The sequence below is a fragment of the Protopterus annectens genome, chromosome 2.part0 (assembly GCF_019279795.1).
Source record: "Protopterus annectens isolate FY-2018-M chromosome 2.part0, PAN1.0, whole genome shotgun sequence".
In the NCBI taxonomy this organism is placed as follows: Eukaryota; Metazoa; Chordata; order Ceratodontiformes; family Protopteridae; genus Protopterus; species Protopterus annectens.
In genome coordinates, this window is record NC_056728.1 from 1486665036 (window position 1) to 1486809214 (window position 144179).

Genomic DNA, 144179 nt, shown 5'->3' on the forward strand with positions numbered 1-144179 from the left:
GCAATGCGTCTGATAGGGAATGAAGACAGAGTGCGCAGTCACGCAGCCTGTTACCATCCCAAGGTGGCCGTACAGTAACACGTTAGTGCTGCAGTCGGGATTCCCAAATAACTACTGATCAGTACATCACGACAGGAATACGGGATGCACCACATGACAGTATACCCTATAAGAGGGCATCCGGCGTGCAGGATGTAGGCAGCCAATGTGGCATGACAGCCACATATGTGTCACCTGGATGGTCACCATGGCTATGCAGGATGCCATTGGCCATGGCTACACGCCTAGTAGCAGACATCGGTGACGACTGTCGTGTGTACCCCCGGCGGGTGTACTGGCCATGCCTCCCACACCTAGCGGTTGCAAAGGGGTGACAGACATGCTCACGGGGTATCAACGCAGTCGGGCGCGGTGTGCACTGTACTGTGTGTCTATCTACACAGCTGCTTACTGGGCATGCTCAGACACTTAGACTCGGCACAGAGCAGACATGCATATACATGGTGCGACAGCATGGGTGGCAGAATATGGACCGTCGTGTGTGTCCAGCCACACAACAGCAACCCGGCCATGCCACAGACGTTTCCGTTGTGAAGGGGAAACAGGCATGCACCCGGGGTATTAATGCAGTCGGGCGCGGTGTGCACTGTACTATGTGTCCATCTACACAGCTGCTTACTGGGCATGCTCAGACACTTAGACTCGGCACAGAGCAGACATGCATACACATGGTGCGACGGCATGGGTGGCAGAATGTGGACCGTCGTGTGTGTCCAGCCACACAACAGCAACCCGGCCATGCCACAGACGTGGCCATTGCAAAGGGGAAACAGGCATGCACCCGGGGTATTAATGCAGTCGGGCGTGGTGTGCACTGTACTGTGTGTCCATCTACACAGCTGCTTACTGGGCATGCTCAGACACTTAGAATTGGCACAGAGCAGACATGCATACACATGGTGCGACGGCATGGGTGGCAGAATGTGGACCGTTGTGTGTGTCCAGCCACACAACAGCAACCCGGCCATGCCACAGACGTGGCCGTTGCAGCGGGGAATATCCAGGTGCAATTAACCATGGGTAGGACTGCCCTACAGTTTGTTGCATGCTACAGACCACCCGCCCAAACCCAGGATACCTGCACAGCCGTCCTGAGGACACTGGTGAGTGTGCATGCTCTAACAACACCGCCGTATTGGGTGACATCAACCACCCATACATAGACTGAGAACATTACCCATGACACAACACCCTACGCCACAGGTCCCGGGTGTTCATACACCTGACTGCTGTGAAACAGCCATGAACCATACCCACTAGGGGGGGATGTATACCAGTTCTGCTCATCACACATGGGGAGGATATGCTCCACACAGGATGTACATCCCTCAATGGTGATGTCAGACCATATAGTGGATCCACTGGTAATCCACATCCTGCACCCAACACCGGCATGGGAGACCTAAGTGACGACCTCTCCACAGCAAACCACACACATCATACGACCGATGTGGTACCCTACAAGTCCTCCATGCCAGTGGTGAACACAGGCCGCACTGCCAAAACCCTTACGAATGCCTTCTCTGAGCACCCCCAGGGATGTCTGCACCAAGCGATCATAATAACATCAGGACCTTGTCCACCGAAGGCAGGCACATGGTCTGGTGGACCCCAGCCACTGACAAACTGTACATCAACAGTTGGAGCTAATACATGACAGAGCAATATCAGTACCAGGGAAGCCATCACCCATTCATACCGGCGTTAACATACGGCCACACATACAATCATCCAAGGCTGCTTCTGGGAGTGGTACTGCAGAGGGCACATGAGACAACCATAGGGCCTTCCTTAGCTGTGGTAGGGACATGGGTGGGAGAGCACAGTCATGGCCAGAATTAATCCAGAATGGTACAACGGTCACTGCACCCACAGACATTGTCAACAAACCAGCGGACATGTTCCATGCATACATCCACCCCCCCCCCAAGAGGAACGTATCCATCCCACCAGAGTCTAGCCTCCAAAACATCTCATATGCCCTGGAGTGATCTGATATCTGTTAGGCGGTGAACACAGCACCAATGGGCCCCGATGGTGTCCCTGGCTGTGTGCTACCCAACCTCATTGGGGCCCTCGCCCCACACATAAGGCCGCTGTGTCATGTTAGCCTTACTACAGGCTAGGTCCCCGCTGGATGGCATACGGCAGCTGTGGTCCCACTACGCCAGTGTAGTGCTCTTATGGACTGTAGACATTCCCGCCCTTTCAGCTTGACAAGCCTTGTCTGCAAAGCTGCGGGGAGGTCCATACTGGTGCCCATGAATACAGACAGTGGTGTACAGCCAATACCGGAACATACCCACAACGACTTAGTCAAGGGCAGATCCTGCCTCCCAAACCTGCCCGGCCTGTCTGGAGCGGTCACTAAGGCCATTGATGGGGGTACGTCGGTTTGCACACACTACCATGACCTGGCGGGAGCGTTCAAAACACACTCCATGTGGGACTCATGGAAAGGCTCGCCAGCGTACATGTGGGGACATATGTCACACGATGGTTCTCGGAATGGATGGAGGTCACACCACACAGGGTTTGTGTTCCTGGTGCCGTGTCACACTCAAAGCTGGTCTCGAGTGGAGGCCCACAGGGCTCAGTCCTGGGCCCCCTGCCGTTCGGCATTCGACCTTCCAATGTGCATGCAAACATAGGGGGATTGTGGCAGACAAGGTATGCAGATGACTGCACACCGGCCACCATACCCAACACCCCATCTGACACGGACATCCACCTGGGGCCTCATAGACATGGATAACTGGTGCCAGAGCCATGGCCTGCTGCTACATGCCAGAGAAGGTGCAGACCTACCCAGTGGGAAGGACATGTTCGCCCCGACGTAACATGTAGGTGGTAATCCATTCAACATGGTGGACGTGTTCAGGGAAATGGGTACCACACCTGTCGGTAACCTCTGTCAACACACACAATGCCAATGTGGGTGGGAAGACATTCCACTGTGGCCACCTGGTCTGGAAGGAATCACATCCACATCAGGGGTGTTCATTGTACCCCTGTACACATCACACACCAGACCAATGATTGCGTACAATGGCACATCTGGGCTGTACCTAACCTGACACCTGCGGCACTCGGAAGGACCACAAACGTTCCACGATGCAGGGATAAAGGTGCTGGGACATGTGTCACACGCTGCCTGACCAAGGGGACTCCGGCTGTATACCTTCCCAGCACGTCTGCTCTGTGGTGATCTGTGCCTGACATACACGGCCATGTCCGACCTGGGTGACATGGACATGTTCCACCCCCTAGGCTCCAGGCAAACACGGGCACAGAAGCAACTGTCAGACACCTCACCACGAAGATGACTAGGATGTGCTGGGGGAACAGGGTCAACGCCCAGACACACCCTACCACACGGAGAGGATTGACAGCCCATGTGAAGCAGAGGCCCTGACTGACTTTGTCCAGGAGTAATCATGACGTGTGGATGTGTGATCATAGGTATGCACCAGGCATCATCTCTGTGTCAGTGCTGGATGGGGGACAGGAGACCGATGGATGTGGTATCCTCATCTTCAGGGGTGTTAGCAGCCAAACACACTCTGGCTAGGATTACTCATGCCGTAGGGCACATAGCCTGGTATGTACATGTGCGCCTATGTACCTATGTAGGGGTCCATGCCGGTTGCGGGTACCTGTGCTATGCTGATATTGCCAGATGTGCCTGTGGGTACCCCACAACTACACGTGGGGAACTGATAACAGTGCTCCCAGTAGGCACATGCAAGTACACCATAATTGGCATACGGGTTAACTGAAACAACATGGTGCTACACATGTAACCACCACGCATACCGTGTACACTAAACAATGAATGCTGCACCTGCACTACATGGTATGTCTGCTGCATGATGTCAGTGCACCACCCACGTCACATACGCACCTGTCACCTGCCATACACAACCACCGCAACATACACATTGCGTACTATGCGGACACAGGTATCACATACACCTCTCACTATCTTGTCCACCCTGTGCATCAGAATATGTTTGCATAACTGTGCACCGATGGTGTAGCTCACAGTTCTGCGGCAGAGGCTTCATCATATGCACAGGGTGATATGTGTGCCACGGGCATAGGCTGTACCAATGGATGACATCATGTGTGTGTGTAAGGGCCTGTGCATTTACTGGGCATGACTGTGCAGAATGCATGTGGATGTGGTGGAGCCCTACAGTTGTGTCTGCTGTGTGTGGGTATGTGTGTACACAGTTCAGTCATCTGTGATGCCTAAACGGGGTATACTTGGCAGCCCCAGACTGTACAGTGCAGGTGGTACAGCTCACTGTGTCCGCCTGCAGCGACGTGACCCGTGCATGCCTGGGGTCGCACGGGCACTACCGGGTGGAGGTATAGAGTGGCCACTCTCCAATGACACATGTCCGCTGGAAACGTGTCCATGCTGGGACCGTCCAGGGCCACGTCCACGTGGCCTGCTGTGTCCTGGTGTGGTTGGTGTAGCAGCAGCTGCACTGCTGCTGCTACCAACACTGTGTGGGTGGGCATGGGAGGTGGCACTCACACGTCGACCTGCACTTGGTGGTGTTGCTGGCCTACGCCCACATGCCCTACGCCTCACCCCTACCAGGTGTTCCAGCACGGACAGCTCACGCTCATGGATGGCCATGCCACGGTCGAGGATCCCAGCCATCTCACCTAATCTCCTATCCAGAACATCGGCAAGCTGCTGTTGGGCATTCGCCAATGACTGGATGTTCTCATTTAAGGAACGGATTGCGGACCTCTGCAGCCTCTGCCCTTCCTGGTTCTGCTGTTCGGCACGTGCCTGCACCGCCATTACAGTCTGAAACATGCGTCTGGTTATACCAGCTGCTGCACCCTGTATGGCAGGTGAATGTCTAGCAGTGCTCCTCCTACGAGCAGCACCTGCCACATGCCTGTGTGGCACTTCACCAGTCATTACACTGGCAACATGGTGTGTACCCGCACCTTCTGCAGCCACCACACATTCCTGCTCGGTGTCAACAGACGCTGACTGTCCGTCATCTATGGGCAACGGTGTTGTGGTATGTGTCGGCATCTGAACCGTGTGCGGGGATGAAGGGGACATAAGTGTGATGTTCTCCAATGGCACAGTGTCTGACCGTGATGACCCTGCCTGTGCCTCATGCACATGGTCATCACCGCTAGTATCTGTGGGGACACTAGCATCAGATGGACCGCAGGAGGGGAACGCACCTACAGCACCTGTGAATACAAAGACATACCATAAGTTACATTACACACACGCAGACACACACACAGACACACACACACACACACACACACACACACACACACATGCGGACACACACACGCTGACATACACACGCGGACACACACACATGCAGACACATCATACATGTGATATTGCAGGTGGCATGCAGCATTCCCACACCACAGCCCAGTGAATGCTGCCCAGACATTAATAGTGTCAGTATGCATGTTGCCCTGGAGTGCACACTACATCAGGCAGGTGTCTTTTAGTAGGCTTGCAGTACACACATTCATGGTAGTTTGCATGCATCACAGTGATACACCGTGTGGCCACGGGCGGGTTAACAGTACACATGGCTGGCGTCACTATGTCATGTACACCGCAAACATGTGCGGTATCATGTGGACATGTGTCAATGGTGTCCCACCACATGCACCACATCACAACGGATGTCACAGTGCAGTGTTATGTGTACAGTCTACAGATAGAATGCATGTGTAACAAGGATGTCTGTGCAGGTGTGGTTGGTGTGAGCTGTGTACATAGCTGTACAGTGGGGAGTACGGGCACTGTGCCACTGCACGGCAGCAGGACAAAGGTATGTTTCTGTGCGATGCGTGACCTGGACGCATTGCGTTACCATGTCTGCAAGTCAGTTCTGCTGTTCAACAGCACGTATATGGTAGACATTGGTGGCACCTCTAGTGGCTGCAGACAGGCATTCCATTTCTCTGGTGTACCACATCGGATGTCCAGGGGGTCCACTACAGTGATGAGCCCACTATGTGTGGACAGGGTGCAATGGTGACTACCCACTGCGGATGTACTGTGTGGCAACATGCCTGTAGGTATCACCCATGGCCATGTTTGTCTGGTTCATCGACAAATGTGTGTGATGGGCATCGTGCACACAGCCCTGTGGTGACCCATGTGACATACAACCGTAGTAGTCTGAGGTGTCACATTCCCTAAGGCTATGCAGACATTGTGGATGTCTGCTATGTCGTGCATAGGTCATGTCATGGTGTGACAATGTTGCAGACAGACATCCACTTGCATGGGACATGTCATGTGCCATGTCACAACGTGTGCACCCAAAGCAGGGGCATAGGTCAAAGTGGTAACACCTGTGTTCTGGCCAGATCACAGCTCACTATGTGGTACTGTGTGCATACCACAGAGGCATACCGATGCATACTACACATGCAGCCATTGTGGAACACCTCCACCATTGTATGCATAGCTGACTGCACATATCACACCGATGGGTTATGTGGTTGCATGCTGGTCTATACTAACGGTTGTATCTACTGTACATGGGTGGTGTGTGTGTCGGGTGGTGCAACCTGTATACCGTGACTGGGGCACACCCAGGTGTGCATGTCATACCTGGACACATGGGGAATATCGATACACCATATTATGCCTTTTACTAGCAACAGTCTTACCTGCGACAGACCCATGTCTGTGTGACACGCCAGACGTACCTGTATAGGGACGACACAAAAGTTTACACATTATCCATTACTATCGCCACGGTAAGCACTGTGCATGTCACATCATGCACCTGTGTGTTAGCATGTGCTATGCACATGTCTGCAAACACAACATAGCATACTGTAGTATGCATCTTGTGTGGCCATATACCTACCATGTGTTGCTATATTATGTGTTGTACTATGACACCCACTCCTACGTCGCTTATCATACATACATGCAACACTGACTTACCAGGCAGCTCCAAGCTCGTTGGTTGGGAGACACCCACCTCCACGATGGATGCGAGGGTTTCAGCATGTTGTTCCATGGGTGTCCCCAGACTGGCCAGGAGCTCCTCCGTGGGTGTGAGTGGGGGCTGGGTTTGTGGCCCACCACCTGTCCCACCTTGTTGTCTGGCGATTGCAGCGGCACGCTGTCTCGCATGCCGGATTAGGTCTGTGCAGTGCCTGCGGATCTGTTGATATGTGCGGTTGTGGCCGCCCAGGGTGTTCACCCTCCTGCGCATATCCTGCCACATGTCTTCACATTGTTGTGCCTGCAGTGGCACGTGGCTGAACAGGATGTCATAGTTATCATGGAGCAACGGTATTATCACCTCATCTTCCTGTCGGCTAAAGGCAGGCAGCCAGGACCGTGGAATTATCTGTAAGACATGATGATGGTGACAGGTCACATTTACAATGCTGTGCTGGCATACTGCTGGACATACATTGCTATGACATGTACAACATCTGCACAGCAATCTCTGCGATGCATCATGGCAGTGACACAGCCGATGTGTTGCCGTCACACCATTGAGCAGTGGGTGTCATATCATATCTGTGTGTCACCTCATCACACTGTACACGCACCATGTTGATGTTAGCCTGCTGTGGACATGTGTACCTGCCTGCACCTGTGTCCATATCAGTTGGCACGGGTCCCCATGTGACAACAGTTCTACTGTTCACCTGGATGCTGGTTATATGTCACTAGACATCACGTACGCGGCCATTATGAACGTCAGCGGTGGCACTGCACACATACACATGGACACCTGAACATGCATGTGTTGTGCCATGTACATCCACACAGCACTGTACGGGTGTTGGACAACTTGCCACAGCTCACCTGTGTTGCACATGTGATACACATGGGACAATGTGTAACCATGTCACATTAGCAGGAAAGGTCATGCATAGCATGTGCACACGCATGTTGTCCACAGCAACACACAGCACCTGTAACACCACAGGGTGCATCACCGCCACATTACTGCTGTGGACAGTTGATAGTGACAGTGCCTTTTGTCCATCGCACCATGTAGGACTGTGATAGCACGTGCAGCCTTGCTGGGTAGGGCTGCATGGTATGGCAGGGTATGCCACATACATGGCACTGGGATGTGATCCACCTGGGGGGTAATGACATTTGCAGGGTGGTTGTCCATTCCATATGTCATTGCTATGTGTATATGGACATTACTCATGTCTATCATCATGGTGTGGACACTGGCCTTATGCAAGGTAGGCTGCACACTGCTTGGTGGGGGTGTGTCTGGTGCATGCAGGTATCGCACATCCATGCATACACTTTAACCCTGACAGGTGCTATATGCTGCGATATTGATCAACACAGTGCTGTATGTGGCCACACACTGCTATCCCGTGCACATGGATGGTTGCCTGGACTGACGTGGGTACCACATATGTCTACATCCAGTGCCTGCTGCCACCCCCATGTCTGCTGGTGCAATGCACACCGCCATCCCTCCCACGGGAAACGTGGTGTTGGGCACAGCATAGGTATCCATGTATGGGGACAGGGATGTTCACATAGCAGGGGCACTGATGGTATCATCGATCTGACCATACAGGTATGACACACCTCTCACACATACAACCCATTCATTATGTTGTTCACAACACTGACACAGCTATACTGCTATGCCGGAGACATTCACAGACGTACATACACAGATGCGTGCATGTCCGTCTGTGGCATGGCCTGGACTATTGGAGTGGTTTGGCACATAACGTGTTTGAGTGCGGCTGGCGCAGACCTACTGTGCACATGTCTACACAGTAAGCCTGTTCTACAGTAGGCATCGGTGATGTGCTGTGCACATATCACATCTGCACATTGTGTTGGTGTCTGTCTGTCCACGGGCCAGTGGTGGGACACACAGGGATATTGTTGAACATATATGCATGCAACCCTGTACTGCTGTACCGCTAGCTTCTCGGGTACTAATGTGTCATAGACATGCACACCGTACCCGAACATGTGGTAGTGGGTTGCCACCCATACCCATCTCCTCTTGTGGGTTGCTATCATCCAACACCCTCTTTGTATTGTATGTTCAGGCTATGCACCTGTGTGAGGCATGTGGGCATGCAATGCAGTACTACGTGCCTTTGCACCCATCGCAGAACAAGTCACACAGGTACACTGGCAGCCGTACACTTCACAGCTTGGTGACGGCACAACACATGTTGTACACACGTAACACATGTCCTGTGGGACATGGTCAACTGTACAGGCATGTCCAACAGTCACATGCCTCTGCTACCCCTACATGACGGCTATGCAGGACATGTGGCGGTACAGCAACTGTCACATGTACACAAGCAATGCCCCCCTACCTACATCACGTGGTACTGCCTGTGGGGCATGTGCGTCTGCATCCATGCTATGGCCATAGATGACAGTTGTACATCGATATGTGCAACATACCTCATTGGGTGTTCTCATGTGTGCATGTTCAACATTTCAACGCATTGTTTGTGTCTGTCAGACAGTCATTGTTGTGCATGGTTTACATGGCAGCCATGGCGTACTGTGTGTGATTCCAGGTACTTCATTGGGCTACCAGCATTGTACATTATCACAGCATATTCCAGCCATCACGTAGCCATCCTAGCTGACACTGTTATCCGGCCAGTGGGAGGTGTTCTGCCATGTGTACATATGTCACACAGTACGAGGGTGACTGACACACATTCTCAGGACAGGGTTCTGACCACTGTGGATGTGTGTGATGCAGTCGACGACCATGACTGCGCCAGATGGTGACATCTGGATGTGTACCATTCACAACACACACCTACCTTCACGTAGCAACACATCATCCACAACAATGGACATCCCTGCATAAACACTGTGTGCAGTATGTCTGTATGACCACTGCAGGCACCACTGGTAGCCACCAGCATGGCTGCCAACAGCAGCAGTGTGTATCCTGTGTGAACATGGGTTACACTATTCACAACACACCTGTGTCAGATGGCCCTGTTGTGGGTCACAGTGCAGTTCCACACATCATGTAACAGTATACATCATGCACCGATATGTTGCAGACATGTGAACGGCTGTGCAACTCAACATATGCACACATGACACATCACCTGGTACAACGTGTCTGTCTTACCACACATTATTGTGACCACCCTGTGATGACATTGTACAGGCTGGAGTATAAATTCTTTATTCCACAATACTAATGCAGTTAAGCGCTTTCAACTGGAACCCAGTCTTCTTCAGAACAGTTAAAAAAGCCCCATAATATCCTTTATATACGTAAACCAATTCACTCATTTAAAAAAGTGCGCCAAAACACATAAAGGTACAGTACATATTTTGCAGCGTTTTGTTAATACATCAACTCTGTTTTCCCAATTGCAGAAAAATGAGTAGAAAAATAAGTAGAAAAATGAGTATATATTAACTTCCCCAATACCCTAGACATTGTTTCAAACACTTATTAATTCAATAATCAACAATTATAAAAATAATTAGATAAAAATATAATAGTATAAAAATATATGTAAAAAATATATCTGTAAAATATATAAGATACAGAATTTATAAAAATGTATAAAAATGTTTATGATATTTGAGAAATATGTTTAATGTATAGAAGTCGTAATTCCTAATTCAAATTGATGCTTAACCTAGGTATAAAAAATCCATATATTGAAAGACTTATAAGTCATTCTGAAATGTAATCACAAGAAGCTAAAATACTAATGTAGTGGCACAATAATTTATGCTAAGGCGTTCGTATTCACCATATGATGACGGCTGTAAACCGAACGGAAGCTTGTTGGCGTCCAGAGGAGAAGGGGAAGTTCCCGAAGTTAATCGGAAGGTGTCTAACTCTGACACATCTGAACCCGTGGTAGTACGCTCCAGGAGGAAGCTACCTACACCCGAACGGTGTTTTCCTGTAGTATTACTACCTTCAGAAGAAGCAGCTCACATCACTAAAGCTGCTATTGATTTACCTGACACTAGTGACGGTTTTGTTGTATCTCCCAAGGAACAGCGGCGATTTATTCTTCATGACGAAGTACACAATATTTTTGATCCATCGAGACTTACACCAGCCCAGGACTTTACCTTTGATTTCAGCATCTCAAGGGCAAGACGTGAGGCCGAACGGAACGGGGCCAGACCAAAAACTGCATACACCAACAAATCTAATGGATGTAACCAGCAGAAATTTAATTTCGACAAGAAAGGTACTGTCACATATACAATATCCAGTCCTAAGCAAAAACACAAGACTTTTGATCGGAATGATTATATTAAACTAACTAGTAATGATTTGCTAACTACAAAAGCAAATGAAAGAGAGCTTTTTGATAATGTTTTGAACGGACATTGTGATATGTATGATTTTGGAAAAAAGAGTCACATTAACAAATCTAATGGTAAAAATCATACTTATAGCTCCCTTAAAGAAATGATTTTCGATTTTGGCAAGAAACTTACTGCATATAATAATGCTAAAATAGATGTTAGTTATTTTAAAAACTGTATAAACACTAAGATGGTACCTAAAGGCCTTCGATTCTTTAAATTACCATTAGGTATATTATATAATGCAGAAGTGATGAGTGAATTTAATAGTTTATTTGATGGCTTTGGAATTGCTTTCATGGAACTGTTACTTAAATATCAACAAGAGAAATGTAACTCCTTAGGAGTTGAGTTAGAAGTTATGTATGAGACTATTATTAATGATGTAGAATATGAGACTTGGAATGATCTTTTTAAAAAACAATTTTTTCAAGCTGAGAGTAGAGCCAATAATATTTTTGAGAGGAAAAGTAAGAAGCTAACTAGAGACCAAGCAGCATACAGCAGCAATAGAGCCTATATTTGGCCAAAAGTTAAACACTTAGAATCAGGTCACATATCCACCCCCCTTAGGTCTACACATAGGGATTTTCAGAGCGCCCAGCCTCCTTTTTTCAGACATCCCAACAATCAGTGGACCCATTACAAGAAATAGACCAACCTTTCCACACATGTACTAGTGTAGTTATAGAAGACAAGACTCGTGCAACTGGTTCTGTGACATCCACTCCTATTATTGATCGGAATATTGCATTGGATGGTAATACAACTTGTAGTAGGATGCTATCTCCCAAGTATCCTATGGTTACATGTTATGAAGGGTTCAAAGTCTATAACTACACAGATGTGGAGGTAGATGACGACTTTATTAGTGTTATGCACAAGGGTATGAAGTTCATCCCCACTGTTTGCAACAATTTAGTTGACAATATTAAACAGGTGAAACTTTTTTGTCGCAAACTCAATTTGGCTGTGATCTATGATGATTCAACGGATCAGGCTGTTAGGAAGGAGAACACACAGTTGTGTAAAAAGAGTTCTTATGTACCTGTTTCTCATCCTAGCATATCCAATTTCGAGAAATTGGTTAGTCAAGATATTTACAGACTACATAGGGACCTCAAACACAGGCATTCGTTGTACAATGGTTCACAATACAACCTTACCCAGTCAGAAAGGGAATGTTTGAACAAAGTGATGAACAACAAAGAAGTACGCATCATGAAACCTGATAAGGGAGGGGGGATAGTATTATTTCATGTTGAAGCATATACGTCCTGTATATATGACATCTTACATCAGGCAGATACCTACGAAAATGTCTCTTTAAATCAGATCAACATAGGACACCATCGTATTGATCTGGCCATAGAGGAATACTTAATAGACAACAGGATAACCAACGATACTTACATGTTTTTGAAAAATGATTACCCCATGTTGGCGACCATTGTTGGCATTCCCAAACTACACAAATCTTTGGAGAAACCACCTTTCAGACCGATCATTTCCGGTTCCCATTCCAAGACATACAATATAGGGAAATGGATAGATCACCAGCTCAAACATATGTATGGGATCATCCCACATATCATGAAAGATTCGTGGAGTTTTCTGGGTAAATTACAACAAGAATATTGGAGACCAGACCTCATTTTAGTTACCATAGACGTGGTCGATCTTTTCTCCAGTATACCCAGAGAACAAGGAATCGAACAATTCTCCAACAGCCTCAGGAAACACGCAGGGCTTAGTTGGGATAGGGTTTTGTTGCTGTGTGACATGATGGGACTTGTGTTGGAACACAATTATATTGTATTTCAAGGGGAATATTTCAAGCAAACAAAAGGTGTTGCCATGGGTGCGTCTTGTGCCCCAATTTTTGCCAACATGGTGATGCTCGATTGGGAAGAGGAAGTATTATTCAAGAGTCATTTTTACACCAACATTACATTCTATGTCAGATATTTGGATGACATTTTTATCTTGTGGCAAGCTTCGACAGAAAAATTACAAGAATTTATGTCCTTCATCAATAATTCTTCCACATTTTTGAAATTTACTCACCAAACCAGTACTGTGGATATTGCCTATTTGGACGTCCTGGTTGGTCTTGATAAACATGAATTTACCTCAAGGATTTTCCGCAAACCAACATTTTCCAATGATTATTTACATTTCACAAGCAGTCATCCCCCCCACATTTTCAAAAACATTGTCAAGGGGCAGTGTATCCGTGCAGCGAGGATGTCTTCGACCGAACCAGTGATGAGAACAGAACTCGACACTATTAGAGAATTATTCAGCAATCGCGGATACCCGGACAAGATGCTCCTGGACATTACAAATTTTGTGGGTAATGAATGGGGGAAGAAATACCCCCCTTTATTGGGAAACTACGTTTTAAATGGAAAAGACGAAGGGCAAATATCCAGTTATCTTGGTCGTGCCTGTATTTTGACTTATACACCACACACGTGCTTTATTAAGGATATATTACGTCAACACTGGAATATTCTTACAAGTTCGAATTTGGAACATGTTGTTGGAAATTCCCCTGAATTTGTATATAAGACAGGCATTAATTTAAAAAGATTACTGGAGAAAGCTAATTATGACACTGCCACAATGAACATGTATAAAGGTACAACCAAATGTGGCAGATGTAAACAGTGTAAGCATATTAATGAATCTAGGTACATCCGACTTAAAAACATCAATTCTACATGTATTAAAACCAGAACCGGGAATTGCAACACAAATCGGGTGATATATATAGCTACATGTCTTTCTTGCCCTATGTACTACATAGGCAAGACTGAAAGAGTTTTTAAAAAGCGTATATATGAACATTTTTACCGTATTCAGAGGAAGGACATGAAGAATGCGTTGTACAAACATATTCATGAATATGGTGCAGAACATACTTTTCGCTTTGCTATTATAGACACCATTAGGTATTCAATATTTGGGGGGAATTGGAAGATGCAACTAGCGGCCTTGGAGAGTAGATGGCAGATTTTGCTAGATGCCACAAGACCCCCCGGACTAAATGAGTCCATTAGCATTAAGCCTTTTTTGGTCCTCTCTTAGCATAAATTATTGTGCCACTACATTAGTATTTTAGCTTCTTGTGATTACATTTCAGAATGACTTATAAGTCTTTCAATATATGGATTTTTTATACCTAGGTTAAGCATCAATTTGAATTAGGAATTACGACTTCTATACATTAAACATATTTCTCAAATATCATAAACATTTTTATACATTTTTATAAATTCTGTATCTTATATATTTTACAGATATATTTTTTACATATATTTTTATACTATTATATTTTTATATAATTATTTTTATAATTGTTGATTATTGAATTAATAAGTGTTTGAAACAATGTCTAGGGTATTGGGGAAGTTAATATATACTCATTTTTCTACTTATTTTTCTACTCATTTTTCTGCAATTGGGAAAACAGAGTTGATGTATTAACAAAACGCTGCAAAATATGTACTGTACCTTTATGTGTTTTGGCGCACTTTTTTAAATGAGTGAATTGGTTTACGTATATAAAGGATATTATGGGGCTTTTTTAACTGTTCTGAAGAAGACTGGGTTCCAGTTGAAAGCGCTTAACTGCATTAGTATTGTGGAATAAAGAATTTATACTCCTTCGTGTACGAGTTTCTTTGGAGGTTCCTGTTCTTATCACATTTGGAGTCGTTGGTTTTTCTCTTTTACTGATTGTACAGGCTGGGACATGTGATGGCTCAAAGGTATATTCACCCTCCGGGTGTGTGTCTAGCCAGGTGTACAGTAGGCAGTGGTCTGCACACGGGGATACTGTACATTGGCCTACTCTGTCACTGCGACTGTTGACTATGCTCATACTGTACTTATACAGGCATGTGGTATCTGTCCAGTATGTCAGTCGTGGTCAACCACACTACTGTGGCACACATGACCTGCGGACATCTGCCTAGGGTGTGGGGCCCACATGTACATCTTCACATGCTATGCTGCCTCTGCAGCGGTGTCACATGTCTGTCTCCAGCAGGGCTGTCACAGACAGGCACGGCATGCAGTGATGTGTGACAATGCTTGCACCCTCCACTGTGCTGCACACAAGCACTGCACACACAGTAAGGCATGCCTGACATTTATCTGCGGTGCCTCGGACCTGCCTCCATGCTCTGCACAGCACACCTGCCAGTCCAGATTGTACACAGATCATACCTCCCAGGCACATACCTGGACTGCAACACACACAGGTGAGGGGATGCCACATCGCACGATGATTTACACACATACTGTATATTTTCCGAACACAATGCATCATAGGTACTCCATGTTCGGATACCCATGTTTGTGACTGCTGGACACATTGTGACACGCAACAGAGAGTACACTGTACACCACAGGTTACATGCTGGCTGTGTTGTCATACTGTACATTGCACCTCGGACAGTTGCTACTGCCATGTGCTGACAGCAACCCACACTTCCCTAGTATGGACTCCCATGTACCCACACATGCTTGGCCATGCACTACACATAGTTGGGTGACACATTACACAACACATACCATACCTACACTACCCTCGGCATGCACCATACCTCCATGTGTCTGTGTGTTAAACCTACGGATATCCCCCCTCTGGTAGATGAACATATATGCTTCGCGGCCCTGCTAGCCACACCCTGGACACACACCCATCACAGCATACATGGTACATGTGCTCAACGGCCGGTAATACTGACGTCTGCTGACAGTGGTTAATGGCATGGCACCCTGGCAGCTGGACAGTATACGTGACTATGCTGACACATATCACAGTGCACTTCCGCTACATGTACGCAATGGTAGGGACCATGCTATTCCACACAGAGACATGGCGGTACTGGCCTTTTCACAGATGCCATGGTGGTATTCATGTTCCATGCACATGTGCTGTATGGGCGCATGTGCAGGCTGTTGCACGGTGGGTATATTCAAATGTGTGGGGTGCATCACTTGACAGTCATGGTGGGTCCTCGTGGTCCATCACATGCTCCACAGCTAGCTACCTACACATGACCGCTGTACATTGCAGTGTGGGCCCTCACGCAGTGTGGTGGTATGTCTGTGTTGTTTGGCTACATCCACATTCGATGTAGCATACAACAGTCACCCAGGCATTGCCAACTGAGATGTTGTTGGCAACATGCCAGCCAATGGGGTACCTACCAACAATACACACTCTCACTCACTACAGGGTTCCAATCCATACATGGACATCGCATTGCCCCTGTGGACACATACATGGTACTGCCATGCACACGTTATGTCCTAGGACACTGTCCCAATGTCAACTCCAATCTCCCTAGCTGTTATGTCCCGCCAACCTGGTTGGTATGTGTCTCTGCAGCAGCCCACTGAATTAACTGCTAGCCTATTCATGGACGTTGTGTACGTTGACCACCACACTACCGCATCTATCACACTACACATGGGTGGTACTGCATTGCACATGTGGGACTGCATTCGTACACCCATGACTGGACCATCCAGTATGGCACTGGGGCACATCCTCACATCCGTGCTTCACACACTCATTGATGACCTCCATGCCTTTACTGGCACCCTTGTTGGGCCTCTGTGTGCCACAGCACGCCACATCCACATGCTGGCTACCTGTCATACCATTGCATGGGTGGTTGGTGTGGTACAGAGGGTAACAGATCAGACATTATCCCCACATTGCCCTTCAGCACCATTCCACATTCTGGTATTACCAATGTACACATCCACCATCACATCATACCCTGTGTCTCAGGATGTTAGGCTATATGACTCCTGGACAGGTCACACAGTGGTGCAAGCATATCATGCTACCTACTACATGTCAGGTACATGTGGCATTACACAGTCCTCAGTCATGTGGCCCCTCATGTTCACTATTTGCTTACATACACAACATGCTGTCACAGAGTACTGTCCATGCCTACATATCCCACATCTACATACCTGGCAGCATTCTAGCTCCACCAGCTCATACTGCTAACAACCATACAGGTGTTGGTGTGGCAGATATATCGTGTAGATGTCATTGCGTCGGATACATCACACATGGTGCATACACATCACCTTTGCATAGCGACAGTCATCCACTGGGTATCACATGGATATTGTCCCCATACATGCATATCACATTGTACATGGTTGTTGTACACACACATGCCCCACATGGTGCTGTGATTGCCATATTCCACTGTGGCGTGGGTACACATCTGCAGGGCCACACATATCTGTACTGTGTGTGTTGCTGGTAGATTGGTAGCCTTTGTACCTGTGCCATACACACATCTACACACGGGCAGGGTTACAATAACACATTCGCGGTGTACCTTCCACAACAGCTACAACTTTACATGGCACGGTATAGTCATGCCGTGATGTGTACCAGGCTCAGACAGTTTACATATGCAGATGACAGACGGGGAACACATCTGTACTCATCTGCATACCACTTACACAGGGGTGTCATCTACTCTGACATGGGCCATGTCCTCCGCATTAGTGATGCATGTAGTACTCCTACATGGCATTTGCAGTGGGCGGGGTGAATGAAGCGCTCCTACATATGTGCACACATGCCACGTCGCTTAGTCTGGGCTTCTGTGTTACCACCGCAGACTAGACACACACCATGCTGTGGAACGTAGGTCCTGTGCACATCCCACAGGGACACACTGTGGCACTGGTCATGTGATAGCTCCCTTGCTGATAGGGTGACACATAGACATGGTACCACCACAGCGGCAGTACTGTGTAGACATGCAGTTGACATCCACCTCTGCTGTTCAGTGGACACTACCATGGGGAGGTGACACTACTGTGTACATTGCACATGTGTTTACACATGGACCTGCCGGATGCCATTGTTGCACACATTGCACCTGCTACAGATCGTTTGGACATGGTTACTTGGTGTTCCTTCCATTTCGGTGGCTATTCTGCTACTACTCTGTCCCATATGTGCAGGCCATACATATCCTGTTAGTGTACATAACACTAGGCCATACCTCCATTATGCATGCTATGCCTGCGATACTGTGTATGATGTCTGAACATATCCATCATGACAGCTTTACATTACACATACTTGACATAGTAACCCCTACTGCGAGGCATACGTGCACGTCGTGCGCACATTACGTATGACATCGACGGTATATGCCCATACACATGTGTGCTGTGACAGTATACATACATGTCCTATCCCCTGCTGTGGCACTTCCTTGTTGGACATCCACTGCCAGCATCAGTGTGGGTGGTGGCATTGTTCTGTGTTTTGCCCCCCTATGGCAGCCCTTGGGTTATCCCGGCTGTGTACATGATGTCCCACTGCTGTGCACACGGTGTCCACAGTCGTTGGTATGCTCAGCGGGTTAGCACTACATAACCACCTTTCACCACTCTCTGCTTTATGGACAGGTATCTTTACTTACAAACACCGTTCACATACAGTGCAGCTTCGTCATACATATCATGCGTTACACACCAGTACATCTCGTGGGTTCTACATACCTTTCCTGTGTTGGCTTCCGTATTCCGTTTGAGTCTCACTAGATACTTTATTCTCACTCGAGCCGTTTGGTTGTATTTGTTCGGTATGAACATACAGTTTGAATATCCTAGGAGTCTTCCTTATATCCGTTGTCACCTGCGACATGTGGGTTCATCACACCAATAGCTGTTCCTCGGTGTGTACTTATGCGCATATCACCTGTGCATCTCCTCCATTCGTACAGTACGCGTCAGAACTAGGGCATGGTTCATTCCTCGGCTGGGCGTTGGTTATTTGCACTACCTTCATGGGGATGGTATGTATTGTGTTATGTTATGTGTGACTGCAGCCGCTATGTGTGGCATCAGGTACATATCGCTGTGGTGTTAGCCGTGGATTGTGTGTGTTGGGTATGGTATTATGTTCGACATGTGGGTGTCCCTGTCCGGGCGGCATCTGTCGATGGCGTTTTGCATTCGGATGTGTAACATAGCTCTTGTATTCCTTTACACAAAGGATGCAGGTATGCATCCGCTGCTGATAGTGTTTCCCACGTGAGATGTTGCGGTTATGCCGCTGTCATTGACTGCCTGTATGTTTTTGCTGCTATTGCGGCTTGTATCCCTTTGATATGTGCGATGGGGTATATCGGCGGATGTGGGTGATGGGTACGGGTTGTGGGCCTTGCATTTATACATACACGGTATGCTTGTGTGTGTGCTCCATCCCTGCCTGGGGAGTTGCAAGTTACCTGTCTGTTGTTCTAGGAGTGTAGGTTTTGTTTATGTCGTCTGGTGTCGGTATCGCCTGCATGTGTGCTTCCTGCATGTATTCCTCCATCACATCGGTAGTATATCTGCGGCTGTTCATACGTGCTGACTATCCCTTGGCATTTTGTCACGGATATTTACGGTCAATGTGGTCCTGTACTTGGGACAGCCTGTGTGCTACCGGTTGCCACCTATTCGGGTGGCGATTGCTTGTTTAACACTCATTGAACACACAGCGGTGTTTACTGGATGATACGTGGCCACGATCGGTGCCGGGGTAGTACATGCGTATTTCCACGGTACATGAGTATTGCTGTGTAACGTTGCTGATGTATCGTTTTGAAATTAACATATCGGTGCCATACATACGGTCATGGTTTGTACATGCGTCCTTTGCATCTCATGTTGGCTATACTCCTGTGGTACATTCTGGGACATTTTCGCTTTGCATCGTTTTACGTCGCCACGCGCCTAGCCAGGGAGGAGCTCTCAGTACTACTTTGTGGGTACTGCTGTACATACCCCTGTGGTTCCTATACTGTATGCCTACACATGTTATTCCACTCCGCCTGTCACATGTCACCTACATACACATTTTACAGTGGCACACGCATTACACTCACACAGCGGAACACACGACACCCTCACCTCACACATACACATACTGCCGCTGTCGCAGGGACGGTTGCACACAGTACCTACATTGCCCGCATCACCGGCGGCGGTGTCTACCTCCGCCCTCATATCCTAAGAATATTACCCGCACATGTCCTGTTACTGTACCGTGGCCTGGTGATCATCCCGACTCGCGAATATGCATTTAGGTAGGTTGACCTTTCCATGGGTGGCGTTTCCTGTTCTGTCCACCCTCCCGGATACTCGGGTTGTCGTTCACTATGTTTACTATGTAGAGATTTTGCGTCTTACTTCTCTGTCACCTTGCATCCCTGTGATTCCCTGATTCACCTGTTGTACTTTCTATCTGTGTATGTGTACATATATTTCTACGTGTGTAATGATATCTATCTCCATATCTGTGTATGCACATATGTACATATGTATACACCTTGCGGCGAACGTGGCAGCATACGGCTACGCCATCTGCTGTAGGACCCACGTACGGTTGAGGTGTTGGCGTTCCATGCTCCGCTGGCTGTTGGGTGTGCAGTGTTTGGGTGCTACCTATGTTGGAGTCACACATGGGACCGCCCATACGGTACACATTACGGGCGGCCATGTTTGTGTGCCGTCCATTTCACTGTGTGTGCAGGTAGGGAGGTGTCAGTCCATGGGGCCTACGCTGTCAGAGTATGTGCTATACGTTCCCTCTTTGCCAAGGCATAGGCATATTGGGTACGCCTCCGTCTGCCTACTGGGGCTGGCACAGTGTGTTCATGGTGCTGAACACTCTGTGCCTGTGCTTGCCTTGGCAGTTGTGGCGGGCTTGGTGGCCCTACACCATTATGTCCCTGCAGCAGCTGTTTCCGCAGGATCATATTATGTAGCATTGCACATACTATGAATATGTGGGCACATGTGCCTGGAGAGTACTGCAGGGCTCCACCGGATGTATCCAAGCACCGGAACCGTGATTTCAACATCCCAAACACATGCTCTGTGATTATTCTGGTTTGTGCGTGTGCCTCATTATGGCGGTCTTGCATGTGTGTGTGTGCATTTCTGATGGGTGTCATCATCCACGGCTCCAGTGCATAGCCAGCATCCCCCACAAGGTGACCTTGTGTGATGTCCCCCCTGGCGAATACCTGATACAGCTGTGAGGCATGCCAGATATGGGAGTCGTGGTAGCTTCCAGGGCTGCCAGCACACACATCCATGATAATGCCCTGCGCATTGCACACGACCTGGCAATTGATGGAGGGGAATCCCTTGCGGTTTATGTAGCGTCTACCCTGCTCCCCGGGTGGTGACTTGATTTCTATGTGCGTACAGTCTATCGCACCCAGTACCTCCGGGTATTGTGCCACACGGTGGAAGTGGCGCATATTGCTAGCCAACTCCTCCTGAGATCTGGGGAAGTAGATATACTCATGGGCATGTCGTAACATGGCATCCAGAAACTGGTGTAGTACCCTGGATGCTGATGCCTGTGAGATGCCCATTATATCCCCGGTTGGCCTTTGAAAGGTACCTGTTGCCAGTATTCGCAAGCTTACACATACCTTTGTGTCCACTGGGATGGGCTCCCCTCTGTTGTCTTTTGTTCTCAGGTGTGGCCGGCACAGCTCCACTATTTGCTGTAACGTGTCCCTGTCCACCCTGTAACGCTCTACTATCTCCAGGTCTTGCAGCCCCTGGTAGGTTACCCTTGGTCTGAACACTCTCCTTCTCCTCTGAGGCCTACGGTAGTTGTCGGCACCCTCCTCCGCAACTCCGTCTGTCTCTGACACATGCCGATGCATCACGGCCATGGCGGCACCCAACATATACATTTTAAAAGTTCCCTGTGTGTTTACACCCTAAAGTGCAGCGTTTGGGAATACGCGCTGTGTGTTGTGTGCATTCACACTTTATACTGTTGTGCTGTACACCCGGTGATGTCATTGGGTGTGTTTGTGCGGCCGTATCTGTGGGTTATCTTCCGTGTTTTACCGTTGGTACTGCAACGCTGTTGCCTTTGGTGTTACATTACACTTGCCTGCATTGGTTTAGCTTTACACCTTACCTTAGTGTTTCTGCACGTTGCACCTACTATTGCCTGGAGTGCATCCTGCAGGCATGTGGCATATCATGCATTTTGTCTGCCGCTGCCGTTATGCTACCTCTCTACTTGGCTGTGCTGTATCGGTTCTTCGCTCTTTGCAATTCTGCTACATCCCCTACTTTCTTTGCATTCATATGCCTCCCCTTTCCCGTTTTGCGGGATTCTGCATGCAGAGTTGTCAGCTGCCGCCGATTGCCCTTCGTGGGTTGATTGGTGTTGATTGCTCATTACGACTCCAATTACACTGCTTCCGCATTTCCTCATATTCTCCGCATCACCTTCCTGTATCCGTGGTTGTTGACGGGCCGGCCGTCACATGACTGGGTTGCGGAACGTAGTCGTCCTCATGCACATGCATCTGTGCACGCATTGTGTACTCTCAGCGCATCTATTTCCTCACACGCCGGTCCTGATGCTGTGATGTGCATTGTACAGCCCATGTTTGCTGGCCTCCAATGTGCTTCCTCCTACAGTGGCACACCCCTCTGCGATTGACATGTATTCCCTCTAGGCCACTCCTCGGTGTATTACCTCTGCGCCGTTTGGTGCAGCCTTACGCCGGCGGGGGTTTTGCGATTCAGTATTATCTGCCTCATTTGCATGGCATTGACTAGTAATACATGGTTACGGCGCCGGACACTGCCGCCACTCCTTGGCAACCCTTGGGCTGTGGTTGTTGCTTTCCATGCATACTATGGTGTATTGTGGCTGTGAAGCTGATGTGTATTATACTGCTCTTTTATGACATTGTTATATTATTTCATTGTTCCGCACCTTCCGCGGTCATGTCCTGGGGTTCTGCTGTGGTTTCTGCGTACATACCATTTATGTCATTATTTACATTTTCTGCATGTTTTCTTTTAACATTCTCGGTGTCTTTCGCCATTGGCATGTTGCACCAGTATGACACCTGACATTGACAGCCTTCCGTTACTCCTTTGTCATGTTTGGATATATGTAAACCGTTTTTTTGGTTTACATTGCCGTGCCCTTATGCTACGCCTGCGCCACTTCGTGAATCGCTACATGCCTTCATTTGCATGGTGCGACACCGCACATGGGGTGTTTAACATACCTACGCCAGAGGCGGCGCAACTCAGGCGTACACCGGTGGTGCACGTGGGATTGGATAGTACCTGAATCGCTCGGCGGCCATGTCTGGCGTTGTGGCGCCTACGCCATGCGTGCGCCTGGCGCAAGGTTCATGAATCCCGGGGTGTGTCTATGTGTGTACATGCATGTGTTTGTGTGTGTTTGTGTGTGTGTGTGTGTGTGTGTGTGTGTGTGTGTGTGTGTGTGTGTGTGTGTGTGTGTGTGTGTTTGTGCGTGTGTGTGTGTGTATGTGTGTGCTGTGCAATAGCTGGCAGGCAATACTCAGTTTTTGACATCAACTTTAAATGGCAAGACTCTTTCTTACTTTAAGTATGTATGTTTACTATGGTAGAGTATTGATTGCACTGTGCATTTGCAGTCCTAGCCCGGCTAAAATGGTACATCTGATAAAGCCAAAGAATGTTTGTACAAAGGAGACATAACACTGCTAGCCATTAATGCAAAAGCATGGCAACTTGGACAATAGTAGAAAACTTTTTCATATATAGATATACCATATTTTAAAAAGTACAAAATTATGCCAATACAGCCAAAATGTAAAGCAGAAAAAACATTGTGGTATGTGTGTGTGTGTGTGTGTGTGTGTGTGTGTGTGTGTGTGTGTGTGTGTGTGTGTGTGTGTGTGTGCGTGTGTGTGCGTGTGTGTGTGTAAGCGGGGTGGGTCTATTGTTAGAAGAAGCGCAGAGATTTAAAGTGGTGGTGTTTAGGTGACATGACTACAGGTGATGCTTTTGATTAAAAAGAAAGGATTTTTATTATGGTCTTAAATTACCATAAGCATAGATTTCCTATGGGGGAACAGAGTACATCAGCTTAGAGACCAGAATGAGTAAGCTATGATCAGTGCAGTAGAGTTGTATTCTAGATGTCTGGGCTATTGGAAATGAGTAGGAATTACCTCTTAGATTGCAAGAGGGTTTGTCAGGGATGAGTCAGGTATACATGGGAGGAACAGTATCTTGCTGTAGTAGTTTACAAAGTAGTGAACTGAGTAAAAGATAAGTTCTTAGTTTTTCTGGCAGCCAACTAGTTCCCTTGATGGATGGGCATTCTTTTCCTGTCTGGTGGATGTGGCTGTTAAATTGGCAGATTTTATTAGAGCTAGATTGAGGGATTGTGATTCTTCTTTGTTTACTTATTTTGCAGCCTACTGTGATTTATGATAGGCTATAGTTAACCTCTGTGAATAGCATGTCATTGCCTGTAACTGTTTTAGTTGCTAGTAATAGGAAGTATGTTAATTCTGGACCAAAAAGAGTAGTTGTGGTTTCTGCGTTTTGATTGAAGTAGCCTTTGAGTATGAGAGAAGGATTGTTTTGGACATTTTTTTGATGGGTCCTGAAAATCAGAGCTTTATTTTTGCCAGGACTAACTAGAAGTTTCTTGGAGCTCAGTCAGTTGTTAAAAGCTTGTAGATTACTTTGCAATGGGATCTTAATATCTTTGAGACAGAAACTAGATCAATTAATTACCACATTATCAGTGTATATTAATAATGATAGATTGTGCAGGGTCAACAGAAGTTTAGTTATAAAGAGAGAGAATAGAAGTCTTTAGGGTTATCCAAGTCCAAATAGCTCTCCTGAAGAAACTGCCAATTCCTTTAACACCTACTTTATAGACTCCTTCTCTAAGTTATTCAATCCTGCTCACTCAGGTATTAACAACTCTAATCATCAAATGCCTCCCACAACCTCCAACTCTGGGAACTCTTTGTCTTTTAAACCTGTATCCACTGACTCTATAAAATCTCTACTTTCTAAACTCAAACCATGCTCTGTATCTGTAGACCATATTCCCTCATACTATCTGTAGATTGCTGCTAATTCCCTTGCCATACCTGTATCAATTCTAATAAATTTCTCCATCTCTGAATCAAAAGTTCCATCTATCTGGTAACAGTTCTAACCATTCCTATTCATAAAGGAGGTAACTCCACTGAAATCTCTAATTTTAGACCTATTGCCATCCTCTCACCTCTTTCTAAAATCCTTGAGAAATGTATACACAAACAAGCATTGCAATATCTTACTCAGGAATAACTTCTTACCACTACACAACATGATTTCGACCAAAACACAGCACAACCACTGCTCTACTATCTTTTCTCAATACCATAACATTAGCCAAAGATGAACACAAACTCATATCTTGCCTCTTCCTCGACCTATCAAAAACTTTCAATACTCTGTCACTGTCTGCTTCTTAGCAAACTTGTACACCTAAATTTCTCCACAGGACCTGTAGCATGGTTTTCTAGCTATCCTACTGATAGGCAGCAGTCAGTGAGATGGGAGTCTGCACTATCCACTCCTCTTGCAGTAAAAACAGGAGTTCCCCAAGGATTCATAATTGGACCTCTGCTTTTTAATATTTTCAATGCTCTGTACTCCTCATGCCGTCAGTCTAACATTGTTCAATATGCTGATGATTCCACAGTCATGAGCATAGAAAACTCATCATCCGAACTCCAATCAAACACCCAAGCATCCTTCAATGCAGTTGAGACAAGGCTCAGTAATAACCAGCTTATACTTAACCCTAAAAAAACTAAATTAATACTCCTTCTCCCTAAATCGGCTAACCACATCAAATCTTCTTTCTCCATTACAGCACTAAATAATACCCTCATAGAAGTTGAAAATAGCACAAAACTATATGGTATCACCATTGATGACCAGCTAAAATTCGATTTACATACTTATAATTGCATCAATAAAACCCCACCAAAGGCTAGGATTCTTATACAGGAATAACAAATACTTCACTACTGAAGCTAGAATTAGTCTTCCCATGCCTACCTGGGTCTATGTTAAATATTCGAACATCCAAAATGTCACACGTTACATGGTAGAGACCAAATGTTCAACATTTGGATCTTTGAATATCATATAAAAAAAAATTAAACAAGAAAAAGACACCTTAAATGTGTGAGCAGGGGGGCAAGCCCCCCTGTGCCCCCCCCATGTGGGGGGTTGCTCCCTCAAACCCCCCTACTTAAATATATCAACTCCGAGACCATACTTCAGTGCAGAAAAGGGAAATTCTCCCTATCTGCACCGTATTTTTCCATTGAAAGTCAATCTTTGAACACTTGAAATTTCGAACGTTTGGTCTCGACCACGTAACGTTCAAAATTTTAAGCATTCAAAGAACTGACATAGACCCTCCTACCATCTTCCCTCCTTAACCCATTGTTCACAAATACTGACAAACCTAAACACCCCCCTACTTACCAAGTTAGGCTCAGCCTACCATACATTAGCTAGATCTGCAGCTCAACACACATATCAAACACACTATTGTCACTCCTTGAGATATCTAAACTGGCTAGAGCTACCTCACCTACTCCTACAATCTCAACTTCTAATCATACACTCCATTCCATATCGGTCTGACTATTGCCTGGCTCTGTCACCTCTCATCTCTTACTACTCCCTCACCAGACAGCTTTGTAATTCAACCCAAGACCATTTAAATGTTCACAAACCCAAATCCAACACAGGATGTAACTTGTATAGCTACCGACCCTCAATTACATGGAACAAACTTCCACTAGAAATAAGGAACCTAACTCACCACAAAAAATTTAAGCTTGCCACCAAAGACAACTTTATAGAACACTGGATCTGCCCCTGCAAGCAACCTCCCTGACCACTTCCTCCTAATAAGCTACTACCTTCTTAAACTCATTATGTATAAGCCCATGCAACCTATACACCTCTTACAACAAACATCTTTTTGTTCTTTAGTAACCTCCCTCCACATCTGTACTTCTCCTTTTATCACATGGATTTTCTTCTACCCCCTCTGAACCACACTATCAATCTTTATACATAACCCCCAAAGCTTGAGCCTACCCCCTCTCTTAACCTTTCTGGACTTACAACCTTCCTCACTGGTTTATTTCTTCTTCTTCTTATGAAACCACCCCCTAGTTTTTTAAAGTTATATAGAAGATATATTAGTACTGTAATTAAACTGTAATTATCTAATATTCTTGTATATATCATTTGTAAATGTCATTTTATGATTGTATATTTTTATTGTGGAGCTTTTCTCCCCAGGCCTCCTCTGAAGAAGGGCAATATCAGTCGGACATTCCCGGTAAACAAATGTAAAATGAAATAAATAAATACAATAAGTTACCAGATTGCATGGGTACTGGTTGGGAAAGGAAGGAGCTCATACCTCTCAACCTCTTAGTCCAAGAAATCAGGACAAAGCCTTATAAAATGGGGGGACAAAGGCCCAAAAATAGGGACATATTTTAAATATTGCTCTTATAAACTTGATATGTTGCTAGGGTAACAGGGTTTGTGCTAACATACATTTTCTGAAGGATTTGAAATCTGAAACTCAAGTGTATGTCATTATTTATTGATTTTAATCCTCAGATCATCCCAGTGATTTTCCAGAAAACCACAAATTTTATGAGGAACTCACCAAGCATGTGAGTCAAAAATCTGGACATTTTGTAAAAATCTGGATGGTTGAGAGGTACGAAGGAGCCTATTCTAACTCTAAGCCATGTATTAGTGATAAAGCCTCTGAACCAGGCAGGAAACATTGAGGTAATGGATATATTAGCAAGGTGGGAAAAAAGTAATCATCAGTATGAAAGACACACGTCTAATCAATAAAAAGGTCCCTTTTGTAAGGTTGTTCCTAATCAGGTTTTGTAGGCTGCCATTAGTAAGTGTCCAGATTGCAATCCTATTACTTCTACCCGACTCGAACAATGTTGCTTATTGGAGAGGAGGTGTTAGTCAAGAATTTTTCAAATGGTTGGTAACAGATATTGGGAAAGATGAGCAGGCAAGGTGGGTTTTGGTTTGTTTGACCATATGGCCCGCATGCTGTTTAAAGTAACATAGTACACTAGTAATATATTTTGTGCCATAGGAGATGGGTTAGGAGCAGTGATTATCTGAGACAGCTGGAAATTCAAGTGGGAATTGTTGTAAAAGCTGCAAGATGTCTTTGGCTTTATTTTTTCTGAAGTGGAAAAGAAGAAGCTAGTTGAGGGACCGTATGGTAAGGGGTGGAATAGGGGTCGGAAGGCTGTGGTAACTGTGTATTGAATTGTATGAGAAAGTAAGTGGGTATATGATGTCCCTGTTGACACTGGATTGTGTCTTGTGAGGTACCTATAAGAAGGCTGATGTCTCACAAAAATTGAGTCTAAGTAGAGATAAGGCATTTGGATTTATGCTGGGTGATGGCTTGTTTAGTATGGTTGTGGTAGACTGTGATTTCATCTGTGGTGGAAATATTTGCATTTAGTTTATTTTTTTGCCATATTTCATCCCATATCTGCTTCTGGGCTTTGAGTCACTTTATTTGATTACTATAGTGACTAAGGCAAAATAGGTTTATTGTAGGTAAAAAGAAAGGAAATTAGTAAAGTGCTATGCTATACTCTTTGCAGCTTATACAGACCGGATAGGGATCAATCTGTTGAAAAGATGTATAAGTTTAAGGCTGGTGATGCTGTTTTTAGGTTTGGATATGAATGTGATTAATTTTTTGGAAACTTAATTTTCATCCAAAGTATGTTGGAGATAATGAAGTGGTCACTGAAAATGGAAATAAATAGTTGCATATGAATCTTAGTTGATTGAGTGGTAATTAAGAGGTCTGATGTTAGATAGGGTCGTGTCCATTTTGTTCTCTAATAATTTGAAGGACTTCTAAATTAGTTTGGAGTTCTGTTTTGTCATTACTAAAAAGAACTAGGAGTTTTTTAGGATGGCATCACAAAGTATGAGTATGTAGTTGTTGGGATGAATGGCAGAATAAGTGTAACAAGTAAAAGCTTTGAATTAAGGGACAGTATAGGAGCAGGTTGACTCTCACAATGTAAAGTTACATGATTTATTTATGTTTTGTGTGAGTATCTAGCTAGGATTATACTCAGTGTTATTTCTGGCTTGTGAGATGACAGAGAAGTTGAAGCGGGATTTATATAGCAGTAGGGATTCACTTTCTGGTCTATTGCTAGGCATGGCTTCAAAGAATTAGCTAAAGTTTGGGAAAATGTTTAATATTGGGTTAGTCATTTCTGACTCAGTGACCTGTAATACAGTCTTGTGAGTGAATACTAAGGAATGCTGATGTAATCACTAATTTTATCCAGTTTATTCTAGAGAATGAAGAAAATTGTGGGAGTGAGATGGTTTGTGAGTGGCTGCATTTATTTTGTGGAGGTGTGATAACTGGGAGATAGGAGTAGTGTGGATCCTCTTAGGGAGTGAGAAGAAGGAGTTACTTTAGAAGTAATAGGGATGCATTAGAGTGATTTTGTGAGTATGTATAGGTAGAGAAAAAGTCATATGTGTTATCAGTTCTGTAATTTTAGTGAGTGAGTGTTATTACGAAAATAATAGAGATGTGTGGTAGAGTCACAATAATGTTATACTGGCAGAAATTTCACTTGAGTTAAGTTGGCAGGGTTTAAGGAGGGATATTTAAGGAATTTATATATGTTTTACTGGAAGGTGCAGGAAGTTGTGAGGTGAGATAGGGAAGGCAATTATGAAAGGGGACAGGATTTTTTGTTGTTAATAAGAGGGTAATGGGGAGGGACATTGCATAATATGATGTGGCAGCAGGGAACAGGAGTTCTGGACTGAAGTAATTTGGGCTGGCAGGAGGTAGAGGAGCAAAGCAAGCCTGAAATCACTTTACTGGAGGTAGCCAATCAATATACACCTGCATTCATTGTCTGCTTGCATTTACCTAACATGTAGAATTGAAATCAGTTAAGAGAAATAATCATCATTTTTTTTCTAACTAAATATTTGTCTGCAGCTATGACTCTCTACTTAAAAGTTGTAATGTCAGAAGAAAGCGCCATTAGTTAATTTTAGAAAAAGAGTGCTAGTAGAAGTTTGCTGCAACATTCAAATTACAGTGGTTAAAAGTCATACTCTGAACACTACCCCTGTAGTTTGATTCCCTATCAGTACTGCACAGGAATCATGGGAAATAGAGGTGCCATAACCATTCCTACACCTTGTAAGAAAAGTCCAGTATTAAAGCTTGTACTATACTAATTGGAGCCACAGCTATCCATTGCTGTTACTTAATGTAATCCAGAGGGGGGAGGTTTTAAGGATGGCACTTTACTAACAGATTAGTCAGGCAAACAGTGTTTTTGCAAACATTTTTACCTAAAATAACATCAAACACAACTCTTGCTCATCTTGTTGTGCCCACTTTTCAGTCTGTGGAGGTATGGGCACAGCTGTCAATCAGTTATGTGACACTAAGTACTGATGCTAAGCCAATCACTGCAATGACAGGCTGTGTTTGTGTGTGTGAGTATCGTATAGGCTAGAAAAAAATACATGGGAAAATATTGAATAAGTGCCATCAAGAGGTGAGGTATACTATACAAATGATGAGAGAAATGAGAGAAGGGGATTGTAATGATGTCCAGGCTAAGAGAAGGGAGGTCAGAAGTGAATGCAGGGTGAGGTAGGCAGAGGGACAACACTTAGAGTTTGCTGCTTAAAAGCATATACAAATATCTCAGTTATCAGTTAAAGACAATCTGTTCACTTGCAATACTTTGTGCAGTATAATGGTCAGATATAACCATAGGCAGATGACAGAATCTATTATCTTGTTTTGAAACTAGTACAGCTAGTCCTAGTTGCAGTAAAAGTAATGCAGCATTGAAGTCGCCAGACAAACATTAACTGTGTATTGGATATCAATCATATTAAAATGTGAAAAAAGCACCATCTATACAAACAAAACTGTTTTTAAGTACCTCTGTTGTTGGTGTATCCAGTCAGTGTTTCAAAATAATGACCCTTCATTGTGGCATTGCAGACAGATTTTGATGTGATTAATAGGAAACAGTCATAAAGTTCAAAGTTTGAGGCTAATATAAAGTGTTAACAGAGGTGGGAGATTATTGGTATGTAACTTTCAGTGATGCTGTAACACTAAGTATACAAACTGGAAAGCAAGGATAACTGGAATGGAGTGAGTACATCTGTGACACAATGAAAACCACTTTAGTGGTGGTAGCCAATCAATATGTGCATGTGCACATTGGCTATTCTCATCTAGCCAACAGGTAGCATTCAAATCAGGTAAGAGAATAAACTAAGAAACTTAAAAATATATAATAATCATAGCTTTGATCAAAATGGGGGTCGTAGTGACTGACTGCTTATGGAGTTGTCCATGTGGCACTCAAAGCAATACCTAATTGATTGGATTAATTAATTTTGCCAGGCTAAGAACTAAAATGTCATTTGTTAGAAATCTTCAATCCCTATGCAAGTTACTGACCAGTATAATGAATATCTGCATATTGAATTTTAGAGCAGTAATCAGAATTGTTACAGCTTCTAATGTTGGTGCGAAATAAAGACTGATAGTTGAAAGCTGCAGTAAAAAAACTCCCATTGTCATGTTTTTATTTGTAAACTCTGTAAGTTGAGAATGCGTGGTGTGGCAGTCACTTACACCATGAGTTCACACTGCATCCTTACAAGACATGTAGAACAGCCATAGTGGTAGGTAGCACCTTATACTTCTTAAACTGGAAATACACATTGAACCTGTCAGAAGTACTCCAGACACTGGAAATTAGCAACTCATAGCCATTTACAAAAGTCATATTTATTGTCGGAACACTGACTCACACCTCTTAAAATCCATAGTAATGCCTGGGACATAGTTGCCACATGCCATTAATGCACATATGATATACTTATTAAGATGAAGTGCATTGTTGACAAACTTGCATTGCAACACTTCCAGCACATGTTGGTGAATCATTTCTGAATCTTAGACTGCTGTGTGGTGTGAATTGTACAGTTACAAACACTGTAAAACCATATGCAGTATGCAAAATGTGTACAACCTGTTATACATCGGGAGACATAGCTACCAATACACATAAATGCATCACACCACAGCCCAGAAGATCTGGTAAAGCAAGCTGGGCTATTCACAGATAGAATTATAGTCTTCCCACCATATTCATGCAAGCTTCAAAGCACTGTAATGCAGCTCTCTTTGGATAAAGGGGACAAAATTCTCACTGACCATTCATGTGGACACCGGAGACTGCCAATGTCAGTGAAGCAGATTCACATATGGTACAGTACCACCATCAATAATGCAAGGAAATGCAGAGTCACACTTGGAAGAGGTGCAGTACTATCATTTTAAACTGTGATTTTTTTTATATGGCAAACAAAGTTTTGCCCTGCTCCTCAATCTAGATGGATTTCTTTCCTGTCTTGGTGGGCTGTCATATATAGATATAATATAAACAGGTAGACTATAAGATGTAAATTATCAGCCTTACAAATTTTGATAGATGATTCAGGATTTAGTAATAGAATTACCTTTTCTGCATATTACCCCCACAGACAGGATTTTATACTATACATTGCAGCTGATATTCAGCCTGTTTTGTATAAAACATCCAATATACTAAATAATAGCAGAAAGGTTGCACTGTACTCAGCAAATGCATTCCCAGGGAATTTCATGTTGAATTCTACAGTGGCATATTTTTCCAAAACCATAGCATCCCTCAATTATGCCAGGACCACCAAAGACACATTGAAAGAGAGAGTGGCACTAGTGGACAGAATAACCAGGAAATACCATTTACCACATATCTGTTTAGTAATACATGATTTATGTGGCATGATATATATATATATATATATATATATATATATATATATATATATATATATATTTTTTTTTTTTTGCTAGTTTATATTTATCCTTGTATGAAAAGGTCACATCTGATCATTGCAGTTGCCTACAGACTGAGCAATGTAAAGACACTACTGTGAGAGACATTATTTTTGTGAGAGTACAGAAGGAGAGATTGATGTAATAGGTTCATAGATTAGTACTAAGCTAACTGCCTTTGCGAGTCATTTTAAGTCTAGCCAATTGTCCCTTGTGAGACTCAAACTCTGCACCTTGTGTTTGCAAGGCAAACACCTTAACCATAAGGCCACCCTCCCAACCCAATCTCCAGAATGAGATGAAAAAGCTTTTGAGGACATTGTACTGGTATAAGAGACGGTATGCAAAATGGAGGTAATGAAGTGGAAGTGTTAGAGTTCTATGTCACCTGCATACAGTCTGAGATGGCAGCAGAAATTCGCAGAGACCAGTCTGACCTGCCCATGTCAGTAGCTGACCATGGCAGTATCATATTTAAAACATTTGGATATAAAGACTGAGATCAAGAAATGCAGCTATAAATGATATCATTCTTACTGCCTATTTTCAGCATGTACTGTGGACTGCACAGGTCACATCTGCATCCATTATGTCACAGGCCTTTATAATTTCTGCTGGATGCATCAGTGCATAATTGGAATCAAGATACTACACCAGATCATCCATACATTCACAAGTTCTTAAGTTCACCTTTACCATTGTTCTGACCCTAAGATCATCAAGGAGCATTGAATATCTAATGCTTTCATGGTATGAGAGGCCTTTCTTAGTAGGTGTGGATCATAGTCAAATGGGCCCATAGGCAGTGTAATGGAACAGGGCCTTCCCCCAGTTATTCCAGTGCCTTATCACTTGGTCATCTTCACCCATTTACCATAAACACTGCTCAAACCTATCAGTGTGCATACTATTGTCTTCTTTCCTTTTACAATTACAGATAAAACTTTTAATATTTTGGAGCAAAAACACTGATGGACATTTGCTAAACAAAACAGTCTCACAATTAGTTTGAGCAAAAGTAATATTCTCTTTTGCTTGAAACTTCCATTGATTTAAAATGCATTTAAACTCACATTCATTGAAAATGCATTTTTACAGTGGTGGATATTAAGTGTACCTTGGACCCTGGGCTGTTTTCCAAATAACTCCCCTTCCTCTGCATTTTCAGGACCATGTATAAATGCACATGTTCTTTGATTCATCTTCATGATTGTTTTAAATTATATTTCTTGTTTAATACAGCAATATTTGTTGACTGCTTTTTTAATGTGTAGTTTTTAATATGTTTCCAGGAAGCAGTGAAACAATGTATGAACCAGTAATGATAAAAGTACCCATTTCAGAACATTTCATCCATAGAAGGCAACTCAAACTGTTGTCATTATAATCCACCAATATCTGTACTCAGCAATAATGGCCAATTTATTGACTGTGTACACATCACATATCTGATTGTGAATAAAAAATGGACACAATATTGTATTCCAATTTGCTTTATATAAATAATTCCACAGTAAAGAGAAGTATTGCTATTTTAGAAATTGCTGCTGGCAAAACAAGTTTGCATTTCAGTGCTTATTTACAAATATAGCACCTACTGCTCTTGAAGAATAAACTGTCTATGTTGCATTAAAAATTAGTGTTCTGGAGATATTGCCATAACATTTCCTGAACTAGATCATCTATATAATAGGGAATTATTGGCAAACAATGAAACAGGTTCATAGTTTTTGGGTGTGGAGTCCTGGAGACTTTAAGAGCCTAACATAAATTACCAATTGCACCAAAGTACTGACTGACTGGCTAAGTGCGCAATGTCACACAGTAGGGAAAGAAGGTGGAAAGATTCAAAGTTAGCACCCTTGTCACAGGAAGCAACTTGTTAACAAGCTGGAGCTTTAGTCCTCATTGCCAGGTGGCAAACTAACAGTTTTAACTAAATGCAGCAATTCTTTGCATCCTGTCTTGTACGGAAGACTGTATTACACTAATTTTCAACAAAGACTACATATATGATGCTGATAATCAGATGGTTATGATCATCACTCCCAAAAATGCAAACTATATGATCTGACAATTGTCAAACACTTTGCAGGTGCTGGAGGCTATAAAGAAGGTACTGCAAAATATATTACTAAAGTGCAACATGTTTAGACTACTAAAATCCAATTTGATTCATAGGATCAGAGGAGATTATTAAGTTATCAACCCAAAAGTTATTTTAAGCCTAACCATTTCAACCCAATGTAATACTGTAGAAGTTCAAGTCAATACCCAAGATTGCATTTAGTGATGAGTGCCCCTGTTCAGGAGGGTTGTGGGTGCTATCCCCGGTAAGAATTTACACTGCCCCATCCACTCACTCAGGTTCCTCTTGAATGGTGTCTTAGAGGTGTTCTGTTTTAAATGAATTGATAGCCTGTTCCAAAGATGTGGCAGTCGATGGGAGATAAATCTGTCCCACCAACATGTCCTATTTAAGTCACAGGCCATATTTCAGTTCCTGGAATGGGTAGCCTTAGACTCATTTGATTTATGGATATGCAGTAAGTTCATTAGGTTTGTGTCTTAGGCTACTCTGTAGGCCAGGCATAAGTCTCCACTAAGAAGTCTATATGATCTGGAGTATAGTGATAGTAGCATTAGTTGATCCATGTAAGGCATATGCTGGAGGCCCTTGGTCTTCTTTGCTAGAAACTCTGAGGTCTCTTTAATTTCTCCAGGTGCTTAGTACAGTACATAGAGAATGGGGCATTATATTCAATTATTGGCTGGATAAGTGCCGAGTATAGGGGGGTTATATCTTGTTTTGCTCTTGAGGCAATGCCTTTAATAATCAAGTGAGCTACATGAAAAGCTTTCCTTACAATGGTAGATATGTGGTGCTTGAAGTTAAGGTCATTGTCAGCCTGTGATCCCAGGTCCCTTACCACTTCGTGGGAACTTAGGGTATTGTTGTTGATTTGATAGTGTGAAGGAACATTCTGCTGAAGGGAATGATGATGCTGCATTTCTTTGCATTCAGTTTGAGACCATGACTAATACAACAGTTGCTGGTCTGTGTGAGACCCTTCTGGAGTATACTGACATAATTTGATGACTCAATGATTGCACCTAGTTTGCAGTCATCTGCAAAGTTGGTCAGCCACAACCCTGATCTTCTGAAGTATATACCAAACAGTAGGAGGCCCAGCAGTGACCCCTGTGGTACCCTGCTGGTAACAGGTTTGCTGGTTGATGTGGAGTCACCTACTTTGATAGTGTGTGCCCTGTTTGTGAGCAAGTCAGCAACTCATCTAACAACAAAGGGGTTGACATTCAGCTTGTTAAGCTTATTGGTAAAGCCTGGATGTGAGATTCTGTTGAAAGCCTTTGCCAAGTCGAGGTATGCGGTGTACACAGATTTACCCTCATCAATGGCTTTGTTCACACTTTTAAAGAAATCCACCAGATTTAACAAGCAGGATCTGAACTTCAAGAAGCCAAATTACATAGAATCCAGGGGTTGGAGGGCATCTATGTCTTTATTTATAGGTCGATAATAATACATTCCATGGCCTTATAGATAAGGATGATCAGGCTTATGCATCCATAATTCCCTGGGTCTGTTGCTAGGCCACCTTTATGGAGGTGGAATGACTGTAGGTATTCTCCATTCTACATGAACGAAACCTGTGGTTAGGCTATGATTGAAAAGGGTACTTAATGGTGATGCTAGTTCATGTTTTAACCTGTTTAGAAGATAGCCTGGAATGTCATCTGGTCCATAGAGGCTGTGTTCTTTGCCTTGGACAGGGCTTTGGGGACTCTTCAGATATATAAGGTGGGTGGAGGTTTGGGGGAGGGTTGTTGTAAGTTAGAAGGGGATAAAAGAGTGAAATTTTCACCAAACCTATCCACTTGCAGGTTCTCCATCTCTGTGGGGTCAGTGTGTATGATACCATTGACCGGCAGCTCTGCACATGCTTGGATCCTACCCTTTAAGTTACGTACGTAGCTGTAGAAGGCCTTATGTTATCCTTGGCAATATTTGCTAGGTTTCTCTCAAAGGAGCTTATGGAGGATTTAACAAGTTGTCGTATTTGCTTTTCCATTGTTGAGTCCTTGTCTTTGTTTTCTTGGGAATTAACATTTTGCATTTATTGTAGAGTTTGTTTATGCTGGAAGTCCACCATGGCAGCTTGATTTTACTTGGGACTCTGGCTTTGATTCTATATGGTACAGCCGAGTTTATACACCTATGGAAATGATTGCACAGGGCATTAGTGTAAGCTTCTGCATAGTTACCACTTTCTGCATGGGGTGGGGGATTAGAATGCATTTATATCTTCACATAGGAATGTATAGTTTGCCTTGGTGAAGTTTTTTAGTCTGATTTCACCCTTTGTGAGTTCTGGTGTTAGTGACAATTCAAATGTGACTGATTTGTGGTAGGTTTTAACTACTGAGGGTCCAACAGTTGCAGCAGTGCACCTGCTTGACATGATGGTGAGGATCAGATTTAGAATGTTTGTTCCTCTTGTCAGGGCATGGACAATTTGTTCTGGGGCATTTGAATTCACAAAGTTAAGGAACTTTTGTGCTAGCAAGTTTGAGCTAGAATAGGTTTCCTGGCTGATGGTAGGATAATTGAAGGCCCCCATAACCAGTGTGTTCATTAACATTTGGATTGTCTTCAGTTTGGTTAAGTAGGCTTCGTGGGTGTCATGACCCATGGATGGGGAATCTATAACTGGCTAGTATTTGAATGGAGGTCTTACACACTGTAACCTGGACCTGGAGTAACTCCATGGAGTTGTCCAGTCTAACTAGACAGGAGGTGAATTTATCTTTAATATAGATTGAAACACCATCTCCTTTGGTTTTCATATGTTCATTTTGTGATCTAAAGGTGTGGAAGGCATTGTAACAGTGCAGGGACAGGATGGTGTCTGAGGCCCTAAACCAGGTTTCTCTGACTGCACAGACATCTACATATTCTAGTGATAGGAGTGCTTCCAGGGAGTGCAGTTTTTGATTTAAACTCCAACCATTTAGCAGCATGACCCTTATTTTGTTCTGATTGTTTAATTTCACATCAGTAATGTTGTTTTAAAGATCTTGCCTAAAAAGGCACTATGGTGTGGCATAAGCCTTTGCCAGCATCCAAAAGCCTGAGGGAGTCAGGTGCAAACTGTCAATGGGAAGAGCAGTGAGGTTTGTCGACCATGCCTACCCAGACAGGCAGGAACTGTCTGCTTAAAAAGCTATTGTCAACAAACCTTGCTGCTTTGCTAGAGACGGTTTGCACCTGGCAACCCTAGGTTTTGGCTACTACATAGTCCAGGGCTATTAATAAATCAGTTCATCTTTTAGCCCAATGAGTAAAGCAAAACAATTTCAGACAATATAAATGTTGCTGCAACTTTTTGTTCAGCATCCCTCGATTCATTTAAAAATCTGAAATATTACTACATGAAACTCACTTTGGGGGGGGCTTGTATGCTTGCAGGACACACAGATCTCATTTTTACCTCCCTATGTTTACTCCTTCAACATGAATATCTAATTTCTCTGACATCACTTAGTACAGATCTGACTTAGCTGAATTGCTAATACTGGTGCAGCTTTCACCTCTAGAGTCAACAGAGCTGGATATGGACAAAAGAGATTACTTAATCAGGCTCCCACAAGCCCTATAAGTATCCCATTGGTTGTCTATCCCCATTTACAATAAAGACTGTTCAAACCTGTCAGTTTATGTACTATTTCCTTTTAAATTTATATTTATCACAGACATTTGGATTTTATTTAAAATGCATTTCAAAATTTACAGCAAAATACTGGCAGCCATCTTCTAGACATCACAAAACACTCACACTGAAAAAGATATAGCATGTAAACAGTGCACATATCTTCCCTTGAAACTTACATTTAGTAAAAATTCTGGTAGCCAATTCAACTACAAGATACATGCTGGGATTTATTCTCAAATAGCATATAGTGAAGTGCTAATTCGCACCTATGTGAAGGGTGCAATAATTCAAAAATCAATATGAGGACATGTCAGCATTTCATAAGTCTATGACAGCCCAGTGAACACAAGTATCCATTTTTAGGAGCAGCCAATGTATAGTCTGCAAAGTAACTTGGCAGAGTCACAGAGAAAAGAAATGAAGGCTGGGGGTATCAAATCATGTATTGCAGAAAACCACAGTTCATAATCTTACTCATCTGCACTGTGTTAGACAAATTGGTGTAGCCCAAATACAGTCCATTTCACAACTGTGTGCCTGCAAAAACAACCTAAATTAAAAATTGATTCATAGATAAATATTACCATTAATCTCAGACCTCATGCTATCCAATTTATTCACAGCTAAATAATGAAAAAAACTGCAACAGTCAAAAGAACAAGGAAACCAAGAATCACATCAAAAGAATGTGCCTCATATGATTATGCTCCTGTTACTACAATTGGTTTCCTTCTTGTACATCATAACCACTCTGGTTCATTGGTAGCTGGGCTTGTAGCCCAATGGACAATTGTGAAGCTATCTCAAATTTCCAGTTGTAACAAAACACTGTCTGGTTAATTGACTTGCTCAAGGATTGACATAAATGGGAGGCAAAATCAGAAATGTTCTACACAACTAGAGATAGAATGAGCAGACAACTCTAGATCCCTTAAATTTTAACAGAACCAATGATTTTGCATGAACCTGTATTCAGTTAATCAAAATAACCTTTTTGTGAGGCACAACATGACAATAAGAAGCTTGATCTTTTATTAAACTAAAGATCAAAAACAATAAAACATCCAGTAAGCGCTTTCACATTCTCTCGAATGCTTCATCAGACTGTTGATTCAAGATAATGTGAAAGCGCTTACTGGATGTTTTATTATTTTTGTTCTTTAGTTTAATAAAAGGTCAAGTTTCTTATTGTTGTGTTGTGCCTCAAGAAAAGGTTATTTGGATTTTGAAACTACATTTTGCTCGAGGCACTTTACCCTTTGTTGTTGATTCGTTTTGCTGTATTCTGTAAACCACACAACTATAAAATTGTAATGACTGTAACCTTCAGTGGTTTACCAAAGAAAGCAAAAAAGTGTTAATGGTAGTTTGGCAGTTGTTATGGAGGATTAAGGCTGCTGCCTCCAGTTGCAAAGCGACAGGGTTTGGCTCAGAGCAAGTAACTTAAACAGACATCCACTTGTAACTAGTGCATGTCACCTCTTCCCTCGCCACACAAAAAATACAAACACACACTTCTTTAATAGTTTTGACTTGTCTAATTTCAATACTCTCCTCTACAGTCCTCTTTCCCATTAGTACTGACTCATCTTTTATATCTGGAAGGTGGACTACACTGCTGCAAAAGAAAATAATAGCACCGTACCTGAAATCTGACTTGTCTTCCCAATGCTGGTATCCACACACAAGCACACACACCTTTCCCCTTTTGTTAGTGCTGATATTTCTTCTTGGTCTTCCTTTCCCATTAGTGCTGACTCATCTCATCTGTAACTGCATATGCAAGCACACTGCACCTGTGAAGTCAATGCACTCAATCCCGCTTGATTAAACAGTTGCGTCAATTCCTGGAAGTCTACATACTCCATAACCTCTTAGTGAAAGAAATCTTGACAAAGCCATACATAATTGGGGGGAATCAAAGGCCCAAAATAGGGACACTTTTAAAACATTACTCAGACAAACTTTTAAATTTGATAGAAGAGCAGGTGTTGCATTACCATGAATGTTTTGAAGAGCATGACGTCTGAAACTCAAATGTCTGTAGTAATTTTCTGACTTCAGTCCTCAATGATTTCCCAGAAAATTAATGTTTTATGAGGAACAGACCAAACCTATGTGGCAAAATACTAGATAATCAGTGAAAATCGGAACAGCTGAGAGGCATGGAAGTCTCTTATTGACTTTGTATCCAGCGAGAGATGTAATGCCAATGAGAGAGACTGCAGGCTTGGCAACAAGAAATCTTGAAGATCCCAGTAGGAAATGTGGTTTTAATTCTTGTTTTTAGTATTTATGACATTCCTTTTAATAATGTTATATGGCGTGGTCAGTCTTCCTGCCAGCACTGGGCCTTAGGCAACTGCTGTACCTAGCCCTGTGTCCCAGACATTGCTAAAAATGTACTTTGGATTTGTAACACACTAATTATTCCATGTTTCCTTTATAGCACATTAGATATACCTTTCTCATTCAATGGTAAAAAGAAATGGGCATCTGAACCATACATATATGAATAATCCATTTATCTTGGTTCTTCTGTTCAGCAGTATCATACCGATATTTCCTTTCACTGAAGGATCTGCAAGGTGAACATTTAAATTCTATGAAATCCAACAGAAATTTCTCGGTGAAATAAAAATTTGTCTGTCTTTGATGAGATTACCAGCATAATGCAGGGAAATCAAATATGTTACTGCTATGTTTTATTGTAAGAAAACAAATACAGGTGTGATATGGCAATATGGCTTGTCAGGATGTCATGCTTTATCTATAAAATACACAGAATAGGGGAAATTGAGACAGACTGTTTTGCACTGATGAGCTGTTATGCACTGAAGAGCTTTGCGGTATTGGACATATATGTGAGCACACTATGTAATGCACATAGATCATTATGGTATCCCTTATGATATCCTTGTATGTAATAGTCTGTTCTCAGAGGGCAGCTATTTCTGCCAGTGTCAACAGTGTTAAATCAATATGAGATGTGCAGCTACAGCACCCCTGGTGCAAATATATAACTGTTCTCGGCACATGGCCAGGTACTGCCTCAAAAACAATTATGTACAGTTTGAGTAGTGGCAGACACACTAATTCATGAAGTCTCCTAGTTCTCACTGTAAAGATCATGTGGTGGTGTACTCTATATTCTGTAAACAAGATAACTTGATATTGTTAGTCCTTTCTATTAAATCATGCCCTTTCTTTTGTTCCATGTTATGCCATAATCTCCACATAGAACATATTATGATACATCATATTAGTGCAAACTTGAGTATTTGTACATAACATTATTTTGTGCACAGAATTGTTGTGAACATTAAGGGGAATGCAACTACAACTTCTTGTGCATGCACATGCATAATATGTTACACTGCATGTGCATATATTATATCTTACTGTGCATACACATGTATTGTATGTTATACTGCATATGCACATATCAGATGTGTTACACTTCGCATAAGCTTAGCATATGGGATAATGTGTAAGTACATAATTATGCTGTGTCTACTGTGCAGCATTTTCTGCTGTTGGTCCTTCTTGTGAACACATGTTTTCAGAGTCTTGTTGGACACTATGTACAACTTCCACCATCATCGTTTATACTATCCTTTTAAAAGGATCTACTATAGCCATGTGTTGTTTAGCATGGCAGAGAGCTGTAACCATTCTACATCCACTTGTCAGTTCCATTTTCACGTAGAAGTATTCAGACAACTGAACTGTTCAAGATGACACCAGACATATGTGCTGACACTTTGGGTCTGAGCACTGAGGCCAGCACTGAGACTCAGCAACCACATTTGCCATTGGTGATGATAGCCATATGTGTGGAAAGCACCATCCTGTATTACAATGGGTAGGTGGTATCACTGATAAAATAAGAAATACTTTATTGCTTAATTATAGGGGTTTAGCTGTTAAAACCATATGCACTTAGCACACTTTTCTCAGTATTATACCCATTTTGTGTATCATGTATGCTAAAAAAAGGCCACAACAGTGGTACAGAACCCTGAGTGAATACCTGACTCATGCTGCTTCTTTGCTACATGCCATCACAATGTCACTTCTAGTATCCAAGCAAATCATAATACTTATAGTGTCATCTACCTTATAAATGACCTCACAATAAATTAAGCTGCTCCTGTACCTGCTCATATATGACATCCCATCTTTATCAAGCATAAATGCTGAGCTATATAGGCACATGCACTGTCACTAATCCACACTGTAGAGTGAATTGTGCTTCTTCATTCTAGGGTTCTAAGGGAATGCAGTGTATTCCTCCATATGATTTCAGAACCAGTGATAAGAATGATTAGGGTATGCCTAGTATATCATGCATATAGTACTGGAATGCCCCTATTGCTAACATGTGGAAAAATGCCACAGAACTTTAGAAAATTTGGATGGGGCGGATTCAAAATTGACTGTTGAAACTCCACATGCTATATCTTGTTGACTTCATGTTGCATAGTAAAAACAACCTGACAACTTACTTAAATTGTTATCTCCGTATTCCAGCAACAATATTTATAATTTCAAATCTTTGATAATGAATCCCAATTTATTTTTGTAGTTATGACAAATACTTGTATCATATAGAACTTGACACATTGTAATCACGGTCCTCTTTGATAATGTTTGTCTCTACCACACTGCTAATTTCATGTTTAACTTATAACCAATAACTACAAAATATGTTTTGCTATTATTGCATTGAAATCTGCTTGTTATGCAGACTGAGTTTGAAAAAGATTATCTGTAATTAGTGAAGTTCAATGGTTAACAAAAAATAAAAAATAAACGAAGGACCAAAGCCAGTCAAAGCAGCACCATAAAACTTTAGCAATTCCACCAGGTTAAGCACTTTCATTTTATTTGTCAGACATCATCAGAACCTAGTTAAAACATTTAAAAAAATGCTTAAAAGCTTGAATGAAAAGACATACTCACTTATACACCCAATGGAAAAATCGTACGTCACACACCCTAAAAATTGTCCAGTCAGAAAACTGTGTGCATCATCAGTTGTCAGGCAAAAACAGTAAATATTAAGAAATCCATCAACTTGAATAATACTAAAAAATTAATGAATTTCACTTCCATAGCTCTTCTGTTAAGTTCACTTGAGATAGAAATTATTTCATTTAGGATTAGATTTAACTTAACTCTTAATTAAGGAAAATGAGAGATGAATGCTCAAGTTTAAACATCATATAGCTAAGCTAGTGGAGTCTATTACGCTGGATTTACACTTTCCTAATCACAAGGCCAGGTTTAATCGAGTGTTTGAATCTACAAAGCAGAAGTTGACCTCCATGAGAGCTAGGAAGGACAAAAAGTTGAGACGAGATGACGGAGTATCAGAAAAAAAAACTGCCTACCTGGCTCCAGCTATGCATCCTATCATTTATCAGGATTCCAGCTTTGCATTGGATGCTAATAGTCATGGTGATGATCATCAAGAGATCCCTTTAGAGCAGGAGGTCCAGAGGAGATTGGAAAGACTAGTGGAGAAACACAAAATGAGCAATCAACAGGAGTATACATATCAACAAACGAATGTGAGAAGACAATACAACAAGAAGAATGGCTCAAGGAGGTGGAATTGAGCTTATTAAATCCAGATTTGGACTCAAATATTGTCAACCCAGGTACTGTTGAAATTACCTCTTATTTTAATTTCAATATTTATAACTTTTCTGGTATTACTATAGAGCCGCAACATAACAAGCTATTTTTAAAGGGGTTTAAATTTATACCTGCTGCTAGAGCTCATGCTAATGACTCCATTCTTGATTTAAAATTATTTACCCATAATTTAAATTTGCAGGTGCTGTTTGATGGAGATGATAACATAGGTTTGGAGGTCAACATGTTTAAGAGGAGCGTCATGGTTAACCCTTCACTGCATCTAGTTGTTAATGTATTTGAAAGACAATGTGAGAGGAACATCCATGCTGCACTAGGCAACAATACATGAAGATTTTACAACCTTACAAAAGAAGAAATGAAGGTGCTTAATGATTTTAAGCATAACAACAATATCTGTTGTATGAAACCGGACAAAGGATGGGGTCTGGTAATTATGGAGACGATTATTGTGGACGTATGCAGAACTTATTATATGATGCTGATGTATACATCATGGTTTCTTTAAATGAGGTTAATGTAGCATACAGGTCCATTAAGGTGGTTCTGGATGAACTTTTGTTTGACTCCATTATCAAGTCCGTTTATGATTATCTTCGACTTGAGATTCCAGTTCTTCCAAAAATATTTAATATCCCTAAAATACACACCAGTATAGAGAATCCACCCCTCCGTCCCATTGTAGCAGCAAGAGGGTCAGTGACTGAGCCTTTGACCAAGTTTGCTACATACCAACTTAAGCACTTGTTCAATATGTTTCCACACAGATTAAAGTATTCCTGGGACTTGTTGAGTAAGTTAAAATCTATGGTTATTCCTGAACATTCTTTTTTGGTGACTTGTGATGGTCAGAGTCTTTTCACCATGGTTACTCAGGACATTGAATTGAACTGGTTCAGTGAAATTGTTTCACAACACTGTGGTTTAAGTGAGACTGACAAGGAACTAGTGTGTAATTTCACGGACATGGTTCTAAGTAGCAATGTTTTATCTTTTGAAGGAAAATTTTGTAAACAGAACCAGAGTGTTGCAATGGGTGCAGCATGCGCCCCGTTGTTTGCCAGCACAATTATACTTTGGTGGGAACTACATTAATTGTTTCAGTCATTCTTGTTTCAGAAATGTTTGGCGTATTTTAGATTTTTGGATTATTTGCGTTTTATATGGAAGGGTACATTAGACCAATTAGAATCATTTATGGATTTTGTGCAAACCAAGTTTGAGTTTTTTAAGATTTTCATATGCAGTTAACAAGAGGATTATAAATTACCTAAATGTTTTGTTTGTTAATAATGGTGATGGCACATAGATTACTCGTGATTTTAGGAAGCCAACACACTGCAAGACATTTTTATATTTTACAAGCTGTCACCTGATGCACCAGAAAAAAAGGAGTGGTGAAAAGTCAATTGATTTGTGCATTGTGTCTTACTTCTGATGAGTCTGATTGTTTAGAAGAATTTGCTATGATCAAAAGTATGTTTGTTGATCAAGGGTACCTTGTTGATTTCTTGGAGAAAATTGAATATGAGGTTTGGCTGGGGAGACAAGGTAGATTTGTACCTATTATGAAACATGGGTTAACTACATTAGTATCTTATAATAGTGTAAATGTGGAAAATGCTTTTTGTAGATCTAATAATATGTTGATGTACTACACAACTGATGTGAAGGAGATTGAGAAAATTATTAAGAGAAACTGGCTACTCTTACAATGTGATGTCAGTATTTGTCACTTACTCAACTCCATGCCAACATTTACATATAAAAACAACCCCAACTTTAAGGCATTATTAGAGAAATCAGGGTCTTATCATAGGGGTACCTATGATGAGGAAATGTGAGCATTGCCCATATTGTATTTATATAAATGTGAAGAGGGAAGGTTTGTGTTAAATAGCATCATATTTTGGGATGAACAAACTTTTTTGAACTGTAAATCACACAAACTTATTTACTTCGCCACTTGTTGTACCTGTTCTGCATTTTATGTGGGTAAAACTAACAACAGTGTTAAACAATGGATTTACCAACATCAAAACAGCATTAGGAGAAAATCTAACAAAAGTGCATTGGCTAGACATGCTATGTGCTGCATGAACTTTCAGAAGTTTATGTTTCTAGTTCTCGAGCAAATTAAAGTGTCACTGTTAAAAGGTGATTGGGAAAATCAACTGCTTCACAAGAAAATGTGTTGACAGTTAAAATTTGATGCTATGAAACCTCCTGGACTAAATGAAATTATTTCTATGTCAAGTGAACTTAAGACAAGAGATATGGAAGTGAAATAAGTTCATTTGTTAGTATTATTCAAGTTGATGGATTTTTTAAATATTTACTGGTTTTGCCTGACAACTGATGATGCACACAATTTTCTGTTTGGACAATTTTTTTGGGGTGTGTGATATACGGTTTTCCTATTGTGTTTATAAGTGGGTGTGTCCTTTCATTCAAGCTTTTAAGCATTTTTTTGAATGTTTTTAACTAGGTTCTGATGATGTCTGGCAAGACGAAAGCGCTTAACCTGGTGGAATTATTAAAGTTTGTGGTGCTGCTTTGACCGACTGGCTTTGCTTCTTTGTTTATTTCATATTTTTTCCAAGCCTGGATACTTGTGGAGTATTGTTGTTTACAAACTTAAAACTAAGTAAATAAACAAATAAACGGCTAATCCTTGTCTACACCAGTGCCAGTTGTTTTGTGAGGTTCTGTTAACTGAAAAATAGTCAGTGTCACATTTTATAAGGTACTCAATGCCTAAGTCTTCCAGCTTCTTTCAGTCCATACCTGGCAGCATGTAAAACACTTGTCCTGATCCATCCATTCTTTGCTTTTATAGCCACCCTGTACATGCCATTACTGTTTAGAGTTACAGCACTGCAAACGATGAGAAGGTTTGACATTACTCAATAACCACAATTATATAGATGATTACCTGATTAACACTGCACTTGTCTTTTACATATATATATATATATATATATATATATATATATATATATATATTTATATATAGAGAGAGAGAGAGCCAAACCACAATATTGTACCACACCATGTTTTAAAATACAATTATAAGAAAACAAAAAGACTTGACACTTAACCACAACAACTATGCTTCTTTAATTAAGTGTAAAATATTAAGCAATTTTGTCCATACGATGAACTTCATCAGAATGTAATACATCACTAACCACATGTAACTTACAAACCAATAATTAATATGCAAATCAGTCATGTAAGAACCATTTCAGTCAGTATAAAAATCAAAACATGGTTAATCCCATATCTCATCCACCTATTTCAAAACAAATCATCAGTTTTAATTTGTAAAATGCTAATCCATTACATCTCCCTCTAAACTTCATCATTCTGTATTTAATACAGTACTGATGGTAATCATCCCCCAGATTCATCAAGCAGCTGTTCAGGAATAAGTTATTCCTGCATGGCATTGACCATTCCTGTTCAGCAGTGAGTACTGCAAGGATAGATAAGTTGTTAATTGACATCCCCCCCACCATATCTGCAACAATAATCTAAACACACAAATCAATGGGTATGTTTACACCAAACCTACCATTGGGACATATGTCCTATTGTTCAACAAATATTGAAATGTGTATCTATTAATGTTCCTTGTCGAAATACTATAATTGCTGGTCTGTTGCTATCAATATAACCTGCATGCCATTGTAATGACCACTGTGGTTCCATATATGCATGTGTTCAGTTTGCTATGAAACTGTTCCAAAGCTGGTGTTTTGGGTTAATGGGAATATCTATGCATGCTGTTATAGCTAATCCTGGATTGTGTTGACTAGTACTAACACAAATATATTCTAAAACTGCAACATCATAGCATGTTTGGGGAAGCTGGTCCCAGCAGACCCACCTCTCCCAACTCTCCCACCTCATTTGCTCATGGCACTCAGCCCCAGCACATCTGGGACCCACCCCGGGACCTTCTCGTCTGCTGGTCCTGCACCACCTTCAGGTGGAACTGAATCAGGTGATGGGGCTCATTCCCTCCCCTGGGAGCAGGCGCAGACAGAATCCTGTCACCTAAAGTCAGGTCCAGGGATTGGTGCATAGTGAGCTTCGAAGAGAGTTTGGAGATCTGCTACACCAGCTTGAGGGCTGCGTGGCACATTTGGAGGGTCAGCCTGCCCCTCCTGCTCTGCCCCCAGCACAGCCACCTTTGGGGCCATGAAGGAGCAGTGGTATCTGCCCATGGGTGGGGACCTCAGTCCCACTGCTTCCATTTGGGGGCTCATGGGCTTCCGATTTCCAAACACTGCTCCCAATCCAAGGTGTTTACCCCCAAATGTGTCATATACTGCCCCTGTATGCTGTCTTGTCTGTCTTGTCTGTCTTCCTACCCAACCTAGCTCCCCAAATATACCTAATATCCTTTCCCAACATATCACTCTCACCTTAAAAAAAAGAGCAATCTGTTCCCAAAAAAAATTTCGTCCCATACATAGCTGTCCGTTTCGCACACATGTCCACTGGACACATGTATTCTGGTCTTATTGGCTTCACAACACATTATTGTTGTCCTCACTCTTCCCTCAGGGGGTTGAGTGTCCAAATATACCTCCAAATTCAGTATATATGTGCAGCTGTTGATGTAGAAGAAATGGACAGCTATGGACCTTCCCTACACCAGTCCTGCGCATCCCTAGCTACTTTCCCTATGGTCTTTCCCTCTTTGTGCCCCCTTTTTCACCACTTTCCTATCACCCCTTTTTTCTTTTCTTTTAAAGAAAGTACGGTGGAGGTAAGTGGGAGTAAGCACTTTCAAGCAGTAGTAAGCAGGTTTAAGCCTGTTTGTGTGGCACTAAGCAATGCCTACACAGATTAAGCACTTTTCAGGCTGTCTGTAAGCCTATTTAACTGGAAGTTAGCACTACTTACCACCGAGCAAATCCATGCAAACCTTCTTACAACTGCTTAAAAGTGCCATAATCTCTCTGTATCCAACAGCCCTTGTTCTGCCTAGCAACAAAATAATCAGCCCTTGGAAGTCTCAAACCCAGTACCCTGCACATCATAGGCATAGCAAATTACCACTAAGCCATGTGAGCTGTAAACAAGTGTGATGTTTTCTCAAACATATCATGCAGCACTGTCATTCAACAGTAGGGACTATGTATGTATATATATATATATATATATATATATATATATATATATATATATATATATATATATATATATATGGTTCTTGGTTACAACATCGACAAGGAATATATAATGGGTTTGTATTTTATGCATTTTATTGTCTGATGAAGCGTGGGATGACCCACGCGAAAGCGCTTACATTTTTGGATGAAATAAAGAACCTATTCTTCATTATATTTTGTTGAATGTTTCCATTCTTGGTCTCATCGTGGTTTGGCACTCCTTCTACTTTTCATATTCATAACATCGACAGATGACAAGACTGACAACAAAATCACCGATGCCAGAGGATCGACAAGTCAGAAAATCGACGGATGAAAACACTGACGCGGAGAACACCGACATGGGGAAAGGATGTGTAAGTATGCGGTAGTGACGGACGTTAGGGTGCGAGTAAGGTAAGTGTGCGATGTTGACGGTTTGTAGGGATAGGGGTGGGTTAAGTGAGTTAGGGTTAGGGCGCGGGTTAGGTAAGGGTGCAGTAGTGATATTTTTTGGGTTAGGGGCGGGTTAGGTAATCGTGCAGTAGTGATATCTTTTGGGTTAGGGGCGGGTTAAGTGAGTTAGGGTTAGGGCACGGGTTAGGTAAGGGTGCAGTAGTGATATTGTTTGGGTTAGGGGTGGGTTAAGTGAGTTAGGGTTAGGGCGCGGGTTAGGTTAGTGTGCGATAGTGACGGACCTTAGGGTTAGGGTTTCGGTTAGGGTTGTAGATAGTTGTGTATGTAAGGTTTAGTGTTTGTTTGTTAGGATTTTGGTGTGCTTGTGTTGTGTGTGTGTTTTTTGGACAGGGGATTTGTTTTGTTTATTGGTTGTTGTGATGTTGTGTTGAGTGTATGAGGTGTCGTGTTTGTGAACTGTCGATGATGTGGTGTCGGTGATGTCGTTGTCGGTGTTATGTACTGTCGATGTTGTAACCTAGAACCATATATATATAAGTAGACATACATGTGTGTGTATATATATATATATATATATATATATATATATATATATATATATATATATATATATATATATATATATATATATATATATATATATATATATATATATATATATATATATATATATATATATATATATATATATATATATATATATATATATATATATATATATATATATATATATATATATATATATATATATATATATGTGTGTGTGTGTTTATATATATATATCTATGTGTTTATATATATATATATATATATATATATATATATCTATATATATATGTGTGTGTATTGTATTTGGACATCTGATCCACACTCTGAACCTCTCACTGCAAAACATCTGACCGAAAGTACTGTAAATGGGGGGGAAGAGGCCCAAAATAGGGATATCTTGTAATTATTGTCATTATCCCTTCCTCCACAGCTGAATCAATCTGCCTTGCAACAAAATATGCATTACTTCCAGTTCTTTAACCCAGGACCCTGCACAACACAGCCACAACAAGTTACCAGTAAACCACCTCAGCTGTAAGATGCTGGGATGATTTATCTAACATATCATGCAGAACTGTCAGTCTACCATAGGGAATGTACAATGTGGAAGCACTGAACCTTCTAATGATACATATACACAAACACACACACACACACACACACACACACACACACACATATATATATATATATATATATATATATATATATATATATATATATATATATATGTATATATATATATATATACATATATGTATATATACACACATACATACATATATAACTATATAAATACTTATAGATATATATAAAGAGAGTATATATAGAGGGTGCACAGCACATCAAACAGCCATTATTCCTACCTTTGCCACCTTTTCAAATGGTCAGTGTCTGAGTCTTTCTTTCAAATGAGAATTATTGCATGAAACATATCCCCACACACAATGCAAAGGACGTGACACCACACTCAGTTTGCATACATATAAATGTTTATTTGTGCACTACTTCAGTTGTTTATTCCATTTCTTATAGCATTTAGGTGTTTGAAATACATAATAACTGATTAATGCAACTATCAATGAAAACATATAATACAGTAATCTGTAAAACATAACATACTTTGCTGTCTAGGCTAAAGCCTTCAGGTAGTACAACAGTAAAAACACACTTGCCTTAAAGATGAGAATCAATCGACACTTAATTACAGATGTAGTTCAGCAGCCTCCAATTACACTCTGTACTCAACCCCCTAGGGGGAAAGTATAAGTTGTTACAATGTAAATGTATTTGTTACATAATGGTTAACTTAAAATGTCACTATCACACTGACAAACATTACTGTGTGCAAAACAGTAAGTTCTATTCCACCACTGTTCCCATGGTGAAACATATGAAAATGTACAGCTATATTCTTCAATGTTTCTTAACATTGATATCCCTCACATGTTGTAACAGCCTAGGTTAAAAACATTTAATACCCCCCATAAAATGTCTTACAGGGGCATATAACAGTATTCTACATACACTGACCTCCAGACTGTACAGGATCACACATGTTTTGTCCAGCTGTAGCCTTCATATATAAGGACCTTACCCCACAACTTGTGTGGGAGTCCACAACATCACTGGAATGATAGCAGGAATGTCAGCACTAAATAGTGATAGACCAAACCTATCAACCTCTTACTGCATGACATCAGGACAAAGCCTGGTATATAGGTGGAGGACAGAGGCTGAAACACAGGGCCATATCTGAGATATTGCTGTTATACACTGAGAAAGCTGCTGCTGTTACATGATTGGTTGCAACATACCCTTATTCATGAATATGAAGTCAGAAGCACAAATGGATGTTGCCATGTACTGATAGCAATTAATGGAGAGAATGCTGCTGATATGCCAGGGCAAGACCTGTGTGGGGAACAGACAAAACATAACAGCCAATCCTCTGGCAATCAAGTGGATAGGACGACAGTTGAGAGCTAAGCAGACAGACTGCATTCCATGCAAAACTAGCAGTATTCAATGCATATAACAGCAATGCTCAAACACTGCCCCTAGGTCTGGAACCTTATACAAACATGTAGTTGGCCTATGTGCACAAGCCCTGTTGTAAGAGGTATAGCTACCTGCTGTTTGTAACACCGCTGCTTACACATAGGAAGGATGTCTTCCATACAGGAAAGGTAAAGGGACAACACCCACACAGTCACTGCATACAACAAAATAAAATGTGTACTGCTACTGATTGTTGCATTGCCATGACACTGATATGGGTGCTACAGTAGGCATGCTTATCACATAGTAATCAGAGAAGTGTATAATTGCGTTGTGATCCACTGTCCATGTCTACCACTAACAGCGATATCAACACCCATATACCCTGGATATCAAAATGTACACACCCCTGTTGGAATGCCAGATCTGTGTGCTGTATGCCAGTGAGACCACAGGAAGTCATGTCAAAATGTTTCTCACCTCAAATGCGACCCATAACCTGTAAAATTCTATTTAAAAAGAAACAAAGCTGTTTCATGGGAGGTGAGCAACCATTGTCAAGTGAAGATGTGATATGATGTTAGAGTGCAAAGACAAGCGGATGCTGTAATCATCTCAGCAGGTGTTTACACAACATACCAGTGTTAGGGTGTGCACACACATTCGACTGGCTTACTGTACTAAGTATTACTTCCCATATGCTGGAGGGACAGGACAGAATACACTTTCCATGCATGTCAAGCAGAGCACCTCAATGGCCCTCTTCAAGAGAAATCTTAATGAGTGGATGGGAAATAAAAAATTCACCACAGGTTTCACTCCAGTGGCTTTACTCAACAGAGGCACTGGGATCTAAGGTTGGGTGGCACAATGCCAGGGTAATCCCATGAGCTAGACCTGTAAAGGCTCCAGAGCCATTAGCCTAGTACATACCTATGAACCTAAAAACCTATATGTTTCCACAGGGCAGTTTGTCACATTCCCTATTGAACTGAGCAGGCTATAGGACACATCACAGGTGGGGATTGTCTTGACATGTGTTTTTGTGGGGTCATGTTCCAATTGCATAAGTACATGCATTGTAACAGGGGTGTGTACACTTCATATCCACTGTAGCTATATGGAATCAGCAGTACCTTACCTGTACAACCATACTCCACCAACGATAGAGTAATCCCCCTCGGTGGACACAAATCCCATAATACGTTGCTATAGTGGCTGTACAGGGACACAGAGGTGCAAACCACAACTTGGAAGCAAGTGCATCTCTATCTGAGCAAGCATGTAAGTTCACAGGTGACCCCCTGTAAGGCTGACAAAGACTAGAAATCAGACATATGCAAACCACCAAGGCCAGTTGCAACCATGTCTACACATATGTATGCAGTCTCAAAGCCAGTAACACTAGTCAATCTAGCGCTAAATACATTTTACTTTTTCCTGTATCCTGCTGCATCATTCATGCTTTTTGTTATTTGGTGTTTCTCTGGATTTTCCGGTATGGATTCCAGCACGCAGAGTGGAGGGGATACAAAAGATACACACGAGGAATTAACCTCGGCTGTCAGCAAACTCACCAAACTTATTAGTGTTTTTAACAATCAAATAGTCGGCTTGAGCAACAAGCTTGAAGGTTTAACTGGTGATTTGAATCGCCATTCATTGACTTTAACTTCCACATCGCAAGACTCCCTTTTTAGTATGCAACCAAGGCAAGGCAGCCCAAAACAACAAAGCAATAAGATTGTCATGAACACTAGTGATGCTGCAACACTTGGGACTTCCACTTTAAACATAACTACAGTATTGCTGAGTCAAAACCAGGACAATGTTGGTTCCTGGTTAAATACAAGCAACAAATTTAATTTAACTGAGTGGATCAACAGAGACAAGACTGGGTTTTACTACACGGACACTGGAAACCTTAGTCAAGGTACTGTAAGCTCTATTTTAAACAACTTTGAAAAGGATAGTTTAAAAATGAAAAAATTACAAATTGAAAACCAGTACCTTAGGGAATGCTTGAAAAGAGAACAAGTTCCCAAAGGGTTAAGGTACTGGCATTTCCCAAATGGGATTTTAAATGGCTCTGAACTGCACAAAGATCTGGTCACCTTATTTAATTGACAAGGATGTGAGTTACTACAGGTTTTGATAAGGGATAATGACAAGAAATTTGAAGTATTACAAAATTCTGTTAGTAAACTAGACGCTTTGTTAAAAAATGATATGGATTTTTGTAACAAGGAGTACAATGCTGTGTTTTTTAACATAGATAAGATAGTTGAGAAAATTAAGATAAAAAAGAGCAAAAAATTAGATAGAGATGCCAAGGACTATGAAGCAGGTGTTGCCTATCCATTAGTCTTTAGTGGAAACAACAACAATGTACAAACTCAATGTAATGTTAACAATGAAGTTTTGATGAACTAACTGATGATTTCCAACCTAGTGAGGACAACCACCCAGGTCCCATCCCTTTAAGTAAACCCCTAAGGAGATCGGAGAGGATTCAAAAACAAGGATTCACCCACAGGAGACAATCCAGTGTAGGTTACTAGGGGGGCCAACATCATCTACCCCAGAATTACTCTGGGAGGGAGAGAGGGAGATGGGTGAACTGGCAAGAGACCAGACAAGGCAAGTTTTAGATAGTAACAGTGAGATTTCTATTATATTTAATGACCACCAGGACTTTAAAATTTATAATTTAAGTAACAGACGTTACAAAAGATTGGGTGAACCTGTTTCCGAAAGGGCTACATTTCGTACCCTATAAGAAATTTAATATGGAAAAACCCTTTTAGATGTTATGTTTTACACTAGAAAACTGAATCTGAGTGTCAATGTAAGTGAAACTGGGAACAGTCACAATTTACCAGTTGGATGCAAAAAAACAAGTATATATAATCCCCCCTTGCATCCTATTTTACAATTATTCCAAGGCATTTACACGAAGGAAATCAGGGACTTAAACAGGATAAAAGACAATATTAAACTGTCTAATTTAACTAACAAGGAGATCATCCTTTTAGATAGTATTTCCAGCAATAGACAGATTAGAGTAATGAAACCTGGCAAGGGGGTGTTGTTTGGTAGTCATGGACCAAGAAAGATATATAGATTGTATGCTAGAACATCTTCTTGGAGATGGATATGCACAAATATCATACAATGAATTAAACATTGCATATAGTCATGTTGACATGGTCCTTACTGACTTATTTTTCAACAATCAGATATCTGAGGAAGAATTGTGTTTTTGTACACAGAAACATCCCCAGATCCCAACTATACTTGGGATCCCAAAAATCCACAAGAATATCTCCCACCCACCATTAAGGCCCATAGTGGATGCAAAAGGTTCAAAGACAATTAGTATTGCCAAATTTTTGGATTGCACGTTAAAAAACTGTTTGAGTTCATTTTCTCACATTATTAAAGACTCTTGGGACTGTCTCAAAAAAATCAAGCAAGAACTTTTCAATAGCAACATCATTTTTACAACTATTAACATCAAAGATTTATTCAATGTCATCCTGCACTTGGAAGGCATTGAATTGTTTTATGATTTTTTGTGCCAACAGACTAAATTCTCCCATACCAGGATTCTTACACTTAGGACTCTAATGGAACTAGTCCTGGAAAACAGTTTCCTGATATTTGAGGGACATATCTTTAAGCAAAAATCTGGTATAGCCATAGGGGCAGCTTGTGCACCAGTTTTTGTCAATATTGTCCTGACCCAATGGGAATTGTCGCAAGTTTTTACATCTGATTGGATGTCATACTGTTCTTTTTATGGGCGGTACCTAGATGACATCCTTATTTTCTGGAGGGGGGACCAGGAGCAGTTGTCTGAATTCCTACTGTTTCTCAACTCCAGTACTACTTTTTTGGAGTTTACTATGGAAACTCACATGGAATCCATCAGTTACCTTGATATACATATTTTCAAGGATTTGGAGAACAACCAGTTCTATTCAAACATCTTCAGGAAATCCACATACTCGAACACCCTTCTCCATTTCGACAACGGACATCCCCATTATCAAAAAAGATCCTTAATAAAAGGACAAGGGGTGAGATTGGCCCACATGATCAGCAGAATTGATGATTTTTACAAGGAAAGGGCTGATTTATTGAGTATGTTACTTAGTAGGGGGTACCCTGAAGAATTTGTGAAACCATTACTTGAAGAAGTAACCAAAAAGAGAGTTGATGGTTATTTTTATCCACTGTTGGGTTTGGATATTTGCAGACTTTGTGCACCTTCAGAAAGTAGGGTTCTGACAACTGCCCCATTCAAACACGGACTTATTCTGACCTACAATCCACAATTCCCATTGATTCGGGAAATATTGGTGAGAAACTGGTTTATTCTTAGGAGCGATGAGACCATAGGAGAAAAGGTGGATGACATCCCCATCATAGTATACAAAAAGGATTCCAGTATTAAGAAACTTTTGGAGTCCAAGGGCAAGAACACAAAACCTGGTATTGGGAAAATCACTAAATGTGGGCACTGTACCCACTGTAAATACATATTAGAGAGGGACAGAGTCTTTATTGAAGGTTATGGATGGGTGAGACTTAATCAGAACTGTAATTGTGGGAGTAAACAAGTAGTGTATGCTGCCATATGACAGGCGTGTCCTGGGTTTTAGATTGGCAAGACTAAAAATGCTTTCAGGACATGTGTTTACCAGCATATTTATGATATAACCAAAGGCAACATCAAAAATGCCTTGGCAAAGCATATTAATACTTTTCCAAGTCATAATTTCAAGTTTACTATACTGGAAAGGGTGGTAATGGATGAGAGAGTGGGACCTAGCAATTGGTTCCTCGAATATAAAGAACTTACATGGCAACTTAGAGTTAACGCCACCACTAGCCCAGGTTTGAATGACATGGTGTCCATCACCAGCTATTTAAAACTCAAAGCTGATTTTTTATTTTGGTGGGGTGTACACTATGACTTGTTTTTCACTTTTATGTAAGATTTTACATTAATTTTCATGTTGGCACTAATTGTTTGTTCTAGGAGACTTGGACTTTTCATTGTATATATTTGTTGTTGTATAGACACACACATATCATGTTGTATTCATTTTGCTAGTATTTTTAGCATTGTATGCATTTATCAGCTGGCATGTTTTATAATCTGGCTTCAGGGTTTATATTCATTATACACATTCTCTGCAGTGGTATTATGAACTGATCTATCTTATCATGAAAGAAATAATCTACAAGTTAAGGGAGTCTATATATTTAATTATTAAAATGCTTAATTATTCAATTGATGAACTAATTGTTTGATGTATAAAAGGATGGTCTTTCAGACTGTCAGGTATTCTGAAGAAGTCAATCCTAATATTTGACAAAAGCGCTAAATACATTTTACTTTTTCCTGTATCCTGCTCCATCGTTCGTGCTTTTTGTTATTTGGTGTTTCTCTGGATTTGCTGGAGGGACAGGTTCATAAACCAGAGACTGCCCATGCTATGGAATAGACTTTCCATGCATGTTAAGCAGAGCACCTCAATGGCCCTCTTCAAGAGAAATCTTGATGAGTGGATGGGAAATATAAAATTCACCACAGGTTTCACTCCAGTGGCTTTACTCAACAGAGGCACTGGGATCTAAGGTTGGGTGGCAAAATGCCAGGTTAATCCCATGAGCTAGACCTGTAAAGGCTCCAGGGCCATTAGCCTAGTACATACCCATGAACCTAAGAACCTATATGTTTCCACAGGGCAGGTTGCCATATTCCCTATTGAACTGAGCAGGCTATGTGACACATCACAGGTGGGGATTGTCTTGACATGTAGCATTCTGGGGTCATGTTCCAATTGCACAAGTATGTGCATTGTAACAGGGGTGTGTATACTTCATATCCACTGTAGCTATATGGAATCAGCAGTACCTTACCTGTACAACCATACTCCACCAATAGAGTAATCCCCCTTGGTGGACACAAATCACATAATACATTGCTATAGTGGCTGTACAGGGACACATAGGTGCAAACCACAACTTGGAAGTAAGTGCACCTCTAGCTGAGCAAGCATGTACATTCACAGGTGACCCCCTGTAAGGCTGACTATGACTAGAAATGAGAAATATGCAAACCACCAAGGCCACTTACAACCATGTCTACCCATATTTATGCAGTCTCAGAGCCAGTAACACTAGTCAACCTGTACTGGGGGAAAAGCACACCTCATACACACATGCCATGGATACAGGCAACCTGCATCAGACAGAATATGTGGGAACAGTGGCACCCTGTCCACAACAGTAGTACAGGGGCATATGCACATCACCCACACTCCTTCCCACATAAATGGTGAGCATGGACATAATGCCGACTGATGGCAACAACAGCAAGTCTCCATGGGGCATGAGAACATCACAGCTTGCCTCCTACATTAACACAGGCATGTGCTCACAGTCCCATCACACACTACAGTCAAACACACTTATGCAACTATCCACACACCATCCATATGGAAGATGGCCACTGTCATCCCTCTACACAGAAATGAATGGTGTGTAGTGGATTATGCCATTAAGTGTCCAGCATTGGGGGAACTAGACAGGTCATGGCCAGGAGTGTAGTGCAAGATATACAAGACATGATAGCTTACAGTGTTATGGTATAGTCTGGATTATTTGCAAGTAATACTCACTCTTGATGTGCAAGTGGACAACTGTATGAGATCTCCTGACCTTTTTTCCTGTTTATGTCTTTCACGTACAATATTCCTAGAATGCCTACCTGCATACACACCCCTGGAAAATGATGATATAATTCAGTTCCTCATAGTCCATCAAGCCATCTTCTTTGGCTGCAAGGCCCAGGATCTGCTGGAGAGGACTAACCTGTGGAATGAGCTCATCCACAGAGTAAATTATGTCGGCCTGCACAAACGCAATTATGAGCAGGTGCGGCATTGCTGCATAGATCTGATCCACCACGCCCATCAGCATGCCACTGCAGTTACGAGGGACCAGCTAGCCACAGGTGGGAGTCATGCCATCCAGCCCCCACTGACACATGCTGAGGAGCTCCACGCTAGCCTTGGGGCACCTGCCTGCCAGCCAAGCCATCAAGCTGAAGACAGCATTGTGGAATTGGCTGCCACCCACACAATGGACAAGGAGAGTAAAGGTAAGGCCCCAGGGCACATTAGTAGACCACTGTTGCTCAACCATTTTCATCTGTAAACTATCAACATGCATATGTCAGATAAGATAGTCTGTTGCTGCAGTGTAGTAATGAACAGATGTGCATAATCTCTAGTATTGTGGGTTTGTACTGTTGATGTGCTGAAATGCTGCTGCCACCCTATACCAATGCCACAGGTGTGGCTACTGACATTATGTCTCTCACACAACTATTTAGGTCCCTCTGGTATACAACTGGGGCAGCAGCCTGTAGCTGGTGAGTGTGGAGTCGTTTTGTTCAGGTTTGCCGATACACCAGCCATGTTAAGCCCATGCTATTTGCCATGCACACCTGTAACACACCTACCCATAATGCACACTGTATATGTTAACTTATTGGTGCTGTTAACTGCACTGCATCACAGTGGTCACCATGGTGGCATATCTGAAGGGTATGTAAGAGTTCTGCAGTATACCTAACAACCTGTCAGTGCAAGAAGTGTGGACAGAGATGAACATAATGGTGGGACAAATGGCCTACAGTAGGGACATGTCTGAAACATTACCCTTATACAGTGGCTACAACAGTGTATACACCACTATTACAATGGCAACTGTTCATGATCTAAACAATGGCAAATCACAATACCACATTCCACACCTTTTACAACCTGTAATGTGGCTCTAACATGAGCAATGAATGTGTAATGTGGAAACCTATGTTAGGACAACAAATATAGGGAATACATGCCTTAACATACACTGGAAGCATATGTGTGCACACACTCCAAATAACATATTGTGAAAACAGCTTGTGAGGTACTGACAGCATTCACTCTTCTTGAATACAGACCTTCCATCAAGTACAGGGCCTCAATGTCACACCAAGTAATCATCTGCTGTCAAAGACATATGTCCATGACATTTGCCCACTCACTTGCAACAGAGGCAGCTGTGGCTTGCACGCATTTTACAAACCATGGAATGGATCCCATATCTGAAAGGTAGCACACAGGAGTGGGAAAAGTAGCCTTACCTCACCATTGCATATAGCATGGCAAATAGTACAGACAGTCATATATGTGTGTATGAAGTACAGGACAACATTATTCTAGAAAATAAATAGATGCCCATCCAAAACAGATGACAACACATGTTGCAAACTGGTCACAGAGGCTGCCCAGAAATATGCAGCAACACAGAAGGACTTGTAGGAATGTCTAGCAAGTACTGCTTGTGCAGTACCTGCGTCGACAATCACCTGGAATATGTATAAGTGTGGCCTATGGTTTAGGGTAATCAGACGGAAAAGTTGTTCTACAGGCAACATCATCCAGGGCTGTCTACAGATAGCATATGCATAACATCAAGTCTCCCAAAGGCATGTGTTGCAATGTGTAATGGTGTAATGAGACCAAGGCTGAAACCTACAGACAGTATTCGTAAAGATACAGGTGGTGCACAAGCAACGCCTCACTCCACCTCAGGGCCACCATTTCCATTTTTACCCTGTTGTTGCCATTGTACACCTTTAGGTTTGCTGTTCTTTAGCAGGAACTAGGCTGGTAGACAAGGCATTTGAAATTTGGAACACTGCAAAATACCACTCATATGTGGCCCATAGTTGTCAAGCATCTACAATAAGGCTGAGGATGGAGAGAGGTGTCATCCTGAAACACAACAGTGAACTGAAGCATACATCCAAAGCTCGCTAAGAATCATTCCAAGATGGCCGCCGACTAGTCTAGTCCTTACTCTCTGAGCTCCTCACAGCTATTTAACTTTTGTTTTTTTTTACAACTTTACATCAACCTTTTTCCTCAAATTTTTATACTAAAAGATTTTATAAATCTTTTTCTACGCATTTGGATTATTTTTTCTTCTGGAATTATTATCCTGGGATTTATTTTACCTCAGAACATTCTTGGTCTCTCTGCTGCTGGGACTCCTACTGCTCCAGTCTGTTCCTGGTTCCTGGTATCCTGTTGACTGCATTCCATTTCTGGGCATGGCTACAAAATCTGACTCCATGGAGACTCAGCCTACAAAGGCCAAATATACTTCAATGCTCTCTCCTGAAAAGATTCAGGTTCAAAAAGACTGAAATCATCTAGACAACCTACAGAAACTATTAATGTAAGTAATAAAGATTTAAATGGCTCAAATTTCCTTTTAGAAGAACTAAAAATAGCATTAAAACCAATCCAAAGTGCTATACAAAACTTTTCAGAACAGTTTGCTGACTTTAGTAAATCTTTAAAGCAAATAAACGATAGTATTGTTACTATTGAAAATAAAATCTTAGCTTTGGAAGTTAAAACAGACTTATTGGAAAGTGACTTTAAATCTAGAGCTAAAACTATTTCAGATTTACAAGCTAAAATATTGGATCTGGAAGCCAGGAGTCAAGAAATAACATCATTATTCGTGGTTTACCTGAATCTTATGACAATAAAAACTTGTTATCTGTGACTAAAAATATCTTTGAAACACTGTTAAATTGTGAAGCTTCTTCAAAATCTATAATTGTAGAGAGAGCACACAGAGCACTGCGTACAAAGCAAGATTCTTCTACACCAAGGTTAATTTATACTAAGTTACTAAACTTTCAAGACACTTTCCAGATCCTAGAAACTGCTAAAACAAAGAAACAATTCATATGGAAGTCTCACAAACTATCATTTTCCCAAGATCTTCCTGCACAGATCAAATTAAATAGACAAAAACTAGCCCCTATTGTGCTGACTTGATAAAAAGAGGGATTAGATTTCGAATGGCATATCCTAATACCTTGTCTTTCACAGCTAATGACAAAAGATTTGTATGTTCAGATCCTAAAGATGCAAAAGACATTTTTCTTAAAACATTTAAAAGCTTCCTGACACTGTATCTTAATATTCTACTGTTAAAGAACTACAATAAGGTTTGATATTTTCTTTTCTTTAATCTGACAGTATTTGTGTTACATGATTTGTAATTCTGGTGTGACATAATTATATTACCTTAAGAACTTGTCATGTAATTTACACATGATGGATTTGGTGTGACAGTGTGCAGTGACAGGATATATGCTTGTTAGATTTGTGTGGATTAATAGAAGCATTTAAATTCCTGTATTTACTTTTTACTCTTTCTCTCACATATGCTTGCTGTGTAAATAGATAATATGTTAATTTTACTACAAGCTTTGGAGTTACAGCCTTCTGTGTAAGCTAAATGATTTTTGGAGGGAAAAACATTCCATCTCAACATTCTAGCAAGAAAATCTTCCCCTCAGAGTTCCAGCTGAACATGCGCACACTACAGTCTCTCTGAGATGGATGGTGATGTCATCATTTGTGAGGAAAGAAGGACAGTTTCAAATACACAAGTCTGCTTGTTTTCAACAAGTATTCAATAGCACTAACTTTTTAATAGATCTGGCTATCATTTAAAGTGTTTTCTCTTCATAAATGAAGGTTGCTTTTTAAATTTAAACAGATTCATGTCACATAATATATTCAGTGACTTTTAATGTGTCTGCATGACTTCAAAGCAAGCTGCTACTTTCATAAAGCAGAGTGAAAATGCTTCTGGAAACAAATGAACAGGTTAGTTTTATATATTAAAATTCTAAAGGATGTGTAAAGAAATAAACATATTTTCCTATTCAGAATATTTTTTCATACAATATTTTATATTATACTGAAGTGTTTAATTTGACAAATGTTACAAAGTATACCTGTTCATATGAAAGTTTCATGTTCTTTCTATTCTCTGCTCTCTCTCTCTTCTCAGAGGCTGGATGTGATATTTATGATTAGTAGTTTATGTTTAAGAAAGCCTTTACTTATTTGAAAGGTTTGAAATAACTATCTTTAATATGATTAGCTGAATCTATATATATATATTTAAGCCCTTAGATTTACTGCATTTAGCTTGCTTGTTTCTGTTTTAATTAGATGTTCAAAATGTTTACTTTAAAAGCCTTGTCTTTTCATGCTGTTTTGCTATGTTACATCTATAGCTTAGAAGAATAGTATGGCTACATAACCTAACAGAGTCATTAGTAAAATATTCAAAAAGTAGATTTAAAATTATATGTATGCACATTGTTGTACATTCAGTCCAATATATATGATGCTGTTTAAGTTACTATTTAATAATATAATTATACTTTATTCATGTATATTAACTAGTGTTAAAACCTTACAGCTTATAATATTTCATTTTGAATAGTTCCTGTACTATTATTGTCTAGTTAATAGATGCATCTCCAGACTGAATTGTTTTTCATTTTGAGATATGGTTGCTTGGTAGTTGTTTTTTGTGTTATTTGAACTATAACTAAATACTCATTCTACAGGTATTAGTGCTTTTATCATACTAATGGTCATGTTGATTAATGAAATTATCACTAAAGTACTAAAGAAGGTTCAGTAGATAGTGCATGACTATTATCTTTAGTTCAGTAATGCTATGCTTATTTACTTATATTATAATGTTACCAGTTGGTTTTGTTATACTTATATATGTTATCTTACATATCTTTCAGTTTTAATTGTATTACTTCTTATGATAGAGTGTTCTAGTTAAGCAGAGTGTGATTTATTTATTATTTACTTGTTTCTCTTTCTCTTGAAATACTTGAGGAAATACATTTAATCACTATAAATTTCAATTTAAGGATAGGAGCTTTAGATTAGTATTAGAAGTAGGGATTAAGCATGTTGGACGCCTTGAAATTAGTTAATTTTGTATATATTTTTAGTAGTATTACTCGGACTTTATGTTATGTTAGGCTTCCTTTGAGTAATTTGTATTCTAACTTGAGGTTATTATTATCTATAATTACAATGTTTTTTCATGTTCTTCTGCTCTTCCTTTATCACACGGGGATTGGTGTGTAGCCACTATGGTTAGGATAAAGTTTATTATTATACATTTCATGGTTCTTAATTAAACTTTTTTCTTTTTTTCAACAAATGTTATTTGATGACTTGCTTGAATACTTAAAGACTGTTTTTCTTTTATTTTTTTCTTCTTCTTTTTAATGTTGTGTTGGATTTGCACCTTGAGTTCACTTTTATAGCATCAATAATGATTATACTTGTAGAATATGCCTGTTGACATAATTTTAGATTCTTGGAATGTTAGAGGCATTCAAGATAAAGCGAAAAAGTCACTATTATTTCATATGATCTTTAAATCACAGGCTAACATTTGTTTTATTCAAGAGACCCATATTTCACGTATTGATTGGAATAAAGAGTTAAAAAAAAATGGATCAAAAAGATTATAGCTTCAGGTGACATATCTAACTCCAGAGGTGTAGCTATAATCATTAAACAAAACATCATTGGGAATATTATTGATGAGAAATTTGATGATGAGGGGAGGTGGTGCTTATTTACCGCTTCTATTGCTGGTTTGGACAAACCCTTATTAATTTTAAATCTATATGGCCCATGTAATTCGCAACATTTGTTCATTTTAAAAATTTACAATATTCTTGCATCCTATAAGGATCATCATATTATAGTGGGTGGTGACTGGAATGCAGTTATAAACCCTGTAATTGATCGTTCCCGCTCCACTGTCACCTATAATCTTCAATCTACTCTGGCTCTAAATGATTTCATGACAGAATATAATTTAATAGACCCCCTCCGCACTGTTAAAAATATAAACAAGAATTATATATATACTTATTATTCTAAGTGCTATCATTCGTGGTCCAGATTAGACTTCTTTCTAATTTCAGATTATATTTCAAAATATATTGTGGACTTTACTACAGAACCCAGATTCTTTTCGGATCACTCAAGAATCTCACTAAAATTGAACATAAAACCCAATATCAAAAATAAAACTATGTTTAATAAGTGGACCTTAAATAATAACTTATTGTCAAATGAAGATATTTGCAAACAAGCTTCAGAAATCCTAAATTAAATGGTGAATAGTCTTGAATCATCAGACATTCCTTATGACATACAATGGGCAGCATGTAAAGCAAGATTAAGAGGTTTATTTATTAGTAAAGCTGCGTTTTTCAACAAACAATACTTTAAGAAAGAGGAATTCTTAAAATCAAGAATTTCTTCGTTGGAAAATCATCTTAGTCTGAACTATGATGCTACTTTAGAAAAACAAATTTTTGATTGTCAGAAAGATTTAATTCTGCTTCACCAAAATAACCTCTCCTTAGCTGAACAAAAGCTACTTGCTTCATATTCAGAGTGGGCCCAGGTTCCATCTAAATTGTTAGCGAGAATTATTAAAGTTAACTTCAGAAATCCAAATATTACATCTTTATCTTATAATAACAGATTATATAATACTGATGAAGAGATTATTCAACTTTTCACCTCTCTTTACACTGAGTTATATTCAGGTTCTTCTAATTCTGTTAAAGATAATCACTCCAAACTCTTTTTAGACTCTTTGCAGTTCCCTAAACTTAATGATAATCAGCAAAAACTACTTTCTACCCTTATATCGGTACAAGAAATCTCAGATTCAATAGATAATCTTAAATTGGGTAAATCTCCGGGACCTGATGGTTTTACTCCAGAATTTTTCAAAACTTTCAAATTGGTAGTTCTTCCCTTTCTATTTAAAGTTTACAATCATATAAGAGTTAATGATATCTCAGATATTCATTGGAACACATCCAAAACCATTCTAATTCTAAAAAATAATAAAGATAAATCTGACCCAGTAAATTATAGACCCATTTCTTTAATTAACGTGGATATTAAGATTCTGTCATCTATTCTGGCTAACAGATTGAAATGGATTTTACCCTCAATTATCTCGTCAGATCAATCAGGTTTTATGTCTCAGAGACATGCTTGGGATAATACTCTATCTTTAGAGACTATACTTCATGTCACTAAGAAAAATCCAAACCCTATATATGCTTTGATTATAGATGCATCAAATGCCTTTGACAGAGTATGTTGGAACTTTCTATTTCAAACTATGTTATGTTTTAATATTCCCTTATTCTTTATAAATTTTTTAAAAGTTTTATACAAGAATATGTTTACTAGACTATACATTAATGGTCAATTTTCTGCTCCGATAAAGATCACTAAAGGAACAAGACAGGGTTGTCCATTGTCCCCTTTTCTTTTCAACATTTACTTATAACCTTTGCTATTGTTTATTACTCAAAATACTTTTCATAACATCCCTAGAATTCTTAATACTAATATTCATTTCTCTGCTTTTCTGGATGATTTCGTAATCTACTTTCAAACTCCATTATCTGATTACAGAAAAATAATGAATTCTATTGATTATTTTTCTTTGGTTTCCAACTATCTTTTAAATTCTACAAAAACTCATATTTTTCCCTTAAATCATTTAGCACACAAATCTTTTTTGTTTCCAGACGATCATTTTCAGTTTACTTATAATATAAAATATTTAGGAATCAATTTAGAACACAATAATAAATCTTCCTTTCAAAATAATATTAATAAATTATGGAACTCTATATTGTCTGATATGGACAGATGGAAGCATCTAAACCTTTCATTTCTTTCGAGGGTGGCCATTATTAAAATGAATATTCTGCCTAAATTTCTTTATCAATTCTCATCATCTGATCAGATAATTTCAAAAAAATTTTTTGAGTCTGTAAATAAAGCTTTGGAAAAATTCATATGGTTCCCTAAATCTGTTAGAATTTCCTATTCTAGATTGGCATTTTCGAAGGACAAGGGAGGTTTAGGTTTACCTAATCTTTATCTCTATTATTTGATTGTCTCATCCAATAAACCTCTTACTATCTCTAAATTCAATAACACTTCTTATCCAAATCACTCTTTATGGATAAAATTATGGTATAATTATGTCATTTCTAATAATTTAAATCCTGAAGCTATTCCCTTTATCTCTCTGGATAGTTTATTTATTAAAAATATATCTACAGTATTTAAACAAAAGATTAGAGATTTCCAAACCTTACTCAAAATGTGTAAACTAGAAAAGATCTCACACCATGTTCAGCCAATTCATCTAAACCAAAATATATTATTGGACAATAAACTTTTGAACTTAACAAACTATCCTTTAATTAAAAATCTAAAAGTAGGAGATGTTTTGAAATATCTTGACTTGCCTTTATCTGACTGGCATAAGTTATTGAAAGTAAACTGGAATTACTCACCAATTCTTACACAACTAAGAGCAATAATTAAAAACAAATTTGTATCTCTGGTCCCCATAGACTCACAATTGAAAAACCTTAACACGATTATCAAAATACTTTCATCATCTGATAAAATGCTCTCAAACTCATATAAATTAATTAATTCCTTAATGATGGACCACAACTGTCTTTTATCTAATGTTTGGTTGAATTATAATTCCCAATTGTCAGAATCTCAGAAAGTCCTGGCTATTAGACACACTAAGGAATTTATCCCTTTTAAAAATTAGCATACACACAATTAATGATTAATAATGATGCCTATTTTACCCCAATCAAATTAAACAAATTTAACCCAAATAAGTCCCCTTCGTGTTCATGCTGTTCTCATCCCCAAGCAGACCTCCTTCATATTCTATGGTATTGTCATTTTTCTCACAGATTGTGGACATCTTTGAAAGTCAGACTGCAGAAAATGGGATATCAAAAATCCACGTTGACGTGGGAATTTGCTATTCTACATATTCCATTGATTCATCTTTCAAAAGTTGATATTCATGTTATCATTTTTATTTGCTCATTACTAAAACTTTATATAATACAAAATTGGATTGATCGTTCTAAATTAAAATGGGTTACTTTCCAGAAAATGGCTTTTAAATTTATTGATGCTCAAAGATACTTAGGTGGAAGTCCAAAAAAAAAGCTATTAGAAAGGTTGTGTTAGAAAAGGTTCTAAACATATTAAATAGTTAATGTTAAATATTTATTTATTTTTTTCTCTCAGGTTGCCTTACTTGTATATAGTGTACATATGGTGTATGTTTTATTTCTAAATAACTTATCAAAATCTCATGAAGGTTGTTATCACTAGATGAATTGTTATATGTTCATTTATGCCTTCTTGTTATGTATAATCCTTTGATTGTCTTGCTATTCATATAATTAATAAAAAAAATTTTTGAGAGCTCGCTAAGAATAGCTGTATCTGAACACAGTAAATGTCATGAATTTTGTCAGACATAACCCTGACTCCACAGAAAATTTGAAGCCACTGTGTGATCTCCAAGGGCTGTGCAGATGAGCTGGCCTTGCAATCCGTCAGAGTTGGGGGACATTTGTAAGGCAGAGTGACCAAATAATGGCAAGTGAAGAAGGGCCATGCTAGTATACCCCTTCCAATAATAGTGACTGCTGTCATTCACTTAACAGGTGCTGCAACACACCATTGTGTTAAGGGTGTGCAGACTTATGCAATCCACATATTGTGTGCATTTCATTGAGCATCTGTACAACTAACACATTTGTTTGATACTGCAATGGATTGCACAGGTCATATGTCAAATATCAGGTGTGTAATGTTAACATATGCAGTATTGTGGCTCCACTGCATACCACGGAAGAGGCTGGCATGTCAACAAGGGTGTATACACTCCTCATATCCACATTAACCTTTGAAGGTTGTCAGTGCATTCAGATTTTATTGCTCATACATGCACTGCTGATGAGATTTGTAAATCAGAGGTCAGGGATTAACTATTGATATCAGTCCTCATATCATCCCAGGTATGTGTCAGATAAACACATAGGAGCTGTGAGCAACAGAGGAAATATAACTGCCACATATATACACATTCAGCAATAGTGTGTACACTCGTGAGTTATGATGCACAATACATGCCAGTGTGCTGTACAGGTGCACAGTAATACTGTGTACATGGGATCAGTGTGTTCCAGGGTAAGGAGCATAGCCTAATAACACAACTCATGCATCACAGAGATGTATAATATTGGCAACAAGGATTGAGTATGGCTGCAGTGCATGCTGTTGAGTGCCATATGTCAAGCATGTTGACTGTTGGGTAGTGAGAGGTCTGTGTAATATCTTTGTGCCATCTCACCTGTAAGTGTGCGTGTGTGTGTATGTGTGTGTGTGTGTGTGTGTGTGTGTGTGTGTGTGTGTGTGTGTGTGTGTGTGTGTGTGTGTATAGAGGTAAATTTTCTGTTTGCACCTCACAGGTGGCGAGGTGGGTCAGGGTCCCAAACAGATGTTAGTGTCCATACAGACTCTGACAATGTTGATAGGCATGGTGAGGCACAGACAGTGTTGTCAGGGGCTGAAGCTGTGCCGTCAGTTGACATCCCACTTTTATCCACTCTGTCCCCATACACAGTCTCAATGCCCATACATACCCCATCACCAGTGGCCATAGACGAGGGACAGTTGGTGGGTGGTGGCATGGGACAGGACAGTGTGGGGACTATGGTAAGTGTGTCTGTACACAGCTGCCATAGCCAGATGACTGGTGATGTACCACACAGGCAGATATACAGGGGTGCTTGTAGGAGGGTTCCTGGCCATCATGCTCCTGGCAGTAGTGCCACAGCAGGTGTCACCAGATGCATGTTTTCAGCCATCATGGTGGCACAGGCACGTATGGAACGTTACACCAGACAGAGTCTGAGGTTCTAGAGGGCTAATTATTCTGCTGTACTTGACAATATCTGTGATCTTGCAGGTGCCCACCATTATTTTGCAGAGGTCCTGGATAGATGGTTGGGTGAAATAGTGGGAAGCCTTGACCATGTGGTGTCTATGGTAGAGCATATGGTGGGAGGAGGCGTAAGCCACATGGATGTAGGGTGGCAGGTGGAGGTCTACGTGGATGTGCAACAACTCACAGATGCTCCCATAATGGCACTGCCAGCAAGAGCACTGCAGGGGGGGGTGTTTTCCACAACACAACACAGCAGGCCATGTGCACATGGTCCTTGCCAGTACCAACAGGGATGTGGATCCAGTGGACAATTGTCATCATCAGGGTAGAGTAACATATCTGGGCTTCTGCTTGGTAGTGCTCGTGACACCTCTGGCAGACACAGTATCCATGTCCATGGCTGGAGATAGTGAACTGTACACCCTGCCATGTACAGTCTACAGCTGTCCAACAAACCCCTGTATAGGGCAGCTACATAGCAGACATGTGTGCATACATACACATACACACATTTCACAAACACAGCTAGGACACCTCCATACCTACACACACCACATCTGCACAGCCCATTTAATAAAGAACCCCCTAACCCACACACACATTATCTCAACCAAACGGCTCAGCATAGGCCTCTGTCAAACCTGCCAAAACACCCTATACATATGATGATACCTGTGTCACATTCCTGTCATCCATACCATTGATGCAGGGACATTCTGGTATGGTTCTGATGCACAGGGTGAATGTTCTAAGGTTTAGTGATGTAATGCTGCTGAACATGTTTTCAGCTGGCATGATTAATGCTTACACGCCAGGGTGAGTAGCTGTCCAGCCACAATGCATTATAGCTGTTATTAACACTGACTGATTGTGGTCTCTATAATGTATTCTGGTTGTGTTCTAGGTATCTGTGTGTTAGCAGGATGTTGGTCTGCTGTCCTGTCCTACATGGGGTGTAGCACTCTGCTGACACATTGACTGTGTCATATCACGGGTGCAGCTGAACACAGGTAACAGGTCTGTATAACAGTTACTGCATGTGCCACACGTCTGATAGGTCTGAGGGCTGTATACAGGTGAGTGCATGGTGACCGATGTCAGCAGCTTTTCTACAGTGGACAATTGTAAGTGTACTGTGTGGCATACCCCAAATGTCTGTGAATAACACACACACACACACACACACACACACACACACACACACACACACACACACACACACACACACACACACACACACACACACACACACACACACACACACAGGCTTTGTTGTTGATGTAATACACAAAGAATACTGTTCACATGGATGTACTTCATTTTGTAGTGAATTCATTTTGGCTTATGTAATTCTACCCAGACCAAATTGTCAAAACTTCACATCAGGAAATAATCAGTTCACCAGTTTAATGTAATTGACAATAGTAATGGCAGGGTATATGTCCTCTTCCCCAATGTAGTGCAATCCTGGAGTTGGTAAACATAGGTGTGCTAGTGCTGGTGGGACCGCCTCCTACTTTGGAGATTGTCGGGTGTTGTAGACCCACATAGTGTGATTAACAACTACTTAACCTGTTAACATAAACTGTACAGTATAGCAGCACACTAAGCGGAGATACTAACAAAAATAACCCCAATGTGGGTGGCTGTGGCCACAACAACCACACCCATGTATATATACTAATTTCTGTATCGATGTACAGCTATACAGTGGGGAAGAAGGCATGTATACACCCACTACTAGTTTTGCTTGAATGTATTTCCACAAGATGATTGCTTTGAAATGTTACCTTTAGCCAGTTAGTTCTCAGACAAATGATCTCCTCGGACATATATTTTTTGCAAACTGAAGTAGATCGCTTCACATACACACACACTTACTTGACAAAACTGAGAGTAGAACCTCTACCTAGGTACTTATTGCTACTAATGTGTTTGGCTTTTATTGCACACACTACAGAGCTTTTAGGGTGAGGTGTGTCCCGAGTTCCCTGTTAAGTGAAGAACATCACCAGACCTTGTACAGTATGGTAATGGGGGATGTACTGGGTGTTAATAAACAATACATAGTATGACATACTGTCATATACACATTGACAAACACATACAGTCATAGACACATCTGACAGACCTGGGTTTATCAGTGCTAACTACCTTGTCAGTAAGTCCATTCTGTTACAGAGAATTTGCACACAGCACATGCATCATTGGGCTGGATAGTGTAATCAGTTACCTGTATGGTTGATGGTGACAGCGGTCTTCATACAGTGGAGCTTGGGACATGTACTGGGGGTACCCTGGTGTAAATACAGTATACCCAGCACCCACACCCCAAATTGGATATTGTACTCACTGAAACCCATGATAATGCTCTGACATACCCACAGTAACACATTGACCAGTGCTGCAATACAAACCCTTGTCTATCTAATCAGTACTACTACAGGGATATGCATTTATTGCACATGCCACAGCGAGAGTAGGGTGAGGGTTTGTCATGACTCTCCTAATGTCATCAACATCACTATCCCTTATAATGTATGGCATGTTTTATTGTATTTGGAGAATGTGGCCTCAGAATGCTGTCTCCTACAAATATGCACACTCACACACATACACACACTTGCCAGGATTTAGAAAGTAACCCACACCTACCTAACCTTTTGTAGAACAGTGTTATGCTGGTACTGCAAGCTCCAAGTAGCCCATAGGGTAAACAGTGTAACAAGGTACATTTAATGTCAATTACAGCAGCAGACGTTTGTAAGTATGGCAATGGAAGCTGCAGTGGGTGTGAAGGCCCTCAGGGTATTGTCAACTACAAGTGTACATATACATAGGCATTGTTATTCTCAGTAATGCACACTGACACAATTGTCAGTACTGGGGTCCATAGGTATAGGTGTTCCTAGGTGTGGCCCAGGCTAATGTCTGTAGAGAGATGAGAAGAGTAGGGCATGTGGGTACACTGGTATCATGCCACCTGACATTTGTCAGCAGGCCATCTATCAACCAATGCCACTTGAGTGATCCCCAGGGTGACAGTTAAATTTAACATCCAGTCATCTGGTTTTCTCTTGCAGAGGGCCAGTGAGCTGCTCCAATTGACTTGTATGCAACATATATTACACAACATGGTCAGTGTCTGGGTTAGAGACCTGTACCCAAGCATGTTCTGTTGACTCTGGTAGTCTGGTTGTGGTATCCATAGCATGTGGTGCATACAGGGTGGAGTTTCATGCTGTGCCATTCATAACACAGCTGGGCAGACATGTCAGTGTCAGTCAATCATAGACTGCCTGTAAGCAGCCAAGATGGATACCTGACATCTGCACATCTGTAGAGAGGACAGACAGAAATCAGCTAGCCAACAGGTTATGCATTAGAAGCACAAAGCATGAATAAAACTTCTAAAAAATAAAAAAAATAAAAAATAAAAAACAAGAAGACCTACTCACAGGAACAGACTACACTTTAATATAACCCTTTCATTGGCATAAAACCATCTGACTTCTTTAGATTAACTGAACATAAAACATCACCTGATGTTTTATGTTCAGTTAATCTGAAGAAGTCAGATGGTTTTACGCCAACGAAAGCACTCATATTAAAGTGTAGTCTGTTCCTGTGAGCAGGTTATGCATTAGGATGAATGATTTGACAGATAGACGTCTGACACTGATAGGTATACTAATACTACATGAAAGCAGCCCTCAATCACATGTCCTAAACACATAGTAGTCTACAGTTAATATCCACATATCAGATCAATATCCAGTAGGAGATACTTAATAACATACAGCTCACACACCAAGGACATGATCGTCAGTATGGAGAGTCCAGCTTTGCATGCAGGAGTGTATAGTTTCAGTATTACAATCTGCAATCTACTCTTGGAAAAGCACTGTTAAAAGAAGTAATGTGATGATACAAAGCATGCAAATGTGACTGCATGTAATCTGAGATACTACCCATGTATGAAACACATACAAAGAGAAAAGATTGTTGTACTAGACATGTATAGTCAGGTGTCACATACAGTATACTCACACCCCTTGCTACTGTAATGACAGCACATAGAAGCATGTTATGTACCTGGGATTAAATACACTTATTAAAGATGTCATTACCATGCTATTTTATCAGACTGGAATATGATCACATGTTATCAGGGTTGAGCTATGCTTAGCATGTGTAAGCATTAAATGTAAATGCTAAGCAGATTTCCACACTGGCAAGCAAAGTTGACACTGTGGGAGCACTTATCCATTTAACCGTATGTTACCACCACTTACAATCACGCAAACCCGCATAAACTGACATTAAGCTGCTTAAAACTACCTTAACCACTCTGTATCCTACAGTCCATGTTCCGACTAGCAACAAAACAAACAGGTCTTGCTGGCTTTGCACCCAGGACCATGTAAACTTTAGTTACTGCAGTTAACCACTAAGCCATCAAAGGTGTGAGAATGCTGGTTGTTTTTTCAAATATATCATTCAGTACACATACTGAATAGTATTGAACAACTTTTTTGACTACTACAATTGTTTAGTACTTGTAAGTGAAAATAGTGCTGAATCAGTCATATTTTTATTTTTAAATATAAACATATCAGATAAATATGGTGTGATATATCTGGGAAGGTATATACAACACTTATGTTTACACAAATAAGTATATGATATATGTGCACATGTACATACAATATATATATATATATATATATATATAGATATATATGTGTGTGTGTGTGTGTGTGTGGTGTGTGTGTGTGTGTGTGTGTGTGTGTGTGTGTGTGTGTGTGTATATATATATATATATATATATGTATAGATATATATATCTGTATAGATATATATATATAGTGTAGTGGAGTCATACCTCAGCACCATAAGTCATAATCTCTTAGTGCAAGGAAATGTAATGTAAGTATCGCAGGTATAAATGCAGAATGTTGCTACAGTAACAGGTTTTGTGTCAACAGATGTGTAGGAAGTCACTTCTGATACTGACATGTATGCCATCAGTTACTGACAGACATCATAAAATCATCAGAGTGAAGTACCACACAAATCACAGTAATGATACTGTGGAATACAGCAAAAATATAATCAATAAACATGGACAGTCTGACACAATCTGGTCAGTCCAGAGGTATACACACAACTCCTTAGTGCAAGACATGTGGACCAAGCCTGACAAAGGGGATGTTTACAGCCATGGAAATGGGGATATCACACAAGTACTGTAATAGATAATTTCACAAAGTTGATGCATTCACACCCTCCTGTCTGTCCTAAAACATATTAACCGGAGGAGCAGAGGTCCCAAGCCCACATACTTCCCACTAGTTAGTGATATACATCTTCATAGCATCCCACTGCTTTTTCAGAAACACACAACACATATGGTGGCCAGGGAACAGTACATTTGACAAATATCTGGACATAACATCACACTAGGTAAATACACTGAGCTGCTAGGCATGTCCCAAAGCACTGTGTAAACTAAAGGCAGACTGCCACAATGCTGTCCCAAGTTCCCTATGGGGAAATACACAAGTACTTGCAAATATGGCAGGGACTACAGGCATGTAACAGCATGGATTAACAGACACCAGTGTGAAAGTGTATACCCCCAACCAATCTCAACACAGTCACAGTCACATTATGGAAAGCCTAATTAATAGTACAGTATATGGACTGTGTGAACAACGCCATCCTCATATTTGCCACTCACACACTAACCCTACATATTCTGGCCCAATTCACAGTGTAGTCTGATGACTGACTGTGGCATGGTACATTTCTCAGTCTGGCCCTACAAACATATACACAGATAAGGTACCAGAAACTGGAGCAGCATGCAACATCAGATAGAACAGGACCAAAAATACTGACATCTACCATAGTCTGTACACAGGCCAAACATATTCACAATACACTGCTACACAATACTGACACTCTGTCAACAATCACCATAAGTACACAGACATCCCTACTGCACAGTCTACAATGGAATGTCCAGGTTTTATCCTCAAATATAAGATCTACTATACATAACATGTCCAGCAGTCTGCTATATCACTGGCTTGTTATCAGGAATGATGTCAGTAAATAATGATATATTGTACATATGCACCTCTTACTGCATGACATATGGACAAAGGGTGACGGACTTGGGGGACAGAGGCACAGATACAGGGCCAATACTGACATATTGTTGTGATAAACTGAGAAAATTCCTGGTATAACAGGGTTTTTTTGTGACATATCTCTTCTGAGGTATATGAAGTCAGCAACTCACATGGATGTCACCATGTACTGACTGCAATCATCAGAGTATGCTACTGCATTTCTAAAGACAAGAAATGTGTGAATAACACACCGCGTCTAAGACTCCAAACTCTGGCTAGTCTGCAGATAGCCCTACAGGCGATAGTTTCCTCAACCACAAAACACTGTCATGCCAGACTTTAAATCATGTAGAACAGCCATGTCCACACAAACCCTGTTAAACCAACATTACTTCAAATGTAGAACAGCAATATTTACATTCTGTCCCCATGTCTGGAACAGCCCCCTACTGTTTGTTGGCCTGTCTCTACAGTGTATGTTGAAAGAGATATTTCCAACTACCCTCTGGGATGCTGTTTGTCAGTCACCCACATGAAGTCCTGCTCACAGTGAAGGAAAAGGGCCAACACTCACATGAAGTGTTTATTTATAGGAGTGTGTTTCCATGCAATTGGCTATAGGAATGATACCAGAGCTGTTCCACATGCAGTTAGCAAATGGGGGACTCCAATTCGTGCACAGACCATCAGCTGATCATGAGCATTACCTACAAAACTCAAGATGCTGCCTATGCAAAACAGATGTATTTTTTCACATCCACCAGAGAGGGACAGAGAGAGAGAGAAAGAGAGAGAGACAGAGACAGAGATAAAGTAAGAAAGGAGGAGAGTATGAGCCAAGAGTGTTTGTGTATGATCCGTGGGTGGAGAGTGCTATCTGGGTATTATAGCAGTTGCCTTTATTGTTTACTAATCCATACTGTCACATAGTAATTGCACATGGCTGTACACATTTGTGACTGAGTGTTGTCTACAACAACCTCTACAGTGTTTGAAAACTGTTGTCCTTGTAATGTGGACATTGGGACATATAGGTCCTCAATATAATGATGTAGCAAAACCCACACTGCAGTGGATCCTGTCATTACACAATTACTCCAACACCCACACAGGATACTGATGACACACACACAAACACACACTTACAGTACTGAGTTTCAGCCCACTACCTGACTATGTATTGCTATTACAGTGTTACACAGTTATTGCACATGCCACAGAGCTTACATGTTGGAGAGCTATCCAAAGGTATCTTTGAAGGTGAGTGACATCAGCAGCAGTGCTAAAGAAGGGTAAGGGAAATGTAGTAAGTGTGAATGTCCACAAAATCAGGTGTCAACAAAGACGCACACTCTCTCTTATAAATACACACATTATCACAGTTAGCAGGATCAGGATTAGAACTCCTACCTAACTAGTTTGCTACACTACAGTATTATGCAGTTTTCACAAGCACCACAGAGTTTATAAGGATGAAACATGGCCAAAGGGTTATTTCAAGGTGAATGACATCAGTGGGAGTGTTAATGTAGGGCAATGGGAGGTGTAGTGAGTGTGAATGGCTTCAAAATAATTCATCTCCACACACACACACACACACACACACACACACACACACACACACACACACACACACACACACACACACACACACACACACACACACACACACACACACACACACACACACAGTCTCACACACACACACACACACACACATTTGAGAGTACTGAGATGCATAGGTGCATTACTTTACAGGTGTGTAGTAGGTGAATGGGCCTGAAGGGTGTACAAGGCTAGGCAAAGAGAATACCTTGGCATCAGGCCACATGACAATAGTCCCCAGTGTGGCTCAGGGCTGTAGTCCCTGGAGTGGTCCCCAGGGGTGGGTATTGTGTTCAGCATCCACTCATATGGGTTACTATTGTTAGTGGCCAGTGATGTGCACTGCTTCCCATGTATGTGATCTATATTCCATAACATGGACAGTGTCTGGGTTGTGCACATGTCCCACATGCATGTCCTTTAATGTGTGGAAATGTACTTGAGGTATCTGAGGCATATTGTGTGGAAAGATTGTTATCTTCTGATGTAACATTCCTGAGTTCATTTGATGAGATCTGGCTTTGTAACTGAGGTCATGCTTGCACGCACATTGACAGCATAATACAGGTATTCAGTGGAGTTAGTGGCATCTGTCCATACAGGGCATGTGAATAAGGCATGGTATTCCCTTTGTGGGTTATGTTTGCAGACTCTACAGTTATTGCAGGCACTGTACACATTTATTTGCCTACTGCGGGGATGGAACAGGGTGCCATGTCCTTTTACTTGTTAGATAACACACACTCAGTCAGGAGATGTAACACATCAAAATACTTTCTGATGTCAGTGGCACTGTTGTGGTCAACAGGCATGTAGTCCACTGCAATCACAGTGTGGTTACTATCTGTGAGGCAATATGCAGGAACTACCAATATAGTGGTTGTTGCCTAGCCAAGTATGTTTGTGTATGAGATGTGGGTGGAGAGTGTTCTCTGAGTAATAGAAGGGTTCCCTATATTGTTCACCAATCCATAATGTCAAATGTAGGGCTATAGATTGTCTACACCAACCTCTCAGGTGTTTGATATCTGTTGTCCTTGTAAGGTGGAAATTGTGACATATACTAGATCCTCTACATAATAATTTAGCAAAACCCACCCCACAATGTATCCTGTTATTACACAATCACAGCAACCTCCACACAGGATACTGATGGCAGACACAAAACTTGCCAGTACTGAGATTCAAACCCCTACCTAGTTATGTTTTGGTATTATAGTGTACCTCATTTATCGCATATACCATGGAGATTAGAGCATGGATGTTGTCCTAAGGTGATTCTAAGGTGAGGAACATCACCAGCCCTTGTAAATACTGGCATTGGGTGATGTAGTGGGTGAGAGATCCCAAAAATAATTTTACCCTACATGTACATTTACATTTGCCAGGAGTGAGGTTCAAACATCTATATAACAATCTTTATGGACCATTATGTTACGCATTTACCACATGCACCCCTGACCTTACATGGTTTAGGGTTGGCAACAGGTACTTCTAAGATATTTGATACCTGCAGGACTGCTAAAGTCAGGCTCTGAGATGCATAATGGGTCTAACTGGTGCCAAAATATTTGCAGTACAGGCATACATGTGTAGACATATGTACACACACAAACACTTGCCACAGATGAGATTCAAACCCATACCTATGTAGTTACTACTACTACATTGTTCTGCATTCGTGGCACACCCCATGGAGCTTACATGTTGGAGTACTGTGCCAATGTATCCTTGAAGGTGACTAACATCAGCAGCAGTGCTAAAGGAGGGGTAAGGGGAGAGTAGTAAGTGTCAATGTCCATAAAATCAGTTATCATAGGTTCATAGGTTCATAGGTTCATAGGTTTATACTAGGCTATCTGCCCTAAGGCATTTATAAGCCTAGCCCAAAGTTTTGTGGCTTACGCCACCCCTTATATGAAAAAATACTGTGCCCATTAGTTTGTTGTGCTTCTGTCCAACAGTGACACAGAGATGATTCCCGGGGTAAACCTACGATCTCCCATCCACAGGTCAAGATTTCTCTTGAACAGAGCCAGCGAGGTTCTCTGCCTCACATGGACCAGGATTTTATTCCACAGCATAGGGAGTCTCTGAGTGATAAATCTATCCCTCCAGCATGTCCTATTTATATCCGTGCTAAGGTTTAAGTCTTTTGCTCTAGTGGTTCTGGTGGATTTGGATTTTTTGAGGTGGAGCATGTCCATTAATTCCGGGTTGGACATGGCCATGTATGTCAGGCACATGTCACCTCTGAGCAGACGGTATGCGACTGAATAGAGCTGGAGTTTCTTCAATCTAGCAGCATATGACAGATTTTGGAGTCCCTTTATCCTTTTGGTGAGGAACTTTTGGGGTCTCTCCAATTGCTGCAGATGTCGGGTGAGATACATCCCGAATGGGGCATTGTACTCGATCATTGGTCTGATAAGTGAAGAGTACAGGGGAACAATAACCTAACTAGATCTGGATGTGAATCCCTTCATGATCAGGTGGACAATGTAGAAGGTCTTTCTAACCACTTTAGCAACGTGAGTGTCAAAAGAAAGGCCACTGTCAACCTGGGTCCCCAGGTCCCTGATAACCTCTTCTGTACTTAGTGGATTGCCACCTATATGGTAGCTTGGGGTTACCTTGTTTTTCCCGAAGGGTATGACTATACATTTTTTGGCGTTTAACTTCAGGCCATGGCTCTGGCACCAGCTATCAGTTTCCGTGAGTCCCCTCTGAAGGATATCCGTGTCCGATGCACTTTCCACTATGGCGCCCAGTTTGCAGTCATCTGCAAACTTTGTCAGCCAAAGTCCTCTCATGTTGGCCTGTACTTCTGAGAAGTAGATGTCGAACAATAGGGGGCCAAGGACCGAGCCCTGTGGGACACCACTTGTGACCGGCTTGGAGTCTGACATAGCGCCAGCAACTCTAACCCTGTGGGTTCTGTCCTTAAGCCAGTTTGCAACCCATCTTGTGACATATGGGTTTACATTTAAGCTGGTAAGTTTTTCTACAATACCCGAGTGGGGTATTGTGTCGAAAGCCTTTGCAAGGTCAAGGTAAGCTGTATGGACTGCCTTTCCCTCATCAATGGCCTTGGTGACTGTTTCGAAAAAGTCGACCAAGTTCAAAAGGCATGATGTGCCCTTGACAAAGCCAAACTGGGTTGGGTCCAATGTCTGTAAGTCCCCTATATCTTTGTTTATGAGCTCCATTATGATCCTCTCCATAGCTTTGCAGACTAGACTTGTTAAGCTTATGGGGCGGTAATTACCAGGGTCCGTAGAGGCACCGCCTTTGTGGAGTGGGACCACAGTTGCCGTACACCACTCATTGGGCACGTATCCTGTGGTAAGGCTGAGATTAAACAGCTGCCTTATGTGCAGGTTTAGTTCCTCATTGAACTCGTGTAGCACACAGCCGGGGACACCATCCGGTCCCATTGATGCTTTGTTTTTAGCTTTAGAGAGAGCAGCTTTCACCTGCGCATTTGAAATGTCTGGGAGGCTACACTCCGCTGGGATAGTTATCTCACCTTTAGGGGGGAAGAGGAGGGTGAAGTTTGCACTGAACCTGTCTGCCAGTATGTTGGCAATGTCTGTGGGTTCAGTGATTTTTGTATCATTTTGGACTAATTCTGAGCATATCTGGGAGTTTCCACCCAGGTTCCTAACATAGCTGAAAAAGGCCTTATGATTGTCTTTTGAATCCATGGCAATTTTTCTCTCAAAACTGGCCTTAGTTGATTTTATGAGTGCTCGTATTTTTTTACTAATAATGATCAGGGGTGACTTCCCTTTTATGGATTTTGTTCTATCATGTAATTGCTTTCTCCTCTTATTGTAAAGTTTGTTAATGGCTGGGGTCCACCAGACTGGACGTTTGCCCTTGGTGGAAAGAGTCTTGGTTTTATTTGGGATTGCCTGATCCATGCAGTCCTGGAGGTGTTCATAGAAGGCATTTGTAAGGGCTTCCACAGCTTGGGTTGTGGTTTCCACTGGCTCAGGGGCCTTGAAGGATACCACACCAGTCTTGAGTAGTGTGAAGTTTGCTTTAGAGAAGTTCTTCACTGTGTTCTTTTTTGTTTGGGGCGGGGGCGGGATGTGGATTTCCAGTGAGATTAGTTTATGATCAGATCTCACCAATGAGGGATATACTTCCGGTGTGGAGCATTTTGTCCCCCTGTTTGTGATAATGAGATCTAGTATATTTTCTCCTCTCGTGGGAACAGTGACTAGTTGTTCCATGGCATTTGAATTTATGAACTCCAGGAACCATTGGGCTAGAGAGTTAGGGCTTGAGTAATGTTCCCAGTCTATATTCGGGTAGTTGAAGTCACCCAATATGATGGTGTTTGGAGATACATTTATACCCTCCAGTGTCTTCAGGAAGGCTGTGTGGGGTTCCTGAGTTTGAGAGGGTGGCCTGTAGCATGCTACAAATTGTAGAGCAGTTTTCCCTATGGTTAGTTGCACTTGGATGGTTTCCAAAGCTTCGTGCATTGCCACCAACCTGGAGGTGTGGGTATCCTTTATGAATATGGATACACCCCCTCCTTTTGTGGTGTGGTCCAGGTTTTGGGGCCGGAACGCATGATATGAGCTAAAACCTGATAGTGCTGGGGTGCTCTCAGGAGCCTTGAACCAGGTTTCAGTTACAGCACAGACATCGATGTTCTCCATACTGAGGAGGGCCTCGAGTGCGTGCATTTTGAGATTTAGACTTCTGGCATTGAGCAGCATTACCCTCAGTTTCTTCCCATTTTTTTTCTAGGGTGGTAGGTTTAGAATTTGAGCCTTGCCTAAAAAAGGCACTATGGGGGTGGCAAGAGCCTTGGCCAGTATCTGGAATCCCAGGGGTGTCAGGTGCAAGCCGCCCTTGCGAAGCAGCGTGGCTTGTCAAGCATGTCATCCCAGGCAGACAGACACTGGATCCCCTTTGAATGACACCAGAAATTAAGCCAGTTGTTAAAGCTGATCATCTTGTCTCTATATTGTGGCATCATCAAAGACATAAGCCAAATAAAGTTTGCCCGGAAACAGATGCACGGCTCAGGGAAAGCCAAATCAAAAAAGTAAAGCCAGCAAAACTTGACCCGATTCAAATAACTGAAATTTATTTTATAAATCCATAGAACAGCAAGAAAATGCACAGACCGGTTTCGGCTAGTATCACATATACAGCCTTCATCAGTGTAACTCAAGCAGAATCAAAGCTGTCTATTTATACACATAACACAGTTGTTATTGGTCAATCCTAAAGTTTGTCATTTAACCCTGGTGAAAAAAGACCGCCCAATTTGATAATCCACTTTTTCTCTTTAGAATTCAACAAAGAGTGCCAACCAGTTTTATTAGATTTTTTGCCACGAATAATATCAATGACAGTGAAAAGGAAATTAGCAGTTGGATGTGTGAGATAATGTTTGTATAGTGCATTATTTATTCTGCCTTGCTGGCTTTACTTTTTTGATTTGGCTTTTCCTGAGCCATGCATCTGTTTCCGGGCAAACTTTATTTGGCTTATGACTTTTCTATTGTGTTTGCTGGAAACCTAGACCCTTTATGAAGTTTGGTTTTTACCATACTTCACTTTTTCTATATTTATTTTGAACGTAGAACAAGTTGCATTGGTTTGTTCCACTCAATATTAGTGCTCAACCTGCCCCCTTTTTTTGCTGCCATTGCTTTGGGATATTTTTTTGCTGTCTTATCAGCTGCAATTTTGTGTTTATACATATCCCTATCCTGACAGTATCATCCATAATGCTTTGCTGGCATGGAATATTTATGTTCGTTGGTATGGACCCATTTCCTTCGTATTTGAAGCAGTTGAGCTTTACCTGCCTTTTTTTGTTACTATTGCCTTGGGAGTATTTAATTTTACTGTTGTGTCAGCTTTCTCTTCGTATTCATACACACTTTTACCCTGGCTGCATTATCCACATGTTTCGCTGGTATGGACTATATATTCTGGACTGCTTGGACACATTTCTTTCATGTTTGAACTATATACTTATTGGGGAAACAGTTATACACATTTAATGCATTATTTATGCATTATCTTTCTTGACTGTTGATGTTGACAGGAAGTTCCGCCTCCTTCCTGTCTGGATTTTCCGGCTCTTCGGTGGTGTGGTGTGACGGAAGTGCAGCCTGCAGCTCACTCTCTGGCCTGGTGATTCCTTTTTGGTTTATCGAACGAGGATTTTGGTATCCAGCCCTAGAGAAATATCGATCATCTTGCCTTGTCCTGGTGGATGCGTAGCCTTGTGATTATTAATTAAGAGTCTTCGCCACAAACTTGATTTTCGGTGGTTTATTCTTCATCCATTTTGGTTCGAGTGGTTATCGGCAGTCGCATTCGGAGGACTCTATAATAACCTTATTCATCTGGTACCAGTATAGTGTAACATATTTGTATTTTCTATGTTTCACTTTTGTGACTTTTTACATGTCGTTTTTTCAATCAGAGGGATATGGACATGAACAATTTTCATGGATTTACTATTTCGCCAAGTAAGAGTGTGGATTATACATGACATTGGCCTTTTGTTACTCTATTTTGGGATATTGTCTATGTCTCTTGTATATAGGCATACTTACGGCGATATATTATTGACGCTATCCTGATTTTTTCACTTACAAGTCAGGATTTGTTATCTATTTTTTTACGGACTTTTCATTAAGGCTTTTTGAGCTCATTGAAATGCATAAAACTTAACGGTTGGAACTATACATGTTGCATTGATGTACTTTTAGTTTACCTTATTGATATTATACTGTCTACGGTTTCAGGTTTGTTGTTTTCAGCTTTATGCTTCTGGGCAACATCAACAGTAACTCAATGACTATTTAATTTTTTACCTGATATGAGGGAGTTTATCTATGATCTATAACAGATTTCGCATTGTCTAATATCATCTTTAGATAGATTTATATGCCCAATGGGTTTTGTTCACCATGTATAGGACTTTTGTTTATGCTTAACCTATCCACATGTTGTAATGTTTGTTCCCCACTAGTGCCAGTCCATATTTAGTATTTGTATATCTTTATGATAGCCTGTTTTTGTTCAGGATCATTAATATAGTAGTTACATCTACCATTCAGGGTTATTTGGCACCCATTGTTGCCATTATATATTTTTTATTGAATTGCTATTGCTTAGTTTTATGTATATGTTGCTGAACATCATTGGTTAAGGCCTTCTCATCCTTTCCCATATTTTTTTGGGACACCCATATGTATTTTTTACAACCATATTAGTTTGATATCTATGTGGATGGGGTTATCTTTTCTTTTGATGTATACATAACTTTATTATACAGCAATTACCATTTTAGATACCAACTTTGTGTATCTTGCAATTCATATTTTTTCAACAGAGTCAGTTGGTAGATTATGTTTATTTCTTATGGGCTTCTTTATAGTCAATATTATATATTATATATCATATACACCATACGTATTGCTTAATATTTTTGACCAGTTATTGAGTATTATATTGACTTCTTTCTTTATATCTGATTGAGGTCTCTTATTCTTTTTGAATAACCTGGATTGTTGCCTTGATATTTCTGCCAACCCTTTTTTCTCTTAGATGGGCTATTGCCATTCTTTGTGTTTTAGTGGATCTCTGATTTACAAAATATTTTCAGAAGTCACTTTTGCCAAATCCTTTCACAATTTTGTACTTTTTTGCCTCTTGACAACTTTGCCATTTTTTTCCTGACTCATTTGTGTTTGTAGACGTAGGCCTCATCAGGGTCTATTATTGTCTCACTGATTGACGTAGCCTTGTTGCTATTATTGTCTTTTTTTGTATCTCACAACATGGATTTGATCACTCTAGTATCGGGTCTATCTTCTGACAGAGAAGATCTAAGTGCTTTTGGCTTGGGCTCCAATATTGAAAATACTAATTCTGGAGCAGTCTTAGGATCTGAAGCTACTTGCAATCTTGCATTTGACAAACTTCACAAACATTTACGAATTTTGAGATCAAATGTATGGCATGCCAAGTTGTTCAAGGCGTACATTACTAAAAATATTACCCCACAGGGATTGAGGGTAAGGATACAGCCCCTAGTGTCAGATATAGATGAGGAATTATCACAAGAATGGGCAGAAATTCAACATCAAGCTAGTATGTCCTTTGTCAAGGCTCTCAATAAATATTATGAGCGTACAATTGACAAGGAGGTAAATACTGTTCTAGATCTTGCTAATGATGTCAAACCATTTGAAAAAGAAACTTTTTTTGCCAAACAACTTGATAGGGTGGCTTCTGATTTGAATAATTTGGAGACCCAACTCAAAACAAAGAAAATTCAAAAATATAATAGGGATTTGGCAGATTACCAAGGCTACAACCCTTTCAACGTAGTGAAACATGTTAAATTTAACATTCAAACCAGTTGTCCTTCAAAAAGAAAGAGACCAAAATCTATTCTCAAGCATACTTATATTTTAGACATGGGTTCATCTACGGAGGAATTTTCCTCTGGCCCTGAGAGTGAGCTGCCATCTGTTTCTGGTTCACCCACCCCCAAGAGAACACCTATGGGTGTCCCTTTAGGAGCAGGTACAACAGAGGGGGGAGGAAACACAAAGGCCATCACGGACATTCAAGGTCTATTACACCATGTGATGAACAAGTAGATTCACTTGAACATAACAAGGTTTTAAACCTGTCCAATTATGTTTTATCACCCACCGAAATTGCTATTCTGAATAAAGGCCTCACATTTGTACCTGGCTTTTTTGTCAGTGAAGATTCATTTGCACAGGATGTTGTATCTTTTTGTAGATTATTGAATTTAAGAATGGTTTTTGGGTCTACTAACAATTTTGATGTTTCAGATAAATTCACATATCATAAATCACAATTCAACCCACCTATGCATCCCGTTGTCTCCCAATTTCAGAATAACATTCTCAAAGATCTCCATTATGTTCGATCTGTTTCTGATTGTCGCTCTAATAACATTACCATTCAAGAACAACAAGCCATCAGAAACATTCAACATAATCACGATATTGTAGTAATCTCAGCAGATAAGGGGGGTGTTGTTGTTGTTTTGGATTGGAGTTATTACAATCAGGAAGCTCTCAGACAACTGTCTAATGAAAAATACTATATCAAAATGGTTATTAATCCGACCCCTAGATTCCAGAAAGAAATTGAACAATTTCTTTCACATGCCAAAGAAATTGGTATTATAGACACTTCTCTCATGCATCAACTGTTAGTTCATGATTCCTCAAATCAATATATCTATTTTTTACAAAAGATACACAAACATCCTACACACCCTCCAGGAAGACCAATTGTTTCAGGTAGGGGTTATATCACTGAACCCCTTTCACTTTTCTTGACTGAAAGGCTCAAACCCCTTCTAACACTCATTCATTCACGTTTACATGATACTACCAATTTTCTGCAGATTATTAATGATACACAACTGGATCTGGATTGGTGGATGTGTACTTTTGACGTAAGTGCATTATATACAAACATTCCTCATTCTGGGGGCTTAGAAGCGTTATCCTTTTGGTTAGATGCCTCGGGTTTATATTCATGTGAATTTAATGAATTTCTTTTGGATATGGCATCTTATGTTTTGAACAACAATGTCTTCTTCTATCAAGATGTCTGCTATTGGCAGACCAAAGGTAAAGCCATGGGCTCATCTTTCACGCCCATTTATGCAGACCTTTTTATGGCCTATGTAGAGAAGGATTTGATTTATAACTCTGAGAACAACATTTACTTGGAACGTCTTGATATTTGGAGAAGATACCTTGACGATTGTTGGGCAGTTTGGAGGGGTGAATTAGATGAGCTGTATAATTTTCTGGCATATCTCAATAACAATCAATGGGGCATTGAGTTTACTTTACATTATGATCACGACAATATTACTTTTCTTGATGTTTTGATCAACAGATTACCTAATGACATGCTAGGTACCAAAGTATACAGGAAACACCCGGAATATAATACCATCCTACATGCCTCCAGCTTCCATCCCCCACATATATCCAAAAATATTCCAAAGTCACAGTTTATTAGACTCAAACGCATTTGTTCTGATGAAACATCCTACCATGAACAAAGCAAGGATTTGACCAACCGCTTCAGGACCAGGGGATACAAAATAGGTCATGTCTTTGATGCAATACATAAAGTCGGGCATATGAAGAGGGATGATCTACTGACTTATAAATCTGATATGGTATCAACTTCTCATCCCATTAGATTCACCACTACTTATGGAAGGAATTCTGATGCCCTTATCCAGAGCATTCATCGACATTGGAATCTTCTAGTATATGACAATGAGTTATCTTCCATCATTCCCCCCAAATGTTTGTTTTCTTTTAGAAAAGGTAGAAATTTAGGCAGCACTTTCAATCACTACAAACATTCACATGAGTCTGGTAGACTGGAACCTATACAAACCACTATTACTGGCACCATTGCAGTAGGATGTTACCCTTGTGGACATTGTATCAATTGCCCCAAGATATCCAAAACAAAGGATTTTACCAGTAGGAACTCCCCCATGGTATATGATATTACGTTTTCACTAATTGTAGTTCTGATTGGCTAATCTATTTAGCAACATGCACATGTGGGGCCTTTTATATAGGCCAAACTTCAAGGCCTCTCAGACTTAGAATATCTGAACATATCAGCAACATCAAAAAAGGCAGAATAAATAATGCACTATACAAACATTATCTCACACATCCAACTGCTAATTTCCTTTTCACTGTCATTGATATTGTTCGTGGCAAAAAATCTAATAAAACTGGTTGGCACTCTTTGTTGAATTCTAAAGAGAAAAAGTGGATTATCAAATTGGGCGGTCTTTTTTCACCAGGGTTAAATGACAAACTTTAGGATTGACCAATAACAACTGTGTTATGTGTATAAATAGACAGCTTTGATTCTGCTTGAGGTACACTGATGAAGGCTGTATATGTGATACCAGCCGAAACCGGTCTGTGCATTTTCTTGCTGTTCTATGGATTTATAAAATAAATTTCAGTTATTTTAATTGGGTCAAGTTTTGCTGGCTTTACTTTTTTGATCATCAAAGACACACACACTCTCTCACACAAACACACACAGTTTCCATTTCAGGGTTTAGCACTCCTACCTAACTAGCATGTTACAATAGTATTACATAGCTATCGCAAGTGCCAAGAAGCTTATATGTTGGAGAGCTCTCAACAAGTATCTTTGAAGGTGACTAATAACAGCAGCAGTGCTAAAGGAGGGGCAAGCGGAGAGTATTAAGTATCAATGTCCATAAATTCAGGTATCATCAAAGACACACACACTCTCTCACACAAACACACACAATTTCGCAGTTGCTATCTTTGAGATTAGAACTCCTACCTAACTAGTATGCTACATGATAGTATTATGCAGTTATCACAAGCACCATGGAGCTTATGAGACTGGCATTTGTCCAAAGGGTTATTTCAAGGTGCCTGACATCAAAATCATTAATCTTTACACACACACACACACACACACACACACACACACACACACACACACACACACACACACACACACACACACACACACACACACACACACACACACACACACACACACACAGTTCCACAGTTGCCATTTCTGGGATTAAAACTTCTACCTAACTAGTATGCTACACTATAACATTACGCAGTTATCACAAACACCATGGAACTTACGGGGCTAGCATTTATCCAAAGGATTATTTCAATGTGACTCACATCAGCAGGCATGCTATGCTAAAGTAGGGCAATGGGAGGTGTAGTGACTGTGAAAGGTCTCAAAATCATTAATCTTTACACACACAGACTTTCACAGTTGCCATGTCAGGGATTAAAACTCCTACCTAACTAGTATGCTACACTATAGCATTATGCAGTTATTGCAAGCAGCACGGAGCTTATGGGGCTGACACTTATCCAAAGGGTATTTCAAGGTGAGTGACATCAGCAGGCATGCTAAAGTAGTGCAATGAGAGGTGTAGGGACTGTGAATGGCCTCAAAACACACACACACACACACACACACACACACACACACACACACACACACACACACACACACACACACACACACACACACACACACACACACACACACACACACACACACACAGTTGCCATGTCTGGGATTAAAATTCCTACCTAATTAGCTTTCTACACTACAGTATTACACACATATTGCAAGTGCCATGCAGCTTATAAGGCTGAGACTTGGCCATAGGGTTATATCAAGGTGACTGACATCAGCAGGAGTGCTAACATCGGCAATGGGAAGTGCAGTGAGTGTGAATGGGCCATAAACCATTCCTCTGGAATCACACACACACACACACACACACACACACACACACACACACACACACACACACACACACACAGTTGCCATGTCTGGGATTAAAATTCCTACCTAATTAGCTTTCTACACTACAGTATTACACACATATTGCAAGTGCCATGCAGCTTATAAGGCTGAGACTTGGCCATAGGGTTATATCAAGGTGACTGACATCAGCAGGAGTGCTAACATCGGCAATGGGAAGTGCAGTGAGTGTGACTGGGCCATAAACCATTCCTCTGGAATCACACACACACACACACACACACACACACACACACACACACACACACACACACACACACACACACACAGTCACACACAACTTTACATTTGATAGGGCTGAGAGCTACAAAAAGCAATGTCTACAATGATCGACATCAGCACATCATGTGATATTGACCAATTGGATGTGTGGTGGGTGGAACAGGCCTCATGACTGAATTCTCTCTGTCACTGTCTGTCTCTCTCTCTTCCGTACATCTCTTTGTGTGTATGTTTGACATATTATAGTGTGTTGGCCTTGGATATGTCTGAGTATTCCTATCCAACATGTGTGCAAAGCATGAATGGTGTACAATGTGGTGTGTGTGCACAGACATCTGTGACTGACAGATATGTATAGTCCACTGTGTTGTCAAACATGGGCTTCATTTCTCTAAGTGTAGGAGCATGCTCAGTATGACATTCTATATTGAGTGCGTGAATCCATTCCAGGTAGGTTGTACTCCAGTCCAGGGTTTGGTGTTCTACACCTACAGCTAGCAACTTGTTTCTGCAGGATATCTGTAAATAGGTTAACAATATGGAGTCACAGTGGGCGACAGATAGTGGGATACTGTAACTATTGTGTCTGTACTGCTTGTGTTACATGGTTGGTATTAGCAAAGATATTCAGACATATGTACTGTTTTACACTGTGATGTATTATGTCATCAACTACGGACAGAGATACTTATTTGCTCACAATTGTTTCCTGGGAAATACAAGATGAATGAAGCTGTGTCCAGTATTGTGGTCTGCAGCCTACATACTCTTGCACACTCATGCCATTCTGGAGGGGTAGCTGCAGACACTTGCTGATAGATCTGTGTAAATGATCCAGCACCTTGGTACTGTGGTGGCTGAGGATCCCCTGCTTGTACATATATCATTGTAATAAAATGGCCATATCCTGCTGTGGCCATACCTCTCAGCTGTACAGATTCACCCAGGTTACCCAGAGGCAGGGCTCATATATCTGGTCAGTTCTCCTTCACATTGTGGTTGATCAGCAGGTTTGTATCCATCCATTACTGTGTTTGCAGGCAGGAGTATTATGGGCACACATCAGGGTTTCAGACTTCACACACTCCATGATGTCCATGCTTCTACACCTCCCCCACACTGTTATTCTATCCTCTTCCTAACATTATGTGAGTGATATCTGAAAAGTATCCCTAAAGTTGTCCCTTCATCCCAGTGGTATTTTGGGGTTGGTCCACAGTTCATGCAGTAGGACATTGTGGGCATGCTACTGGGATTTGTCAACATGGGCTTGCATTTGTGTTCTGTTGACTGTGTCATGTTGTTAGTTGGGACCCCACGAGATACAATGTATTGGCAGTATGGGTGAGGCACAGGCCTTTGACAGAGGACTGTAGGCAATTTGGTAGTGATGCAGGCCATCTGTAGCAGGCCAGTGCATTCTGTCACTCCTACATTCCCAGGCTGCGAGCCACTGGATTCCCCTGGTGTGACAGGGTAAGTGTGGGAGGTGTTAATGGCAATAGTTACTGTCCATATTAATCCATTGGTCTGGATGTTGGCAGTGTGCTGCTTACAGCTAGGGAAACACCTGCATGGGACACCTCTTCACAATGCTGCATTCTGTGGGTATTCCCATACAGAAGTGGGGGTCATTCTGTACTCATTCCCAACAGCAGGGATATGACCTGTGATAAACCTGTGGCTGATGGTGGGGTGAGCTAAGTGCATGTGTGATATGGAAGCTTCTTGCAGCTGACTCACAGATATACCTTGGAGATTCCCCTTATGCTGCCTTGTGTGAGGACACAGGCAGTCTCTCATTACTTCATAACCATGCCTTTTGTGGTCTGCCATTGATTGACCCAACTACATCAGTATTCCATAGTACACAGACAAGTAATGTGCTGCTAACCTGTATGTACAATTTCAAAGGTGTGTGCAGTTGACAGTTACATTTTATGTACTCTGTCTAGTGTACTTCCACCTGTGTACTGTGTGTATGTTTTGGCCCACATTCATGGCATGTCCATCTTTCAGATGGTGATAGATATTGACATCTGGACAGTGAGTATGGATGACTGCTGACATGGGTATTGCTGAGATGCATTGTGGTTGGCACTGCAGATGTTGGAACATGGCCCTGTCATCAACAGTACTGGCCATAGGCAACTGAGACACAACCCTCCATGCCTACATGCTGGCCACTTCCAGAAAATTGAACACACAACAACCTAACACATGGACCCCTGCATATTGTACACATGCAACAATCTATCCTGTACATTGGGCAATCTCAAGTAATCTGTGCTCCACTGTTATTAAACCCACACATACATGTTACTGCATTTCTACATAGGATTGTGGGGGGCACACCTGACAACTAAACATTTGCTATGACTGTACTGGTATTTCAGGTACTCTGTTGGCTTCCATTTCATTTTGTATTCTGAGCTATCACACAGACTAGAGGCATATCAGTAGAGTATAGATCTTAGGTTTTATTAACCTACATTTCAGTTTCAGACTTCTTACCCTTCAGAACTAACATACATCTGCCAGACCTGTTATAGTCTGTCTGTGTACGTCTGGAGGGGGGCTGTTCACCATTGCCATCAATTGGAGGCCTTAGCACAGCCTTTCTTTATGATCATCTACACCTGTCCTGCTGGCTGAGGCTGGTGTTGGGTATGTGATGTTCACTGACATGCATGTGCGTGTCCTATGGACACACATTTGGGCTACCACATGTACTGCAGTGGGGTTTGTCACCTTGTCTAGTACTGCCTACTTTTTTGACACCAGTATTTTTTATGGATTACATGCTGCCCATATAGGTGTCCACTATCTGCTGCCATCCTATTCAGCCACCCAATTCCCTTGCATGCTCACATCTATACCATAGATACAACTAGCAGAACATACTGCTCCATTCAGCAATTGATAGGAAGAGTGACTTACCTTGTGGCTGTGCCAGTACTGAGGATGGTGCTGGAGGGCTGACTATGTCAGATGCACATAATACACTCCCTATACATGATAAAGCAGAGGTAGTGTCATGTTTGGTATCCCTTTTACTGTATGTGTGAGTCAGAGAGAGGTGTCATTCCCTGGGTCCCTACTGTGTCAGTGTATGTGCTATGTGTTGCTTTTTTGCCAAAGCCTGGGCATACTGGGCATGCCTCCTTCTGCTTACATGGGCAGGCTCAGGTTGTTCCTCCTCAGAGTCCCTATGTGCCTGTGATGGCCTTGGCAAAGGTGGGGGGCTGTGTGGCCTTGCCCCGTGCGGTTTCTGTTGCAGCTGTTTCCACAGGATCATATTGTGTAGCATGGGACATACAATGAACATTTGTGTACATGTAGCTGGAGAGTACTGTAAGGCTCCACTGGATATGTCCAGGCAGCAGAACCCTGACTTGAGCATCCCAAACATATGCTCTATTATGATTCTGGTTTGTGTGTATGCCTCATTATGGAGTTCTTGTTCTTGTTGATTCTGTGTGTGCATTTCTGATGGGTGTCATCAGCCATGGCTCCAGTGCATAACCAGCATCCCTAGGTGGCCATATGGGATGTCCTCACTGGCAAATGTCTGGTACAGCTGTGTCATATGCCAGATGTTTGAGTCGTGATAACTTCCAGGGCTGCCAGCACACACATTCAAGATATTGCACTGGGCATTGCACATGACCTAGCGGTTGATAGAGGGGAAGCCATTGCAGATTATGCAGACCATACCCCGCTCACCGGGTGGTGCTTTGATGTGTATGTGCGTGCAGTCTTTAGCACACACTACCTCAGGGTATTCTGCTATTTGGTGAAGAGATGCATATTGCTGGTCAACGCCTCACGGGTGTTGAGGAAATATATGTGTTCACCGGCATGTGCTGACATGGCATCCAGGAACTGGTGGAGTACCCTGGATAGTGATGCCTGTGAGATCCCTATAATATCCCCAGTTGGCTTTTGGATGGTACCTGTGGCTAGTATATTTAAGCCTACAAATACCTTCATATCCACTAGGATGGGTTCCTCTCAGCTGGTTCTGTGAGTGAGGTATGGCTGGCACAGCTCAACAATTTGCTGTAGAATGTCCCTGTCCACCCTATAGCACTCCATCATCTCCAGCTCATGTAGCCTCAGTAGGTTACCCTGGGTCAGTACACTCTTCTCCTTCTCCTTACTGTCGGTTGGTCGTCAGCATTCACATCCTCACCACCCTCAGTCTCTTCCACATATTGATGTATGAGAGCAACAGCAGCCCCTAACATTTTGTTAGTTTTGTTAGGTAAAATGTCCCCATCTGTGTACACCAGTGGTGTGGAGTTTGTGGGAAAAAACAGAATGAAAGTTGTTTGCATAGTTTATAGTAGTGTGCTGGGCTGGGTTGCTGCCTGTGTAATTGGCTGATTCTGATATATTTTACCTGCCAGCTATGCTAGTTCTCCTTGACTGCCTTCGTGCTGCTGATTTCCCTTCCCATTGCCTTCTTGTTTAAGCCCCAAGGCGCATTGTGCATACCCAGTGCTCAGATGTGAACAGAGCTGCTATTTCCTTTGCGATTTTTTGTATAAAACCCAGTGCATGGTGCGCACACCCGTTTAGGCAATGTAAAAACTGCTAGTCAGCCTCAGACACACCTCCTTCCTTAGCTGTGTTTAGCTAAGGGCAAACATGGGCCACAGAGCTCCAATAAGCTTAAAGCATGCATGACACCCCCCCCTTATGAGGTCATTTACCTCTTATACTTATACCATGGTGTTGCTGCACCTACATGGTTGGGTACAAGCTAACACTGATGAGAATTTGGTGATTCAGTATAATTCCCCTCATTTGCATAAAACAGAATGTTAATTCATAGCTACCACACTCACACTGAGCCTTCCCCCTTAGCAACCATGATTCCCTGGTATTGTTGTGTTATGCATGCCAGTGACTATCATGGCAAAATTCTAATTTAGGTTTAAAAGCTTATTTCCAACTTTTTTTCTTATTTTCGGGCCGATCCCATTTGCGCACCGCTGCCCTATGCTTAAACGGCCGAAATCGGCCAAAAAAAAATAAAAGTTATTTTTTATAACTTAGCAAGTATTTACCATGCCAGTGGCCATATATTTGGCCATTGGCATGCCTACTACATTGAATACATGCTTTCTTTGGAGCTGTCATGCCTCCGTTTTGTAATTTGCAGAAATGTACTTGGTTAGTAACCGAATACATTTCTGCAGGTTACACTATTCCTGCACAGATGCCTGCCTACTTCCTGGATCACTAATTGACCTAATATGCATGGTTTTCACCAGCAAATGGAGTAATTAGCATATAGCAGTGGTGTCCGTGCAAGAATAGTGTAGGAGCGCTCATGCACGTCTCAGGGGCTTATTCCTGGACCTCTCATTGGCCATTTTGGCTGAAGCAGCTCTTGCACTATTCCTGCACACTGTGCAGAGCTTGCTGAAACTTGGGGCATGTCATTCAAATCAGGCAGATTACCTGTGTCTATTCTCAGCTGCAAAATAAGCTGCCTTAACTCTAGTTTGTTCTTCCAATTAACCTTTCTTTCACCACGGTCAGCTTTTTTCCAAAATTGCAAATAAAAAATTACCTTTATAAGGGCAAACTCCTGTATGCCTTGCCAAAGTGTTTTTCTTTTGTTGTTGCTATGTAGTTTAGAAATATATTATACATGTTGGTAAAGTTTAGTTTTAAAACTATTTTTATATAAAAGCCAGCAGAAAATTTACAACATGCAATGTATACTACTCACCAGTGTTGCAGTTAAATCTATGTATTGCAAGTGTCTCTATCAAATTTGTGTATTTGTATTGGTTACATTTCCCACTTATCTTTTCTCTGTACCCTTGCTGCACAATATTACATACCAATAAAGGTTTCTCCCAAACTTTTTTTAAGATTGCTTTTGTTTTTATATACAAAAACAGTTTTTTACAGATGTTTTTAAAATCAATTCTGAGGTATTTAAAAATTTCCAGTACTTCGGAATAATATTCTTGATGGCTTGTGAGTCAAGACAATGATGATAACATCCAAATAGTTAATAATGCTGGTCGAACAATTGTGTGCAAATTTTTAAAAAATCAGTTGAACTGTCTGTCCAATCAGTCAAATGGTGTACGATGGTATTGTCGACATCCCATACCATAAAATGTCATCCAAAAATCAAAAGTAGGCTCAATACCTTTTAAATATTTCAGTTTTAAACAAAAATATCAATTTCCCACTGCCATAAGAAAACATTGGCAGACACGGAGCACAAGTTGCCCCCATTGCCATATTGGTCTTCTGACAAAAATATTCAACATCAAAATAAATTTGTTGTTAATATAATCTTTATTAAACAACAGATTGTCATTATGTCAGTATTCAGTATTAGTTAAACTTTCAAAACATGAAATCCCTTCCATAAATCATGTCAACCCTATGTCATGTGGAATTAATGAAAATAAATAAATATATATATATATATATATATATATATATATATATATATATATATATATATATATATCAATGGTTAATAGCATGCCATCACTCATATAATCCATATTTTTCAATTGCAATTGTGTCAAAAATTCCAAGAATCTTTTAAAATATTTTTAGTGTTATCCAAACATACTTTTAAGCATCCTATTCATGAACTTTAATAAAGGCTTTGCCCTTGATCCTGCCACTAACAAGTTTGGTCTCAATGGGGGATCATTAGGATATGAATGCACTTTTGGCATACGAAAAATGATTGGTATCCTCAGCTGTTTTTTTTTTTTTTTTTTCAAAAACAAAGTTTCACTATTAAGTGACATCTCATAATGCATCTCATCGAAGAGCTGGTCAGTTTTCATATAAGAAGAACTAATCACATTTTTAGATACAATTTCAAAGCACTCAGTATTGTTTAAAGTATCCATCATTCTGCTAACATAGTCCAACATGACCATAATGACCTTACCACCTCCTTTGTCAGGCTTCATTAGTCTAATGTCTTTATTTGCCATCATTTTATTCAAAACACCTTTTTCTGTAGGGACTTAAAATATAAAAATCATTGTTTATTTATTTATTTATGTATTTATGTATGTATTTATTTATTTATTTGTTTGTTTATTTATTTATTTTAATGAAGTGTCCCTAATGTCTTTTTTAAATAGTTTCTCAACCAAATGGATGGCTATGTGCTCTGGTGGAATACAGGTACTACACCTTTTAAATGTAACTTTTTCATCAGAAGGTGCTTCCCTTTTATCAGAAAAGAATGCCAAGTTCAACTCTCTGGTAAAAAGTTTCAATTTTATCAAGGTGTTGGCGATGTCTGCCTTTAATATAGAAACAAAAGAGAAACCGTTAACGAAAAAAAAAACTATGGTGGATAGGGTTAATGTCCAACTTGTTGTAATTAAAGATCAATCAAACATTTTTCTACCTGAGACAGTACATGCATTAATTAAGCAAGTCAGTTTCTCTTACCTTGACTATGGCAACTCCCCTTGCCTCAAGGACAGATATATTAGACAAACTTAAAGAATTTTTTATATTCCTTCACTCTATAACTAATTTTTTAAAATTTACTTTTAATTGGTCCTGTGATAAAATTAATTATTTGGACACATTAATGATCAAGAACAGAACACAACTATGTTTTGAAACTACTTTGTTTAAGAAACCAACTCATTCTATGTATTTATTACATTATAGCAGTTGGCACCCCAGTCATCAGAAAAAAATCTTTGGCTAAAGGTCAATTTGTGTGTTTATCAAGAATGGTATATCAAGACAGGTAGTTTAAAACTGAAAGTTACATTTTAGAAACAATGTTTGAGGTGCAGGGTTATCCTTCATTTTAAATTAATGAGATTCCAGCAAAGCTAGAACTTCCATTGAGTGCCTTCCAAATCTCTTGTTTCAGAGGCACATGGGATATATGCAAATGAAACTCATGAACATCAGGTGTTTCAGCTCAATGGCAATTCTGAATGCCCATGACTTGTTTCGTCATTTTAATGGACAATTTCAGGCAAATAAAGCCAAACGCCACTAGCTGTGGATATGCATATTTTGGCCTTGTTATGATCTCATCAGCACAGCAGAAGCAGAAGTTCTAGCTTTGCTGGAGTTTTCATTTTTGTTTTTACTGATTGGTTTTTAAGTGACCTTCTCACTCATTGTTTTAGTTTGTTGTTTTGGATATTTTTGCAGTGACCCTAATGATAATGGACATCAGCTGGGTATAATAGGCCCGTGTTTCTAATGCTTTGTCAAACACTCTGCTTGTGCTGTGCTGATGAGGTCATAACAAGGCCGAAATATGCATATCCACAGCTAGTGGGGGGTTGGCTTTTTTGGCCTGAAACTGTCCATTAAAATGACAAACCAAGTCATGGGCATTCAGAATTGCCATTGAGCTGAAACACCTGATGTTCATAAGGTTCATTTGCATATATCCCATGTGCCTCTGATACAAGAGGTTTGGGAGGTCACTCAGTGGATGTTCTAGCTTTGCTGGAGTTTTCAGTTTTGATTTTACTGATTGGTTTTTAAGTGACCTTCTCACTCATTGTTTTAGCTTGTTGTTTGGGATATTTTTGCAGTGACCCTAATGATAATGGACATCAGCTGGGTATAACAGCCCTGTGTTTCTAATGCTTAGTCAAACACCCTGTTTGTGCTGTGCTGATAAGGTTATAGCAAGACCAAAATATGCATATCCACCTTTAGTTGGGTTTGGCTTTATTGGCCTGAAATTGTTGATTAAAATGACAAAACAAGTCATGGGCATTCAGAATTGCATTGAGCAGAAACATCTGATGTTCATAAGGTTCATTTGCATATATCTCATATGCCTCTGATACAAGAGGTTTGGGAGGTCACTCAGTGGAAGTTCTAGCTTTGCTGGAGTTTTAATTTTTGTTTTTACTGATTGGTTTTTAAGTGACCTTCTCACTCTTTGTTTTAGTTTGTTGTTTGGGATATTTTTGCAGTGACCCTAATGATAATGGACATCATCTGGGTATAACAGCCCTGTGTTTCTAATGCTTAGTCAAACACTCTGCTTGTGCTGTGCTGATGAAGTCATAACAAGGCTGAACTATGCATATCCACAGCTAGTGGGGTTTGGCTTTATTGGCCTGAAATTGCCCATTAAAATGATGAAACAAGTCATGGGCATTCAGAATTGCCATTGAGCTGAAACACCTGATGTTCATAAGGTTCATTTGCATATATCCCATGTACCTCTGATACAAGAGGTTTGGGAGGTCACTCAGTGGAAGTTCTAGCTTTACTGGTGTTTTTATTTTTGTTTTTACATGATCTTCTCACTCATTGTTTTAATTAATGAGATTCAGAATGAGGTAGCATCCAAAAGAGCTAAAGAAGACTTTGCCCCAATACTTTGAACAGGTGGCCTTTTGGAACTGAGAAAGGACTTTGGTGATGGCATCAACAAATTTACTAAGACTATGATATTGACATATAGTGCTGCTTTCAGTGACTTTAATGGTAGTATTATTATAAACTGGACCATTTTCACCCCCAATCAGGAAATGGTGAACGTAGCAGATGGGGTTCCTAAGGTAGTACATAAGAAGGACACCTGCTTTAAGCCGCTTATTGAAAACAATAGAGACTTGGGTTCTAGTGGCATTATGACCAAGGGTGGACTGTTTGGCCAATGTAAAGTGATTTTGGAGGGATCCATATTTACTATTCAGGGCTATGGGAAAATCAAACTTAAGCATAAATTGTCTTGCTACAATAAGGGAGTGGTTTACATAGCACAGTGTCAACAATGCCCCAGTTTTTACATTGGAAAGTCGTTAAATCCCTTCAGATCCAGAATTTATTGATATTTGTATGATATAAATAGAAAAATCAGCATAATGCACTTTATAGACATCTTAGTGTCAAAACTAACCATAATTTCAAGGTTTATACCATCAACCAGGTGGATCTAGGGCCTCGTGGGGGTCCTATGAATGATATTCTTGAGTTGGCATAATTGAAATGGCAATTCAGAACTATTTCCTATGTGGAACCAGATCTTAATCATTTGATTTTTAGTTCTAGTGGTTTAAGGTTCAAAGCAGGTTGCTTTACGTAACTGAATTTGTTATGGTTAAACTAGTGTTTGGAATTATTAATTTATTTATTCAGATTATATTAAATTTGTATTTGATTTTAGATAAACATTTTTAATACTTTAATCTTGCAATATTTTATGAAATGATGGATTTGTGTAGATTTTTATTGTAGTCAGGCTTTTTATACTTGTGTTTTTCATGTATTTTTCACCTTTACATTTTTCAAGTTCCCATTCTTTAGAAGCTTTATGGCACATTTTATCAATCTAAGTTCCCATTTTTAGAGGCTTTATCGTGCTTAATTATGTAACTGATCATGTGTTTAGCTATATAAGAAGGAAGTGTGTGGATTTAAATACAGTTCTGAAGAAGTCTAGTCACTTGGACGAAAGGGCTCAACTGTGTTTAATAAAGTGCGATTATACGGTAATGTTTTGCATCTTTTGCTAAGTTTGTTTTAAGTTTATAGTATTTTTGCAGTTCATACAACCTTGGTTTTTAAAGGGTTATCCCCTCTTGATAGCATAAACATTGCCATCTGTAGATAACTTTTTATCAGTCGATTTTTTTTCCCCCATAAACAGTTTTTCATCCAGTTTAGTAAACAAGTTATGGTATTCTATTTTATGTGCACCAAAAAGCAAATCATTCACAATACATGAAGTTAACTGGGAAATCTCCTGCAATAGCCCGCTCAATTTATGCTCATTGTCTCTTATTAATATTTTCATATAATAAATACTCTTTTGGTCAAAAAATTCCAATAATATTCCACGTAAAATAGAACCAGCTTCCATATTGGAAGGATACTACCAAACCTTTACACCTTTGGGACATGGTGACATGCAATGCTTTCTTTAAAAAACTAATTATCTGGTTGTAAATGCTTGAATTTCTATACTTTATTGTGATGTGTTTGACTTGCATATTAATTAGTCATTTATGAGGTGAATGTGGTAAGTGATGTATTCTGATGAAGTCCAATGTATGGATGAAACAGCTTAATGTTTTACACTTAAAGTACCATAGTTCTTATCATGATGTGACAAGCATTTTTACCCCTTTCACATGCTTGTGTAAACCTGACTAACCATACTTAACAAATCATAATATATTGCATGACATTTGCTCAGGTTCTATTACACTGATTTGCATAGGTTCACTTGATACTTTTAATTTTATGAATTCCACCTTCTTTTAGCATTAGAATATGGCATTAGGTTTTTGTGTCACAACCTTCCTTTTCACTCTGTACTCTGCCAAAGACTAGCAAATTCAGCTGCTGATGCAATGCATTCTTTAGCTGCAGATTAGAGAAATAACAACTTCCATTACAGTTCTTTCTTTAGGCTGACTAGATCAGTACAGATCCAATATCTTCATATAAAGACAATGAGAAGCAATAGTTACAGCAGTAACACTGCATTTGTATGCTCTGCTTTCTTGTGCTTCATAAAAACATATATATTCTAAAAGAAATAGAGGAAAATGCTTAAGAAGTTCCTGAGAACTACAACATTGCCTCTGAAATACATTCAAGCTAAGGTAACCATATCATACTGTTTTAAAGTCAGTCATAGTCCTTTGCAGTCAACAATATCAGAAACAAACAGAAACTGATTTCCGAAAGTGCATGCCTGCTTTCTGCTTTACACATTCTGCTGGTTGTATTGCTGTAAAGATCAAGTTATTGAAAAGTTAACATGGACATATTGCAAACTTCCACGTAATTGGAATCTGTATCAGTGTATGGAACAGACGTAGATCCAAACAAGATGAATTCTTCTTTAACTTATTCTTGTGTATTGCAGAATATTTAGAAAGTAAATAAGAAATACCTGTACATTCTAAAGAAAGCATGAATAAATCACTGCTTAAAAGCATTTTAATGTAACTAGCAAGTATACATTAAGCAGAAACTCACTAGAAACTGAAATATAAATTATTAATTTGTTAATATTGTAATCCTAACCTTAGAGGCAATAGAACAGTTCCAGCAAATATTTATATGAGTATACAATGATTTATAAGACAGACTTACTAACCTTTCCATTTATCATGCCTTACTGCTTGGGATTATAATCCTTTTAAATATGGATATAGTTTCAAACTTAAATGACTTGACATAACTAATTCCACTTCCAGCTGCTATTCATCATTACAATTATAGTGATAAAAGGAAATCTTTTACACTATCATTTTTGTTTTAAAATTATGAACTTATGCATTCCATCCAGCATCTTTTGAAAAGTCTGGCACCAGATCTGCAGTTTCTGTTACATACATTTTCAAGAGTGAAATCAGCAAAATGGAAATACACTATCATCTTGGCTTCCCTTAATGACTAATTATATATATATATATATATATATATATATATATATATATATATATATATATTGTATATACCCTAACCTATGTTTGACCATCATTAAAGGTTCTGAATATACTTCAGTGATCATCATATTATTTAAGCATGACTACTTGATGATCAGCTACTGTAGTGAACAGAAATGACTAATTAATCTTATATGACAGATAAAGCTAATAATCATTTTTCTTCCGCTGAAACAGAGCAAATTTTGAAAACTGGAGAGCACAATCAGTGAACATTTGTAGCCTTCAGATTCAACCACACAAATGTTTTGTATCCTATTTCCAGTCATTGTGAACCATTATATGGGGTCTGTAAGCCACGTAATGGTATAAAAAAAAAAACCTTTGTGATTCACTTAGCACTGCTGCAGAGTGACACGAGAACCTGTGCACACTCTTGCTACTCTGCACAATGCTAATGACCAATCACAAATTCAACCCCTTTATCATGGTCATACACTATTCACAAAACCTATATTACCGTTGAACTCTTTATTCTCAATATTAAAGAACTATAAGAATCCAGCTGTGCAACTGCTTGCAAATAGCTGAATTTACTTTGTGAGGTGCTCCCCTGCCACTTATCAGGCAGTGCTGAGCAGCAAATTAGTGCTGACAAATTGTTAAAAAAACCCTCTGATGCAATTCAGTAAAATCCATACCAGTAGCAGAGCTCTTTATGGTGCTGGCAAAACTGTCCCCTCCACACTGTGATGCTGACAGACTCCTGTCAGTAGAACCTTGTACAGCAGCACAGTCCTTCCCTGTCAAACCACTAGATGATTAATGTATTATTATGTTAGCTCATCTGGCTTTGTGAATTTTTATACATAGCAAATCATTTTGAGTAGCACGCTTTATAAATATTTTTATTTTGTAAAGTGTTCATGTATTTTTTTGCGTGTGTATACATACACTTACCCTTTTTCTGTTTACTGTAGAGACTACAAGCAAAGTTTGACTAAACTTAAGAGAAAAAGGTGGCCTTTAAATTAAGCACAAACAATAAAATTTATTTTTGCAAAAAAATGCAACTAGTATATACACATCATTTAGAACCTCTGTATGAAAATGAAACAGTGTCAGCAAAAATAATTACTTGCTTAATGTACTTTGACCACACTTAAAGATTAGGTTCAGCATATAGGGATGACACATGTTGGCCTTCTTCTACTATCTTCCCAAGTAAGTATTTGCTTTATGTCAATAATACAGAGACAGCACCATCACAAAACAATGCAATTGTCAACTTCCTGCAAGTACTATATCAAGTCAACATCAGGCTACTTTTGCTCATCACTACCATAGCAGATAGAAGGATGGATCTAAATGGTCTGATGCATCTACATATTGCTGGTCATTTGCTAAAGCATCATCATTATCCACTACCACATCCAGTTTTCCATGGGAAAGAGATGAGACTAACAGCCTTGTGATTCCCTATTCATTCCGATGTGCACAAGTTTTTTAATTGAACTATTATTTATAATCTCCACTCTTGCAGAAATTTTAAGACATTGTATTATTATTTACATGTTTCACGCAACACTTGTGCTATGCTGTCCAACAAATAGCAAGGTACATTACCCTAATTTTCAAGTGAAATACCTCAAAAAGTCCTTCTCTAAACCACCCCTAATCATTTTTCTCTCCAACATTTTGGTATGTCCCTTTCTGAATTGAGTTTACGTGGGACTACTCTATGCTATCACTACTCTGTGGATGTGGAGGTGAAGAATTAATGCCACAGTTCAATTTAGTTTGTGCGTTTTGATGCTCTTCTCATACATTTGCACTAAATCGGTATCCTGCCAATTTCTATATGCTCCACGATGTATCTAAAAAATGAAATATTTTTATCATCTTTCATCAATGAATTAATGCTTTGATACAGAAAAAGAAAATGTTTTCAAGTAAGGGACTTAATAATAATTTATACTTTTACTGCCAGTAGTAACATTTTAATTGTTTCCTTCTGGTTGGAATAAAGGGAAACTTGCTTTAAATCTAAATTGTGCATTATTTTGTGAAATATAAAGATTCATTTATTAAACACAGAATGGACCTTAAAAGCTACAAACATCTAAATATTTGGAAATGATAAGCTAAGTAAATTATCTGTATGAACCTTAAAGACTTTGGCACAAACAGGAAGTAATGAGGTGTTTAGATTGTATTGGTAATTGATGCACATGTAGGCTTGACTGCAGACTAGAAGAGCATATTAGATGTAAACACACAAGACCATAATTTTAAATGCCTATAAATATTTAGGTGCAATTCTTGTATTTGTGCAAGATACCCTTAACTCTTTATAAACCAGTTTAACATTCTTTTGAAAGAAAACTGGAAAAGAAAATGTGATATAGTGAAACAGTCGAAAAAGGATTTTTTTTCATATTCATTTTATGAATGTAGCGAATTTTGATCTAACCATCTATGCATGTATTAATGATGTAATACTCCAACTTATTAGCCTATTATGAAAATTATATTTTATATTATTTTTAAGAAATATGATATTCAGTTAGTCAAACATGAGATTTCATAGGTATGTTACATAAGCCTATGGGATTTTAAACGGACAATCTTCTAATAAATAAATAATGACAGATTTTAATATGTTTAGTTTATGTACATATGTTATGGAACAGCATTTAATAGCATCAGTGATTTTATAGTTATCTCAAGATGGACTGTAAAAATAGTAAGAGCATCTACAATAACCTGGTATAAAGGGAGCACAGAGTGCAGGCTTCAAGAACAAGGCATACCTCACTTCTATACCAGATATCAAGCAATGGTGCTATATAAATGTTAAACAAATATAGAAAGGAGGTGCAGCCCTAATGAACACCATTTTTATGTCCTTAGATGAAATGTGCATTCAGTAGTTGCTATATGTTTTGAATGTATTGAGTGATTATGGTATAGAACTTTAATAGAATTAATATCATATATGAGGCATCAAAATTCAGCAATAGAAAGACATTATCAATTTAAGAAAAGTCTTGTAGGTGTAAATAGATATACAAAAAACAAATGATTGTAAGTTTTCATGAAACGTTAGAAAGAATCCTTTGTCCTCATTTAAATTGATGTTTTTAAATTGACAGGTTTTTAAGAACGTTGAATAAGTCAGCAGTTATAAACTTTTCCCCAGGGTTGAAGAATATTCTCAGATTCAGTTATTTACTTTAGGGAGTATGGATAATAAGAAGGGGAAAGTGCGTTGTTTTTTGAAACAAGCTTCTTTTCGGCTAAAAGATGGGTGCGTTATCTTCTGTAAGTGTGGCACAATTTTGTTTATGAAAACGTAATGCGACAAAACAGAAGATAAAAACGTGCTGTGTTGTACAATCATTTTTACTTGTTTTGTTATTACATTTTTTCCAACATAAATAATTTACTTGGCTAGCTCTTTTTGACTGTTGAGAAAGCTAGGGGGCACCAAGGTCCCAGACTGCAGCGTTTGGATTTTTTTTTTTTATCTCTGCGAACGTTTAGGGGTTGTTAGCCAAGAGTGCAGTCAGAACATTCAATTTTGCACACTCTCTTTTTATTGCCACCAACCCACCTGGCATTTTAATAAATAGAATTATCTTTCAAAGTGGTGCACCCCCCCCTGCCATAGGGTTGCCACCCATCCCACTTTGCGAGAGACAGTCCTTCTTTGGGCAGTTGTGTCCTGCAAAAAACTTGTAAAAATGGCAAATGTCCTGAGATTTTTAGGACAAAGTTATTTCCTATATTTTATATAATAGTTGCATAAAACAGTTATTCTGTATCTGAAACACCTAAATGTTATAATAAACAGAATAAGCAACTAAAATGCTACAAGTATAAGCTTTTATTTAGGCAAAAAAATGAAGTTCTGACCTTTGTACTGGCCGTGGGTATGTTTTGCCCTTTAAAATCTGACATTTGTACCAAAATTGTCCCACTTTGGGCATTTGAAAAGGTGGCAACTCTACCCCCCCAGCAGTTACTAAAATTAGAAATCATCTCTAAAAGCAAGTTATGTGCTTGTTTTTAGAGGCATCACTTTAGACAATTTTAGATATAATGTATCCCGAAAAAGCTACAATGTTTCTGTGTGAGGCAAAGAAAATTTGACACTAGAGTACAGAGCATGCTTGACTACAACCTTGTTGTTAACCAGTCATTTTTTAGTCTTTCATTAATTAGTTTATAACTGTATCGACAAACATTAACAATTATTTGAACAAATCGGACAAGGCAATCTACAGATAGTGTGAGCAAATAGCCCTGTATTGCCATCCTTTGTCAGTTTTTCATTTCTTTCAGCAATATAATGATTGAATAGCCATCTTTATCTCTTCTTGATGTGCCTCAAAGCATTTCATGGTATTATTTTTTTCTGTTATGTTGATGTGGAGTCCCTTGTTTATTTATTTTACTTACTGGGTCTTCTTAATCGTATTTGCTGATTAATTGCCATTTGATAATTGTTAGGAAGTCTGACCCTTTTCAGTCACAGCATGGGCTCTAGAGGAGCAGCAAACTAGAACAAAAATAAAGCAAATATGACAGAATGTTAAAACAAGGAGATGAAGCAAAGTAGCAAGCATACATCACTGTGGTTCTGAGTAGTGAGAGATCAATGCTGCATAGCTTGAGTACATTGTTCCCCATTGGCCCTTTTTTTCAATTATAAAGGAATTCCCAATACTATTCCAGCATGTCCAAAGGTCAGTTGTCAATCTCCTCTCCAGTCCAGCTGGTGAATCTGGGAATCTTGAGGCAATGTTACAACTGCCTCATGTACACAGATACCCTCTCCTCCTCCCAGCAAATTCCAACACATGTGAGAGATGCAACCATATAGCCATACTGGAGGCAAAGCTCTCTCAACTCAGTACTGGCAAAACCAGTCAGGAGGAGAAGGAAACCAAACTCACTACAATTCTAGTCTCACATAGACCTACCACGACAGCAAACCAAACACATAAACACACAAAAACTTACTTGGAGGCTCTAAATAAAAATCTGCCTAAGCAGCAGAGCCCTCCAAAGCAGACATCCAAGCAACCGCTACCCCAAAACAAAACACGTGCAACACATAGCTCACAAAGCCAGTGTGCCGAACAGTCACAGCCCTTAAGGCTAAACAACACACCTAATACTCTTGTAATAGGTGACTCTATTGTCAGGCACACTGATGTCCCGCTCACCAGGCTGAACAAGGAGAAGGTCACGGTGAGCTGCCTGTAGGGCGCTAGGATCCTCCACATAACACAAGCACTCAGGTCACTCCAAGGCAAGTACAAATATGACTCAGTCATTGTCCATGCTGGTGTGAATGACCTAAGATGTACCTCCCTGGACTACATGAAAAGGGACATAGAGGAGCTCTCTGAGCATGTAGCCCAGGCCGGTATGACCCTGACCTTGAGTAGCATCTTACCCTCACCAAGAATGATGCCACAATATGAAGACAAGATGATTAATTTCAACAATTGGCTTAAGTATTGGTGTCATTCAAAGGGGATCCAATGCCTGTCAGCCTGGGATGACATGCTCGACAAGCCACGATGCTTAGCTGGGGACAGCTTGCACCTGTCACCCCTGTGCTTTCGGATATTGGCAAAGGCTCTTGCTACCCCCATAGTGCCTTTTTTAGGCAAGGCTCAAAAGACAAACCCACCTCCATAGGTATCACAAGGGATAAGAAACTAAGAGTAATGCTACTCAACACCAGAAGTCTAAACCTCAAGATGCATGCACTCGAAACTCTCCTTAGCATGGAGAACATCGATATCTGTGCAAGAAAAGAAACCTGGTTCAAGGCTCCCGAGAGCACCACAGCACTACCAGGTTATACCTCATACCATGCTTTTCGGCCCCAAAACTTGGACCGAACCACAAAAGGAGGGGGGGTATCAATATTCGTCAAAGATACCCACACCTCCAGGTTGGTGGCACAGCATGAAGCATCAGAGACTATCCCTGTGCAACTAACAGTGGGTAAAACTGCCTTCCAGTTTATAGCCTGCTACAGACTACCCTCCCAAACCCAGGAACCCCATTCGGCCTTCCTGAGAACACTGGAAAATATGAAGGTCTCTCCAAACACCATTATATTGGGCGACTTCAACTACCCAAACATAGACTGGGAGCATTACTCTAGCTCCAACACCCTAGCCCAAAGGTTCCTAGAATTTATAAACTCAAATGCTATGGAACAACTTGTTACCACTCCCACAAGAGGGGAAAACATACTGGACCTGATCATCACCAACATGGGGACTCTATGCTCCAGACCAGAAGTGTGTCCCTCACTGGTAAGATCAGACCATAAACTAATCTCACTGGATATTCACATCCCGACTCCAGCCCCTGCCCTGAAAACCACAGTGAAAAACTTCTTTAAAGCAAATTTCGCACTCCTTAAAACTGAGGTGGAATCCTTCAAAGCCCCCGGGCCCGTGGAAAATACAGCCCAGACCACAGAATCCTTTATAAACACATTCTATGAACACCTTCAGGAATGCATGGATCATGCAATCCCAAATAAAACCAAGACCCAATCCTCCAAAGGCAGACGTCCTGTCTGGTGGACCCCAGCCATAAACAAACTATACAACAGAAGGAGGAAGCTACTACATCATAGAGCAAAATCCCAAAAAGGGAAGGCATCTCTGATCAGTATTAGCAAAAAACTACGGGCACTCATAAAATCGTCTAAGGCCAGCTTCGAGAGAAAAATTGCACAGGACACTAAAGATAATCACAAGGCTTTCTTTAGTTATGTTAGGAACCTGAGTGGGAATTCCCAGATATGCTCAGAATTAGTCCAAAATGACAAAAAATACACCAAACCCACAGACATTGCCAACATCCTAGCTGACAGGTTCAGTGCAAACTTCTCCCCACCAAAAGGGCAAATATCTATCCCAGCAGAGTGCTGCCCCCCTGACATCTCAGATGCTCAGGTAAGAGCTGCCCTCTCCAAAGCAAAAAACACAGCATCAATGGGACCAGACGGTGTCCCGGGCTGCATCTTACATGAACGCCAAGAAGAGCTAAACCCAAACATAAAACTATTGTTCAATCTCAGTCGTACTACAGGATATGTACACAAAGAGTGGCGTACAGCAACAATGGTCCCTCTCCACAAAGGTGGTGCCTCAACGGATCCTGGAAACTATCGCCCCATAAGCCTGACTAGCTTGGTCTGTAAAGCTATGGAAAGGATGATCATGGACCTCATAAATAAAGATATTGGGGACCTACAGACACTGGATCCTACCCAGTTCGGCTTTGTTAAGGGCATATCCTGCCTCTTAAACCTGGTTGATTTCTTTGAAACAGTCACCAAGGCCATTGACGAGGGGAAGGTGGTCCACACAGCCTACCTGGACCTTGCAATAGCCTTCGATACAATACCCCACTCGGGCATTATAGATAAGCTCACCAGCTTAAATATAAACCCCTATGTCACTAGATGAGTTGCAAACTGGCTCAAGGACAGAACCCACATGGTTAGAATTGCTGGAGCCATGTCAGACTCCAAACCAGTTACAAGTGGCATCCCACAAGGCTCAGTCCTGGGACCTCTCTTGTTCGGTATATATTTCTTGGAGGTACAGGCCAACATGGAAGGACTGTGGCTGACCAAGTTCGCAGATGACTGCAAACTGGGCACCATAATCGACTCTCCAGCTGACACAAGCATCCTCCAAAAGGGCCTCATAGAAACAGACAACTGGTGCCAGAGCCATGGCCTCAAGCTAAACGCCAAAAAGTGTATAGTCATCCCCTTTGGCAAAAACAAAGTGCCCACAAATTACCACATAGGTGGTAATCCATTAAATACAGAAGAAGTAATTAGGGACCTGGGGACCCAAGTTGATAGCAATCTCTCATTTGACAACCACGTGGCCAAAGTGGTTAGAAAAACATTTTATATAGCCCACCTAATCATGAAGGGATTCGTATCTAGATCAGGGGAGGTCATCGTGCCTCTTTACTGATCCCTCATCAGGCCCATAATTGAGTACAATGCCCCTTTTGGGATGTGTCTTACCAGACACCTGCAGCAACTGGAAAGACCCCAAAAGTACCTCACCAAGAGGATCAAAGGGCTCAAACAGATGCTATATGCTGCCCGGTTAAAGAAACTCCAGCTCTACTCAGTGGCATACCGCCTGCTCAGAGGCGATCTGTGCCTGACGTATAAAGCCATGTCAAACCCTGAATTAATGGACATGCTGCACCTCAGAAAATCCAAATCCCATCGAGCTACGCGCTCGAGAGACTTGAACCTCAGCACTGACATAAATAGGACATGCTGGAGGGACAGATTCATAACCCAGAGGCTCCCTTCTTTCTGGAATAAACTCCCAGTCCAGGTTAGGCAGAGTCCCTCACTGACTCTCTTCAAGAGGAATCTTGATGAGTGAATGGGAGATCGTAGGTTTACCCCGGGTATCACTTCTGTGTCACTGTTAGACAGAGGCACAGTATACTAACCTCGAAAAAGGGCATAGCAAAATTAATTTAAAATGGGTGGCGAAAGCCAAACACACTCTGACTAGGCTTATAAATGCCCTAGAGCAGATAGCCTAGTATGAACCTATGAACCTATGTCTGATGTCTAATTCTACTTCATAAACCGAGGCTGAAAAGGTAAAAACATTGAAGAAAATATGTTTTCAAATAATGTGTGAGAAACATAACAGGATTCAGTGTTTTTATTAAAGTTGATTTTCTACAGCCTGTTGACACAAAATGGTTAAGTTTCTAAGTGGCTGGCTTCAGCTCAGTGAAGCCAAACTCTCAGTTAGTTTTTTCCATAGAAAATCTCCACCAATATAATTCCTAAACATAAAATAATTGACATTCCTTTCTTCTGAGACATGTGTCCCCTATTTATGTTTGTGCATCTATGCAGGGGGTTAACACACTTTAAAAAAATGCTTACACTGAATTTTTTTCTCAGGTTAAATTCCTAACAAGAATGTGTTCCTTACTGAAATGTTAGTCAAGTCATAGTAGAAGCTGATAAAGGCTACTGGTATGTAATTACATGGGGTTATAAAGTCAGCTGTACAAATGTTTTGGACTTTAAATGCATTATTTTAATACATTGTTGGCGAAAGTGTATAAGTCTGAATCAAACTTAATGCAGGTGTGTGTGTGTGTCTGTGTGTGTGTGTGTGTGTGTGTGTGTGTGTGTGTGTGTGTGTGTGTGTGTTCGTGTGCAAAAACACGTGTGTATATGCTTGTCTGAGCATTTCTCAGTGAGTTTGTTTTGTAAAGAGTATTACAATTTCTTTTAAAAATTGTATTTCTTTGACACAGTATCTTCCAGCCATACACTTTACTGTAGAAGATGATTAGATTTCAATGTATTTAAAATTATAACTGGGAAAAGTGATGATACAGACCTTTTTAGAAAATTGTTTGACTTGGCTATGTAAGATTGTTTATTTTGCTTATGTCATTATAGTGAGGAAATAAATATAAATTTGGAAACAACAAAATAAAGTGAAAAGAAACCCACTCAATGGATACGTACTTGATTTGTAAGGACATTACATTCAAAGTCTCACTTAGCTAGAGACATGGCATTAGAAAGAGAAGACCTCTGACATTTTGAGCTGAATTTAAACTGAAGGGTTGCAGACATTAAGGTATTATTATACTGGTTTGCTGAATCCTGTAACAAGTGCTAACATGCCAGAAAAACAAGGCCAAAATCCAGGAAAAGAGCAAATCTAGAGTATCCATCTGATCTTTTAAACTTTTTTTTTTTTATTTTGCAGGGGTCAAGTCCCACTGCACTCCTCAATATGAAGGGGGGCAGGTTCTATATCCCCAAACATATATATCCACTTTGAGATCTACTTACATGGGAGAAAAGGAAATATTCCAAGAAATGGCAATCTTAGACTTGCTATTTGTAATTTTTTTTTTTTAACGGACATTCACTCTCTGCAGCTCCTGACATTTCAAACTAGATATATACATATATATATATATATATATATATATATATATATATATATATATATATATATATATATAAATATATATATATATATATATATATATATATATATATATATATCTATATGTATACATTTGCATTTATATATATATATATATATATATATACATATATATATATATATATATGTATACACACATATATACACACACACACACACACACACATATATATATATATATATATATATATATATATATATATATATATATATATATATATATATATATATATATATATATATATATATATATATATATATATATATATATATATATATATATATATATATATATATATATATATATATATATATATATATATATATATATATATATATATATATATATATATATATATATATATATATATATATATATATATATAGATATATATATATATATATATATATATATATAGATATATATATTTATATATATGGGTCCCTAATGAAATCCCGAATGCACAGAATCCCGATGCCCAAAATACAGAGACGAAAAGCCCAAAACCCCACATTACCGAAAGACCAGAAGCGCGAAATCCAAAATGCCAATGTTAAGGGATTTTGAGTTAGCACTTCTGGTGTTGTGATTCAGGTAAGTATTCCTGTGTAAGTGTGTTTGTGAGGGGGTTTAGTGTATGTAAGTGTGTGTTGTGACTGTGGTGTGTGTGTGTGTGTGTGTGTGTGTGTGTGTGTGTGTGTGTGTGTGTGTGTGTGTGTGTGTGTGCGTGCGTGTGACTTTAATGTGTGGGTGTGAGTTTGCCTTGTGTATATGTTTGTGCAATCTTAGAGTTAGAATAATAAAGTAGGGGGTGTGGGGGGCACATCCCCCCACATGGGGGGGTGCAGGGGGCAAAGCCCCCCTTCTTATCTTTAGTGTAAGGTGGTTTGTTTGGTTATGGGGGAAGGGTGTGTGTATGTTTGTGTGTGTGCTCTATGTATGCATTAGTTTTATGATTTTGAATTTCACGCTTTCAACATTTCGGTAATGTGGGGTTTCGGGCTTTTTGTCTCAGTATTTTGGGCGTCGGGATTCTGTGCGTTCGGGATTTCATAGGGGACTATATATATATATATATATATATATATATATATATATATATATATATATATATATATATGGGTCTACTTCAAAACATCTAAAACCCATAACATCTAATGTCATAACATCGACACCAGAACATCTAAAACCCAAAACATCTAAAACCCATAACATCGAAAATGTGCAACAGAACATCAAACACTACAAATCACATAAAAATAACATCCCTGCCACTTATAACACACCAAACTACCAAACACACTTTTTAGTATGTTTCTGCAGGGGTCAAGCTGCCCTGCGCCCCCATGTTGGTGGCTCTGCCCCCCACACCCCCTGTACATTAAAGATACCAACTCCATATTCGCACTATTGTGGGGAAAAATTAATTTCCTAACACCACTGTATCACAATCACCATAAAGAATGTGCACATAATTATATCACTTACCTGCATGGCCTAAAAACCACATAAAGAGTGGCAAAATAAACACTATATAAGTAGTATTAATTCCAACACTATATAAATAATATCTATAGAAATGAAAACTACAACATCTCATAGTAATACCACAAGATTAACAGATTAAACTATAACATTTACATATCTCCTGATACACTATTACATATGCAGTTTAAATGTTATGAAATTTGATGTTATATGAGTTTTAAATGTTATGGGTTTTAGTCTCGATGTTATGAAATTAGATGTTATGAGTTTTAGATGTTTTGAAAGGACCCATATATATATATATATGGCCAGAACAGTGGTGTACGAATCTGGCATTTTTCGAACTCATACCTATTTGGGCCATTGTAGTTTTTTGGCAGAAGGAGTTGCAGAACAAAAAGGCAATGATGTTTCCTTTAGAAAACAAAGCAGTGGGCCAAGTCTTGGTGAAGAAGACAGCTTGGTCAATGCTGGTACAGTCGGTTTTGCATAAGATAGTTTTGTTAAATTTAAGGATTATTTTATCATTTGCAGCTCAGCATGTGTCAGGTAAACTAAACTCAGTTGCTGACTGTTTGCCTACTTTCAGTTCACCAGGTATCAACAGCTGACACCAGAGACAGAGGAAGTCACAGGACTGCTTCCAGCAGAGCTTTGAAACATTAGCAAGTTGTAGCAATCTGATTAGTCACCCAGTCATGGCGGAAGGAAGTCAAATAGTGCAGCAGTGTCAGCAATTTTGCTGTTTAGGCACAGTCTACTGGTTAGTCAGAGGGGTTGGTTTGTAAAGCTGGTGTGTAGATATTTGGTTTATAGACTGGAGTTGAGAGAAGCTGTGTGGACACATAGAGTGCATATAGCAACTCTGGAAGTTTTGACAAAACTATTGGGTTTAGTCAGTTTTACCAAGCACTGTGGTGTTTTAAGGTTACTGAAATATTAGGTAGATTAGAGGATTCAATGTTTGATAAACATTTGCCATTAGCCAAGTGTTTATTGAGGTTGACTTTGGGCATAATGGTGCCAGTGCTACTCCTGGCAGAGTCAGTTCTCATGTTCATGCCTGGAGGTGGGGAACTGTCCACTCTACCATGTACCGTCCACAGCTGTCCAACATACATATGTGTAGGGTTAGCACTGCGCTTATCTGTTTACACACACACACTCAAACACTGCTGTCAAATGCAGGTCACCAACAAACACACACTGCACCTCTTCATGGCCCATCTAACCCACATCCCTTCCTGACACACACTTGCTGTTAACTGTTTGGCACATCCTAGGCCTCCAGCACCCCCACACCACACTCTGTGCATGTGATGATACCTGTGCCACATCCCCGCAATCCATGCCATCGATGCTGGGAAATGCTACTATGTGTCTGATACACAGAGTGACTACATTACTTGACAGGTACGTGTCTAATGCAGTTTGATTTTGCATGCCACCTGTTGTGGGCTACAACAGGTACTGTATACTGGCATGTGTCATGACTACACATCACACTTTGTGTATCTCTGTTGCATGAAGTTGGACTGGCAGTAGTGTAACAGAATGACAGGTGTGTCACAGACCTGTGTATATTTCTGTTGCAGGAGTCTGAGGGGATAAACTATGGACACATGATGGCAATACAGCAGCACAGGATGGCATAGCAGCACAACAGACATATGAAGTCAGCAAGGTATGGCAGTATATGTGCATGGTTTCTGATGTGCATATTTGTAGAAAAATCTATCATGGACAACTGGAGCAGTCAACGTAATCATGCATTCATACTTTGTGATAAGGTCCACTACCTTTCTTACATACACCTGGGTTTTCTGAACTTACAAATCTAGAAGGTATGGTGATGGAGTTCTCACATCTACAAATATCCTGTGTCCAGGTCAGACAGGTTGCAGACATTATATATGATTATGTAGAGGAGGGCAATTTAGAGGCCAGCAGCTAGTTACAGGGCCATAAAATCATAACCATTGCACAAGGATGGCCCATATGAGCATGTCTGTAGTGCTGCAAGGGGATATAATTACAGACACACACACACACACACACACACACACACACACACACACACACACACACACAGTTGGCTGATGTGAGATTAGAACCCCTTCCTATCTACTATTATACAAGATAGCTCACAGTACTTATCACATCCACCACAGGTTACATCTGTTGTATATGGGATAGCAGGTACAGTACTTGTGGAGTACGCAAGGTAGCTTTGTGTTAGACAGCATGTGTGGCCTGCAGAGGGATATTGCTTGGTACTGTTATTATATCTAGTGTCCTAGGAGTGGAATACCTGCTAATATCCCTGCTATATGTGTACAGTTACCAATATGGCCATATGTGGCCAGTTGCAGTTAGATAGGCAACCATGTGGCCAGGGACAATATGGCCTGTCCAAGGCATGCGCTGATACCATTGTACATTACAACACCTGCTCACCTGTGTCTGTCTACAAGGTGACATTCCACAGGCACAGGGATCTGTGTGTGAGTGGACTATGTATTGTTGCAGCCTTGGTCTGGTTCCTTCAGACAACTGTTGGGATGTGTAAGTGCGGACAACCTCAGCATTCCAAGGGTATGTGGGTACATTCTTACATCCCCACATACATATATCTATATATATATATATCTATATATATATATATATATATATATATATATATATATATATATATATATACATTAAAAAAATATATATATACATACATACATACATGCACACATATATAAATGTGTATAATGGGGATGTCTCTGTAAATGTTGTACATGTACATGTGTTAGGTAGAGTTGTTTGGAGAGATGATGTATCATTGTAATATATATATATAATATATATATAAATATGCATATATTTAATAATATGATCATATGTATATGTGATACTGATAGATACACTAATCATGTGTGAGTGGGATAGGAACAGAAGGTATGTATACGTAGTTGTTTGTATGTACAGACATATTTCCACATAGCAGGTCTTTATGAGGAAGAGGCAACAGACTTGCACTCAAGTTAACTAAGTGTAGGAGCATGCCCAGTGGGATTGTCAGTACTTACAAGATAACTCCAGGCCAGAGCTACCTGTGGTCTAGTCTGGGATTTTGTGTGCTGGAGACATTGGCTGCTGCACCTTTATCCACAGTACAGCACTTCCCTGAAATTGCTCAAGGCATTCCCTGTTTGTCTGCTGTACTTAATATGTGACTGGGGTACACAATGTAACACCACGCACAGGGTGACAGTCTTCATACCTCTCACTGCACATGTTTTTGCAGAATATCAAGCATTTCACCCCATATGTGTGGTCTGTTCCTCATACATTTGTGGTGTTCTGGTATAATATTGTATAATGCAGTCAATGAATTGCAACAACTACTGACACATTTAAGTGATGGCCTTTATATTCTGCAGCTATTCATAGGTTCATAGGTGTGTACTAGGCTAACAGACCTGGAGCTTTTACAAGCCTAGCCAAGCCTAGCCTATAGAATTACCCTGGCATCGTGCCACCTGACCTTAGTTCCCAGTGCCTCTGTCGAGTAGAACCACTGGAGTGATCCCTTGGGGGTAATTTTCTTTTTCCCATCCTCTCATCAAGATTTCTCTTGAAGAGGGCCAGTGAGGTACTCTGCTTGACATGTATAGGAAGTATATTCCATAACATGGGCAGTTTCTGGGTTATGAACTTGTCCTTCTAGTATGTTCTGTTGATTGTAGTAATGAGGTTGAGGTCTCTGTAGTGTGTGGTGCAGAGAGATTGGGATTTCTTTAAATGTAGCATTTCTAACAGAGCTGGGTCAGACATGGCTTTGTAAGTCAAGCAGATATCACTACTAAGTAGGCGATATGAGACAGAGAATAGCTGGAGTTTTTTTTAGTCTGACCATATAGGACAAGTGTTTAAGGCCTAGGATCCTCTTGATGAGGTACTTTTGTCACCTCTTCAGTTGTTGCTGGTGTCTAGTGAGGTACATACCAAATGGGGCATTGTACTTGTTGATTGGCCTAATGAGGGAAGAGTACAGGGAGACAATGTCCACTTTCTTCCTGGATGCAAAACCCTTAGTAATGAGCTGTGCCACATAGCAAGACTTTCTCACCACAGTAGCAATGTGGTTGTCAAAAGAGAGGTTGCTGTCAACCTGTGTTCCTAGATCTCTTATAACACCTTCTGTGTTCAGTGGACTACCATCAATGTGGTAATTCAAGGGAACTGGGTTTTTCCCAAGGGGGATGGCGACACATTTTTTGGCATTGAACTTAAGGCCTTGGTTCTGGCACCAGTCATTGGTCTTATTGAGGCCTTTCTGTATGATGTTAACATCACTTGGGGAATTAATAATAGCTCCCAACTTCCAATCATCTGTGAACTTTGTCAGCCAGAGTCCCTTCATGTTGGCCTGGACTTCAGAGAAGTAGATACCAAACTGGAGAGGAACCAGGATCGAACCCCGTGGGACTCCACTGATGACTGGTCAACAGTCTGACTTGGAGTCAGCAACTTTCACACTGTGGGTTCTATCTGTGAGCCAGTTTGCAACACACCTAGTGATATAGGGGTTGATGCCTAGCTTACTGAGTTTTTCTATGATTCCTGAGTGGGGAATGGTGTCATTATGTTCTGTTGCAACCTGCTGTTATACTTGTCACCTTCTAGATTCATCAGAGCATATGTAATGTCTGTCTGTAGTTTTGGCCCTTTGTTCCCCAATTCTCTCTGAGATTGTTCAGCTTTCTTGCAGTAACAGATTCTAGGGTATTACAGTCTGTGGGAATACCACCATATGAGTACCTCACATGCAAAAGATGTGGATGCTGCCAGATTCAAACCATCAACACCAGCACCCTACTAACTTCCCTTGCCCAGTGAACCACACCAGCTGCCAGACATAGAGGTGTCATTCCTCACACAGTCAACAGCATACAGACATACATTGTCACCCTTGCATTATGTGAGACATACAACATGTGTTCAGGTTCTATGTCACAGCCCTGGAATTGGCTGGTCTGCTGATATTTCATTGCAGAAGCACTGCTACAGCATTTTTATGGGAACACTGATTGGTTGGGGGTGGGACAAGGACAGCACATATTCTGCTGGCATAGACAGTAGTGCAAATATCATGTGATCCCACTGTTTAACATCTCCCTTGACTGCTTTAGTGAATATTCCAACCGTGAGGCCTAGTGAATATTATGGAACACATACTATTGGACTGGGTATCGGTAGTCCCATGTGGATTTTACATCTCTCCAAATAGCCCACTATATTCCCTTGCATACATGTAGCAGGTCCATACATACATTAGAATATTATAGTACTCATTACAAGTGGTGTGTAGGTGAGTGTCTTACCTTGCGAATGCAGCAGTTTAGAGAATTGTAGTTCAGGGCTGACTCTAATGCATGCAGTACACAGCCAATACATGGTTAGGTACAGGTTGTGTGAGTTGCCTGGCATCATTCTTACTATATGTATGCAAGTTGGAGTAAGGAGTCAGCCCCTAGGGCCCTAGGTTGTCAGTGCATGTTCTATGCATTGTCTCTTGGCCAAGGCCAAGGCATAGTGGGCATATATATGTCTGCATACAAGGACATCCTCAGGGGTTTCCTCCTCTGAGTCCCCCTGTGGGTGTGGTTGTGGGGATATAGGCACTGGTGGGGAGCTGTGTATCCCTTCCCTTTGCTTTTCCTGCTACAGCTGTTTTCACAGGATCATATTGTGTAGCATGGCACATACTGTGAATATCTGTGCACATGTGGTTGGAGAGTACTGCAGAGCTCCACCAGATATATCGAGGCACCAGATCCGTGACTTCAGTAGCCCAAACACACACTCTATGATGTTCCTACTTTGCACGTATGCCTCATTATGGAGTTCTTCTGTGGGTGCGTGTGAATTTCTGATGAGTGTTATCATCCATGGTTCCAGTGCATACCCAGCATCCCACAGTAAATGGCCATGCAGGATGTCCCCCCAGCAAACATCTGGTACAGCTGTGATGTGTGCAAGATATGGGACTTGTGATAACTGCCAGGGTGGCCAGCACGCACATTCATGATAATGCCCTGGGCATTGCACACAACCGGGCAGTTGATGGAATGATACCCCTTGTGGTTGACGTAGATTCTACCCTCCTCACCGGTTGGTGCCTTGATGTGTAAATGAGTCCACCCAGTACCTCAGGGTAATGTGCTACACAGTAGAAGTGCTGCATACTGCTGGCCCTTCTGTCAGGGGTGTGGGGAAAATAAATGTGCTCACTGGCATGTAGGTAGCATGGCATCCTGGAACTGGTGAGTACCCTGGATGCTGATGCCTTTGAGACCCCCATCATGTGTCCAGTTGGTCTAAGGAAAGTACCTGCAGCTAGTACCCTACACATACCTTTGTTTGCACTGGGATGGGTTCCCTTCTGTTGGCTCTGGGTCTGAGTTGAGGGCAGTAAAGCTCAGTGAGTTCTTGTAGCATGTCATGGTCCAGTCTGTAGTGCTCTACAATCTCTAGCTCATGAAGCCCCTGGAAGGTTACCATGGGCCTAAACACTCTTCTCCATCTCAGTCTAGGCCTGTTGTCAGCTGCAGCAGCAGCATCATTGACTATGGCATCTAGTACATACAGATGTAGCAGACCTGCAGCAGACCCTAGCATTCCTTCAGTTAAAAATCCCAAGACTGCACTCCACTGCTGCAGAGTATGGGGGTGAAATCAGATTGTAGGGTGTATGCAACCTTTATAGTGGTCTGCTGTAGGTGTAGCCTGTGTAATTGGCTACCTATGATGCATTCCACCTGCCAAGTACATCATTATGGACTGTTAATAGCCCTTGTTTAATTGAAACAGGGATTATCAGTAATGAATATACCATTGGCATTTTCAGCCAATTTTTTTTTTTTTTGGACAGCCTTCCTCACTCAGCACTGTAACGCACCATGCAAACAAGCTATGAATGTAAACAAAGCTTAACAGCCAGTGTACACCCCCCCCTGCTGAGCATAGCGGGGTGCCACACAAACAGGCACCGCAGAGGTAAACAATGCTCAGCAGCCACTACACACACCTCCCTAAAAGGTCAAACTAAGCATGGCGGCACTCAGTGCAAACACACTGAGACATGCGCCCTGAAGGTAAACAAACCTTAGCAACCAGTGTACACAACCCCTGCTGAGTACAGTGGCATGCGGGGAAAACAGGCACAGCTGAGCTCCGATGAGCTTACAAGTCCTCAGACACACACCCCCTGTTGATGTCAGCTACCTCTTCTCTGGACACCAACACAGTTCTGTGAGTACACGAATGGGATCTGTGGACATGGATACTCATTTGTGGTATTCAGTAACCCCACCTCATTTGCATAAGGATCTGTGCACAGTACCTGGAAACTACATGGTTCCAGGCCCTGCCTCATTAGCAAGAGCACCATTCCACCATTGTAGATACTCCATGCAGGGTCCTATAATACATTACTCTCACATACTTCTAAATTTGGTTTTTACAATGTTTTTTATTTTTTTCCATAACAACATGTTTGCGCACTGCAGTATGCCACACAAACATACACAGATGATTAAAAAAAATTATTATTAAAAAGTATTTCCCATATGGTTTTGAGCACACGGTGGATAATATTGCACATATCTGTGTCTGCTGTCCTATTTCTGTCCATCAAACTCTACTTTTGAAGCTCCTGTTCTCTATTTAAATTCCTGTATACAGAATTTTTCTGTGTACACTATGGACATCAACACAGGGTTAGCTGGACTGCCTATCCACTTGCTGGATCGCTCTACCTCCCTCCTTTGTATGCAGTTCACCTGCTTATGAGGTGATTTGCATGCCACAGATACTTCTATATTGACATGTGTGTGCGCACCATCCAACTCTGTTTACTGGATTGCAAACCTGCTTACTTTTGTGTAAGCAATGTGCCACAATGCCTACATGGAAAAAAAGTGCCTGTAGGCTTTATTAAATTCCCTCATTATCAGTTTATAAAAGTCTTGTAGAGATACAAAAACAAAAATGTTTGTAAGTTTTCATGAAACATCAGAAAGAATCCTTTGCCCAAATTTAAATTGATGACTGATGTCCAATTCTGCTTCATAAACCAAGACTGAAAAGGCAAAAACATTGAAGGAAATATGTTTTCAAATAATGTGTGAAAAATGTAACAGGACGACAAAAGACACCAACACTTAACAACACTGAAAACGCTAAAAGCAACGATTTAGTCATAAAAATCACTGAGCTTTAGGACAGAATCCTTCATCAGTGTTACAACAAAAAAATAAAAATGACAGTCTATATATAGTAACATTTATATCACATGATGCAACCTGCCCTATCAAGAAAGAAACCAAAATTTATCAATTAAGATTTAAAACAATATTAGACATAACATAAATAAAAAATATATGTTAAAAAAACATTTCTTTGCATATATACATATACCACAATATTTAAAAAAGTAGTACATTTAGGTTAACTTCCCTCCCTTTATGTGTTTACAATCTGCTGTTTATATATTAAAATAGGCTTAATGGTAATCTGTTTATTTAAACTGGATATGTGTTTGCCTGCATATGAACAATGCAATCATATTCCTTTGTTTCCAGTTTGTTATTTATATCACCCCTCCTTATATCAACATGTAAAACAGGATAATGATACCTCACATAATTTTATCTTTAGTGCTATGGAAGTTTTACATCTTACATCAAAACTGGTGGAGTCTGTTAGGAACAGTTTATTCCTGTATGGCATGGCAAGTTTTGTATGTACTTTCTTTATGGTATTTGATATATGTATGTCAAATTTCATGTTGCTGTCAATAGTAACGCCTAGTAGTTTAGTGTGACTGACAGGAGATATGGCTGTTATTACTAGAGGTGATATTGAATTTAATGTTATGGGAAGAGTGTTGTGTGGGTGGAAAGATAATAAGCTGAGTCTAATTGGATGACTGCGGTGGTGGTGCTGCGGTAGCGTTGTCGCCTCACAGTTAGATGTTGCCCGTTCGATTCTCGGTTAGATCGTCTTCTGTGTGGCGACATGCATGAATGGGCGTTCCTTCGTTGAAGGTTGTGCGTTAGGCCCAGCAAGCCAGCACGTAAAACTCTACTGCCAATCATTAGCGGACCAGAGTTCCGCTGTGGCGACCCCTAACCAGGAAAAGCCAAAAGACACAAACAAACTAATTGTGATTCAGACAGCCAACTTTCAATAGCAAGAAAAGAGGATTCTGTTTGTTGGTGAAGAGCCTGGGGGAGGGATAAGCAAAGATTAGTGTAGAATCATCTGCATATTGGATGATGGAAGCGTGAAGTGTGGCAGTATGTAGGTTGTTAGTGAAAAAAGAAAACAGCATTGGCCCGAGAATGGAACCCTGTGGGACTCCTAGTGAGACTGGTAGTAGTGGAGAGAGGTCTTGGTGCCATTTGACTGCATACTGTCTGCTGGTTAGGTAATTTCTAAACCAGGAAATGGTTGATGGGCTTAGATTTAATTCCGTGAGGGTGTTGATGAGTTTAACATGATTAACCATGTCAAAGGCCTTCAAAGGTCTAAGAATATGGCTGAGACATAATTTCCATTATTTCTTTGTTTGATGACTGACTGTGGGAAAGATATGAGAGCTGTAATAATGCTGTGTAATGATCTAAAACCATGTTGTGTATTTTTAGTAGCTTATGGGACATTAGGAATGACATGATTTGTATGTATAAACAACATTCAAGGATTTTGGAGAGGAGGGAGATTATGGCGATAGTTTGGTAACTGGTTAGTTCTTTGGAGTTACCTCCTTTGTGTAGTGGAGTGTTATAGGAAAATTTCCAAAGGTGGTGTACTATATTTTCAGCTATAGAGCAATTAATGAGAAATGTTACAAGATATATAATAGCATTAGCAGTGATCTTTAAGAATTCTGCTGGTATATTGTCTGTGGAGAGAGCTGTAGGTTTTAGCTTATTAAGCATCTTTTTAATAGTGAAGTTGGGGACAGGTTGCAGTGAGAGGCTCAGACCAGTAGTATTGATTTTGGGTGACTTGATAGTAGTAGAGGGTTTTTGAGAGTTGGCTAGGGTTAGGATGGAATCTGTAAAGAACTTGCTGAACTGGGTTTGTATGTTTGTTGAGCGGTCAGTGGTTGCAGTAGCAGGGCTGCGAGCTTTACCTTTGTGAAGCAATTTGTTGATGTTTGCCCAAAATTTTTTAGGATTGGTTAAATGCAATGAGGCTTAACTGCCTCTCTGATTTTCCAATCCACCTTGTATATTTTCAGAAATATATTCTAGCTAGTGTGCAATTTAATTATGTGTAAGAGCAAGTAGCCAATACAAAGAAATGACACTCTTCAAAAATCTTTAATATGTTTCTCTATGGACTTTCAAAGTCAACAGTCAATTAATGATTCTCCACCGGTGAGTACATATATTCCCTTCTGGAGGAAAAAAAACTTCTAAATGTTACTGTTATGATAGAAACTGAACATTTTCTGAATAATATATATATATATATATATAAATATATATATATATATATATATATATATACACAAACACACAAGCACACACACCACACACACACACACACACACACACACACACACACACACACACACACACACACACACATATATATATATATATATATATATATATATATATATATATATATATATATATCTATATATATATGGGTCTACTTCTAAATTTAACCTCAAATTTCTTATGGTCAAAACTTAGAACCGATTAAATTGAGATTGATGTACAGCACAGAACAGTATATTTACCATTTTCTTTACTGTAGTGCAACATCGCATTTGGTATATTTAATTAGCAGGGGATGTGGGGGGTGTGGGGGGTGTGGGGGGAGCAGGGGAGCTTGCATTCCTACAAAAATGTAAAAAAAGATTTTTTTTTGTTTTTATTTTTTTATTTAAATTTTGAAGTTTCAAACACTTTGATCTTATGGTCTCGACCATAAGAAAGTCGACATTTTGAAACTTTGACATTTAGAAGTAGACCCGTATATATGTGTGTATATATACATATATATATATATATATATATATATATATATATATATATATGTAGAGAGAGAGAGAGAGAGAGAGTTGTGTGTATATGGGTTTAATTCACATGACTGAAAACTCAAAATACTGAAATTCATTTGACTGAGTCTCATTATACTGAAAGTTTACAATGCTGAATTTCAAAATACTGAATTTTAAGCCATAGACATGATATGTGTTTCTTTTCACCTGTGACTTATTTGTGATAAAAACATTACTGTAACTTAAAGTGCCGACTGTCAGAATACAGATAACAGGGTAGAAATTAGTTTTATAGTGTTTCTAAATGTGGGTATGTCTCTTTAGAGTTTTATGGGAAGTATCTAAAGTAATATGACAGATGTATTTTGTTCTCCTGGCAGTAGTGGCAATGTCTACAGTACTATAGGGTAAGTAAATGGTATATGTCCTTTTCCCTACTGGAGTGTGATCCTGGAGTTAGTATACATAGATGGGGAGGTGTAAAGGGCACAGCCCCCCACATACTTTGGTTTTATATCATCCGGTTTCTTTTAAGAGGGCAAGAAAGTAAATGTTTTTAAGTTTTGGAAAGACTTAGTCACTGGTGTAGTAAGTGTGCAGGTCTGTGGCTTAAAATTCAGTAATTTGAAAGTCAGCATTGTAAGCCTTCGGTATAATGAGATTCAGTCAAATGAGTTTTCAGTATTTTGAAAAAATAGGTATTGTGGTCTCAGTCAAATGAAATTCAGTATTTTGAGTTTTCAGTCATGTAAATTAGCCCTATATATATATATATATATATATATATATATATATATATATATATATATATATATATATATAGATAGATATATAGCTTAAGCTCAAAAAGGTATTTCAAAAGGCTACAGTAGACTACTATTTACTTCTTACTTAAAAGCACACAGTTTTATTCTTTTGGGGAAAAAATTAAAACTGTTTAACTTTGTTTTTCCTGACTAAAACTTGTGTTACATTTTGGGGGAAGGGATAGTTGTTTACTATGCTTTTCACTGTGTTTCTTGTGGAAAAAAAATCTACTTTTTTAGCTGTATCACTGTCTACTGTTGTCAGTCTTCCCTGAGATTCATGCATTGTTTTTGGCTTCACCATGCAACAACCTACTGGTTCCTTAGTTCTTCCTCCTTCCAGCTACAAAAGGAACAACATTTTAAAAGAGCTATTGCACGTTGACTGTGCTATAAATGTGCCACATCCATAAATGGGTGACTGCTTTGTCCAATTCTGATTCCTCAGACCATTAATCTTGTTGATTGGCTCGTTCTGGCATAGTCTGTATAGCCAGTATAGAAAATGCATTGATATGTTCTCTGTGGCTTTTGGTGTGTCCTTTGTGGGCAAGGGACATCCACTCATGATGGTCTTATAAGAAAATTATGAATATCTCTCTGCTTAGCTGGACTGGGATGCCTGACAAAGGGAGGACTTGCCTGTCTAAAAAGGTCCACTTCTATAGAAATGTCAATCATAAAGAAGCAGAATTTTAGTTTTTTGTCTTCATCTCTCCGTGTATCTATGGACTCTAGTGATTCATTGGTCTTAGCTCAGGGTTTAGGTCACACTACTGACCCAACCAGCTCTGGTTATACTGGTAAGCTAAAATAAGTTCTTTCATGTCTAAGGATTTTCAGGACATTGAACAGGGAAATGCTTGAGATATGACAACTTTTGTTTTCTTTCCACAATTTCTTTTGGGTCTGACTGTGAGGGGCAATGTTGCTTCATATAGTCCCTTAAAAAGATTTTATTTTTCTGAAACCATATCCAGGGAAAAAATCAATTGTTTCAGGGGGGAACATAATGATCTTCTCCCGTCTTCAAAGAAATAGTATGATTTATTACAACTGGAATTTCCTGAATGTACTACAGTTCGCCCCATTTTTCTAGCTTTGGAAGATGTTTTTATTAGAGCATGTATCTTACCCGATAGAAGAAAAATGTCAAGTGCTGTGCTAAAGTCCACCAAAGCAGCAAACAGATAATCCACCTTGTTTTATTCTTTGGATTATCTTACCCGATAGCCATCTTACTGCCTGTAAATCAGCTGTATAAAGTTCTTCAGTCTTGTAAATGTAATTGCTAACACCTGATCTGACACAGCAGTATACTGCTGCTAATTATCTGGAAAAAGCTTATCCTTCTCCCTGTTGTAAGGGTGAGGAAGCCATTGAACAATTACTTAAAGGTGAAATCTTCTGCTGCACTTATTTTAGAATGTTTAATTGTCAAGCTCATATGTTAAAGTTTATGCTTGCTTGTTTTTGAATGTGAGGAACACTATAGCATATTTTAACCTCATCTGAGAAAAAAATTTTCTTTGTGTAACCTTTGCTTCTGTGTGTTAAATTACCAGACTGCCTTTGACCTTTGCTTATGTTTCAACTTTTGTCTTTCCCAGGGCTGCAGTCACAGTAGCTGTTATAAGTTCTGCTTCTTGTTAAACAGAAAATATTCCTGGAAATGTTAAAGCTGAAATATTAAATTCCACTTTAAATAGAGAAACTGTTTTGAATTATATGCTGCTGTGGTCCTGAAAAAGTGTGATGAGAAAGAAAGGCTGATTCAGGGAGATTCTCAATTTTTTTAGCCTTCCATTCTCTTAAGTTTGTCAATGGTTTTACAGCTACCTTTGCAACATTTTACAAACAGCAAAAGAAGCAGGTACAGCAAGTTCCTGGCAAGTCTTGTTCTTGAAAACAACAGAGGCCTGCGTGTCCAAAACGAAATGACAAGACCTGCAGATATATGGACAGTCCAACAAGACTGAATGACTATCAACAGAAAGTTTTTTGCCACCCCCCCCATTTCTCACCTTGGCAAGCCTTTAAATCTTCCCTGAAATATGTTTCTACATTTCTTTCTCGCTCTCTCTCTCCTCTCTCTCTCTTCTGCAACAGATTTTCTGAGACAAATTGATTTTGAGAGTGATCAACACAGATAGAAGTGAGACTCCCTCCCTTCCTTTCTGGGGAATTCCTGATAAAACTTTGTTTTTCCCATTGTCATTCAGTATCTTATGACTCAGGGGGTGATAGAAACTAATCACCCCTTCTCTCATAAGGAAATGTTTTTATTCATTAATATTACTGGTACCAAAGAAGGAAGCTTCATGGTGACCAGTCTTAGATATTTCCTTTCCAAACTAGTTTGTGTAAGCTACAAAGTTCAATATACTATTCCTTTATGACCTTTTACCTTTCATTCCCCCTTTATGTTTTCTAGTGACTCTAGATTTAATGGATATTTATCATCATATTCCTAACACCACAGATTTCAAATGTATCTTAAGATTTTCTGTGTCCTCATCACATTTTAGCTGTGTACATTACTTTTTTGGATCCATTGCTCCAAGGGTAGTCAATAAGGGTCTAGCTCCAGTCCTAGTGTAGACTGCAAGGTACTCACATTGTTAATTATTTAGATGACTTGCTTATATTTCTAGAGTCTTTTTTGAAGCCTCCATAATCTCTTACATTGGTCAAAGATCTTCTCAGATTGTAATGTCAGCAGATCATCAAAAGTCTTGCCTGATTCCTTCTCACAGAATTGCTTTACTGAGTGTCTCTCAGACGTCTCATTTCAAAGAGTTTTTATTTTCTTCCACAGGAAAAAAGTATATCTGTATCTGTATCTACTCCTGAGTTATTCCACTCTGTCCAAAACCTCAATTTTTTTTCAGGATGCTAGGCTTTGTGGCATTCATCATTCTCTTGATTCCTCTGGCCAAACTACACATGAAAAACATTTAATTGTATCTAAAATCATTATGGTCCCTACATCATCATCCATGACATTCCAAATTACTGTTTTGAGATTTGTAGAAAGGGATTGCCTTTGTTAGAGAGTTCACTTTTATATGACTCTAGGTCTCCCATTTTTCCCTTCCAGCTCTAGCACAGTCTGCAACTACAAGACACCTCAGACATTGCTTGGGGAACACTGCATGAGAATAAAAGTGAAGACTCTATTGAACAAAAAGGATAAACCAAAACACATACATGTAAAAGTGATGCTGGCAGTAATAAATTCTCTTAACTCTCTCAGTCATCTATGTTCCCCAAGGCCATTACAAGTGATTACAGACAATACCACCATAATATGATACATAAACAAACATGGAGAATGCAGTCTTACTCTCTGGGCAAACTAGTCATGGTAGCCTGGGATAGAGCTTATTTGCACAATCTCATTTTCGGGCATCTTACATCCCATCAAGGCCAAGTTTATGGCAGACAAGCTCAACAGAACCAGAAGAGACCCTCCACCAATGGAAAATTAAATGAGAGAGTATTCCAGAAATTGATCTAGCTATTGGGAAAACCTCAGCTAGATCTATGTGCCTCCATTCATATACAACAACTAGTAAAATTCTACTCCATGTCCATGAAAGAACTGGAAAACAGATGCTTTTTCTTTTCCTTCATCAGTCATCTGCTTATATACCTTTCCACCCTTTCTACTGATATGCAGAGTTATTGTAAATATTCAGAAGGACTTTCCAAAGATCATTATGGTGACAATTTTCTTGTCCAGACAACAGTGGTTCAATGTTCTTTTGGAAATGGCCAACAGCAATTACCACAAGCTTCCTTATAGCATTGACCTATTCACAGAAGACAATGGGGTGTTTGATACACTCTAACTTGAAATAACTTCAACAAACTGCATGAATGATAGAGTTTTATTATCTTTTAGGTGCAGATTTTCTGAGGATATGCAGGAGGTTGTAAAAGAGGCAAACAAATCTGCTTCTACAAAATCGTCTATTAACCAATGGAAAACACGCACTAGTGTGCACCAAGAAAAGAAGCAAGGCCTTTTATAGGCCAGTATTTTTCTGGTTCTACAACACTGGTTTGAGTTATTATCCTTTGGCCATTCTTACTCCTCTGTCAGTGTTCATCTCTCAGAGATTTTAGCATATCTACCAATAGATTCCCATGTTAAAATATCTTTGAAATTAGTATTGCATGCCAATTCTCTTAGAAAACAGGTCTCAAGTCTGGTTTGGAAAAAATAACTCTTGTGCCATCTGAACTTGCTCGTCAGACAGATTTGCATTTTTTAACATTGAAAGCAGTTTTGCTAATTGCTCTGTCTTCTGCAAGAAGAGTGTATGAGTGGATGAAATGTAAGCTTTGAATGGTGGATCAGTCTCATCTTATTTTCTGCAATGATATTGTTTCTTTGAGAACTAATCATACTTTAATCCCTGAAATGTTATCAGGGTTTTCTTTGAACCATGCTATCCATCCCCCTATCTTCTTTCCAGAACTAAAAAAATTGCAGGAGAAAGGGTTCTCCATACTCAGGATGTTCATGGACAACTCAGATATTATCTTGACAGAACCTAAACTTTCAGAAACTCTGATAAATTATTTATTTCTTATGATGCTAAGAAAAAACAACAACCTGTGTCAAAACAGACAATCTCCAAGTGGTTGCAACATGTTATTACTATTTTTATAGTCACCACAATAAATAATTGCAGGCAGGATCAAGGCTTACTCTACCAGGGTCTTGGCTTCATTGGTGGCATTTTGGATAGAGGTGGATTCTAGACATATTCTAGAATCAGCAACTTGCTCCTTTGTATATACCGTTACAAAGCACTACAAATTATATACCTTTCAAACTAGTAAACCATCCACTAAATGTCCCATCCCTCCAGAATCTACTCCAACCCTATCACACCACTAGACCACTAAGGTCCAGCAACAAATCTCACTTACAGATTACAAAAGCCAATAACTCTGCTGGTGAAGTACTATTCTCTTGTGCCATAGCCAAATTATGGAACTCCCTCCCACCCACAGTTACCTCCGTACCATCATGCACCCACTTCAAAACTTTACTAAAAGCACACCTAAAAACATGCTGGCTATGCCCTTGCAACTCCCACTCTAATATCACCCACCCCATCCAACCACTACCTTTCTTTCCACCCCACTGGCAACCTTGATTTTAGCAAGCTCAGATGCTCATAAGCCTAGTACTTATTATACAGCAGGAACATCTTATTGTAACATTTGTTAATGTCTGTTAAAGATTCTAGTTGTCTACTGATGTACTATGTTCATCTGTAAATATGCCGCAAGTAATTTCCTATGTTAAATTGTTAACCGCTATGTAATCCAATGTAACTACTGTCTGTTTATTTTAACTGTGGAGCTTTTCTCCCCGGGCCTCTGCTGAAATGGACCTACGTCCAGTCGGACACTCCCGGTCAACAAATATAAATAAATAAATAAAAATAAATAAATAAAATGATATTCCTTATACAGGTCTATAGCAGGCTTTGCTAGGACATTTCTCCAGTGGCTCTTGGACGCTCATGCTTCCTCCTGACAGTCAGTATAAGCTGTAGTAGTCTACCCATATGGTTAAAGCTACTGTGACAATGGTCAAATGATGAAAATAATACAGCTGTGTATGTAAACGTACCATAACACTAGATGTTTGAATGGTCATTGTTGCAGTAGCTGCTCACACCCTCCCTCACTCTCCCCCCATTTTTGTATATTTTTGCTGCCAGGATAAGAAAGTTCATTTTTATTTTAATAGCCTTGACATATTTCAGGGCTCTGGTCTTCCTGTTTTAGTTGGTATGAAAGGTCTGGTGAGATTTGCACTCAAACCATTGATTTTCTTCAGCTCTACACAAGCTGGTAACAGCTCAGGTGTATGAAAGGTGTCTTTAATCTTTGGAAGCTGTCTGACTGTTATATCCTTAGTGGGATTTAATCCACATAGCTAAGGCTTAAAGGCAGCTAAAGATAGCCATTCCTAATCTGGAACACAAGAATCTACAACATCTTAATTAATAATTTATATACCAGGTTAAACAATTAGGCTCAGCTGCTTCTTTACAGGAGTTACCCAGAACCAATCTCTAGTTAAAGGATTTTCTCAGGCACACACTAGACAAATGGAGATTGAGGGTTCCAAACCAAGGCCTACAGAATGGAGCTCATTTGCATTTCTCGTTTGCTCAACAATGTTATATTTCACAATCACTGGTGATGAATTTATGGATGAACTAGAAAGGGGAAGGTATGCTCTATTTTGCTAAGTACTTTATAACTTACCACCAAATGAAGGTTCATTATGATAGCGTAACCACAGACTGTTTGACAAATTATTATTTACATCTTCACACAAAAATGAAGGCAGTTTTTTTAATTTATCAGTCAAAATTTAGGGAACTAAAATTATGTTTGACTCTATTTTTATTCTGCACATATAGCTTTTGCTTACATTTTTCTTATATGCAAAATGAGGAGGAACAGCTGAATGTCAGAAGAGTGATACATTTCACAGGGATAAAATGAAAATATAATGTGAATGCTTAAGCACTTATGAGATTGTTTATGGCAGACCATGGAATTCATAGAGTTGGTCTTTCTGATACACAAGTTAGAAGATGAGATAGTGTCTTCTGCTACTGGAGACATACAGCTCAGGAAGATTCTCATGTCCGACAAGTTTTATAAGTCTGTTGAAAGTCATGAGCCACTGTGTGAAATGTAGAGAGTACACTGTACAGCCCTATAACAGACAAGATAGAATACACAACATGGTACCCATACCATTCCACAATACTATAGCATGGTGACAACTCTAGTTTGGGGAAACAGCAAGAAAATGCTTTAATATGAGCACTATAAATGCTCTGCAATATTGTTCTGCATGGATGGGAGGAAGCAGTAATGTAAAGAATGGTAGAGAGATTTAAACATATACAGGGGGAGATAAAGAGAGAGAGGAGAGAGAAAGAGATGAATGCATATACAACTGTACTACACAATGTGGTGGTTTTAAGGAGTTTGGTTTTTGAAGTCTACCACTTTTCATCCAGTCTCATTTTAGCTGTTTTTTTCGTGTATACATACACAGCTGTGTGTGTGAATGTGTGTGTGTGTGTGTGTGTGTGTGTGTGTGTGTGTGTGTGTGTGTGTGTGTGTGTGTGTGTGTGTGTGTGTGTGTGTGTGTGTGTGTATGTATGTGTTTGGTGGAGGTAAATGCACACACACTTTTGTACAAGTATCCTTATCTTTCCTGTATGACATATGGGTCTACTTCACTTGACCCAAAACTCATTTCACGGACATTCATTTCACGGAGACCAAATCACCTGAAGTTCACTTCAACTAAAGTTCACTTCACCTAAAACTCTTTTCACTGACAATTAGTAAGGCAAGTAAAAGGTATATGCCCTTTTCCCCACTGTAGTGCGATCCTGGAGTTAGTATATAGTTAGGGAGGGTGTGGGGGAACAACCCCCACACACTTAGGGGTGTGGGGGGTGTAGCCCCACCTAGTTTGGTTTTACTGAACAATATAAAACCAAACCGGACAAAATAAAACCAAACTAGGTAGGGGTCTATGCACCCCACATACCCTAGTGTAGGGTGCTTATGCCCCCCACCCCCTAACTATATATACTAACTCCATGATGACACAACAGTGGGGAAAAGGACATATACCTTTTACTTGCATTATAGTACTCTACACACTGCCAGTACTAATTGTCAGTGAAATGAGTTTTGGTGAAGTGAACTTTAGGTGAATTGAACTTTAGGTGATATGGTCTCTGTGAAATGAATGTCAGTGAAATGAGTTTAGTGAAATGAGTTTTAGGTGAAGTGAAGTAGACCCATATATATATATATATATATATATATATATATATATATATATATATATATATATATATATATATATTTATTTATTTATATATATTTAATACATGATCTGCCAACATATGACAATTTATATCTTTATGCTTTGATTTGTGTGTTTGCACTGCAACAGTGGCAGATGCAAAGTACCTTTCAAAGCCCTGGGATTGAATCACTGAGCCTATTGATAACTCATGATAAGCCACTGTGACTGTTCTGCAGCAGAGTACTGGGTGTTCTGCTTGGTATGCTGTACACCTGAATATAAATAACCATGGCAATGTTATCCGTGCAAATAAACTTGTTTGCACATGTTCTGCACAGCACAGTCTGACGTTGTACACACTGATGGATATTAAATGCTTTTGTACTGCTCCACTGGTTGGGAATTACATTATGAATGTGCACATTTATTTAGCACTGATCACCATACTGTATGCCATGTCTATAAATCTCACCCAAAAGTTTGTTTGTTTGTATTTCTGTTAAAAGAAATACAAAGATTAAGTAAGCACACTCCTTCTAAAACTAGAGTGGAAAGTGTTCAAAATAGCTCTGCATTGCTGAAAAAGGTTTGTAATAGCTGTGCAAGTATTTTCAGAGAGCGAGTCAACAGAAAATCCCCTATTCATTTATGACATTGCCTGTTAGTATTATATACAGTATATGTCCCCCAAAACCATTCTGGTGATGTTGCAGAAGAGGTTTAAATCCCTAGACCAACTATTTCTGATGCCATTTGGCTTGCTGATGTGCAGTAAATCCATCAGTACTGGGTTGAGGATGCCCTATATGCCAGACACAGGTCATCTCTTAGCAGTCTGTAAAATACTAGGTACAGTGACATGGCTTTGAGTTGGTCAATGTAGGACATGTTGTTTAGGACTTACATCCTTTTATTAATGTATCTCTGTGGCCATTCCACTTGTTACATGTGTCTGGACAAATACACACCAAAGCAGTATTATATTCAATGATTGGCTTAATGAGCGCTGAATAAAGAAATACTAGAAATACAAGAAATATTTCTTACTCAAAAACTAGCAGCTTGAGGAACTGTGACCTTGTTGTCTAGCAAATTACTGTTTGATTCATTACATTGACAGCTGATAAGATGCTGATATACAAAATTGACTGTGTCTTACATTTACACAACAACCAATTACCTCAGAACACAAAACAAGACATGTAGTGTGGATTTCCATGTATTTGCAAGCAGCTATGAATATTCATTAGTGTTTCCAGGTTGCACAGCATTTTAGAATTGTGTGGAATAAAACAGCCATAACATTAAAATTATATTAGACATGTTTTATATGTGTATATATATATATATATATATATAGAGAGAGAGAGAGAGAGAATAAATGTCAAATGTCAAATTGTTACACTTAGCTTAGTGCTCGTGTGTTCTTTTCTTAGTTTGTAGTGAGATAATTACATCTGTCTCAAATCAGAGCACGTTTTCATATCTGACCTTTGATTTGCTGAGGATCAATCTGAGCAAGGAATGTCATGAATCACTGTTGATTTTTTGAGGCCAACAACATCTTTTAAATCAAGTAGCTGTTGTTTTTACTACTCTAAATGAAAATATGTACTCAGCTTATCACATTCACAAAATTTCATTATTATATGAATTAACTGTAAGACCATCTTCAGTTATCAAGGATCTGCTCGGATGAATTTTAAATCTGGCTAAGTATCATTGATATTGGAGTGCAAACATAGATAGTGTGTGTAGGAGATCAATGGAAAATAAAATGACAGCATTATGTTGTAAGAAAATGCAGCTGTTTCTGAACTTACTTTCCAGTACTTTACTGCCATTACCATGAGTCCTGCACTTTTGCTTATATTACAGTTAGGTATTATTTGAAATAAAATACCTAGGAATGTGGAGGCCTTTTGAATTTAAAATGTATTGTTTTATTTTCAGTGCTTTGTGAACAATTGTACAATATCCACACAGACAAGATTCAAATAAATGGTCAAAATAATATTACTGCAGAAAGAGTTTGCACTAGCTCCCACTGTTATGCCTTGAGGGTAAACCCAAAAGTGATTCAATAAAAATCACCTGCTATGCCATGTGAGAATAAAAATGTCTTAGAAAACAAGTTTATAATATTGGATGAGCAAGTTACTTTGGTGACATAATATATATATATATATTTGAAAATAAAAACAAAAGTCAAATAATGTTCCTTGATTTTTTTATCTGTTTTGCAGACACTAGTTTGCTGTAAAATTATAAAATGATCACGTCTGGGAATTAAAGTTAATTTTCGCTGGGATAGATGCAGTGACGATGCAAAAAGAAAATTATTGCATCTCTTCTCAGTTTATAGAATTCCAGTCTTACACTAACCTTATGAATATAAAGTTATGCATAAATATCAGTCAACATTCAGACTTTTCTTGTACTGCAAATGATCATGTCATAAAATCTGCAGAAATTTACTGAAGGATGAGGATTTTAAACATATTTTAAGAGAGCATTTAAGTACTTTTTCTTGCTTATATCATACATTTAGCTAACCATGACTATTTATGTATCTCTGACCTTAATTTATTAGTTTACCAGTTTGTTCCTCTATCCCCGTTTCCATGTCCCATTTTCTATGTGGTTTTGGGGTGTCATGTCAACTGTCGCCATCTCTCTACATTCAATACCATTCTCTTACCTTCTTTGAGAGTCATGCCTGACTGCCACATGACTTTTCTGAAATAGTCTATCCATCTCTTTGCTGGACTCTCTTATTTCCACTTGCCTTCTCTGTGTCTCCCATACCTTCTTCAGCAGATCATCTTCTGCTTACCTCCAAATGTACCTGAATCACTGTAACCTGTTCTCTTACACCTCCTCTGAAAATGGAGCTACTGTGGTTTCTGCTTTTAAGTCTTCATTGAAAGCAATAGTGGGATAAATTATTTCAGCTTGTGCCATATTTAATTAAAAAGCATTTTATTTAAGTATTACAGTTCTGCTAAGGAAGAGACAGCAGTAAAACTGACCAAGTAAGGAATGGAATAGAAAAAATCACAAATTACTGCCCTATTGCCATCTTATCTCCCTTATCCAAAATATTAGAAAGAGTAGTACATACCCAACTAATGAACACCCTTCTCACACACAAACTACTATCGCACACCCAAAATGGCTTTTATCCATTTCATAACAACACTACCGCACTAATGTCGTATACTAATATTGTTAACCAGCACAGAAACAATGGACAATATGTATGTAGCATATTCTTGGACCTTTCCAAAGCCAGTATATGGTAGATCACAATAAACCTATTAACATTCTCTCCACCCTAAACCTTAGTAACTCTAGAACCAATAGGAAATAAACCAAGAACTTCCTTCATTCTCTTAAGGACTGTTCTTCACAAAAGTAGAAACAACAGACAAAAAAAGAAGATTGAGTCCAAACCAAGCCAATATAAGAAGATTTAATAATAAAAATGGTGCAAGTTAGCGCTTTCAGGTAGATACCCTTCTTCAGACAACATACATTGATTCTAAAACATCTTATATACATTTTAGAACTCATTAGACAATTAAACAATCAACATTTACATTTCACCCGCCTTTTTTTCAAGGCTCTTTTTTAAAGGAATATGTAAACAATGTTCAAGTTTTTATGTGGGGCAAACTTAAAACTAGAATTTTAACTCATATGTCTTCCATCAGATTGAGAGATGAGAAAAATGCTTTATATCAACATATTAAACGTTTTCCAGATCACAATTTTTAATTTTTATAATGCAAATAATGCAAATAATACAAAAAGCTAGGAGGGGGTGATGTTGTTAACACAACTGAATATGCAGAGCTTAAATGGATTTTAAATTTGGCTGCAGATACAGCACCATGTCTTAATAATTGTGTTCCTTTAAAACCAGCCTTGAAAAAAAGGGGGGTGAAATGTAAATGTTGATTGTTTAATTGTCTAATGAGTTCTAAAATGTATATAAGATGTTTTAGAATCAATGTATATTGTCTGAACAAAGGGTATCTACCCGAAAGCGCTAACTTGCACCATTTTTATTATTAAATCTTCTTATATTGGCTTGGTTTGGACACAATCTTCTTTTTTGTCTGTTGTTTCTACTTTTGTGAAGAACAGTCCTTAAGGGAACGAAGGAAGTTCTTGGTTTATTTCCTATTGTATTTTGTTTTTCCTCCCTCCCACTATGGCTGATATAGAAGACGATGTGGTTGAACTGGGCTACCAACCGCATAAACAAATGATGACTACAGTGACTGACAGATTTAATTATAATGTCTTTATGTGTATGAATCCTCTGCTAAAAATGGATTGACCACAGAGTGAAATGGAAACATCAGAACAAGCACTGGGTAAGCAGTTGACTGAGACTTTTTTTGAACTTTTGAACTGTCTTGATGACTCTTTAAGAAAACTAAAAAGATTACAATGGCAACGGTTTCATCTAGAGGCATGTTTGCAATATAAGATAGTGCCCACAGGGATGCAGGTGCTATGCATGCCTACTCAGGGAGAGAGTTTCCCAGAGCTATTGGCCAAATGGCAACAGATTAACATTGATACTAGTTTTCAGTATATGAAATTATTAATAGAGTTTTATACACCAATCGAACAAGGTTTAAGAGAAGAAGTAAAAAGACTTCAGAAAGATCTACAATTGTGTTATACTTCAGCACTTCATTTACAGAAGATCACAGATATGTTAAATAATATAGCTGCTTTTGAATCTAAACTGCAACAAGTGAAAATGAAAAAGATCCAAAGAGACTATAATAACTTTGTATCAGGCAACATCTTTATGTGGCCAAGAGAGACTCCTAGAGCTGATTTTAGAGTAGGGATGGAAATCATCTAACTAACGTTATCAATAATAATTTCTCTACTGCTGAAAATAATCACATAGTGACTGGTCCACTTAATCATACTACCTCCTCGGCTGTTATGCCTACAGCAGCTACGTCTTCAGCAGCCGAGGAACAGCTGATACGAACTGTTCATCAGATGCCAATACATGACATCAAACCAGCAGAAGGGTGAGAAAGCGCTGGGTTTGGGAGCGAGACCAAAAGTTCCCATAACTAAGAATGTGACAACTTTTCATTTGTTTCCTGTGCCGGTGAGAAAAAAGGAATACAAGAGGGGACGCTCAACCTAAAGAGAGGTAAAACGAAGGAAAATAATGAACTGACTGATCCTGGTTATCACGATTTTAATTTTTATAATGTTAATAACGTTTTAACATATCTACTGTGCAACTAACAAATGTTCAAATGCAAGTATTGGGGAAAGGTCTTTCATTTGTGCCAAGTAGAGCATCTGTTTTGAATGATGTTCTTTTAAATTTAAATCTGTTTGGTAGGAATGTTGCTTTAAAATTATAATATAATGAAGTAAATATGAAAGTTATGCATAAATATCAGTCAACAGCCAGACCTTTGTGCCCCAAATAATTCAACTGTCATAAAAACTTATTTAATGAGGATATCAGACATTATTTTGAGAATTTGCACATTTAAAAACTTAAGAATAGCTTTTATCCATTTAATACAAGACCCTAATTTAGTAATAAAACCAGTGGATAAAGGGGGAGGTATTTTAGTAATGGATGCAGAAGCATACATTAGATCATTAAAGACCTTATTCAATGATCAAACTACTTATGAAATGATTTCACCACTTAAGATTCAACATATTATTAGGGGAGTAAATGATAAACTTAAAACTTTATTGAATGAAAAAAATTTAGATAAAGAGTTATTTATGTTTTTTCATATTGAACACCCAATAATACCTTTATTCAAGGCATTACAAGCATATACTACTACCACTAATGTGGCCCATTGTCTCGGGGAGAGGCTGGGTCACTGAATGTATTTCAATGTGGGTAGAAGCTAAGCTGAAACCTTTACTTGAACTATATCCAGGTATTTTGAAAGATTCTGCACATTTTTTGTCTGAACTATATGAGACTTGTCATGATTTGAATCTTAATGATATATTATTAGCTACCTTAGATATAAATAATTTATTCACAGTTATTGGCAATGATTTTGGCATTAAAGCTATTGAGGAAATTATGCAAGATAAAAATGTATATGATGAGAAAACTAAATGTCTGATATTAGAAGCGTTATGGTTGATCTTAGAAACTAATGTTTTTATTTGCAATGGCAGTTAATATAAGCAAAAACAAGGTATTGCTATGGGCACACCATGTGCTAACTCATACGCAAATCTGGTGTTAGCTTATTGGGAGCAGAAATATCTGCATGACACAATGCATTTATGGGACAAATATGTTATGTCCTACGTAAGATTTGGGGATGATATTTTTATGTTATGGAACATGATGAAAATTCCCTTTGTGAATATGTTAAGTACATGGATACTACAACTAATTTCCTAAGGTTTTCTCTTAATTTTAGTAGTGAAAGAATAGCCTTTTTAGATGTGAATGTTATTAAAAATCAGCAAGGTATTTTGCAAACTAACCTTTATAGAAATTAATGCTGGAAGAATCACTTTTTGGATGCTCACAGTATGCATCCTCAGTATACCTTTCGCAATATAATGAAGGGTCAGTGTTATAGAGTTTCACGTCTATGTACAGCTAATGATGTGTTTGATGCAGAAATGAATATCTTGACACGGCATTTGCTAGATAAGGGTTATAAAGAACATAAAATAGACAGGGACAGGCACAAAGTGCTCCTAAATAGACAAGATAGAGAGAAACCATGGCTCTCAGAAAATTCAAGAAAGACCATATGAACACCTTATAGATATAATAGTAAGCCTAAAGTGACATTAAAATTTAGTAGTAATATCTGTGATATCAGTAATATTATCAAAAATAATTGGAAGATTCTTTTAAGAGATGAAGGTTTGAGAGATAGTATAGATAGAGAACCTAAATTTGTATATAGGTGTAACAATAACCTAAAGGACCTGTTATGTCATGAACCCAAAAAAAGGCAGAAGAATAGTAAAAAGTATTCAAGGTTAGGGACATTTCCATGTAGACATTGTAAGGCATGCACTTTGCTGAATAGAGCAGGTCATTTTATTCATCCAACTACTAATAGGAAATATAGCTTTGATTTTTATGCTGATTGCCATACTGGAAATGTGGTCTATCTTGCACAATGTAAACAATGTTAAAGTTTTTATGTGGGAAAAAGAAATACAAACTTAAAACTAGAATTTTAAATCATATGTCTTCCATCAGATTGAGAAATGAGAAAAGTGCTTTATATCAACATATTAAACGTTTTCCGGATCACATTTTTTCATTTTTGGTAATGCAAATAATACAAGAAGGTAGGAGGGGGGGTGGTGTTGTTAACACAACTGAATATGCAGAGCTTAAATTTATTTTAAATTTGGCTGCAGATACAGCACCAGGCCTTAATAATTGTGTTCCTTCAAAGCCAGCCTTGAAAAAGAGGTGGGTGAAATGTAAATGTTGATTGTTTAATTGTTTAATGAGTTCTAAAATGTATATAAGATGTTTTAGAATCAATGTATGTTGTCTGAAGAAGGGTATCTACCCGAAAGTGCTAACTTGCCCCATTTTTATCATTAAATCTTCTTATATTGACTTGGTTTGGACTCAGTCTTCTTTTTTGTCTGTTGTAACTCTAGAATCACATGGTTCCAAAGCTATCTAACTGGATTACTGCAAGCTGTCCAATGGCAAAACCAACTCTCTCCTCTGCTCCCAGTTCTCCTAGGGGTTTCACAAGGCTCAATCCTTGGACCTCTACTTTTCTCTATATTCACCAACCAGCTAAGTACCGCCACACCTCATGCCTCTGTAGTTCAATACGTGGATGACTCTGCACTAATATGTGCAACCCCCACACTACAAGGCCTCCATTCCATAAACCAAGAGTCTTTCTTATCTGTCAAAACATGGCTCTCTAACTCCCAACTCATTCTGAATCCCAATAAAACTAAACTACTCCTCTTTAGCCCACCTAGATCCCCCTCAGCTTCACAGTCATTTACTATCTTGTCTATAAATAAAACCATGCTCACCTCAGTAACACACACTAAACTACTAGGGGTAGAAATTGACAATAACCTGAAATTTGATATACATATTGCCCAAACCATCAAGAAAGTCCACAAGAAACTAGGTCTGCAATACAGAAATAAACTATTTCTAACAAAAAACACAAAACCTGCCATAGCCCATACACACCTCCTATCAAATTTCCTCTGTGCTTCCCCAGTCTTAACCAAGCAAGACAGACTTAATCAAACTAGAAACCTGCTAAAACAAAATAGCAAAGTTTGTAACTGGTGCCTTTTATAGGTGACATCACTGTGCATCTCTTAAACAACTAAATTGGCTTGAACTTCCTCAGTCTTCTACACTTTAACCAACTAAACTATGCACACAAAAATCTCCACCAACCTGATAAAACTCCTGCTCTCCAAAATATTATGCACCTGTACACAAGTTCTCATTGTCTTCACTCCAGTAACCTACACCTTTTAGATACTACTAAAGCCAACAACCAGGCTGGGATTTCTCTAGTCTCTAACTACATTCCTAAAATATAGAATAAGCTAACAACTCTAATAACGACTCTATTATACAATTTAAAAAGCTCCTTAGGTCACATTTAGAAGAGACCGGGCTATGTTCATGCAAGACTCCTGGACAGAACTTCCTTTGTCCCTCTACTAGTCATTTATCCTTAAAAATAATGTAAAACAAAATAACGCATTGATATTAACAACAACATCTATGGGTAAACAGCCTTCTGTATCACTAATTTGTACTTTACGGTTGATTATGTATGCTTCTTGAATCCTCATGTGAATGGTTCTAACTAGAGAACTCATTCATTTATGCATTCCTAATTTGCTAACAAAGTAATTTACATACTATAGTTTTTATTAGTCTCTGTTAAATCTGTAACTCCATAGTTGCTTCTCCCATACATGTCGATATAAAATGTATTGCTTCTCTCTTATATGCTTATGTATTTATATTCTGTATTTTGTATTTATGTATTTTTGAGTTGTATTTGTATTTGTACTTGTATTTCATATTTGTACTTTTTTTCCTGGGCATCTGTTGAAAAAGGACCTGTGTCCAGTTGGGCTTTCCTGGTAAAGAAATATAAAATAAATACATAAATAAAATAAAGTACAGAAAAGAAAAACAAATGTTTAGTACCATACACCTCAAACACACACACACACACACACACACACACACACACACACACACACACACACACACACACACACACACACACACACACACACACACACAAACACTCAAGAGAGGAAGAGAGCATTGAATTCTTCTTTTCTTGCTTATATCAC